The following is a 144,179-nucleotide window of genomic DNA, read 5'->3' as shown; positions in this document are numbered from 1 at the left end:
ACCAATCTTTTTAAAAGCTAAGGCCTTGACAATATTTCTCTAAGTGACAACCTTTTTCATAGTCATTTGTGATCATATGACATTGTTGTCATAATACAATACACTTGATTTTGATAGCATTATTGATTATAAGATAGTTATAATTCTACATCCAAGCTAATGCCCCTAAAGATGTGGGAAGTGTTGTGGAGACTTTGTTGAAGGTTATTTGCAAAAATCATATTGGTGTGATCTAGTCTTCTTTTGCTTGCTCTTTGTCATTGTCACACTAGCTAGGCTCCAAACTCAATGGAAGGATCTAGAGAGAGCTCTTCTCACACAAACGAATGTAAGGTAGTTCTCTAACCTATGTCACTCACTCTACTGAAAGAATAAAGAGAAGGATTCTAGAGCATTCTTGTAGTCTCTCACACCTATTAACATGTTATTAACCACTCCATAGGCTAACAAGGTTTCATTGGCCCAAGCGCTTTGCTATCTTATCTCCTTGAACATACACTTCTATTTTGTAAGCTAGCATTGGTATATATAAAGTGGTCTTATTTTATGCTTAATGTCAAATAGATAAAGTCTAAGCACTTTATATACATACTTACTTAAGACTAATAATAGAGATTAAACTAATTTTTAAGTTGGCCAGCCTAGTATAAAAACTAGTCACTTATATATAAGTCATTTTTTACAATAAGTAATACACAATCATTCCTTTGTAAAAGAAGACTTGTGAGTTCTTCTCTTCCCATTTCTTTCTTGCATGTATGTTATTGAATCTTGCTTCCTTTTGATGGATGCATGCTAGATAGGTTTGTTTGTAGGTTTCTCTCTTCGATTAGATTTCTCTTCTTTCCTCACCTTTTATAAGAGAGAACCATTGCAAAGATGAAATTCTTTTTGCCTCCATCTAGATATGGAGAGCTGTTCTTTTATCCCTTTCGCAAGAAGTATTCTAGTGTGGTAAAACGAAGTGAGGATGCTACGGAGCTGAACTAACACATCCACATCTGAAAGTTGTAATTGTGGCTCAAAGACAAGGACCAACAATACATGATTCGTCAAGGCTAAGGTAATCACTTAGCTTGATCATATTTGGTATCATTATCGACTAGCCTAGGGCTTAGCTCCATTTGTTCCCATTGGAATTAACCAATATTACCTGGTATTGATTAGGAGATCACGCACCAAAATTTGGAGTCTTAGATGTGTTAGCTTTGTTGATTTTGTTTTTGATTTGAAGTTTATTTAGATTATGAAATTTTATTTTCATATCTTGGAAGGAAAAAACCTTGGTCTTTTAGTGATTTATATGATTTTGGAGCTCAAAAAAGGCTTAGATTTCATTACATTGAGTAAGAAATAGCTTAGCAATTGTGATTAAGAGTGGAATTCAGTTCGAAAACATAAGCATTAAGCTTCATTTTGTGTGGATTAGAGTGATATATGTAATTTTTATTTATGTGTTTGTTTTTTATACATTATTTAAATTGGTAGCTTAGAAGCATATATGTGCCAACAAATAATAATGTCCAATTCTCCTCAATCTTCTGAATTCTTTTTTCCTATAAAATAACCAACAATAAATTAGTAAACACATATTTTATAAGTATATATAAACCATAACCACACACATGTTTGCAAGGCGTAAGTAATCCAAGAATCACCCTTTCATACAAACCAACTCTAATAAACATTAGACGTCCCAACCATACAACAATGTATACCGAACGTATTAATATTTATAATGGCATCACCGTTGATTTTAACATGATTGGGCTTAACACACAAAGATAATTCAATAATCTCTATTATCTAAGAGGGTAAATAATATTTTTAAGAGAGCTTAAAATAATATATTTTCATAACAGTGTCCTTGTCTTGGTTGGATCCTTTTGTGTGGGTATCTTGCTTGAGAAAATGTGGGCTTAGGATTGCCCCTTGCTTTTTGGCCTAAATGGTTAAGCAAATTTTTTTTCCAACACGTCCATGCTCATGTCCTTGGTGGCTAGGACTCTAGCTACGTTGTTGGGCACCCTTAGCCATTGTTGAGGATTTGGATATGATACATCCTCTATCTCTTGGTTCGGGTGGATGACTTTATATTCTTATCTTGAAGATTTTCTACTACTTAGTCTATTACCTACTCATCAAAGATGTAGTGTCTAGACCTATAGAGATGGTCATAAAGCTTCTAGATGTTGTTAAGATTGATCATAAAAAATCAATCAATGATGATTGATTATTTAGTTTCTCACACAGATTGTGGAGATACGTGATTCTAGCAATGTAGTCTCGCATTATTTCACCCTCCTCTTGCTTAGGTTATAGATCTCTACAGTGGGACTCTACTTGGCTTTGCTAAGTGAGAATCCCAATTTTAAGATCTCGCCTTTTCATGTGGGTTTAGAGACCTAAACCACTAGCCTACTTTGCCTTCAAGGTAAAGTCCGAATAAATGGATCTTGGTGGGATCATCAATCCTTTCCATGGCCTTACAAATTTGATTAAACTTCTCTAGGCTAGTTCCATTAAAATTTGGTTATCATCCTTGAGATGTGGGTTGGCTTTATTTCAACTCAGAGCCTCTATGTATTTTGTGTATGGTAACCCCCTTCCCATTTTAAATGTAATCCTAAGCATTTCTTTTGCATATTCACGTGGTGCTGGAATGTAAGGGTTGCAAAAAACCCTCTCTTTCAGGGTTTGGGATTTCTTGCCCCCCATGGGATTAGGATGTGCGGTTTTTTTAATGGCACTCATCCTACATCAGCTTGGCTTTAAGGCTGCTAGCTTGTTTACTACGATTGAGGACATATTATGTAAATACCCTTGATACCTTTAGTTTGAGCTCATTACCTCTTTATTCCCATGTTCCATGTTCCTTGTTTGAATCGAGAAGAATTGAACTGAGCCCCTATGAAAAGTGGGAGTCCTTACATTGTGTGTGCTTGTGGGGTTGTATGTTTTGAGGAAAACTTGTCCCTAATGATATATCAAAGGAGACGTGTCCCGATTTTAGTTGTGGTTGTTTTGGTGGTCATGATTAGCTTGGCTCAAGATCGACACCAAATGTTTGAAACATTAAGGCATCCTTTATGGTTTTGACCACTTCTTAAGAAAGCGAACCTTGAGGTTCTTAGTCCTATTCTTGAACCTTTAGTGAAACTTTGCCCAAAAATAGGACAGCTTAATGTCCTTTTTATAAAATTTATGGCAGTGTTTACAAAGATTATTGGTGGATCTTGAGGTTCTTAGTCCTATTCTTGAACCTTTAGTGAAACTTTGCCCAAAAAAAGGACAGCTTAATGTCCTTTTTATAAAATTTATGGCAGTGTTTACAAAGATTATTGGTGGATCTTGGGCTTGGAGGGTCGTGGGCGGCTCCTGTTTTAGGTGTTCCACTGTTCCTCCACTCACATCTACGTTTAGTGGGCTTATCTTGTCTCCCAAAGCTCCTAATTTAATGTGGATCCAAAGGAATTTTATCGTCTTAACAGGGAAGCACTCTATTGAGTATTAGTAGTTTTTTGCGAGACTGAAGGTTGGGTGGATTTGAGGAAGTATGGTTTGATACACTATAGTCGAAAGTATTGTTATTTTCAACAATTAGTCCAAATCGACAAGGGTTTTACTAGTGAAACCCTTGGGTTGTTTTCAACAATTAGTCCATATCTGGTTTACATCAAGGATTTCACTATGATGAAATGTTCTCTAGTGCTTCTTGAAGCAGGTCCAGATTTCAGACACGTCTATTTTGCTCAAGCTACAAAAGATTTTTTATTTCTTTTTTGTAACACAAAAATAGTTTTTAAAGTTTTCTAGTTTTTGTAACTCTCTTTTTAAAAAAAATTGGGCTCATGTTTCTAGGTTCATGCCTCTAGACTCACGTGTCCAAGTTCATGTTTGTAGGCTTATAGTTTTTTTATATGACCTAAGCTCACTTACTTTATCTTTATGAAGTAGGCTCACATATCTATTTTTTGTATAAACTAGGCTCACGTACTTTGTTTTTATGAAATAGGCATACCTAGAATGCAGATTTTTATGTAATAGGCATATGATAGAGTTGGTGTGCAATTATTGGGACAATAAATACTTTAATGTCTCAATATTTACAAAGGATAAGAATTTTCCATGGAGATTATAGTAGCTAGTATAAATTATTGACAAGAAAATCCTTAAAGGATATGAGTAGGTATGTTTTTACAAGTCTTTAAGGCAGGTACGTTTTTACAAGTCTTTAAGGCAGTTATATTTAGTTGGTACAATATTAAGTATACCTATCCATACACTTATGTCTAGTTAACTCATATATTGACTCATAGCTCATGTGTTCAGACTCACGGCTCATGTCTCCATGCTCATGGTTCACGTCTCCAAGCTTACATGTGCTAACTCATGTCTTTTTTTCGAGACTATAAACTCGCGAAGATTCTTAATCATAGTTAATGGTTGTTATACAGGTAATTAAGTATTCTTTAATTATTTCTATTGGATTCATTTTTGTAAACAAGTTTTGTATATACATGTGCTAGCTTGTGCACATTTTGATTTATTTTGGGAAAGCCTTGGTTTATTAATCTTGGACTTAAAATTTAATATTTTTGTATAGGGTGATATGGTTTAACCCTAGCCTTAATTTAGGGACACTCTATTTTGTATAGGGTGATATGGTTTAACCCTAACCTTAATTTAGGGACACTCTATTTTGAGCATAAGAGAGTGTCATGCAACTAAAAGCACCTTTTTGTATTTTTGGAGGCTATGGCCTATTTTGGAATAAAACATTACGTAAATACTCATGTGTGGAATGAGGCCACACACATGAGTGGGAAAGATTGTACCCAATGTTTGAGTCATTATCTTGAGCTAAGTATTTTTATTTTTTATTCATTCAAATCTTAAATATGTTGGATTTGTGGCCTTTTGATGTGTTAAGTGGATTGAATAATCTATTTTCTTGCAAGTTCTTATTTTCTTAGAATTGGATCCATGTCAGTGGTATCATAGCTATGGGTCTAGGAAGATGGAGGCAAGATTTAAAATCTTGAAGGCTTAATTCAAAGGTTTGGAGAGTTGTAGGCTTTTAAACCAAGGGCAAAGACAGAGAGACAAAGGGGGTGGCACACCACTATGCAGAAACCACTTCTTAAAAAATGGTTTTTTCAAATTCATAGCCTCTTTGATCCAACCGTACGGATGAATTGAGCTTTTGAAGGAGGTTTGAGTCCAATCATCACATTGCTAAACCACTGTTGTTGGCAGAGGAAAATCTATAATGGATGGTGCATAATCTTTAATGAATGGTGCATAATCTCCCATGAATCATTTTAGTGAAAGAAGCTTCGTCGATTAACAGGCTGAATTTGTTTTGATTAACAAGCTTAATCAAAGGGAGAAAAATCAACCTTATTGGAGTAAGTTCAAGTTAGTGAAGTGGAAATTAAGCAAGACTAAATTTTGCTTCTTTCTCCTTAACGCTGCGGGTGGGACTGAATTACAGATGCAGATTCACTGGGTTTTTTTCCCTCCAAACACGCAACGCGGGTATTAGCAAGTGAGGGCCAATGTTTCTTTTAAAAGCTTGTGAGCTTTACAAAGCTTAATATTATAAGTTTTTTTTTAAAAGTAAAAACTTAATACTATAAGCTTACTCTAAAGCTTATAATCATTACAAGCTTATACAAGCTTATCTTCAAAAGCTTTCAAGGGTCTCAAAGAAGAAAGGGGCTCAACAAAATGAAAAATTCAGGAGTTGCAGAATTTGTAAAAAATTACAGAAAGCCGTATATCATTTATTTCAAAAAAATTGAAAGACCTCTTGCAACTAAAATTTTGGACATTAAAAGGGATCAAAAATAGGAAGTTTCTGAAGGTGTCATCTTTGCCTCTGGTTTCTTAATCACATCAAGCTTTGACAAGACTTTGGATATTCAACAACTTTGAAGTGGATTAAAAATTCTTGCTAAAGTCGACAAAAACTCAAGCTTCTTGACCACGCTCGGATTTCATTCGAAATTGGAGTAAAAGAACGGTGCTGAGATTAACCATTTGACGACTTCAAATCTAAATTCAACACGGTTCAAGAGCTAAGTTTCTTGTCTTTATTTATTTGCATAAGTAATTTATAGTTTATTTATTTATTTATTTATTTGTAATGGCCAATCTACCTACATAATCCACTATGCAAGAGTAATTTTTTACACTTCAAGAGCAAATTGCAAGTGAGCATGAACTTCAATGCAAGTTAGAGCGTCAAGTGAAGCGTTCCAAATGCAAGCATAACTCTACTAACTCTGATGAGGAGGAAAGTGATCATGTTAGGCACACTGTCAAAGCTACTTTGCGTGCTTAAAGTTTTCGAAAATATTCAAGGATTAGCCGAAAGGCATTTACTTTCCAGAACTATGATAGCAAGAAAGATGCACGAGTACTTATTGAATGGCTTAGTCAATTGGATGTTTATTTTTCAGGTAAAAAATTCTCGAAAAAGGACAAGATTAAGTGTGCTTGTATAATCACTTGATTGAAAGTGCTGCTTTATGGTGGAATGTGATCAAGCAGGGTAAACATTGACCTATGACATGGAAAGAGTTTCAGAAATTCTTAAAGAAGCACTTTCTACCTTATCAATACAAGGCTAAAGCATGGCAAGGATGGGACACTTTACGTCAGGTCGAGAAAGACAATGTCCAAGCCTACATTGATAAATTTTGGGACATTCTATTATAGATTCAAGTGATTGAAAAAGCCAAGGAAAAAGAGCAAGGAAGAAAATTCATTGTTGGACTTAAGCCTACTTTAGGGTTGATGTCAATATGTTTCATCCTCATGGTCATAGTTTTGCTATGGATCTCATTTTAAATTTTGAATGTAAAATAAATATTTCTAGAGATTCTAGGATGCAGGAAAAGTCTTTTACAAAGTCTTCTAAACCATCTTTTCCTTCAAATACTTTTGATAAATCCAGGATGCACAAGGGTAGAGATGTGGTCAAAGGAGATACTCAGAAAGATAACAACAACAAACCCTCTAATGGTCAACAGAATAATTAAATTGTCGAGTGTTTCAGATGTCACAAGAGGAAGGACACCTTGCACTAGACTGTCCCAAGAAGAAGAAGAACTCCGCATCTATGGCTCATCTCAACATTATTGCTATGGCTCATCTCAACATTATTGAAAGGATGACGATGATTCTTTCAAGTAAGAGAGTAGTTCTGATCCTGATTATTCAAACGAAGGTAAGCTTTTAATTCATGCTTTATTAAAACTTCAAGGGAAAACAAAAGGAAAATCAATTTCTATATTGCATGATGACAGTAGCTCACATGACTTCATTTCTTGAAAAGTATTGAAAGCACTAAACCTAGATGCATCGTACTCTAGTTACAAAGTGAAAGCTGCATTTCAAGGTACTAAGTACAACTGCACTAAAGAGATTAAGGATTTAGAATTGGAAATGAATTCACTAAAAGAAAAGAGAACATTCCTAGTGGCTCCTTTGCAAGGTGTTGATGTTATCTTAGGAATACCATGGAGACATAAGCATAATCCCCAAATTGATTATGAAACTCATACCATGTGGTTAATGGAAGGTGACAAAGGAATTTGTCTCCAATGTCAAACCAAGGGTGACTTAGGTCCACTTTTGAATCATACCCAAGCAAAAAGATCTGTAAGGAAAAAGGAGAAGACATTTTTAATTCTTGTCAACCAGCTTACTGCACAGGCTGACTCTAAAAACAAATGTGTCTCATGACCCTTTCATCTCTAAGTTCTCTAACTGCTTTATGGACAACTTACCTCAAGGCTTACCCAAATCTCATCCAAAAGACCATAGAATTGAAATAATCCCTAATAACTCTCTACCATATAGAGCTCCTTATCGAGTTAACATGCTTGAGAAAAAAGATATCCAGAGACAAGTTAAAGAACTGTTACATAAAGAATTGATTAGACCTAGAAATTTTCCATTTAGTGCTCTAGTTCTTCTCGTTAAAAAGAAGAATGGAACATATCGAATGTGTATCAATTATCGTGCACTAAACAAGATTACTATCAAGGATCGATATTCAATACCTCAAGTGGATAACTTGCTAGATAATCTCAAGAGAGCACAAGTCTTTAGCAAGATTGACCTCAAGTCCGGTTATCATCAAATTCGAATGGATGAAGGAGATATCTTCAAGATGGCGTTTAGAACTCAAACTGATCATTATAAGTTTTTAGTTATGCCATTTGGTTTGACTAATGCTCCGGCTACTTTCAACACAATGATGAATAGAATATTATTGAAATATCAAAATTTTATGTTGTAGTGTTTTTTTATGATAACTTAGTTTTAGTAAGAATCGTTCAAGAGCACGAACACCATTTAGAAAAAGTGTTCTCACTTCTTCAAGAGAATCAACTATATGTCAATTCTGAAAAGAGAATATTATTTCAAGAAGAAATTAAATACTTAGGACACATTGTTTCTGTTGATGGTATTCGAGTAGACTCCAAAAAGATCGAAAGCATTCCTAATTAGCCTAGACTGCGTGATATTCATGAACTTTGATCTTTTCTTGGATTACTATAGAAAGTTTGTTAGAAATTTTGCATATATTGCACATCCTTTAATTGAACTCCTTAAGAAAGCTAGACATTTTGATTGGACTAGTAGACAGGAGTACTCCTTCTTTGATCTTAAGAAAGCATTGACTCATGCACCAGTTCTTACATCACCAGATTTTCAACGACCATTCTTCGTTATAGTTACTGATGCAAGTGGACATCGCTTTGGTGCTATTCTTATGTAAGATGTACATCCCATTTCTTATGAAAGTCATAAGGTTAAACCAGCATAAAGAAATTAAAATATATATAACAAGGAATTAGCTGCTATTGTACATGTTTTAAGACTTTGGAAACATTATTTAATGGGATTTGAATTCTTAATCAAGACAGATCAACAAAGCATACGACATTTATTGACCCAGCCCCATTGATCTCTAATCAACATATTAAATGGGCTTCTTTTTATTCCAAGTTTTCAACCTATGATTCCATATTAACCAAGTAAAGAAAATGTTGTGGCGGATGTTTTGAGTAGACATCCTAGTATTCATAACATTTCTGTCATTCAAAGTGAACCATTGAGTCCTATGAGAGAATCCTATGATATGGACCTAAATTTTTCTAAGGTTTGGACTAAACTTAGAGACAATAATTGGAACCCTATTGGTGATTATTCATGCCATGATAGTTATCTTTTCTTCCAAAAGGTATTTTGTATTACACAATCTTTGAGACAATTCATATTGGAAAAATGCATCAACCACCATACATGGGTCATCAAGGTGTTTCAGCTACTTTACAATTAGTCTCTAGGGAATTATTTCGGTCTTCTTAAACAAGATGTAGCAAAAATTGTGGCTGAATATTCTATTGTTAGAAAATTAAAAGCTACAAATGTAAGACTCAAGGACTTCTAACTCCTCTACCAATCCCTAATGATACTTGGGAACAAATATCTATGGATTCCATTACAAGATTACCTACTACATCCAATCATAATGACATGATTTGGACTATAGTTGATAGTTTGAGTAAGCAAGCTTATTTCTTACCCTGTTAAGAAACATTGACTTCTTAGCAAGCCATGATTATGTTTATCAAGAAAATATTTGTATATCACGGATTGCCAAAATTTATTGTTTCTAATAGAGACTCTAGATTCTACAGTAACTTTTGGGTCACTCTTTTCTCCAACTTAGGCACTAAGATGGATTTTTCTACAACTTTTCATATGGAAACGAATGGACAAACTGAGGTTACTAATAGTACTATCTTGGATCTACAAAATTGAAGCTGCTGATCAATTCGTTATAGATTTTAGTAGCATTTTGAATTATATAAAACATTCTATTGCACATGCTCAAGAACAATATGTTGAGAAAGCAAATCATCAACGTAAAGCTATATCGAAATTAGAGATTATGTACTTTGAGAATTGAGAAGCATAAACTTAAGAGTGTTGAAAAACTCCTAGAACTGTTAAGCTTACCCCAATATTTTATGGACCTTTTAAGGTGATTCACAAAATTAATGATGTTGCTTACAAACTTGAATTACCTTCTTATTGGTAGACTCATAACTCATTTCATGTGAGTTTGTTAAAACCTTTCAGGGGATCATTTCCCACTCATCCTGTGTATGAGGAACCATCTGTTATTAAGGATAAGGAAGGAGTTTTGATTCTAGATACTATCATTAATCATTATATTACATCAACTCGTATTGGAAATCAATATATTAAATATTTGGTGACTTTCCAAAATCATCCTTTTTCGCGAAGATGTAATATGGGTGCCTGAGAAATACTTCTGTGCCTTCTATATGAGATCCTCCATTCTTTTCAAAAAACCTGCAATTGAGGGCAATTGCAAACTCAAGCAAGAGGGAATGTTATGGAAATATATTTCAAGCTCTCTTAAAAATATTATTCTACCTTAGATAATTTGGAGACGCTTGGATTATCTTTGCGTCAAGCCAAATCATGTTAGTATCATGCATGATGCCATTATAAATATTAATACGTTTGGTATACATTAAAATTGTAATGAAGTAGATTTGGTTACATGCACATGGGAAAGGGGGCCTAGACACTTAGACTTATGGTTATTTACATGTGTATTTTTGGGGGACCTTAGGCTATATGAGGCATAGGACTCATAGGCATTGTACCTTTTTGATCATATTCACTCTATAGACATATGTCTTCTTGGTGCTTATGCCCAAGCTTTCATGGCCTTCTTGGCTATTGCCTTAGGATGGTGTTCCATACCCATGTTTTCACTCCATGCTTTGAGTGGCAAACCCTAGTTTCTTGCATTGTGGCTTAGATCCTTGCTTAGAGAGTGATTAGTGATAATTATTTTTAGATTATTATTAATCCAATTTTTAAAATGCATTTTCTTGATCATGACTAGTGATAATTATTTTTGGATTATTGTTAATCTAAATTTTTAAAAATGCATTTTTTTATTATGATTAGTGTGAATCATTTTTAGAATTGATTTTTATATAATTTTTAGATTTGCTAATTTCTTGTTTTGAGAAGATTAGTAATGAAACTTGTGTTAATTATTTTTTGAATTTATATTAATCACTATTTTTGGAAGCCTAATCCACTTTACTGTTTGATTTCTTGAAGTTCTTAATCTTCTTGATCTTGATTTCTTGAATATTTTCTTGATTTTTGAAATTAGGGTTTACAGAAGTTTTAGCAACCAGTTTTGAGTGATTTCTTGCATTATCTTGCTTAGGGAGCATACTTTTTCAAAGATTAATTTTCTCAGAGCTCTTATTCCCTCAAGATAAAACCCTAGATTGCCAAATCTTTGAGTCCTTGGAGAAATATTGTAAGAAGAAGATTGTTGTGTAGAGTTTTCAGATTGCTGTGCAAATTTTAGATAGCTGTGTAGAGTACCAGAGTTTGGTGCAAAGTTAAAATCTTTGCAATCTTTTTGGATAGTATGCAGTGCACTGTGTGTAAAGTTGTGCAAAACTATTGTACCAATTGCAGATTTCAAGATTTTATGTGCAGTTGGTACATATTTTCAAGATTTGGTGCAGATTTTCAAGAAAGAAGTTGTGCATATGGATCTAGAGAGCTTTGTATTTTATTTGGGTATTTTCCTAGATCTAGTGATTAGAGAGATTGACCTATCTTTGGATATAGGTTATACATGGATTCCACTGATGGATGCAAACCATGATCATGATGATGCTTTTAGAGATTGTGAGGATGACATGGACAATGATTTGATGGTTGATCGTATCCATAGTAGATCATATGGTATAGATATTGAGAGATTTACATTCGATCTAAACATCTCCTTAGATCCTATACTATTGGAGATAGATTTATCATGGGATTTAGATCACATAGAGTCATCATTGATGGAGATATAGACCATGTTTATAAGGATGACCTTGGAGACCTTGGAGATGTCATATATGATTATTTAGGAGATGATACCATTCATCTTTCATGTGAAGATACCTCTTCATTTTTTAGTGATGATTATGTTGATATTTTGGATGATTATACACACATAGAGGGTCTTACACATGGAGATATTGTGCATGGGTCGAATCATACTCATACATACATTGATATGGTGAATCATGCCTTCGACTTTTTGAGTGGTGCTACATGGGACAATGGCATGGGTTTCCATTTGATTCTACATGAAGCTGACCTCGAGATGAGTTCATTTGGCTCCCAGGGTGTCTACATGATCCTATGATCTTTGGAGCTGGAGTATTAATCTTTAGGTGCATTCTATGCCACTTGAGATGTATGGTGGATGATTATGTGGCATGACACTCAGATATACCTACAACACACCTTTGTCTTGGCCTACACGATGATTCTTTTGCGCCAGGACCATTTTCATTCTGACCATGTGTGATGGTTACATCATTCGGTGGACTCCATGGATGTCATATTTACATTATGGAAATGATAGACTTACGAGTTTTCCTTATGACCCATGAGCTATTACATTGACATTGGAGGTCCATGATGTGCACCATATCTATCCATTTGACCTAGGAGGGTTGACCAGCCGTGTCATCGACATTGGCTCTTCACATTTTCCATTTGATCATTTGATCTAGGTGGTTCGAGGGCCATTCTTTGGAGTCTACATGGCTTACGTTTCTCTTTTATCCAAGCAGATGCAGTTGTATGGATTACTTCATCTTCGAGGCAACATTCATATCTTTTCCATTTGACCCTGGAGGATGCCCGACTAGCCTCATCATCGACAGAAGTCCTTTATCTTTTCCATTTGACCCCGGGGGTCATGAGATTCATGTATTGGTATTGGTGCTCTACGATGGTGACATTTGGTCATGTATTTGGTTCATTGTTTATAGCCTTTATATTTGTTTTGTGCACGACCACCCTTCAATTTCAAGGATGAAATCATTATAAGAGGAGATGGTTTATAATGAAGTAGATTTGGTTGCACATGCACATGGAGAATGGGACCAGGCACTTAGGCTTAGGGTCGTTTACATGTGTACTTTTGGGGAACCTTGGGCTAAATGAGACATAGCGCTCATAGACATTGTACCTTTTTTATCATATTCACTCTATATACATCTATGTCTTCTTGGTTCTCATGCCCAAGCTTTCATGGCCTTCTTGGCTATTGCCTCTTAGGATGGTGACCCACAACTCATGTTGTCACTCCATGCTTTGAGTAGCCAACCCTAGTTTCTTGCAAACGTATGGTTGGGTCCTCCAATGTTTGTTACAATTGGTTTGTATGGAAGGGTGATTCCTGGGTTACTAAAACCTGGCAAACATGTGTGCGGTTACTTTGTATACTTATGAAATATTTGTTTACTAATTTATTGTTGGTTATTTTATAGGTGAAGAGGATTCAGAAGCTTGAGGAGAATTGGCACATTATTATTTGTTGTTGGGACACTTAGACTTAAAACTTTAATATTTTTTTAAAGCATGATATGCTTTAACCCTAGCCTCAATTTATGGACACTCTATTTTGAGCATAAGAGAGTGTCGTGCAAGTAAAAGCACCTTTTTGTATTTTTGGAGGCTATGGCCTATTTTGGAATAAAGAATTACGTAAATACTCATGTGTGGGGAGAGGCTACACACATGAGGGGGGAAGATTGCACCCAATGTTTGAGTCGTTATCTTGAGCTAAGTATTTTTATTTGTTATTTATTCAAATCTTGAATATGTTGAATCTGTAGTCTTTTAATGTGTTGAGTGGGTTGAATAATCTAGTTTCTTCAAGTTCTTATTTTTTCTATTTTTCTAGAATTGGATTCATGTCAGGCAGAAGGAAACATCCAAGGTAGCTAAGAAACACACTTAGGCTTCAACGAGCAACCAAAGAGCCTAAGGTGCAAGCCCCTAATGCTATAGTATCCCCTAAAATGGCTAGAGGACCATAACCACACGTCCAAAACAAGAAAACCTTAAAACACAACACACGATCAATTGCCAAGGGCAATAATATGGTGTGAACATTGAAAGTGGTGCAAATGATACTTTGAATGCTTCCTCCCTTGTGGAGACAACGTGCAATCTTCCACTAAAACTAGCTCTTCCCACCAAAGAGAAGAAACCCATTGACTACACAAATCTCCTAAAGAAACCCAAATAGTACCCCAACCCCATGATGGAGAAGGAGCAAATGAAATGAGCTTCTACGCTTGTAAAAGGAAGGCTAAAATAGAGCCAATACTTGAGTAAGTGGTCAAGTAGAACGAACCACCAACCCCATCTAAGTGTATCTAAGATCCTATTCTAAAGTCAATCATAGAACTATTAAGGAAACCTCAGAGCATGCCAATGCTATAGTTGAATCCATTACCATTCTTAATAAGCTACAAAAAGAGCCAGTTCTAGAGCCTCTTCCTCTAGAACCAATCCAGCCGGATTGCATAGTGCTAGATGAAGTGATCAAGGAGGACTCGATGGGAGGTGAAATTTGACCTTTTATGGGTCATCATAGTCACCACAATATTTTTTCCAATGGTGAATTCATTTTGATCCCATCAAAGGCATTGTCTCCTAGGGAAGGATCGGTGCACATCCACATTGGTAAGTCCAAGCCCACCTTTGAGTGAACATGAGCCAAGTGTGAGCACGAATATCGCATGAGGGACATACATTAGGAACTCAATGGAGTCTTCTTGGGCCCTTGTATTTGGCAGTTTAAGGGAGTCAAACCTTTTCTCTTAAGAAGAAACGTTTTCTAATTTGAAGCTTCAAAACGGCTACTTTATTCGAATTTGAATTTTGGAGAAAAAATGGAATTTAAAATCTAGCAGATAAAACCATATCATGTAACATATCTATGGAAAGCTCTTGATGCGTAGATCACGGATCTGTAATCTTCGCTCAAATCGGAGCTTGTATGTAGAAGTTATGGAGGTCCGAAAATTGTAAAATTGCCCCTCCCCCCCCCTTTTGGGGGAAAAAGTGCACCCTTTGACCACTCTCTCTTACAAACCCATGGTTTTTGCTTACATGGCGGGCTCCTATTTGTCAAAAAGTTAAACGTTTCCATAACCTCATGGCAAATTAAAGGGCCCAAAAAGACTCCATTGAGTTCCTAACGGTAGGCCTCACAACCTTCTTATCTTTGGAAGTACGAGTCTTGTTAAGTTCTCTTTTACAAGGAAATTCTCAACTTTGGAGAGACTCATCCGACTGGATGATTGGGAGCTTAAGAGCCCACATTCTTGAACCTAAAGAGGAAGAGGATGAGTCATGCCACATTAAGAGCTCTTCTTCCATGCCCAAGATAATAAAAAGTTAGCCAAAAGTGCCCATGAACAAGCTCGAACACTACTTTGAAAGCAATGAAATGAATGTCATTACTTGCCATTTATAAAGCCGCGATGGTCTCTGCAATCTTGCATGTTGGTCTTGATGTTAGTATAATCACCAAGGATTGTTGGGAGACCTGAGGAAGCCCACCACTCGCATAAGGCATAAGCCTTGTATAGTCAAGCTTGATGTGACAAGAACACAGCTACACCAATTACACGTCTTCCATGATACAAATACTAAGACCTTTGGGCTAAGCTTCCACCACATTCACGGTGATGGATTTTCAAAGAAGAGGGTCATACACCTTGATCCTTGGAAGGCCCTACATGACTATCACAATGATGGTTCACCATTGGAAAAACCAATCACATTTACATACGTAAAAGTAACCAACCCTTGAAAACAAACTTGAAAATAGGGAAGACTCATCCCATACGGGTCGAGGTATTCTTACCAATGAGACTGGAACAACCGCTCAAATCATGTCACTTGATATCTGCAGCTTGTAACAAGATGTTAAAAAAAAAGTTGTGGCATGTGGCGGCATAGGCTCACATGTACCACATGGTAACATAGGCTCACGAGGCACACATGGCAACATAGGTTCACATATGCCACATGTAAAAAAAATAAGAATAAAACTACCCAAAAAAAGGTGTGCCACATGATGGAGTGTAGACTGCTCACGTGTGCCACATGTTAACCGAAAGAACCTATTTTTAAAAAATATTAATTATTTAAGAAAGAAAGAGGAGAGAGAGAGAGAGAGAAGAAGAAGAAGAAGAAGAAGAAGACGAAGAGAAAAAAGGAAATAAAGAGTGAGTGAGTGTGTGTGTGTGTGTGTGTGTGTGTGTGTGTGTGTGTGTGTGAGAGAGAGAGAGAGAGAGAGAGAGAGAAGAAGAGGAGAAGAAGAGAGAGAGCATGAAAACCTACCTCGTGAAGAGAATTGGGCAACCACCTAAGTAGAAGAGATGGCAATGCAACTGAAGGGCTGCAAAAGCCCATGAATCAACCGAGCTCCATGTTAAAATCAGACAAGGTAGAGATGCTCTAGAGGTCACATGCCATGGTCGACATTGTTTGGAAATCTAAAATTTTACCACCACCACGAAGCCATGCAAGCTCTTTCATGCTTTAATTCTTTCCACTGCTACCATCGCCATGCTTCAAGGAAACGGGTTAAGTAGCCATTAACTTTTCAAAAAGAGGCTCAAGAAATGCTCGAATCCATTTGGCCATGTTTGTTCAAGCCATCCATTTGGCCACGTCTGTTCAAGCCACCCATCGCTCAACAATTTACCAATGTACATGCCATACTGCGTGTGTTCAAAATTCTTCCATTCTCATGGACAACGTAATCCCATTCTCATCAGCCAACCCCGTACACATCAACACATAATTCTCTATCTTCAACCATGTGTAAGAGTAAAAGAAAGAACACAAATAATTGTCAAAAAAATTAGTGTGTTAAAGTTTCCACTAGAAGGAGCTTCTACACGGGCCCACCTTTGCCTAATGCCCATGTATGACACTTGCAAATATACACACAACTCTGCGTAAACAACATCTAGGTGCCATTATCTCAAGCACCTACATTAAGCCCCTCATCGTCAGACAAAACCATCCATGTACATTTTTGGATGGGGGACCATGGCAGACGTAAGCCTGGCCCATGGTACGACCCATTTCCTAGACCTTCCTCAAATCACCATGAACCTTTTGTAGCCTATTCTTTGGCACCGCTACCTTTTGATCCACATTTTCTCTATTCCCCTAATGCTCACTAACACCAAATCCCTCGATCCATAGAAGTTGCAGCTCCATCTCATGACTATGGGCAATAGTCACTGCCATGCCTCACTAATCTAAAGAACATGTCAAAGAAAGAAAGAAAGACAGAGTTTAAGAAAGCAGTTACACATAAAGGCACATAGCTACTATTGTGTCTTCCCCGCCCACACAAAAGGGGCTGCTGGACTCAGAGTTTGCAGATGACATAGCAGCTTTCCTTATAGGAGGTGTGGGGAATCTACAGAGATTTGTGGAGGCAATCGAGGTTTTCTGCCATGCCTCACCAGCACAGATCAACTATCACAAGTGTGGTTTTTGGGTAGGCTCAGCACCCGCCCCAATTGGCAACAACCAGTTGAGGATTTCCAGTGGATCCTGAGGGGCACTCCAGTTTGATATCTTGGTTGCCAGGTTGGCATTGATATCTCTCCTAATAAGTAGCAGCTTGCCTTACTTCTTCTGAGTATTCGAAAGAAGCTTCTATATTGGAGCTCGATGAGACTCTCCCTAGCAAGCAGGGTGGTGGTGCCGAACCAAGTACTTCTTGCCACCATGTAGTACATTACTTCATGCTGGGCCTTTCCTCAGGCATGTATTGGCCAAGTAGAGAAATTGATCCAAAAGTTTTTTATGGGCCGAAAGTGATGGGAGGCTAGTGAGGGCCAAGGTGGCATGGAGAGTGATTATTTAGCCATGTCACAGAGGGGAGCTAGGCCTCATCGACCCGGCTATTCAGAGTCGCGTCCTACTGAGCAAAGCTAATTGTTAAATGCCTCCTTCCCGCTGTGGTGAGCCCTGAAGGGTTTCCTATTGGATCGAATTTCAACCCGCACTCTGAGTCTTGGGGGCCCTTGGCCTTAGAGTACCAGATGGATCTTCACACAGATGTGAGCCCGTGGTTTTAGCTTGGCTTTTAAGGACATATTTGCATCTAGTTTACTTCGTGCTTGGGAGAATCTTAGGCCTGCCCTGCCCTTAGACAAATAGCTCCAGTTGCCTTAGAGGAGCGGCTTCAACGATAGCCTTTGGTCTGGAACCCCTTGATCCGTTTACCCAGTGGTGGCCACATGCTGGGGCCCAACCACATGTTTCTTCTTGGGGCGCCTTGAGCATGGGACCAGCCAGGTCTCTTGGAAATTGGACCTCCCACCACCACAGGCAATTACCCCCGAGGTGCAAGAGAGAGGCCTGACAGGGATCCGGGGTAGATAGGCTCAGCATCAACTCAGCTACACCTCAGGAGCGGCTGACTTCCCCCTAGACTCGACGCCCCCACAGTGCGGCTAGGCATGTTTACCAGACAATATCCTAGTGGCAGTCCACGAAGGAGTAGATGAGGACAGTGGTCTACTCACATTTTCTTTTGGATCCCATGGAAGACTAGAGAGATCTGAGTTTCCTTTGGAGGAGGATTTCAGATTCTGCACCTTGCAGAGGGAGAGGGTGATTGGTTTTTCGGCATGGGAATGGCAGATCTAGCACCGACCAAGGTGGCTAGGGAGAGATTATGATGGCTATGGATCTAGGAGTGCCGACCTCTCACATGCCTTTAGTGGGACCCAGGAGAGTGGACTTGGCATGATCCAGCGGATCAGGAGGAGACTCTGCCCCATTCTTTACATATACTGCACGGCTAGGCCGTAGGATCCAGATGCTTGAGATAGATGGCATATCGACACTGGAAGAGACTATGGTACAGCTTTCTGCCTAGAAAGATCACCCAATTTCTATTGTTGATGAAACATAGGCGTTTGGCAGTCAGTACTTGGCTGGTAGTTGGAGGTCGGCCAGCAGCTTGCCCGGCCACCCCCAGGAATCTTAGAGGTATGGGATTGCCCGAAGGCTCAGTAGATTTGGCAGCGGATTCTCTGCATCTTTCTTTGGTTGATGGAACATAGGAGTTTAACTGTTGAAACTTGGCTGGCAATTGGAGGTCCGACGCCAGCAACTTGCCCATGGTGCAGCCACCCCCAGGAGTCTTAGATTCATTGCCTTTGGGAATGCCCGAAGGCTCAGCAGATTCTCTGCATCTTCACTATGGACAGGCCATCGACCCGGAACATTACATGGGGCACTGGCGCTTGGGCCACACAGAGGCTAGAGTGGTTAGGGCTTTTGAGGATGATGGGGGAGGGCTAGGCCTTCAGGTCTCTCACTATCATATTGTAGGCAGTTCCAATCCTCACAAACCCACCTACTTGTTGGCCGACTGGACCAAGCTCATGCCAGAGATGGGAGATTTGCAATAGCATAGCAACCTGGCACATTTGGCGTGCTAGATGTAGCGAGGCCATTGAGGCTACCTACACTCTGTCAACTGAGACCATCAGGAGCATATGGCGTGATATCATTCACACCCTCCGCGATGAGTGGGGAAGTTACATGGAGGTTCTAACTATATGTGGAAGTCGCGGGAAGCTTTCTTGAGGCTTTGGAGGGCCTGGCGCCTCACAGATAAAGGCGGTGACCCCATTTCGTATTACAGACCACTTGTGTGGTTGTTTCCTCCCCCCCCCTCCCCCTATATAAGATAGCCTTCTCCTCACAAAGCAGCCAGCTAGAGGAGAAGTGTCTCTTCCCCTTATGATCATGTGATTCCCACCCTTAAATGAGGCAAGTTTGTATTTAGCCCTTTGTGGTTGTATCTAGCCCTTTGTGGCTATTTTTTCTTTAACTAATTGAAGGATATTTTTCCCCAAAAAAAAAAGGCACATAGCTACTTGAAAAATAAGTTATGGCGCGTGGCAACATAGGCTCACGTGTGCCATGTGGCAACGTTGCCACATGTCAAAAAAACTAAGAGAAAACAACTACCCAAAAAAGGTGTGCCACATGGTAACATAGGCTCACGTGTACTCCATGTCAAAAAAAAAATTATTTTTTTATTAATTACTTAAGAAAAAGAGGAGAGAGAGAGAGAGAGAGAGAGAGAGAGAGAGAGAGAGAGGGAGAGAGAGAGAGAGAGGGAGGGAGGGAGGGAGGGAGGGAGGGAGGGAGAACAAAAGAGAAGAGAAAAAGAGAAAGAGAGAAAGAAAAAAGAAAAGAAGAGAAATAAAGAGAGAGAGAGAGAGAGAGAGAGAGAGAGAGAAGAGGGCGAGAGAGAAAGCATGAAAGCCTCCCAGAGAAGAGAACCGAGAAGAGCACCTAACTAAGGGTAAAAGAGCCAGCAACGCACTGAAGTGTCAAAAGCCCATGAATCACCCAAGCTCCATGTTAAAATTAAAAAAGGTAGAGATACTCCGAAAGTCGTAGGCCTTGGTTAGCATTGTTTGAAAATCTAAATAAGGGTAAAAGAGCCAGCAACGCACCGAAGTGTCAAAAGCCCATGAATCACCCAAGCTCCATGTTAAAATTAAAAAAGGTAGAGATACTCCGAAAGTCGTAGGCCTTGGTTAGCATTGTTTGAAAATCTAAAATTTTACCATGAAGCTATGCAAGCTCTTTCATGCTCCACTTCTTTCTGTTGCCATTGTTATGCTTCAAGTAAATGGGCCAAGTACCCATTCACTTTTCAAAAAGAGGCTCAAGAAATGCTTGAATCCATTCGGCCATGTCCATCTCAGCAGTTTACCCACGTACATGCCATACTAGGTGTTTGAAATTTTCCATTCTTATGGACAACCCAACCTCATTCTCACACTCGCCTTATCGGCCAACATCACTACACATTAACACTCAATTCCCTATCTTAAACCATGTGTAAGAGTCGAAGAAAGTAGACAAATAATTGTCAAAGAAAGTGGTGTGTTGGAGTTTTCACCAAAAGGAGTTTCTACATGAGCCCATCTTTTACTCGATGCCCATGCACAACACTTGCAAATATATACACAGCCTCTGCATAGAGACAACATCAATAGGCACTGATATCTTAAGCATCTACCATTAAGCCTCATCATCTCGACAACCATCCATGTACATATTTGGATGGAGGGACCATGTCATGTGCAACCGATAGTATGACCCATTGCCTAGACCTTCCTCAAATCAGCATGAACCTTTGGTAGCCAATTCTTTGGTCCCACCACCTATTGATCCACATTGTCTCTATTCCCCTAATGCTCACTAACGCCAAATCTCTCAAGCCATAGAGGTCGCTTGGCTCCATTCTCACAGCTATGGGCAGCATTCGCTGCTGCCATGTCTCACCAATCTAATGATCTTTACTCCTCCCCAATAAAGGGATGTCGAGAACATGTCAAAGAAAGCAACAAAGACAAAGCTTAAGAAAACAATAAAGTTGTACAAGTACACATAAAGGCACATAGCATGCATACACGCATGCACATAAAGGCACATAGCATGCACATAAAGGCACATAGCACGCATGTACACATAGCCTCCCTCTAAAAACTAACTCCTCCCTCTCTCTCTAAAAAATTTCACCCATAGATCCTTTAAATTTCCTTCCCCTAAATTTTTGAAACACCCCTTCCCTTGGAGAAAATTTCCACAAGTACACACAAACACACACATCCTCTTAAAAACAAATTTTAAAATGCCACTTGGCAATGTACGTTCATGTGTGCCACATGTCCAAACAAAAATCTCTTTTTTAGTTTCATGTGTGGCAACATAGGCTCACATGTAAAAAAGCTTTTTTTTATATTGTGCCACTCTACGTTGCCACATGGCAACCTAGACATACATGTGCCACATGTCAAAACAAACTTGTGGCACATTGCTACATAGGCTCACTGTGCCACACGTCAGCTAAAACTAAAAGAAAAAAAACTCCTAAAAAAAGGTGTGCCACATGTAAAATAACTTGAAAAAAAAAACTTATGGCACATGGCGACATAGGCTCACGAGTGCCACATGTTAGATAAAACTAAAAGAAAAAAAACTCCTCAAAAAAAGGTGTGCCACATACGAGAGAGCATAAAAACTTCCCCCAAGAAGAGAACCTAACCAAGTAGAAGAGTGAACAACTCAACCGAAACAACAACAACCCATGAATCAACCGAGCTCCATGCTAAAATCAAACAAGGTAGAGATGCTCTAAAGGTCGCATGCCATGGTCAGCATTGTTTGGAAATTTGAAACTTTACCACAAAGTTGTGCAAGCTCTTTTATGATTCACTTCTTTCCGCGCTACCCCACCGCTATGTTTCAAGTAAAAACGGGTCGAGTAGCCATTAACATTCAAAAAGAGGCTCAAGAAATGCTCGAATCTATTCGGCCATGTCCATCAAGCCACCCATTGCTCAACATTTTACCAACGTATATTGGGTGTTCGAAATTCTTTCATTGTCATGGACAACCCAACCTCAGTATCACACCTGCATTATCGGCCAACCTCGCTACATATCAACACTCAATTTTCTATCTTAAATCATGTGTAAGAGTCAAAGAAAGTAGACAAATATTTGTCAAAAAAAAGCACTATTGGAGTAGGAGCTTCTACACGGGTCCACATTTTTTCCAATGCCCATGCATGACACCTACAAATATACACAGGATCTATACAAATATATTAATAGACACTGATATCTCAAGAACGTGCCATTAAGCCTTATCATTGACAACCATCCATGTACATTTTGGATGGAGCACCATGGCGAGTGCATGCCTCGCCCATGGTATGACCCATTGCTTGGACCTTTCTAAAATTAGTAGGAACCTTTCATAGCCTATTCTTGTTGGCAGCCAATCAGCCATTTGGCCACCTCCCAAATCGCCGCCGAACTGACCATGTGCAACAAATTGAGCCTTCTTGTTTTGTAACAAACTTGTAATAGCTTCTTGAAGAACGAGTAGTACCCGTGTAGTTGTAAAGAAAAAAGGAGAATTAGTCGAATAAGGGGATATAGGGGTTAGAGTAGATTTGGTCTACCCGTTTGAGATTGTAGGAAAGAAGGGCATTTTCGCCTGGATAGTCCAAGAATCATGTCAGGTCTACTTGGGCCCAAAGGAGAGAAATAGTGCTAAATAAGAGGATAGGAGTGTTGAGTGACCAGTTCATGAGCAGAGCCCTTGCAAAGATATTGTACTGTATTGTTATTATTATTCAAGAATGACACATGGGTTGGTCTTTGTCTTACTTTTGTTCATTCTACATATCTTTGTCTATTCAACATTCAATCTTGTGTTAAGTGTAGTCCTAATTGGATGTGGATTACTCTCTGGATTCAGGATGGACTTATGAACTAACCTACTTTGCAATCATGATCTCTCTCCCCACACTTAGGCAGACATGTAGCTCAACATCCTAGAGTTGGCTTATTGCATTGGGCACAGCCACATTAGTCGCCCCCCGCTGCTCCTCCTCCAGAGCTGACTAGGTGGTCCGAAACCCCGTAAGTGTGCCGACCGGCCTCCAACACTTTTGGCGCTCCTATTGGGGAACAGGTACGCCAGATAGGGGAGTAGGAAGATAGAGGCTAGTTCTAAGTTAGTCCTACACAGTGAGTCAGTAGAATAAAGCCAGTTGAAATAAGATCCAAAAAGGAAGTGTGCACACACTAGTGTTAGTAATGTTCACGAGAGAGTCATAAGAGCACAATGGGGTATGCATGGAGAATGAAGGGAACTCAATGGCTCGAAAAGAACAAATAAATGTGCAACTTCAAATCGAATTGGACAAGGCCAAGGAGAGCAAAGGTTTAATGGAGGGCCGAGTTGCCTTGATCTGAGAGGAGCTCCTCAACGTCATAAAGGAAGCGCAGGCAAGGACTAACAAAGAGAAGATAGAGCTAGTCAAGGCAGAAGCCAAGCTGGCGGTCCTGGATGTAGAAGAATTTCCGGAGATCTACGAGCTTGAGGCGGAAAAGATGGAGCAATGGGAGGGACATGAAATTGAGGACCTAAAGGAGATGTGGGGAGAATATCTAAACAAATTGATCGTTGTAATGCAAGGCCACACACCTTCCTGCAAATAGATAGTGCCCTACCATTCATAGGATGATGGACATTTGGAGGGAGGATCTGGAAATTTGACTACCAAGCCGAGAACCAACAAAATCCATGGAAGCAGCTGCACCAAGTCAAGTGGGCAAGGTGGTCAACCACAGTGGGCAAGAATAAGAGGTCTGGAAAAGGAGGTTCACCCTCTTGAAGGGAGACCAAAAGAAGCCAGCCGCACAATCAAAAGGGAAGGGGAAGGAAATTGTTTTATGGAAAGGTTCATCAATGGACCTAATCCCCGATGAAGAGCTAAAAGAACACACGTGGGCAGCTACAAAGAAACTAGAGGAGAAGGAAAACAACGAGGCCGCACTAAAGGTCCAGACTGAAGAGATGGAGGCACTCATTGAAGAATTCAAAGAGCAGTACAAACAAGATGACGGACAGACAATAAAGACCCTCAAAAGGAAGGTTGAGGCAGCTACGCGTGCAAGGGTGATAAGAGAAAGAGGGGGGGAAATGACAGTGAATGAGATGAATGTCACCTTGACAACAGCCCAGATGACCTTAGGAAAACACAAGAATAAATAGATGCCATGAGAAGGGTACACATAGAGGAAGTTTGAGAAGCCCACGCTGACCTAAGGAAAAGACAAGAGCAGATGGATGCCATAAGAAGGGTACATGCAGAGGAAGTGCGGGTAAAGGAAAAAATGGTAAAAGACTTCCAAGGCTGGGCAAAAAGAGAAACAGGGGAAAAAGAAGAATTGCAAAAAAGAATCCAAGAAGAAATGGGCCAAAGGAGCACATGCGTCTGGAAGGAGAATGCTAGCATCATTGACACTAGTCGAGCTCAATGGGTGACCATCAAGATTGGAGAGGATTGTGTGTGCTTTTTAGATATATATGCACCAAATGACGGCACATGCAGAGCCACCTTCGCCAATTCTTTCCACAAGCCAACTTTTGGTGTATGGGTGGGAACTTTAACATGATAGAGGCAGCAGAGGATAGACTTGGAGGAGACATGGCTACAGTTTCCGGCTTACTTTGCTTGGGAGGAGTTGATCCTGGCTCTTAGGAGGCAGAACCCTTGGCATCTACCAAAGTTTGGACGCGGCCCTGGGAGTCTATGCTTCTGGAGGTCTGACAAGAGGAGCACCGCCCTTATCTTTCCAGACTTGATAGATTCTATGTGGAGGAGTGGGCTTGCGATCATGGGAGCATGATCCGTATTTTGGTAGGCACTACTTTTTCCAATCGCGCTCTAGTTATTTTGTCTCTAGAAGACCCCTAGAGGCAAGACAAACACTTAAGCACTCCGATCTCTGACAGCCTCATCCACGACTCTGAGATATGCAGCAGGATGTAGCAGATTTGGGAGGGGTTGGATTTTCTCTCAGGATCAGTTGGCTACCACCGCAAGCACCTTGAAAGCAGGTCTAGGTGAGATTCACAGTTTACAACAAGAGGCAATATAGAGCAGATTGGCTGGATACCGCAAGCACGAGAGGAGCATTCGTTGAGGCCTTGCTTCTCTTCAACAACTACAGGAAAGCTCTCGAGATAGCCCATGGATTGAGGGTCAATTGGTTGCCGCCCGTACAGAGCTCGAGATACCATGTTGGAGCTTCCTTTTGGACCCAAGCGGGAGATAGGATTATTAGAGATTTCTCTAAGATTGCAAGCCCCCACAAGCAAAGAGATGGTATTTGCTGCTGCAGGGTGCAAGGCCAAGATGGATCTATAATTTATGATTCTCCTCCATGAGAGAGCCGTAGCCACAAATTTTTTCATATCCCTTCTCATCGCAATGGGTGCCCCCATATCCTCATAGTTGGTGGAGGCACAAGAGCGAGTTTGGCGGCACATGAGAGAGGTGGTTTCCCCTGCTCTCTAGACTTTCCTATTGACTCTCTTCATAGTTGAGGAGCTGGCCAGAGGCCTTGACGGCACTCCCTAGGGGCAAATGCCTGGGAGCGGACGGGCTTCTAGTCTCATTTTTCCTTATTCTCAAATAAATTTTGTTCAAGATCGAAGCATTCTAGACATCATCTTGACTTTCTAGTAAGCAACAGCTTCAACCAAGATGTGCCAGCACAGTCTCATTGTGCTCCTCCTAGATTTTGAGAAAGCCTATGATAGAGTTGATAAAGGGCCGGATGGGATTTCGAAAGGAGTGGATTTGTGGTGTTTCTGGAATTTACTTGGCCTCTCACAAAGGTGACAGGTTGCTCCGACATGGCTGCCCTTCAACGCCTTATCTCTTTCTATTTGTTGCAGAGGCCATGAGCAATTTTCTCTCAGCTCATGAGTCTAGGCTTCAAGGATTGCTTCTCCCCATCCATGCATAGGAGTTGCTAGCCTCAGAGTTCAAAGATGACACAGCAACATACTTATTAGGATACGTAGGGAACCTTCAGAGATTTGCAAAGGCGATGGAGATCTTCTGTTGCACATCAAGAGCATAGATCAACTGGCACAAGTCATGTGGATTTTTGGGTTGCCTCTCCACCCACTGCCCCGACTTGGAGTCCAACAATTGAGGCTTTCGAATGGACCTGGAGGGACACTCCAGTCCGTTATCTTGGATGCCAAGTGGGCATCGATACCTCCCCAAAGCAACAATTAGCGCTTCTATAGTAGAGTTCCGTGAGGCTTTCCTTAAGACAGCTGAATGGTGGTGACGAACTAGGTTCTTCTTGCCACCGTGCAATGTATTACTTCTTACTGGGCCTTCTCACGAGCCTACATTGGTCAGGTTCAACAATCGATCTGTAACTTTCTATGGGCTACTAACAGCGGGGGGCGGCCGACAAGGCCTCTTCCCATACTACTCCATGGAGCACTGCTGCTTGGGCCACTGAGACCGATGTTCTCATGGCTTATGAGGAGGAAGGTGGGAGGCTAGCCCTTTATGCCTCACCCTCGCATCTTGATAGTGCCACTCCCAACCCTAATAGGTCACTAGACTACTACTTCGGGCCAAGGATGGGAGATTTGTAGCACCATTGAAATATGGCACATCTCGATGCAGCAAAGTTATCGAAGACACCCACACCCCACCTGTGGAGTCCATCAAGAGCATCTAGCTCAACATCATTCATATGCTCCGCGACCAATGGGGGAAGCTTCAAGGTGGTTCTTACCATATGCGGAAGCATCGGACCTTAGCGACCTAGTCCTTTTCTCAGGATTGGTGGCGAGCCCACCTAGCACTACAAACCACGTGTGTGGTTATTCACTTCCCCACCTCTTGTCGAAGATAGCCTTCCCATCATAAAGAGGCCAGCCAGAGGACAACTGCATCCTTTCCCCCTTTTTTGTTCTTTGATCCTTGCTCCGTACATGGGAGGCAAGTTTCGTATCTAGCCTTTTAAGGCCTTTTTTTAAAACTAATATAAGGTACCAAAAGATGGAAAAGGTTGACGCTTCATTGCATTTAATGTTGATATGTCACTTTGGGGAGACATGGAATGGTCATTTTGCTCGGGAGACGAGCGTCGTAAGTAAATCATTTGCAGTTTCTATGACACAAACAAAGACACAGATGTTCGTAAGGATGGACAAAATCTTGTGAACTCTTTGAGCAGGTGATAACTCACTGATGGATCGTTTGTTTGGGCTGTGAACTGCACCTGCACTTATGCAGTATGCTACATTGAATGTAGAATTGCAGATTAGGCACTCTCAATTATTATATTTTCCTGTGGCGTACATTGTATAATCAGTCATCACTTCAACAATGTTTCAATTTGCCACTAATATTTTTATGAAATCTGGACTCATGCATAGCAACGGTTTTACAAAATTACTAACATAAAAAAAATAGTTCATGGCACCTGCCTTCTTTTTCAGCTATTTTTTTTTTCATGTGTCAAAAAACGTTGTCTGAAAACAGTCGCATCAGCAGACATGATTTGGTAACTACCACCGGCACCACAATATGTCCAACTCCACTATTCTGCCGACACTCTCCCCACGGAGAGAGAGAGAGAGAGAGAGAGAGAGAGAGAGATCTCAACAGTATGTCAGCTCCACTGTTCTGCCGACAATCAAAAGTCAATTAAGCGTAAAGATGTTAATAGCTGTTCTGAAGAGTCCATAAACGGATTTGAGACATTATCCTCAGATACAAGTGTCAAAAATAAAGGCTTTAGTTACAGAGGCCATGTCTCCCAGGCCCCCAAACTAACCAATTTGGTCAAATAGACCTATCAATACAATTCGGCTGCAACATTTTTGCTGCACCATGTGTTTCTCGAGAGTCAAAAATGTGACTAGAGTGCAACCAAAATGTTTAGCAGCATGCCCTGTACCACTCAAACTCTCAAAGAGAAACTAGAAAGACACCCTGGTCATAAGCTCAAGCAGCATCTATCAGAAGCTTCTCAAAGTTCATCTTCGCTTCCTCCACTGAGTCCAATTCTGCAGCCAGTTTATTGTACTTATCCATGTTTTCCTCCTGCAGTTTGAATGGGACTTTCTCTCTGTAGCCTACACTATCAATCTTCTTTGTAAGGCCCTCTTTTTTCCTGCCGATCGTGTCAACAAGGACAGACATAAGTGAAGCAATAACGAACCTGGAAACAAGTCCCTTCCCAAACGTGTGGACAGTCCCCAATCGGCACTTACTGCTGTGCTTTAGAGCATGCACAGCAAAATCCCATCAAATACTACCCCACACCCGCCCCCTCCCCCTTCTTTATTTTTTGTTTCTTTCCAGGGGGGATCCTTCCCCACCTGTATACAACAAGGAATCCCCTACCATTGAGTGTGAACAAAGAACAACCAGCACGGTAAATAAGCCAATACTTACTGTAACAACTCCACACGCTTCTTTTCAAGCTTCATGATTTCCGAAGTAGCATTCACAACACCTTGCAGCATTAAGTAAGTGGATATTTGGTCGCTTACAATAGACACCGCACAACCAGAAGGTGCAGCATCTGCTTCTTGTAGCAACTGGTGATCAATCCACAAGCCACGAAATTGACAAAGTTACGGAGAGTATCTCCAGCAAAATTGAATGCATAATGCTAAAAAATGGCTATCAAGAGCATACCTTTAGGCTGGACAAACTTGAAAGGGTTATGATCTCAGAAGAGCAATTCTGCACCACACAACTCAGTTCATCTGATCGGCACAGCAACAATGCATTGGGTCTGTACATGGAGCTCAAATCAGCTTCTTCCATTAACTCAGCAAAAACACAAAAAGCAGACAAATTTTCCAATATTTGCCTCTAAAAAAAACATGACAGTAAAGGAAGCATGTTAAAATCATAGGAACGCCAATGGAAAGAGCTGGCTATTTTCCAAAGAACGAGAAAGTACGGTCATACTGTTGCCTTCCAGGGAATCCACAGGTCCTCCATATACCCTGACTTGCGACCTCCTTTCTTATCCTAGGCAATGCAATATATCGTCACATTCCTACCAGGGACTGGGTGATGATTAGAGAGTGCTGCCTGCTGTGACAGTCTTAAGGGTCTTCAGGGCACACGAGGGTGACCAGTAGCATGTCATGCAGCAGGGTGAAGTCAGGCAGCTTTTGGCCAAGCGTATGTGCCACCTGGTACATCAGTCGGCCAGCAATAATGTGGTTGTGGGTTTGTACTCTACAGGCCGACTTGCATAAGGGGCTCCCTCCTATATAAGCTTACGTAGGTTTTCAGCATTCTCATCTGGTCTTCTACAAGCCAATTGAGTCCTTGTTGCAGAGGTGTTGGGCTGATCAAGGTGGAATCTACAGCAGGGTATTGGGATGAGATTTGTGATCAGCGTTTTCAGTCATATTCTGTGCTTGGAAATTCAGTAGTCTCATAAGAGCTCTACAGTTGGTGTTAGACCCTAGGGACCCTACAATTTTTTCCTTTTCTAGCACCAGTGTATGTTGACTCCTTGGATAAGGTAGATCCCCTAGCTTCCAAGAGTGCACAAGGTCGGGTTTGGGGAAAGTCTCTAATTGGGTTTTCTATCACTGGTTCCTAGCTACTCCTCATCCAACTCACAAATCTGCTTCTTAGCATGAAAGCGAGTTTTGATGGCCCAGGTGGCTTGTATAGAGTTGTCGTCTAACCATCTTGACAGGATGGATATGGCAGCGACCATCTTGACAGGATGGATATGGCAGCGACCACCTCAAGCACCTCTCCATCACTTACAGATGATTTCTGCAAGATTGCAGGAATCTCTCCATCAATTGCTTGGATGATTGCCGCAAGGCAGTCTTGCAATAGTTTGTCCTCGTGGATTATCAAGATGATTTGAAGAAACAGTGAGAGCATTTCATGCAAAAACATGGTAACTTAATAACTGACTATCTCGCTCGTTTCGTGAATTTTCTATTCATGCTTTTTAAAACTGTCCGGGTAGTCGGAGGAGGTTGAGTGTTTTGAGCTCAGTTACACGCAGATGTGCATGTACTCCATTCCCATGATCTCTCGGGCGCAGTACGTATGGCTACTACCACAGGCAAGCAGAAGAAGTCAAACTTGTTTCAGGTTGCTAAGACATCGGAGGATGCCCTGCTTTTTTGGGACCCATGGAGCAAATGTGCATATGGAATTACACCATTCAGAATGGGTGATTGTTCTACCGAGGATCAGCTATGCGTGGTCAAGGACTGTGACTTCAAAGTTCAATATAAGCGTTTTGGAGGGCCTTGTTCAATGGTATGGAAAGGAAGTTAGAATTCAGTACCTCATAGACAGCCAGACCAACAGCATCAACAAAACTATGATCATTACGCTCCCGTGTTATTGTCATGAGCATCAAACCCTTTGGGAGTTGTTCTTGCTATTGGTGGAGCATGCCATCAATGATATGATGCAAGGTTGATGACGAAGTCTCCCTTTGAGGTGGTATATGGTTGCCCCATCATCAATCTGATGATCCAAGCTCTTAAGACTTCCACATGGAATTGTGCTGCAGATCAAGTGGTTCACGACCTGAACACCAGATGTTGTCAATGCAAGCGTGGTTCTTGTAGAAAGTAATTGCAATATCTCAAGTTCAAGGGATATACGATCTGGCAAGTAGTCTGGTTTGATGAGAATCGGTTCACGGATGAGTCTCGCCCGTTGTTGAGAGCTTATCAAGAGGCCATGCAGCTGAGGACAGCTGTGATGCAACTTGCAAGTGGGCTCCTATATAAGCATGTGTAGGTTTTCAGCATTCTCATCTGGTATTCTACAAGTGATCGAGTCCTTGTATAGTGTTTATACGGCACAGAGTATTTTTCAGGTGTTGGGCTAATCAAGGTGGAATCTACAGAAAAATTTTGGGCTGAGATTTGTGGTCAACATTTTCAGACACAATCTGTACTTGGACATTCAGTCGTAACATTCTCTTGTCTTGATAAAATAGTAGAATTAGGATTATTGTGTGTGCAATGTGTTTGAGTTCCACTGCTCTCCTCTTTTTCTTTTGTAAACCCTAGCACATAGGCACACGAGCTTTCACTTGCTCCGGGGGGGCATATGGCCCCCTCTATCAATCGTTTACTTTAGGACTGCTGCTGCCTGGTGCCAGGTAGACTAGCCCCTTTTGTCAAGTGTTAACTCTTAACACCTGAATGTCCTCTTCAAACACAAGCAAGCAAGCCCTCTAACAAAACTTAACTCTGCTCCACTCCTTTGTAAGAACTATAATAAACAAAGGCATATTTTTTTAAGCCTCTTGTTCAACTCATTTCCCCCCAGTTTGAGGCGGTAGGGAGCGGCCATCCAAATCACAACCTCTATTCAGATGGACACTGCTGGCAGTGCCCCTCAGGAAATCCCTCTGCAGTGAGCACCACTTGGAATATCGCTAACGCTCTCTATAAGAGTGGCACAGGAGCCGCCATCCATATCACAGCCTTTATTTGGATGGACACTGCTGGTGGTCCCCCTCACAAAATCCCCCTGCACCAACTTCGAGTTCTTCCCTCCCCCCACCTTCCCCCCTTCTTTCCGGCTAGTCACAGCATTCTTGCAGCGATTCCAGATCTTCTCACATGCCACATAGGGAGTGATCCCGATTACTAAAGCTGCTCAAGGTTCAATGGGAAGATGGATGGTGATGCAGTCTCCAAAAGAGCCAAGGACATCACTCACTCCCAAATCAAATGAGCGGTCAGAAAATAATGCAGCCGCATGCAGCAATCAGCATTGCAAGGAAACCAAATCCCACACAATCCCACATTCCTTAAAGTACTGCAGTTAAAGAGTTGAAGAGAGAATAAATGTGAGGCACTCCATATTACCTTAGTTTTGGGTCTAGATTGTACATCGTTCGAAGAGAGCGAAATGATCGTACAATAGACTCCACTAAGAGCATGTGAGATTCAGCTTCAGGCGAGTCCCATTCCTGTAAAGAAAGGCCACAACATCCGCAGTAAAAAGCATCAGATTTGGAACATTTAATGTATTTTTGGTGTTGCACCTTCAAAAACTTAAACATAAAGATCATGGCTTCACCCTTCTAAATCAAGCCTCACCTCAAGAGTACAAGGATAGTCTGCCACCATAATAGACGATTTTGCATTACTACCAAGTCTTTGTGGTAAACGTTGCCAAAGCTCCTCAGTTACAAAGGGCATGAACGGATGCAGTAAGCGTAAACCAGTGTCTAGGCAAATCCACAAAGTTTCCTGGGTAGTCTTTTTAGCGTTAAGAAACTCGGGATTCCCATTGTCTCCAGCTAAAACTGGCTTGCTGATCTCTATAAAAACATCACAAAGTTGATACAGCCACCAAAAATATACAGCTGTTGTAGCTCCTGATAGATCATAAACTGCAAGGCAGCTATTTGTCTTTGTTATGGCTCTGTTTAAAACCGATAAAATCCATTTGCACCCAAATGGAAGGGACCCCATGTCCAACTTCTCTGAGGAGCTGAAATCCTTTCCAAGATTGATCATGGCAAACCTTATCGCGTTCCAAAGTTTATTGCACCAAAGACGGTAGCCAAAAACGCGTTGTATATCAAGGTTTATCTTCTCTGACTGCAGCGACACAAATTAACTGTTTAAGTGCAAACAATAATAGACAGTAAAATCTGCAGCAAATAACACGTGTGCAATGGCTTTAGCACTTCATCATATTCTTGTGCAGTCTACATCTCTAAGAAAACTATGTCATTGCATAGCTGGTTAGATAAAAGAACACAGGTAAAACATTTACCTGTGCAGTGTAGGCAACAAGTGCAAAACGAAGAGCATCTGCACCACACTCAGGTATCCCACTAGGAAAGTCTGTCATCATCCCATCTCTGGCTTTTTTGACTTCATTCTTTTCAAGATTACCCTGTTCCAATTTCTTCAGCAACCCATCTAACGAGATACCATGAATCACATCTAATGGATCAATAACATTCCCAAGAGATTTTGACATCTTCCTTCCATGTGCGTCGCGTACCATGGCATGAAGAAAAATCTGATAGAAGACCGATCAAAATCTCTCTCTCTCTCTCTCTCTCTCTCTCTCTCTCTCTCTCTTTTAAATAGCACTCACCCGGTTGCCCCTCCTCAACAGACCAGGCAGGGCACACATACAGCACATGTGCCATAGGTGCCACTGTACCACCCAGGTGTCTCCTAGACAGAACGATCACGGTGTAGCGAGCTAGACGCCCGAGACTGACTGGTCCGAGGAGATGCTCCACCCAAAGCTTCAACTCTGAGAGATCCTCCAGAATGTAGGAGTGCCGCTCCGCAGGTAGTGGATGTGGAGAGCCTCTATATGCTCATAGATGTCAAGGAGCCACTTTGATCCCCTCACATCGTATCATTGTACTGCAAGCACTTACAAGGCTGTTGTTTTTTCTCTAAACTCTAGTTGGGTTTTATTTAGGTCGCATAGACATTAACACCCCAGTGAGATAGCTATGTTTTGTTTCTATTTTATTTTCCATTCCATGATGAGATATGCCATGGACATTACTGTATCACTTTGATCTCATAGGCCCATTGGGTCTTTAGTAGACGCTTAATATATCTTTCTTTCTTTTCTCTCACGCACACACTAAATGTTTAGCTGCCTGGCCTGCTATGAGATTAGGGGGAGATTCCATTGCCTTTTTTGAGAGGGATTCGGCCAACTCGCACGGGTAATCCAATATGTGGATCGGTGATGCCTGGGCATGTACTTGATGGAGCTCAGAGGACAAAGGGTGGTACTGAGTTCGCAAAGAGACAAGCCTAGCCTTGATAGGACACCACAGAGAGCCATCACAGATTTCTTTGTGGTCAAGCATCCACATCAAAGTCCACCACCCATACTAGTACCTCTGATTGGACATCCTAGACACCCTCGATCCAGAGCACCACAGCCCTCCATCCAATGGAGACAGATGCTGGAGATTCTCCGCCCCCATCACAGAGGCCTGACACTCCATCTGGCATCAGATCAGTTCTAGTGGAGGCAAGAATCGTCATTAGCTGATCACCTCATGTACCTCTCAAATAGGAGACCTATGCTCATTGGTTATATGACATCCCCACCCAGCCCTCTCTAAACCTACCCCAAATTCCTCGCCCCACATGCTTCACAACCAATGTTACAAACCCTATCAAACCTACACAAATAGCAGGAGGACCTCCACACGGAGCACTTTGAACATGGATGTAACACCTTGGTACCTATCCCTAACCGAGATCTTTCATAAAGCTTTGTGTGAAGGCATCCCTCCCTGTAGGACCAATAATACCATTGTCCCCATTCAAAAAGCAGGAGACCCCATGGACCCCAATAACTACTCAACTATCATGAGTGGCCATACCTTGGCCGATTAAGTATCAGAGGCCCAGATTAGCTCCCTTGACAGAGAGATTCAGATATAGGGCCACTCGTAAAGGAGGGTTCATGAGGAATTGTTCAACACTAGACTATTTCTTCATCCTCAGAGCTATCATTGAGGAGGCCAGGTCGCATGGACAGCATGTTTGTTACTGCTTTGTAGACTTCCGGAGGGCCTTTGACTCGGTCCCAAGATCTCAGCTTTTGAGCTGCTTGTAGGAGCTCCAGTCCCCCCAGAGGTGATGTGGGGTGAGAGTCAGTGACTGGCTGGATTCAACAAAAGGGAGGCCTAGCCAGAGAGATCCATAGCACCAATGAGGATTGCCCACTATCCCCTACACTGTGTAGATAGTACATTGACGAGATCCATTGGCTTCATTGACAGACTCGGGGGCACTGCTTCTCGGCTAGCTCAGAAAGTGGTGCCTATCCTCTCATATGCAAATGACATAGTCCTCATATGTGATTCAATAGAGGGGCTGTAGAGACTTCAGCATTTTTGTGATGAGAGTACATCATCATAGTGAATATTAGTAAAACTAGGATGATGCTCTTTGACACTCCACACCAAGTTGCATTAACTCACAAAATCTCATTCATTTAGATTCAGAACACCAGTCATATGGCCTTATCCCATGAGTCTCTCCTTATCATCTTTCATATACCATGATAATCTAGATAGCGGTGAAATTGTGTTAATGATAAGAGATCATAATGTCAATGAAAACTGGATTGACACTGATAAAGAGTGAAAGCTGAATTAAAACTGATAAGAGCACCTTCTTGAATGGAACTTGCCCGGTCAGCTTCATGCCAAGCATAACCATGCGAGCGACCCAAAAAAACAGGATATCATGTCCAGTCTCTAAGAGAGTTGTTGGATAGAAAGTCTTCATATCCAGCGTTTCTTCAGGCCAGCCCATGACTGAGAATGGGAAAAGTCCAGAGGAAAACCATGTGTCCAAAACATCTGGATCTTGTTGAAGCCTATACTTCTTTCCTGGATACTTCTCTTCAGCTCGCATTTCTGCTTCCTCTTGGTTTCTTCCAACCACCCAATGATCATGATAAGCCCCTAAATCTAAAAGCTCGTCATCTTCCAAAGTCACATACCATGCCGGAATTCGGTGTCCCCACCAAAGCTGCCGGGATATACACCAATCTCTTATGTTTTCCAACCACCTGCCAAGGCAAGAAGGTATTCATGACATTACATTAAAAAGTCGTACAACTTGTGCTCTGTTATTCGTCATGGCATAAAACATGTGGCCCCAGAAGATTGTACATTAAACTCACTGCTATTTTCGAGTAAGACACGCTGACAGTTAGATTAAAAAGTATTGCCATGCCCAAACCTGAACCAGTCAGCCTCGGAGTGTTTAGGCATAATTTCTAATCGTCCATCTCGAACAGCATCACAGGCTTCTTTTGCCATACCACTGCAATCAACAAACCATTGTGGCTTCACCATTGGTTCTATAACATCATTACTTCTTGAACATACAGCAAGGCGCATGTCGTTGTTTTCAGTCTTTCGGTAGAGGCCCTGCACAATATCCCGATGCACACACTATGTCAGTAGAGGATATTTTATTCTTCGTGAGGTCCTTTCATCAAATCCTGCATTTTTTCATGTATGCACCTTTACAATGGTAGGCAGGTTATCACAAGATCCTAAGCATGAACAACTTCCTAACATGAAGAAAACATCCTTAAGAGAAGTATAAAAGAACAAATGACTCCCTTAAAGCAAGATGCATAACAATCAATCAGACACACAAGTATTGCCTTCACTTAAAAGAACACAGTTAAGAAACTTGCCTTTGATTTCAAGGCTTCTAGGACAGCCACACGGGCAATAAATCTTGGCATCCCCTCAAACTGCTGTCCTCCATTACTATTGACTTTCCCATCATTAGTGAATATACTGATGAAGTCGAGCTTATGTCTTTGCCCCACAGCAAAATCATTTGGATCATGTGCAGGGGTTATCTGTGAAAAGCAGGAAGAAAACACAACCAACTTTATATCTACTTGTATGTACTCTGAAGAAGTATCATCAGAAACTTGTATTGTAGCTCTTACCTTCACAGCCCCAGTTCCAAATGTTGGGTCCACAAGGACTGCATCACAGATAATGGGGATCCTTCTCCCATTGAATGGATGCACAACATACTTCCCATGCAAATGCTTGTACCTGTCGTCATCAGGATGTACAGCAACTGCAGTATCACCAAGCATGGTTTCAGGGCGGGTAGTTGCTACCACTATTTCTCCCCCTCCTTGCTCTAAAGGGTAGGCAAAGGAGGTGAGGGTCCCAAACTCAACAGGGCTCTCGTAACCAGGAACTTTCAGAAGTGTCTTTCCCTTAATATCTATGTAATCAACCTGAAATCAGAACATGTAACAATTAATTGCTTTCCAGAATCCATTGCATTATAGCAACCACCCAAACACAAATTTTGTACAAAATAAGGTACATCATTCCTTTGCTTAACTGATGTATCTAACCCATTGAATACAACAGAGTATAATAAGAAAAGCAAATGTTGCCAAAAGTTTTCTTCTTCATAAAGGCAACCCTATTTAAATTTTAAAAGCCAAACTTATAAAGACAATATTCAACCAAACCTCAAGTGCGCGGGTAACAGGGGAACGCAAATCTCAAAGAAATTTAACTATTAACTTTATTAATTAACGCAATTGAACCACAAATGAAATGCACAAAACACCAACACCACCCCATTAGGGGATCAAAGATGGGCGGACTCTCCACCCCCCTCAGGTGTCTTATTACCAAAAGCAGTATTTGTTGTACAAGATTGTGGGTGATCACCGGATCACCAGATTTCCAGATGTAACTTTGCAATGAATACAATGATCAAGCAAGATTTCGATGCCAGAAACTTGAAGACCCCTAATTCAGCCCTAACTTTAAGCTGATTTGAATCCTAAATCGAGCCCCTTCCTTGCTCAAGCTTCAATTCTCTTTTAGCCCAAATTCAACCTAGTTGAAATCCTAGAACAGGTCCTTGCTTACTTTACAAAACTTGGCACTTATGCAAGATTTATGCAAATCGGCAATACAAGCTGACGACGTGGTGCTACTGCGGGAGGGATCAAATGTAGAGCAGGCCTAGAGCAGCCCAACCACAAAGAAAAGGTCCACCATCAACTATATTTGGCAGCCGGCTTTTAGAAGGCTGTTGACCAGCCTTATTAGAGGCTATCTAAAGGCCTCTCATAGCCCATGTCTCTGATTCAGGTATACCCTTCTCTCATGTGTTAAACTCCAGCCAAAATGGCAGTCCATAAGCCGAAACAACTACCACAAAGATGGTACTGAAGCTGAATAAAAATCTTTAGCAGCCAATCGTCACCAGCCTTTGTATTTTGACATCCAAGGAACCAAGAACAAAGGAGAATGCTCAAGGTTTATATTCCGCTAGTGTTGTTGTCCAAGTTGTATCCAAAACGAGCAACTTTAAGATTGAACAACACTAAATCTTTTGTACAAGAGTCATGGGAATAGCCATCTCATGGAGGCGTTGTTCATCACTAAAAGAAATCGGAACTGAGTACATGGATATGAATACTGATAGTCTACCATACTCATACACTGACATGGGTGGTTGGACTTCAGTAGAGCAAATAGTGTAAAAACCAAGAAATTGATGTCAAAACCAAGGAACTGTTTGTATATTCATTTGTTCAATAGATTTATGCTTGTGAGCATATCTATGTATGTGTGCCAAGAGTCGAGGACGCCGGTTAAACCCAAAGACGAGCATGTGTGCGCGTATTTGTCTCTTTTGACATATAACGGGTGCGTGTTGATCTTGACAAGAAGGGAATGCAAGGAAACTCCTCCTTGAGGGCAACTCTAGAGCTACAAGGGGTGGGAGTATCTCCCAAAGAGATCAAACCCAAGGTCACTTTATGTGAAGGACGAAACTGTGAGGGCATGATGCTCCCCAAAGCCAAGCACAACAAAAGAGGAGGACATTCCACATGAGAGACAAGAGCTAGGCATGTCACAAGCGGGTGCGTGGTTTTTAGAATTTAATACTAAAATCACAAGATTTATCATCCTTTAATCACTGCCATATCCCACATACATAGCCATAACAATTGATTATACAATGTGGAAGTACTAAAAGAAATGATAGTGTAATAGGGACCAGAAGATGGGTTGGTCCTCTCCCCTTGAAGGATATGTATTGCCTTAAGGGAGTAAGAATTTTACAAGTAAATAAAACAAGTGGATTGGCCAAGCCATACACCACCGTTCCTTCCAAAATGATTGAGCATGAAAACAACTTACAAAAACTATATTTGCCCACCAGTAGCCCAACTACAAGCTAGCAATATGGTGCCCAGCACCCTTCACTACGATTGCCCAACAATCCCAATTTCTGCAAATGTAGCTTAACTTCAATGAGATCAACCATCTAGTGGTTGAAAATCATTCTTAGGAAAATGCCAGCACTTCCCAAGGGTTCTCCCGCATAGAACTTGTAGCAACCGGAGACAAGATGATTCTTCCACAACCTCAATCTTTAGAATTTGTCTTTTTCTTCTTCTTCTTCTTCTTCTTCTAACTTGAATAGAGACTTTCAATTCTGAAAACCAGAATTCAGCCAGCTTCTAAGTGTTTTCAAGAGGTAAAAGCACTATGGTTGCATTAGATAGAGCAATAAACAAAGACCAAGAAGTACTCTTGAATGAGGCTGGAAATCTGAATTTATAGAGTTCTATTCAGCCTAGAAAGAGGCGCCTATAAGAAGAGGAGGAGTGGAGGTTATTGCTCATGAAAAGATGTGGTGGGGAGAGGTTTGTGCAAGACTTTTGGATCAAAGAATGGCTATTAGCAAAGTAGCAACTTGTGTAGCAAAAAGAGGAGGAAAAGTTTACTTTTTATCTTTTTCTTTTTAGTTAACTAGCTTGCATGACTCTTTTGGAGAAAAGTGAGCTTGCATGATTTATTTTTAAGTAAAGCAAGCTTGCATGGCACACTTTTAGGTGCATGAAGAGAGAAAGCATTGCATGATGCATGCATGTAGCTGAAAAAGCTTGCATGTTGCATGCATGGGGGTTTCTAGCCATGCATGAGGATTTCTGGACATGCATGTCGCATGTTGGGGGTTTCTTACTATGCATGTCGCATGCATGAGTTTTTCTAACTATGCATGTCACATGCATGAGGGTTTCTAATCATGCATGTCACATGCAGGGAGGTTTCTCGTCATGGAGAAGAAGATTATAGACTATACTTAGCTAGATTGTCATGCATGCATGCATAGAGATAGAAAACCCGCATAAGGGTGGGCTGCCTTCAAAGTGTCAATTATTCATGTTCAAATCCATCACTACGAGCGAATTAAAGATAAATTATACAATATACTAACCCATGGGTGCAATCCAAGCGTCCCCAGATCCATGAGCTTCTTATGCAATAAAATACAAGCATTGTCCAAGCAAACAAAACAATACACGCAAATAAAAATAAGCCATGCACACAAATGTATGCATTTAAACACATATTTTGGAAAAAAACCCATCTATTTATATGTACTTGATATTTACAAGGGCTATGGTATTTGGCTCTCCAAGATCCATCAAATATCCGTGGCATTATGTATTGCATTTGGTTCTCCAAGATCCATCAAATGCTTAACATGCTTCTATATAGCTAGGATCTCGTAGATATAGCTAGCATACACATACATGGAAAGCTTAACCATAAACATTCCATGGCTACATGTAGTGTCCAACACCCATGTCCATGGATAATAGAGAATTTACAATATGAATCCCGGCTTCTAAACAGTTGTCATCGACCAAAAAGCTTCCAAATAGTTGTTGAGGAGATCAGGGTATTCTTTAAGATCTTATTCTTGTATCCACCTTGAATCCATAGGGGAATAGTTCTTAAATTTAACCAAATATTTGCATATGACCTTGCCTCCCTTAAGCTTACGCTCTTGATGGAAGACAATCTATTCTGGTTGAAGCACCTCTTCTAAATCATCCACTTTTGGTGGATCTTCTGTAACTGGTTGAGAAGGTGGAGTTCCAATATATGGTTTCAATAGGCTGATGTGGAAAGCATTATGTATCTTCCAATGATTGGGCAAAGCCAATGTAATAGCCACATCATTAATCTTTTGAATAACCTGAAATGGACCATAATACCTGTTAGAAAGTTTGAGAGTCTTGCCTTCTTGTCCTGGCCTCTTGCAGAGACACGCCTTTTCAAACTTGAGAAGAACCCAATCCTGCTGTTTGATGTCCATATGACGCCGATGCCGATCGACAGCTTTCTTGTGCTTTGCTTGAGAGCGTTGTATGGCTGCCCGAACTTGAGCATAGGCAGTATACAAATCTCTAACATATTCATCAGCGGCAAAAATCTCATCCTGAGTGCGAAGGATGGGTGGAAATATTACCTTGCCATAGATAACCTCAAATGGAGCTTTGCCAGTGGAGGAATGGACTGTATTGTTGTATGCAAACTCAACCAAGAGTAAATACTTTTCCCATGCTGCCTTTTGATCAGAAACATAGCATTTGAGTAGATCGAGGACCATTGAATTCGCTTTTTCACTTTGCCCATCTGTTTGGGGATGATAGGCAGAAGAGAAATTGAGCTTAGTACCCATATTGTCAAAGATAGCTCTCCAAAATAAGCTCGCAGTCCTTGGATCTCTGTCTCCCACAATGGACTTAGGCATTCCATGATGTTTAAAAACATAAAAAAGAAAGAGTCGAGCCATATGATTGGGCTTGATAATCTTTCTCACGAGAATAAAATGAGCTTGCTTACTAAAGCGATCAATAATAGTCCAAATATCATTATTACCATAAGCAGATCGAGGAAGATCTGTGATAAAATCCATTGCTATGCTATCCCAAGGTGCTTGAGGGATAGGCAAAGGTTGAAGTAAACCAAGCAACTTATGCCTATCATACTTAACTTTCTCGCATACCACACACTCACGAACATATTTTTCTATATCAGCCCGTATAGAAGGCCAATAGAAATATCTTTCCAAAGCTCGAGTAGTGAGTAAAATACCTCTATGACCTACATGTACTTCATCCATGACCTTTTGACGAAGCTGCTTGACTACAGGAATGGTGATATAAATAATCATCCTTGATGGAGAAAGGATGGACTGATTTTGCAGCCTGTGAATCAGCCCATATCTCTTTAAAATCTTCATCAGTATTATACATTTGAGGCATAGATGAAAGGTCCTCATGGTAGGCAGTGGTGATAGCATTCACCTTAGGCCTAAGAGATAATGCACCAGCTACTGAATTATTCTTTCCATAAGTGTGAAGAATCTAAAAATGAAACATGGAAAGAAAATTAGCCCACCGCATCTGCTTCTCTAAGAGTTTTCTCTGTGTGAGAAAGTGCCGGAGACTCTGATGATCTGTTTTGACCATAAATTAAGCACCTAAGAGATAGTGCTTCCATATGGTTAAAGCATGAATCACAACCATTAATTCTTTCTCATAGATGGTACTATGCGTCTCTGCATCTTGCAATCTTCAACTTTCAAAAGCCACAACATGGCCTTCTTGATTTAACATTGCTCCTATGCATTCACCACTTGCATCACATTCCACAACAAAAGGCTTACGCAAATCTGGCACAGTAAGAACAAGCCGTTGACTAATGGCATCTTTTAGCTTCTAGAAAGCTATCTTTTGTCTAATACTCCAAACAAAAGCAATCTTCTTCTTTGTAAGATCATGGAATAGACCAACCAAAAGAGCAAAATGCTTAATGAACCTGCGATAATATGAACATAAACCAAGAAAGCTTCTTGACTTCATGCACAGAAGTCAAGTCAGGCCAATCAACAATAGCTTGAATCTTAGCAGGGTCCATGTGTACACCGTCCTTAGAAACAATACGGCCAAGATAAAGAATTTCAACCAAGAAAAATTCACTCTTTTTGGGATTGATATAAAGTTTATGCTTGCGGAGCTCTTCAAAAACAATAGCCAAATGGTGCTTGTGTTCCTCCTCGGATTTGGAGAAAACTAGCACATCATCAAAGAAAACTCCTATAAACATTCTGTGATTTCTAAAAATACGATCCATCATGCGATTAAAAGTAGCAGGAGCAGTAGTAAGACCAAAAGGCATCACTAAATACTCATACAATCCAAATGTAGTCTTGAAAGCTGTCTTATGTACATCTTGAGGAGCTACTCTTATTTGGTGGTAACCACTTTTCAAATCAATGCAGTTGAAAACAAGATGCCCCTTGGAGTTTATCCAAGATATCATCAATTCTTGGTATTAGAAACTGATTCTTGATGGTTATCTTATTCAAGGCCCTGTAGTCAATGCACATTCTATATGAACCATCTTTCTTTTGTACGAAAAACGGGTGAGCAATAAGGTGATGAACTGGGTTGTACCAAACCCTTCTCAAGAAGATCATTGACTTGTGTCATGATTTCTTCTTGTTGGTTTGCACTCACCCTATAAGGGGACTGATTTAGAGGTGAGCTCCCAAGAATCAAATCAATGTGATGATTCTCTGGACACTGCAAGAGAAGTTGCCTAGACAAGGCATCTGCAAAACAATCTTCATAATGATATAAAAAATTTACCCTAATCTTATCTAGATGTGACATGCCTTCATCTTTAGACTTAATTTCCTCTTTGATAAAAAAACCAAGTACAAACAAGTAGACTTCCTTATTTGCTTTTTAATGGCAATATGGCCTACAACGGGAATAGCTGCACCAGTAGTGCATGCATGAATACAATACGACTTGTCCTTGTGAGTAAAGGTAAGTGTCTTCTTTTTAAAGCCTGGAACTGGAAGCATGCGAAAATGCCAAGGCATGCCAAGTAAAACATCATATCTCGAAGTAGGACCTATGAGGAACTCCTCATGATCACCATAGTTGCCAATTTGAATGCGAAGCTTGCCAACTACTGGCGTTATATGTGTATTCAATTCTTCAAAAGCAGACTCTACATGCATACTCAGGATGCAATTTAAGTGCTTCTACCATCTCAATAGAAATGAAATTGTCAGTAGAACCCGGATCAAACAAAAACAAAGAATTTTTATCTTGCAATTTACCCCAAGCCTTTAGCAAAGTGCGGCTATTTGGATCAGCTAAGGTATTGCCTTGAACATCTGGTACAACATTAGAAGAGAGATGGGCTACATGGGTGCCTTCATCACTAACAAGTTGAGGACATTCCCTCTTCACATGATCTTTGCTACCACATTGAAAACACTTACCTTGCTCCCGGTACTCCTTAAGTTGTTCAGAACTAAGACAGTTTAGTTTTTACCTCCCGGCTTCTTTTTGTCAAACCCCTTCTTCTTTTGCTCTTTCTCCACTTCTAGCTTGCTGTCCACCCTTGGACAGCTCTTGATTTGCCCTCTGTTTAGCTTTGTACGAGCTAAACTCTTGTTTTCTAGGGTCGCTCTTTGAATGCAAACTTTCGGCAATAATTGCGGACTCCATCATGTGGAGTAAGGTACTATTAGGATAGAGTTTTAGGCTCATCCTAATAATAGGTTGGAGACCACTTTCAAACTTCCACATCTTCTCATCTGACAACCAATCCCACTCTTTCTTTACATCTTTCTCAAAGTCAGGTGGAATAAACTGCTCATAAAACTGAATTTTAAAGTCTTCCCAAGACTTTGGATCCTTGTTCTCAAGAATCTTGGCTAGCCACCAATTGCTAGCCGTATCCTTCAAATACACGAAGTTTAGACTTCTCGGTAAAATTGCCATTCACAAATGCAACCTCAAACTGTCTAATAAAAGAAAGGGCTTTAGTAATATCCCGTTTACCATTATAAGATTCAAACTTAACATCTTTATCCCCAGCCTTGAAAGTCTTCAATCTCTTTGAGGGTTTTCAGTGGGAGAAGGAGAACGGGCTTTAAGTTTAGCATGGCTTTTATGATAGCGAGAATGGCTTTTACGGGGAGAAGAACTATGGCTAGGTGAAGAAGAACAGTTATGAGCATGAGAGAGAGGGTGAGAGTGAGAGTGAGGGCGGGTATGGGATCTTGAAGAGGCTTCTTGAAAGGCATGAAGTGTTGGTTCTCTATGCCTCTTCTTCAGAGACTCAAGAGTATGCTGAATTTTTGGGATGGCCAAAATAGACTTCAATTCAGCCGCTTCAGACTGTAATTGCTGCAACATAACCTCACTATGATGTGGAGAACTACTCATGATGGCTATTGGAGTTGCCCTTCCCTCAGTACAGCAAGGGAACACAACTCAAAAATACTGACAAAGCTGTCCAAAACAATGCTTTACTTGCAACTCAATTCTTTATACCCAAGACCAGTCTCTACTTGCGTCTAAATATGATACGGAATAGACCACAAGAGTACAACAGTGCCCCTACACGGACAGGAGGGCCACAAGGTCTTTCCAACACGCTCACTGCCACCAAAACCGTTGGTACCTCCTTTTGGAGTGTGACAATAAGATGAGGGCTACCTTAGAATCCCAACCTTCCCTCACAGATAATGACTCCTCCATGGTCTTATCCAATATCATAAAAAGATTTATGCAAAATAAGAGAACCGAAGCTCTGATACCACTATCACAAGCGGATATAGAATTTAATACTGAAATCACAAGATTTATCATCCTTTGATCACTGCCATATCCCACATACATAGCCATAACAATTGATTATACAATGTGGCAATACCGAAAAGAATTGATAGTGCACTAGGGACCAGAAGATGGGTTGTTCTCCCCCCCCCCCCCCCCCGAAGGATATGTATTGCCTTGAGAAAGTAAGAATTTCACAAGTACATAAAACGGGTGGATTGGCCCAACCATACACCATCGTTCCTTCCAAAATGATTGAACATGAAAACAACTTACAAAAACTATATTTGCCCACAAGTAGCCCAGCTACAAGCTAGCAATATGGTGCCTAGCACCCTTCACTAAGATTGCCCAGCAATCCCGATTTCTGCAAATGTAGCTTAACTTCAATGAGATCAACCATCTAGTCGTTGAAAATCAGCCTTACGAAAATGCCCAGCACTTCCCAAGGGTTCTCCCGCAAAACTTGTAGCAACCGAAAACAAGATGATTCTTCCACAGCTTCAATCTTTAGAATTTGTCTTCTTCTTCTTCTTCTTCTTCTAGCTTGAATAGAGACTTTCAATTCTGAAAACCAGAATTCAACCAGCTTCTAAGTGTTTTGAAGAGGTAAAAACACTATGGTATGGCTGAAAAAATACTCTACAATAATTGTATTAGATAGAGCAATAAACAAAGACAAGAAGGACTCTTGAATGAGGCTGGAAATCTGAATTTATAGAGTTCTATTCAGCCTAGAAAGAGACAAGAAGAGGAGGAGTGGAGGTAATTGCTCATGAAAAGATGTGGTAAGGAGAGGTTTGTGCAAGACTTTTGGATCAAAGAATGGCTATTAGCAAAGTAGCAACTTGTGTAGCAAAAAGAGGAGGAAAAGTTTACTTTTTATCTTTTTCTTTTGAGTTAACTAGCTTGCATGACTCTTTTGGAGAAAAGTGAGCTTGCATGATTTACTTTTAAGTAAAGTAAGCTTGCATGACACACTTTTAGGTGCATGAAGAGATAGAGCATTGCATGATGCATGCATGTAGCTAAAAAAGCTTGCATGTTGCATGCATGGGGGTTTCTGGCCATGCATGTCGCATGTTGGGGATTTCTAACTATGCATGTCGCATGCATGAGGTTTCTAACTATGCATGTCGCATGCATGGAGGTTTCTCATCATGGAGAAGAACTTTATCAACTATACTTAGCTAGACTATCATGCATGCATGCATGTATGCATGCATAGAGAGAGAAAACCCGCATAAGAGTGGGCTGCTTTCAAAATGTCAATTATTCTTGTTCAAATCCATCAATACAAGTTAATTGAAGACAGGTTATGCAACATAATAACCCATGGGTGCAATCCAAGCGTCCCCAGATGCATGAGCTTCTCATGCAATAAAATACAAGCATTGTCCAAGCAAACAAAACAATACACGCAAATAAAAATAAGCCATGCACACAAATGTATGCATTTAAACACATATTTTGGAAGAAACCCCATCTATTTATATGTACTTGATATTTACAAGAGCTATGGTATTTGTCTCTCCAAGATCCATCAAATATCCATGGCATTATGTATTGCATTTGGTTCTCCAAGATCCATCAACTGCTTAACATGCTTCTATGCAGCCAGGATCTAGTAGATACAGCTAGCATACACATACATGGGAAGCTTAACCATAAACATTATATGGCTACATGTAGTGTCCAACACCCATGTCCATGGATAATAGAGAATTTACAATATGAATCTCGAGAAATTAGGGAGTAGTTACAAGGCCCACAACAAGAAAAAGAAAAAAGATTAAAAGCTTTTTAAATACTAAAAAAAGAAGAGCTTTTAGTAATAAAAAGATGCTTTTTGGGCTATAAGTAGGTTATAAAGCACTATTCTCAAGTGTTTTTGCGCAAGAACTATCTATTCAGCTATTCTCTCATTGTTAGAGACATGTAAAAAGACAAGAAGCTCTCTAGCTCTAAGAACTTGTACTCAAGACTCCTGCCGTGTTGGTGAGCAAAACACAAGCCTCCTCCCAGTCACTTGGTCGCCTACAACAGAAGGGCCTGTTTACCACAGTCCCAAGCAACCAACAAGTCATAATCAAGGTGTAGTTCTCTATGGGAACCACATATTCAGGTCAGATAGTTAGGACAGATTTACCCCTTTCTCATACATCACTCTCTTGCACTAAATAAAGAAAATACACGTCACTGGTGGGGGCCCTTGTAGGTAAATTTGGGGCCCCAGTAAAGTGTACTGCACAAAGCTCACTATCACCTCCTCCTTTCTCCTTTACTAATCTCTTTCAAATCAAGAAGTACGCACGACTTAATCACCATTAAGTGCTTCTGCTCATGTAACAACTCTTCAAACTAATTGATGGCTTAGTAATGGCCATGATACAAAAACATGTAAGATGTGGCTTCACCAATGTGGAAATAATAGAAACCCTATTTGCCAAGTATGCAACCTCAAAACTCTAACCAACCTACTAATCAGAATTAAGTAATGATCTTCTGCAAAGGGCTTTCTTCTCTATTTTCCACCCAACCATATAAGGCTCTCCCTTGCACAATATTTCCCTTGCCGTAATTGGTGGCTTCTATCACATGCTAGGCAACACTACCCTTGCTCAGAACTTGCCATGTGGCCAATAAATTAAGTAATGATCTTCTGCAAAGGGCTTTCTTCTCTATTTTCCACCCAACCATATAAGGCTCTCTTGCACAATATTTCGCTTGCTGTAATTGGCGGCTTCTATCACATGCTAGGCAACACTACCGTTGCTCATCACTTGCCATGTGGCCAATAAATCCTCTTGTTTAAACCCCTCTTGCGCTTTTCACCTTAACAGATCAATTAATGTCTTTGAGCGTCCCCTAGGCCGCCTTTCCTCTTCACATTGCCCACCTAAAATGGCTAATTGAGCCGTCTAGACCCCCTATTTATGCCCCCGTCCTTAGAGGAAATCCCATCAACACAAGAGTGAAACCTCTCATCAGACATGGAAGAAACCTCTAACAAGGCCAAAAAACTCAGGGACTTCAAACCTTTGAAGTTTTCCATCCTTTAAAACATCACCATAACACAAAAGACATGATCCATAGCTGAAGCTTTGCGGTTTTGTCACCTGAGCAACAGATTGCCCCGCTTCTTCTGAGCATTCGGAAGAAGCTATTGTATTGGAGTACAGCTCGACTATCCTTGGCTGGGAGGGTGGTGGTGGCAAATCAGGTGCTGTTAGCGACCATGTGGTACATTACGTCTTGCTGGATTTTCTCGAGCTCTTGCATCAGCCAGGTACAGAGGCTGATCAGGAACTTTCTGTGGTCTGGGCGGGACGGTCAGCTAGCTCGGGCAAAGGTTGATGGGCAGTTATTACACTTCCGCTGGCTCAGGGCGGTTTGGGTATTATAGATCCAGTCGATCAGAGTAGAGCCTTATTGGGGAAGCTTATTGTTCGGGGGTTGCTTCCAGGCGCTGAGCCTTGGAAAGAGCTCCTCTTGCAGCGACTGCAGGCTCGGGCGCCCCCTGCAAGGGGTACTTGGGCACCAGAGATTCGCTGGATCTTCATAGAGATGAGGAGGACAGGCCTCAGTAGAGGATGGGAGGACAGATTTGCTTTGAGTATCCTGAGAGCTTGGGAGCTGCTGAGACCGGGGCTCTCTCAGCGGCCTCCTTCTTGTGTTGAGGAGCGGGCCAGGCAGCCGCTCATCTGGAGCCCAGCGGTTCGTACGGAGCAGGGTCATATGCTGGGTTCTCGGCCTCGTCTAGCCTGGGGACCTTTAGCGGCAGGCCCAACTCGTAGTTTTGGAGACTGGCAGGCTTTCTGCAGTCTACCAGAGGAGATCCAGGTGGAGAGGCTGAGTCACTTCAGAGGGGGGTTGATTATGAGGGATGATATTCAGGAGGCACTTACAGAGGAGTGGTTCACACCTCTCGAGCCAGTGGCCCCACGGTGGATGGGAGCCTTTACGCAAATGGAGATCCTGATTGCTGTCAGAGCTAGCACTGAGGATGACAGATGCCTCTACTATGAGATTCAGGATGAGGGCAGACTACAGAGAGTGGAGGTGGAGTCGCCTTTGGTTGCAGAGTGCACCTTCCAGAGGATTCGGGTAGTGGCTGCCGCTTCTCGGAAGTGGCATATTGACCCCGACCCTGCTGATGTGCTCCCGGATTGGCGCATATGGGCATATGCAGCGCGCCCCTTGGCCCGGCTACAGTGGGACCCCGGGGAGTACGAGTGGCATGATCCTTATGCATCCCTTGAGGCCACAGAGATCACCTTTTTTCAGTATACTGTTCGGCTGGGACGGCATATTTTGACGGCGAGGAGGACGGTTTCTCCAGCGGCAACGGGGCATTGGCGTCTACAGGGACTCTCACAGGAGTTCCTGGAGGATTTCTGGGCTCGGCTCTGGGCTAGTCGGCAGGCCCGCAGGATCTCGGCTTTTCAGTGGCTGGTCGCCCACAGGGGCTCAGCAGTTGGCACTTGGCTTGTTTACAGCGGTCTTCCGGCGGCCTGCGTCCGATGCGGCCACCCTATGGAGACACAGAGACATTGCCTTTGGGACTGCCCTCAGGCACAGCAGATTTGGCTGCGGATACTGCGTATTCTGGCCCCCCTCTCTCCAGAGGGTATGTTTACGTGGGGTGCCGCTGCTTGGTCGACTTCGTCAGGGCCTGCTATGGGCTATGAGATGGAGCAGGGCAGTCAGGCCATCAGATTTATTAGGGGCCAGCCTCGCCTGGTTCCGGCACCGGATTTCTCGTCCGCCAGCTGGACACAGGAGAGGGATTTACGATGGGAGCTCCTCAGCAGCCTCACCATCTGGTTCACCTGGAGGGCCCGGTGCTTTACGGCCTTTGAGGGGAGATTAGAGCCACCAGCAGAGACTGTTCGGGGGATTTGGCAGGAGTTGATCCACACCCTGCGAGGACAATACGACCGCATCCGGGGAGACTCGGATGAGGCGATCTTACGGCGCCAGGCCTTTCACACCACTTGGCGTTGTGGCTCGTTCTACACCTTACACACGGGATGCCCCCGTTGGCACTACAGGCCACCTGTTTGGCTCTTCCCCCCCCCTATTGTATGATCTAGCCGCTCAGTTTTTTATATTGATGCTTGTATTTTGCAGCACCTAGGGAGAGTCTCCCGGGTTGCCATGATGTATTCACTGCTCTTCTCTCTCTTAGGAGCAGGAGAGATCTTTTGTAGCCCTTCTATATAACTAATGAAAGGATCTTTTCTCGGAGAAAAAAAAAAAAAAAGCTTTGCGGTTTTGTACACACTGGTCCCAAATCAAGTTTCAAGGTTAAACCTGTTCTTTTTTCCTTGACCCAAATTAGCTCTATCAAAAACACAAATGTACATCAAGAAAACCTTAATCACGACGACAAAACAGTCTGTGAATACCTCAACATCAGAAATAGCAGTCCTTAGAACACTGTCCCAATTGACCAGGCGGATAGCCCTGTAAAATCGTCCAACACCATTCAATATAACAAGCATAAGCATTGAAATATATTAGCCACTGACTCACCTAGCATAGCTCATAATCACACAAGCTATAGTAGAACTTGTTTGCAACTTTATATAACAAGCATAAAACTATATGCATAAGCATTGACATATATTAGGCATTAACTCACCTAGCATATCTCATAATCACACAAGCTGTATTAGAACTCGTTTGCAACTTTCCAACCTCAAAAATGAGAATTGCAGTACCTATAAATCAATCCTTTTTGATGCAGGAGCACAAATGCCTCTACTACTGCCCTTGACCTCTTGGCATCCATTGTGAAGCACTGAATGAAAATATAGTGTCAGTGCATTGAAGTTTAAAAAGTTGAATCTACTTATACTAGACAACAATGCCCATTGTAAGAAACAAAAAGCCTTAAGCACTCGACATCTGCAAAGAAAGAAAAGTGCTCCAGGTGATTTCTTAAAGCTTGAGATGAATTCTATGCAAACATGCCTGCATGCACGCCCATTGAGCAAAAATGATGGGCTGCAACTAGAAGTTATGCATGCTTATGATGATCCCAAAACTGAATTCGTCTACCCAAATGACAAGCAGCTGAAGTGAGTCCCATAATCAAGTAAACTAAGAATATTACTTCTCTCGTCCAATCAAGAGAAGCCCCAACTCTTCGAAGTTGCTTGCAAATTCTTCCTCCATAGTCATCCTTCCATTTCCAGACCTGTGCCCCAACATATATGTCAACAAAAACGTAAGTTCCCAATCTCGTTCATAGAAAGTATTAATGTTCACTGCAGTCCCAATGGCTTTCTAACCTCTTCAACAAATTTCTCTCTGCCAAGATCATGTCTTGTTAAGCATCTCTGCTTCATGATCTTTTTTTCAACCACCACCTAAAAATAAGAAATCCAAGCCAGATCAAAAAAACACTTGTAATAAGAAGTCAGGAGGACAAACTAGCAGCCCGCTCATTAGTGCATGCCAAAAAAAGTATACATGGGGGCATGATGAGAGGAGATAATTAATAATGGTTAATGTAGGCAAAAACCGGCCTGTGTTGAAATGCCCGCATGGTCGACACCAGGAACCCACAGTGTATTAAATCCCTGCATTCGATGCCATCTTACTACTGTATCCTATATTCACAGAAAAAGAGGAGTGTAAATGAGATGTGTAAATAAACCCTCTTTTGCATCAAACTGGTAACAAATACACTACCTAAATACCATCAAGCATCTCTCTCTCTCTCTCTCTGAGGTATTCGGAGGCAGTTCAGTGGTTTCACGCACATGGCATACAGATGGAATCTCCCCCCATTTCAATACAGCCTGGATCCCCCCACCTCGACCTCACCCAGCAGGAGGTCGACCCGATCATTCGGTTCGACGACCTAAGTCTCGGACTACACATACATCGGATGTGGGTGACACCATCAGAGAGAGGTAAGAAATGTAAATTCTACAGATATCACTTCTTGACTCTCTGAAGAAGGATTCTTTGAGATCCTGAAGGCTGAGATACATAAAGATACACATGTCACAATCTATGTGTATCCCAATTAGCCAGCTCAGAGTGTCCTCCCACCACCTCAGGGTAGAGACTCGCCGAGCCGAGGAAATCTCACGGGAAGAGGGGACACACGGGTGATACAGCATGGGGATCATCAGAGATGCCTGGGCACGTACTTGAAGGCATGATGGAGACCTGTTAGTGGGAAAGATCCATACCCTCACAGGTAGAAGCTACCTTTTGTATATTACATGGTTTTATGGTCATTCTATCTTGCTCTCAATACTTGGATGGATCTAGGCATCTCCGCAAAAAGGAGAAAGAAGAACCTCAAAGCTTGTACATAATGATCTTTCTTTCAAGAATAAAATACTCCGGGGGGGGGGGGGGGCGGGGGGGGGTCGTCAGCCCATTCTGGCCAGAAAGAAAAGAATCTTTGCGAATTGAACACTAAGCTTTGTTTCTTTGTTGTGAATCATCATGAACGGATGAGGCATATCTTCATGCTTGATCCTTGAAGCACTTCAGATTTGAGACTCCATAATAAGATTGCTTGAAGCTTGGAAAATCGGCTTCAAGAGAAGGTGGATACTTTCTCACGAACAATATTATAAATCTTTTGATTCATGGATTTGAACTCTGTTGTGCAATGGATGGATTATGGTCTTTGAGTTCAATTTTACAAATACAATTGGCTTTTATGCTTGTATCTTACATATGGTGCTTTTATGTCTTAGCCATAATTGATGGTGTTTTTATGGAGTTATGGGACTTTATTCGTCTCATCCATTAACAAGGACATGTTTATGATATTTTGGAAGACTTCTATCTTGGCACAAATTTGGGACATATTCTCTTGAATTCAATTGACATATTCTCTTGAATTCAATTATATTTGTTATTATAGATGAGATCCATGGACTTGGTGAATGTTTCTGATACGATTGGCTCTTATGCTCGTATCTAGATATCTTGATGTTGATTGGATTCATGAAAATTTTCTCTACTCGATAGGACATGATATACCTTTGGGCATGTTTTGGAGCTCAGAGCTGAGGACAACTTCTCACAAGAGGGGGAGAATATAGCCAGCATATATCTTGAGCATTTTATTGAACTCAAAGTTGAGGACAACTTTTCAGAAGAGGGGGAGAATGTCACCAACCTAGACATCTTCCATCATGCAAAGGGATCAAGCGGCAAGGTTGTGGGCACCCAATTTTATATGATTGTACAAGTTTTGACAATGGGGGATCATCCAATACTTTTATGAACATAGAAGGTGGATTCCTAGAATCTAGGAGAGCTGCTCTTTTTTAACACACTCTGATGTAAATTCCGTACGCGACAAGACCTTCAAATAATCCCTGATTAATCATCAGTTAGAACAGCAGTTAGGTCATCAACACCATCTTCAGCAAGATCATCCTCAGTAACAGCAGCATTAACAGCAATAGCATCAACATCATCATCATCAACAGCATCACCATAAGCATTGACAGCATGGAAGGGCATTGAAGACTTGTCAGCAGCCATCAAGACAGTCCTCCAAGGCAGCAGGCGACAGACTGTATGGCAGCATAGTAAGCAGCATTCAAGACTAATCGCAGCATTAAAAGGGATTTAATTCCTTTAATTCAGGTCCACTGCTAGCCAACAGCTTCTATAGCTGACCGACAAAGTCATTCAGCAGTTAACAAGTCATTCCTCATTGAAGTGATTCAGTGAAGCATATGAAGAGGCCAGAGATCAACCTCCTTGGAACTTGGGACTGACCTAGGGCTCAGCCATGTACATTCATTAAGCAACCTTTTTGTACCATATTAAATACACAAAAAACCTCGACACCAATATCTCTCTTCTTTTCTCTCCTCTCTTAATCGTGCTTATTTAACATCTTGTTCTTCATCAAGCTTAGGGCTGTGGATTAGTACAGCACATGCTTCCGCCCATGCAACATTGGTATCAGAGCTTTTAGGCTCAACCCACGAAGCGGTCCCAAGGAAGGTGCGCAGTTCTAACAGAAGAATGCAACACAGTAGTAGATGGAGTGATCTGCAATAGAAAGAACTAGAGGAAGCATTCCCTAAGGGTATGTACGCATAACCAGTACATCATTAAGCTCTAAGATCAGTTTCAAAGGCCTAGCAACAGGCATGAGCAGTTCCACCAGGTGACCCACCACTGTGTCAAGGGCAAGGGATAGCAAGCATAGGGACAGGTCACAACAATAGCATAGATGCTCAGTTCTTTAGCAAGACTTGGAAGTGGAGATCAGAAGTGGAAGTTGTTCATATCAAAAATATCAAAGTCAAAGTCAAAGTCAAAAGTAGGAGGTCAAAATTAGAAGTCCAGGGAGGAAGGATGACCGAGTGTCCCACCCGTCATCAAGTTTAGGAGGGAGGGATGTCACGCGCACACCCATGCCATGGCTAATCTCCAACATGAACAGCCTTAATCTCTAATTAATCATCAATTAAGACAGCAATTAGATTATCAACACCATCTTCATCAAGATCATCATGAGAAGTAGCAACATTAATAGTAATAGCATCAACATCATCATCATGAACAGCATCACCATCAGCATTGACAGCATGGAAGGGCATTGAAGACCTGTCACCAACCATCAAGACATAGTCAGCTGGCAGCAGGGCTCCAATGCAGCAGGCGGCAAGCTGTATGGCAGCATAGTGGGCAGCATTCAAGGCTAATCGCAGCATTAAAAGGAAATTTATCCCTTTAATTCCAGTCCATTGCTGGTCGACAGCTTCTGTAGCTGGCCGAACAGAATCCTCCACTCATATATAAGAAAAAGGCATCATTCAGCAGTTATCAAGTCATTCCATCATTCATTCCTCATTGAAGTCATTCAGTTAAGCATATGTAGAGGCCAGAGGTCAACCCCTTTGGGGCTGACCTAGGGCTCAGCCATGTACATTCATTAAGCAACCTTTTTGTGTACCATATTAAATACACAAAAAACCCTAACACCAATCTCTCTCTTCTTCTCTCTACTGTCTTAATCATGTTTATTTAGCATCTTGTTCTTAATCAAGCTTAGGGTTGTGGATCAGTCATCAATTAGGACAGTTAAACTTTTTGGGCCCTTATGCCTAGGCCTTCCGTGGGGCCATCATCAGCAAAAGAAGCTCTCATGGCCCATGGAAAGGTAGCCCTACATTACAACAGCCCAGAATGCCTCCAAATTCTGGAGGAGGTCGAAGCCAAAGCAAAGCTCGACAAGGTTGGTTTGGGGACAATGGCCCAGATTCTCCCAAGAAGTATCGACACAGAACTCTACCGCCGCTGAATACCTCAAGACCTACGACAAGGGCACTAAGAGGGGAACCATCACAAAAGCTGACGGCACTTCCAAGCAACTCCTCATCATAGAAGAGCTCATATGGAATGCTCTGCACAGCTTCCACCCGCAGTCAAGGTCCACGCACACGCCATCATCGACAAAATGCCTCTAGATGCAATGCTCAAGAAAAGTTCTTACAACTCAAATGGGGCCAAGTACAAAAACATCCGGGATGAGGCTACGGAAAAAGCTTGCAGGGCCATGTTCTTTGATGATGCAGGTGAAGCCCGTGTGGACAAATATAATAGGGTGCCCTTGAACAGAATTGCAAAAGTACATGAGGAGAAAGAGGAAGACTGGGCCTACTATGTCCATAGAGATATAGAGAACTACTTAAAGGCCCACCAATCCAAAATCTGTAACCCATACCTACTCACACAAGTTGGTCATCAACATCTTCATCAAGTTCATCATCAACAGTAGCAGCATTAACAGCAATAGCATTAACATCATCACCATCAGCATTGACAGCATGGAAGGGCACTGAAGACCTATCGGCAGCCATCAAGACACAATCGACTGGCAGCAGGGCTCAAAGGCAGCGGCGGGCAGCAGGTGACAGACTGTATGGCAGCACAGTGAAAGCATTCAAGGCTAATCACAGCATTAAAGGGATTGAATCCCTATAATTCAGGTCCACTGCTGGCCGACAGCTTTTGCAGCTAGCTGACCAGCATCCTCCACTCATATATAAGAAAAAGGCATCATTCAACAGTTAGCAAGTTGTTTCTCATTGAAGTCATTCAATTAAACATATGTTGAGGCCAAAGGTCAACCCCTTTGGGGCTGACCTAGGGCTGAGCCATGTACATTCATTAAGCAACCTTTTTGTACCATATTAAATACACAAAAAAAACCTGACACCAATCTCTCTCTTCTTCTCTCTCCTCTGTCTTAATCATTTTATTTAGCATCTTGTTCATCAGGCTTAGGGCTGTGGCTCAGTACAGATAAGGCTTCCGCACATGCAACATCAGTCCCACACACCCAAGGGGTTACTAGTGAGAGGGCTTCATCTATACTGTGGCAAGACGTCTCGGACCCAAGCATCATGATCCTCCACCTGCCTGATGCAAATCCAGGATACTCTCCAACACCTTGGCAGACTCCCATCACAGAGGCTAGACATCCTTTCAGACATCAGATCTCTACTGGCCGAGGGTGGGGTCACCATCACCTGATCGTTGTTGCGAGGCTCCCTCTCACACAGAGCCATGCACTTATACCATAGGCATTGGCTGCTTAGTATTTCTGTAGCAGTATCGTATCATCTTTTGGTCTGAGACCCTTCTGATCTTTCGTATACGTTCATATTAATCTCTCTCTCTCTCTCTCTCTCTCTCTCTCTCTCTCTTCTTTCTTTCTCTTCACATGAGATCTCCTTTGTATTGATATGGAGATGGACTTGCACATCTCTCTCTCTCTCTGCACACACATGAGATCTCCTTTATATTGATATGGAGATGGACTTGCACATGTATTCGCATGCTCACCATGATGATGTTGATGATGATGTTGATGATGATATGATAAGACATACAACTTCCTTTTGTAGGAGTTTTTTAGTTTCTTTTAGTCTTTCCATGGCCCAGTACTAAATGGAACCCTTGAACTACTTTTTCTCATAGACTCATTGGATCTTTTGAACACATCTTTCTCTCTCACTTACATTAAGAGGAAAAAATACTCTCTCTCTCTCTCTCTCTCTCACCTTCATTAAGAGGAATTCCCGCACTCAGCGAGGTGAAAAATTAGCCTATAAACATAAGCTCTCACATAACGTTATATTATTTCTTGTGTCAAACAACTAAGAATTCCCATGCATGGAATATGACTTACTTCAACTGCACAGGTCAGCCCATGTCCAATGTGTAAAGCTCCTGTTACATTTGGAGGTGGAATCACCTGTAGTAAGAAAATGGATACTAGTACATTCACTCCAAATCTTGGAGATGATAACAAAGAAATGCCAATATATCTTGATAGTATGGGCAGAACAAGAAAAATATAATTGGATAAGCCTTCAAAAGACTAGAGAACAGAGAATCTGCACAGGGGTGCACGTGCAAAAGAGCTTTAAATTTTTTTCCTAAGAGGAAAGACTCACAATGACAAATGGCAAACTCTTTTTAGCAGGATCAGCGACAAAAAAGCCTGCTTTTTCCCACCATTCGTACCACCTGTAGTGAACTTTCAGGAATTAAAATGCGCTGACAAGAGGTGGTGTGTTTCAGTTTTTTCAGGTCGAGTATATCCTACTGTAAGCCAAACAAGTAAGAATCAAGTTGTAAGTATATACCCGGCCTCTACAACACTTGGATTGTATGTCTTTGCCATATCTGGTGCTAGTCGTTTTTTCTCCCCCGGAACAGTGGGAGGATCCATAAAATCACCATCACCTTCATCCTTAGGGACTGGTTTCTTGCTCTCTTTAGCTTTTGTGGGTCTTAAGGCCTCCTTTTCTTTCTGCATGATCACACGCAAAACTTATTGTAACCTTAGGGAAACTGACCACATCAAGCACTTCTCCTATGAAAACTTTATCCTACCAATATGGGATTGCAGAACACAACTCTCAGAGGTCACACTAACCTGGGCTTTGAGAGCCTCGGCTTTTTGAAGTGCCTTCAGCTTTTTAGCTTCCTTCTCCTTTGCCTATTATTCTTTGAAAGTTCTCTCTCTCTCTTTCTCTCTCTCTCTCTCTCTCTCTCTCTCTCTCTCCACTAGCCAGATGCAAGCACTTAACAGAAAGAAAACAAAAACCAAAATTTGAACACACGCAAACACAAGCACATCCCAAAGCCTACTACTAATATTATTTGAGCAAATGCTCCAAATTAGAAAAAAAGTTCACTACTAAAACTGCAAACTTAAAAAAGGGGTGACCATAAGCAGGGAAACGCCCAAGTGCATCACATTCTCCCCATCCTCTATTGCTTGGGCTTTCCTAATCTGCAAGTGCTTCACCTTCTCCCCAATAAGACTGCATTTTTCCTCAACTGTATGATATCCAAATGGGTGCCACGCACAAGTACTAAAAAACTCCAATCGAGTCTCACCCAAGGTATTGGATGTCCTGAGAACTCGGAGAGACCACTTTGTGTCCTATACTGAGGCTAACATTGGGCCCTCGTCTTGTCAACACAAGAACCTCAAAATGTATCTCCCAGCAAAACTGCCAATCAAGCACCTCTTAGCGAAGTACCTACCACTGATAGGGAGTGTACAAGGAGTGTTTCGAGTGGGTGGATTCTCATGGGAGCCAGCACTTGACCGGCAACAGTGCGACTTGACTCCATGAGAGTCTACTCACAAAGCTTCAAATCGCCAACTCCATCATGCATAGCACAAACTACAAGGTATAGCATCCCCACTCTCCTCATCAACGCCCAAAAGTAGGTGCAGGTTCATGCATAAAGATATCTCACCTAGTAGACAAGTCTTCATAAATAAATCATCAAGTTGAGTTTGATCACTTCGAGCCCAGCATGATATAAGCTAGCACTAAATAGAACACAAACGGCAGCTAGATAGGCAATTGCACCACTTTAAAGAGAAAGAATTAATATAAACCACCTAGCTACAACTTGGACAAAGACTTCAAACAAAACTTGCATGTCCACTAATACAACCATAGTTGCCATGGTTTTTTTGAAACGCATTTCATAGACGTTTCTTTCAAATCCCAGACGTTTCAAAAACGTTTCATACAAAGGGACAAGCCCCAAAATTTATATATAAGTTTATAATATGTAAAAAAAATATGTTGCCTTCCCTCCAAAACAATATTAAACATGCATCATTTACACATTAAAACAGTTTACAAGTTAAAACTAAAAAATCTGGGTGACCCAGTTACAGTGGACACCCAACCGACCAATTTGTTGGAAATTGGGGGCCACTTCTCGGAAGGTCACCCATCCCAGAGTAGTGTTCACAAACCAGCATCGTCCATGATCACTTCCTTGGCCATGTATTCTCAAACCAGCATCCTCCATGATCATCCTATGGTTCTAAAGTATCCTTCTCAAGACGACTACTTTCTATTCGTCAAAACAATTACTTGCGATGTGCTTGGTGGAGTCACTTGAAACATTGCCCTGTCTATCAACCCTATGGCTTAGAAGTTAGAACTCATCCTAAGAGAGACGAAGATTCGACACTCCTTTCTTGGAAATATCCTTGTACATATGTTGCTAAGTTGTTGTAGAAAACAATGAAGTGGAGGCTATGGTGGATCATAGAGAAACATGGCTATGGCTATGGCTATGGCGCGCGCGCGCGCGCGCGCGCGCGCACACAGAAGAAGAAGAAGAAGAAGAAGAGAGAGAGAGAGAGAGAGAGAGAAATAAAACAACTCAAAAACGAGTGTGGCAAAATGATTCAAATGCTTTCATGGTTATCATTGAGAAGAGAGTCTTTAAATAGGCTCCATACATGTTACTAATACAGCTTTACATTGTGATTGGTGAGTGATTAGGGGTGGGTGGGTGGCTCCATGATTCTCTCCCCTTAATCCCCTCCTTGATTCTAGGAGAGGTAGATGCCCCTTTGACTTTTGCCTTGTGTTTACTTTTTGGATTTTATTCACTCTCTTTTACAAGAGTGTGTGCACATGTCTTCATGCTTTTGTACTTGCATGAGGCTCGTTCTCCAACAATTATGTCACCGGCTTCAAGTCTTGAGGTTTGTTGCAATAAAAACAACATCTAAGGGACTCCCAAGTCAGTGCACATGAGCACATGAACATGCAAGGATGGCTTCAAGCCATTCACAAATCTATCACCCTACTCCTTCAGTTTGATGGACTACCTGCTTGCCCTACTGTTTTTTATAGATTCTCATTGCTTCTTATGGTTGCACTGCAGTCCACAGGGGTAAACTACTTCAAGAAAACCCGACAACAGTTATCCCAATTCCACGATATACCATAATCCTCCCACCATATAAGTGTGGCTCTCATCAATGCCATTGTCACCAATTTGGTCTCCTCACCAGTCTTGAACAGTGTTTCACACACTGTTTGGAACCAAGGTGTGAACGGGAATTTTCCATAGAATAAAGCTAGAGCACTTACTAGCAAAGTTTGAACTACAAGGGATTTTATTTGTTGGTTTGATTTTTAAGGCGACGTGTTTACACATCATTAAAGTGTGGCCGGATTTATCACCTTCTGGACATGCATGTGAACCAAATGGAGGCGCCTAGAGGAGTCTTGACCAAAAAGCTAGTAAAAAACACATAAGTTGATATTTTTGACTATTCAACCACTTTTGGCAAAAAGGGGGGACACAAACGGCAGCTAGATAGGCAATTGCACCTTCTGGACATGCATATGTGAACCAAATGGAGGCGCCTAGAGGAGTCTTGACCAAAAAGCTAGTAAAAAACACATAAGTTGATATTTTTGACTATTCAACCACTTTTGGCAAAAAGGGGGGACACAAATGGCAGCTAGATAGGCAATTGCACCACTTTAAAGAGAAAGAATTAATATAAACCACCTAGCTGCAACTTGGACGAAGACTTCAAACAAAACTTGCATGTCCACTTCTCTTGCACTAGTCGTACTAAGGACAGCAAGCCAGGCAGCCCATCTCCTCTCTTGCACTGGTACAGGCTGTACAGCAAGTACAGCAACGTCGTACAGCAAGTACAATTGCCGTGTATATCATCCTCTCTCTTGCGCTGTCGTATAGGTACTGCAGCCCCTTCTCTCTCGACTCACCGACTACATCAATAGGCCAACCTGCCCTGTTTTCCCCTCCTAAGTGATTCGCCGTGTACAACAGCAGATCCTCCTCTATGATCTAGCCGTACAGCAGGTACAGCTGCGGGTATCCTATGCTGGTCGTATAGAGCATCTAAGAGCAACTCTTCTTCTCTCTCGTCCGCCTATGCAACCGTTCTATAGCTTTTTTTTTTGGAGCTCTCCGCAGATCTGACTGTGGCTTGCTCGTGGACTATTTTTGAGAGCCTTTCTAGGGCTGTTTTTAGCACAAAGTTACAAACGAGAGACGAAGAAGAAAAAACAAAACGTAGTAAAGAGGGATTCCCAAAGGAGATCACCGAAGTCAGCTCTTGGCACATGCACTTTGGACTGTAGTGCATGGTGACAAGATGGCTCATCATCAGTGCATCATTGTACAGCAGTAAGATCCTTTAGGATATGAAAATGTCGTATGTCGTGGACCCATTGTAATCCTCACTCCAAGATATGTTAGGCACGAGCTACATACATCATTCCTCAACCTTAGAGTGTCAGTCAGTCAATCAAGTCCCTTAACCCACTTGAAGAGAATCATTCATGCATGTAGAGTTAGTAGAAGCCTTAGGGTTTGCATCAATTCATGGTCTACATTTGCATAACATTCATCCCCATGTGCATGAAAACCATTGCAAAAGCCATAAAACTTTATTCAACATTATTAGCATATTTATTAGCATTATTATCATATTATTCAGCATTTATCACATTATTACAAGTCGTGTAGCATTTATTATGCAGTCGGCTAGCTCTGTAGCCAGCCGACCAGCCACCCATGCTCATATAAATAGCAATCGCTTGCATCTCATCAATCATCTCAGCATTCAAGCATCAACGATTCAGCATTCAGCCCTTTGGATCATCATCGCTTGAAGCTTAGAAGCATTCAGCAGCATAAAACGCATCATCAACAATCAGCCAACGAAGAATCGCTTCAATCCCTTGCATTTCTCAGCCTACAGCAGATTTCAGCATTCACATACATCATCATTTGCTTCATCCTCCCGGATGAAGGTAAATGCAGCATATTCATGCATTCATCTTGCATATTCACAACCTAGAACAGTCCCAATTTAGGCCATCTCTCAGCCACAGTTTGCAGCCTTCCTACAGCCCCTTGGAAGAGTGCATTGGCCTTGAGATTGGACATCATTTGTACTTCTATAGCCGTGTACAGTTCAGCCCGACTCTTGGTCTTCCGAAGGTCATTCATTTGGCTTAATTATAGAGTCCCAAGTCAGTCATTCTCTTCAAAGTAATAAAGCAAATACTCCGAGCAATAGGTCATTATGGCCTTTTGAAGACGTTAATATAACATTTCATTTCATCTCTCTCTCTCTCTCTCTCTCTCTCTCTCTCTCTCTCTCTTAAAGTATGAAGTGATAAAGTGGATTGCTAAAGACTCACGAAGCTCAGGATAAAGACCGCGGTGTGAGACTTTGTGTGACATGATTCTACATCTACGCATAATTCCAATGCATGTTACAGCTCTCATAATGATTTGTATCTTTTCATGTTTCGTAATATACAATAGTTTAGATCTATTGCCTTGTCTTTCGATATTTGCAAATAAGTGATTAGATCCTGTAATTAGCATTTCTTAATCAGCATTTGCCATTGACTAGCGTTAATCTCCAATAGCTTTTGCACTCATGTTACATTGGTACAAAGCATCCAGTCAACCATGGTCTCTTGCAATAACTGATTCTGAGGCTTTTGTGTGCAGAAAGGCTTGTAGGCAACAGCTAGGTGTCGGAATGCACAGCGGAAAATGAGACAAGTGTTGTGGAAAACAAAACGCAAAAGCGTAGAGAGAGAGAGAGAGAGAGAGAAGCTGTATAAACTCTACTATATACACTAGGATCCAATACAAAATGAAGTGGGGGACCAAGGGTGGTATTTACTCCACCCTCTAGTGCTCGTCGGCCAGCCTAAAAGCAGCCAACCGCAATAGGAAGTACACGCCTCTCTCCCTCTCTCCCTCTCTCTCTCTCTCTCTCTCTATAGCTTTTTAGGGAAAGAAACGTGAGGCTGGCAGTGCTGAATTGCAGTCGTGGGAGTTCCTGAAAAGAAAACGCATACAAACAGGCTGCAGGCTGCATCTCTCTCTTACTCTTGCTTTTGGAGGGACAGTAGGCGGGCAGCCCTGATATCCAGGCGTGGGAAAGACATTTCCTTGGAACCTGTGCTGCTGGTCATTGGAGGCTTCTTGGAAGGGCTGCAGGCGGGCTGTTTTGCTGAGGCTAAAGAGGCAGTAAAATATTATTCTATGCATGGTTTTAAGAGTTTGAAACCGGCTGATTGCTGGCTGTGCTACAGATCAGAGATTCAGGACTCTCTCTCTCTCTCCTTAGTTTTTGAAGAGCTGGTTGGCTACTGGCTGCAGAGCAATCAGGCACCTACAGGTTCACCTCTTTCTCTCTCCTTTGCTTTTGGCAAGAATATGATTGTCAGTTGGGAAGTGTGAATTGTGAGAAGGGAACACAAGGCTGGACAGCAGGTTCTCTCACTGTTTGTCTCACTCCCGGCTACAAGACAAGAGGACAGGTCAGTTCGGGGCTTTTCCTCCAGTCTCTCTCTCTCTTGTGGAAAGCGACATAAAGTCTGTAAGTCTCTCTTTCTTTGTGAGCAAGTGGGACTGCAGGTGATGTCTTTTGAAGTCTCTCTTTTCACTGGCTCAAGACTGCTCTAGAGTGGTTCTCTCTAGCCCTTTGTGAGAGGAAGGGTTTGGCAGTTCAGAGGGTGGAAACAAGACAAGATCATGGCCTGTTTTGGATGAGTTTGTGGACTGGTTTTCATGGCTGAGTTTATGGCTATGTGCATGGTTCAATCAGATGCATTTTCTGTACTCTATGCTAAGAGGTCCCGAGGATTGGCAGATTGGACTTGCAGACATTCGAGCCATGGATGGCCATGTTGTAATCATCTGAATCTTTTCCATTGAAATTGAATAAAGAAATACCGAAAGGGGCGCCAAGCTTCGGGGCCAACAGGTGTCGTTCTCCTTCTTATTTTGGAGCACTCTAGCTCCTATTTATTTGATTAATTGTCTGGACTACAATTGGATTGGGTGACTGCTAGTCTACCGCACTTTGGTTTCTACCAGAGGCCGGTTTCACCACGAATGAGAGAAAAGCCAATCTGCCAGGACAAGAAGAGACGGCTAGCAACAAAGGGCCCCCCACAACCAAAAACAAGGAGAAAAAAAAGAGAAAAAACGGAAAAAAATGGGAAAAACTCATGGGCAGGCACACCCACAACAAAGGCCCTCACTGAGCAATTTCCTACGGACAAGAGATGATTGTTAACACCCCCTCTCAGCTCCTGGATGTGGAACCAACCCCAGTAAGCTGGAGTGCTACTGAAGTATAGCCTGAGGTAGAGACTTCGTGAAGAGGTCCGCCGCATTGTCCTCCGTCGAACAATAAACAAACAAGATGTCACTAGCCAAAATCTTCTCACAAACAAAGTGATATTGTATTTCTATGTGCTTGGTCCGGGCATGGAAGACCAGGTTCCGAGAAATAGCTATACAGCTCTGGTTATCGCACTGGATGACCGTGGGTTCCTTTTGTAGAAACCCAATCTCGCAAAGTAACCTCCGCAACCACACCACCTCACAAGCAGCAACGCAAGCAGCCCGGTACTCTGTCTCTGTAGAAGACAAGGCAATGGTTGGCTGCCTCTTACTAATCCATGAAATAGCTCCTAAGCCAAGGATAAATCCATAGCCTGGTGTAGATCTCCTTCCCAATCTGAGTCACTCCAACCTTGAAGTCTGACTCGTTCCATCGTTCCCCCTCAAGTGTCATAGAAAAGTCCAAGATCCTTCGTACCCTACAGATACCGCAAGATCCACAATCTTGCGTCCCAATGAGTCTTCAAATACGTCTGCATGAATAAACTCAACAGCCCCACGGGAAAGCTCAAGTCCAATCTGGTGTTTAGCAACCAAATCAATATACCAACAACCTTCCAATACAGAGAGGCATCAACCTGCTCACAAGGTTCATTCACTGTAAGTTTGTTGTTCGTGTCCATCGGTGAAGTAATAGGCTTGCAATTCTCCATCCCAAAGATCTCCAACAACTCATGAACATACCACTGCTGAAAAACAAAGAACCCCCTCTAGGTTTGCTAAATGTCCAATCCCAAGAAGAAATGGAGTAAGCCTAAGTCGGTCATCTCAAACTCCTTTGACAAGGTAGCGTTCGTTACTGCTATGTGCTCCACATGACCGCCAATGAGAATGAGATCATCCACAAAGGATAATCAACGTGACCAAACCGCGTTCCCGAAAGAGATACAAGTTAGGATCTACAACTAATCTCTAAAAACCTGTCCGTAGAAAGAAGGAATCAATCTTCTGATTCCAAGCCCTAGGAGCATGCTTAAGACCATGCAACCTGTAAACCATCCCCTTTGATCCCGGAACCTTAAAGCCTTGAGGCTACTCAACATACACATCCTCCTGCAAGTCACCATTAAGGAACGCATATTTTACATCCATTTGATATACGAGCCATCTAAAAGAGTGCACAGAGCGGAAGCAAAGAGTGCACAGAGCGGAAGCAAAGGAGGCACTAGAATGTGCTGAACAAAGAGTGCAAGAGAGAGAGAGATAAGGAGCAAACTATGCTAAATATACTGAAGCAAAACAGTCCCAAGCAAGAGACACTACAAGTCTCATAAGTGAGGGAGCAGATATGTACAAGACTAAATGAGAAATGAGAGACCAGCACCTCCTATTTATAGTTGAGGTATGCTGGCCGACTGGGGGCTGCTAATACTAGCCGATTGTAGCAAGTATGCTGGCCGACTGGTAAAATACCAGTAAGGCTGGGAAAAATCCCAGAAAAATAGAGAAAAAAGGGGTGGCCAGCCCACAATCAAGGGCCATACAAAAGGGACCAAATGGGCACCATAAATGAGCAGAAACTGGGGATGAATGTGCTAACACCATCTATGAGAATAGGCAAGGGTAAGAACTGTCTAAATCGTGGTCATCCTCACTATCGATGCAAAGGTATCCTCATAGTCGATGCCAGGCCATTGAGCATAGCCCTTAACGACAAGTCTGGCCTTGTGCTTGTCCACTAACCCATCAGACGTATACTTGGTTGTAAAGACCCACTTGACACCAATGACTAACCGTTTTGACGACCTCGGAACCAACTCCCAAGTTTTATTCTTCTCTATGGCATCCAGTTCCACTTGCATGGCTTTCCTCCAAGTCTCCTGAGAAAGGGCTTCCTTCACGGAGGTGGGCTCTTTGTCCCGAATGATACGAGACATCAAAGCATAGTTCACCTGTAACAGCTCCTCTAAATGACTTTTGTCACGAACTCTGTGCGATCTTCGAGGTCCATCCTTTGTGGTCCACTAGGAGGGAAGCTCCATAACACTTGACTCTCGAATGGTGTATAACAACTACTTTGGTACTCGAGCAGAACGCAGAGCCTCCTGCTCTTGCTGGGGCTCATCTCCAGCCTCGAGCTCAACCTCTACTACTGACTGAGGCTATCTAGCTAGAACAATAGATTGGGAATCATCCTCATACTCATCTGGTTCTCCAAGAAGTGGCGGCTCATCAATAGTGAAACTGAAACATGCTCATCAAAGACAACATCTCTGCTAATAACAACCTTGTTCCGCTCTGGGTTATATAACATGTAGCCTTTGGAAAGAGAGTTATATCCCACAAATACAAGCTTCTGAGACTTCAAGTCAAGCTTCCCCCTCTGCTTCTTTGGAATGTGAACATAGGCATCACTCCCAAAGGAAGACATCTAGTTTCCTCCTAAGCCTCAAATGGAGTCATCTTTGGTACTGAAGTCGTCGGAGATCGGTTAAGGATATGGACAGCCGTAGCCACAACCTCTCCCCAAAGTGGACGAGGAAGATCACGATGCTCCAACATCGTCCTCGCCATCTCCACCAAAATCTAGTTCTTACGCTCAACTACTCCATTCTCTGAAGGCGAACCTGTATTGGCCAGCTCCCGCTTGATGCCATGTTCCACACAAAAGCATCAGAAGAGAATTCTCCTCCTTTGTCAGCCCAAAGAGTCTTCACCTGCAATCTAGACTCCTTCTCCACTATAACATGCCACTCCTTGAACCAAGCAAAAGCCTAGTCCTTCCGAGAAAGAAAATAAACCCATATAAATCTGCTACAATCATCAACAAAGCTGCATAAAGTACAAAGAACCTGCCAAGGATGGAGTCTACATAGGTCCACACAAGTCAGTGTGTACCAACTCCAAAGGATTCGAAGCCCGCCTAGTATTCCGCTTAGAAAAAGATTCCCTGTGTTGTGCTGCTGGGACATAAAGAACACGAGAGGAATGCTTCTCCCCTTTGCCATCGAGAATAATCTCCATCTTGCCCTCACTGTGAATCGGGATAGTGGAATTATCGCCAATGAAAATGCGACCTAACTGCCATTTAAGATCCTGTGATAACTCTCAAGAAGAAGTCGTGTGTCTAGAAGCACCACTATCGAGAATCCACTCTCCAGTTTCCCTGGCGGTGAAACCAACTGCCTCCCTACTCGAAGAAGTTGAAGCATCTGTGTCCATAATCTCCAAGTGCACAAAAGCCAGAGTCTTGGCAGCTGCAACCGAAGAATCAGCACTCTTCTCGGTACGATAGTGGCCTTTCTCGCCACAATTGCTACAGGTCCGCTTGGCCTCCAGAGCATCACGGTCTGAATCGGGCTTCTTCTCAGAAGACTTCTCCGATGAAGACTTCCCTTTTCCCTTATTGTTGTTGTTGTTACGGCCTTTCGACCGCTAGCCAGTCAAGGCCTCAAAACCTCCGCCCTGTGGATGGTTCGTAAAACGCTCTTCCTGGTCCAAGCCCACAGGGCACAAGCTCCTCCCATGTGATGGTGCTCAACCTCCCACTGGTAATCAAAGAGGAGTAGAAAGCTGAATACTGAGAGGTCAGATGAGATAGCAAAGTGATGGCCATGTCCTCTGAAGATATCTGTTTCCCAGCCTGAGGAACCTCATGCTGAAGAGCCTGTAGCTTGTTGATGTGCTCCCGCATCGTCGAAGACTTTGCGCAGGATTCATCACCCACATCTGGACTTCCAAGGAAATCCACTTCATGGGTGATACCCTGTTATACAGAGAAGCCAAATGCTGCTAAATCTCTCTGGCTAGCGTCATATGTTTGATATGATTAATCACCTGTGGCGTGCAATTAAGGAAGATGAAAGAACGCACACGAGCATTGACACGATCCCATAACTATGCCTGAGCCTCCCGTTCTTTCCTAGTAGAGGGTAAAAGCTCCCCGTCCTACAACTCTAGCCGTGGAACACCAACCACAATGAAATCAGCCAAGTCATAAGACTCCAAGACAAACTCCATCATTACCTTCTAGATGCCATAGTTGGTCCCGTCGAACTGTCGATCCATCGAGAATGTGGGGAGAGTGGGAATCTTCACGTGCCTCTTAGCCATCTCAAGTAAATTTGCCATCTCAAGGGTTCACAAGGTCTTGTGAAGGGAGGGTGGGTGGGAAAAAAAATGAAGAAGAGGGGCTACAAACAATATGCAAGGTGCTGTCCAACGGTGATGGCCGCCTTCTACTCGATCTCCAAGTCCCGAACAGCCCAAGAAATCTCCAATCAGCACCAAAAATCACCAAACCCTCAAGCTCCCACTGTCTCCAAGCTTCAAGCCACCTGGGGCTCTAATACCATGTCGGAATGAACAGCAAAAAATGAGACAGGTGCTATGGAAAACAAAACACAGAAGTGTAGAGCAAGAGAAGATGTATATGTCAGAATATGCAGCGGAAATGATAACCAAACTTGGGTAGACAAGAGCAAGTAGACTACAGAAAATAAACAGCACAAGAAACACAGAGAGATAGGTGTGTAAACTCTTCTCTATACACAAGATCCCGAGAAAACTGAATGAGGAAGTGGTGGGGGCAAGGGCCCTATATATACATCCCTAGGAGAGCAATCGGCCAGCATAAAAGGTGCCCACGACTGCTGAAAATGGTCCCACGACTGCATAAATGCAGTCGGCCAACAGATGAATGCCCATGACTGAGAAACTCCAGTCGGCCAGCAGCCCAGTAGACCACGACTGATAAACATGCAGTCGGCCAGCACTGGAGTGCTCCTGGCATCCTCTGGCAACCCTCCCACCACTAGGAAAAATGGAAAAAAATAGGGAAAAATACGGGGAGTGTGGAAAAATGATAAAACACCTTATACAAGGCGGGCACACCCACAACAGAGGCCCTGGTGTATGAATATAGACAGGAGATGACTTCTAACACCCCTTCTCAGCTCCTGGCTGTGAAACCAACCCAAGGGAGTAAGGCCCAACTCAGGGAAAAGGCATCCACAACTTGGAGAAATAATGAGTCGATCGACTTTCAAGACCGGAGATGCTTCTAGATAACACAACCGCAAAGCGACAAACACAAGTACAAATGTTCAAGGTTATGCAAGAGCTGCAGCCACTTTTCGATAGCCAACAATTATCAAAGGACATTCAGGTATGTCTCAACAAAGCAAGATGAGATATCTATTGTAACAGTCCATGGGAGCAGATCTGAGAGAGTTACTATAGGAGGCAAACCCAAAGAGGGGGGAGCAATGCCTCCAATTGGACTAGGATGGAGGAGGAGCAAAGGTGCATCATGTGCCCTAGTGCTCCAACTTTAGCAGAAGGGGATGCCACGAGAACGCCTTTTGGGTAGGTTTGGCAGTGAGTGGCCGGCTTGAACAGTTTTTTGGCCACCCAAAGGTGTACAGACCATGTGCCCATGGACCAGCAAGGTGTGGCCAGGCTTATATAGCTCTTCTGGAGTCGCTGGGTTGTCCAACTTGCCAAAGCAATCAGCCAACTCAACCAGCCCTAAGGATGAATATAAAAGGGGATCATTCATAGAATGGGAGATCAAGGTTTGCAAAGCCACAGTCACAAGCAGCAGACAGGGCTTCTTATCAGCAATTTGCAGCTTCCCATGAGCGTTTTGTCCTTCTCAAGTGGAGGACAGCAAATCGGCAGTTAGGTTATGCACTATAGCAGTTTGCACAGTTATGCATGGACAAACTTGAATTCGTATCTGTGTTTTGTATATATTCATGTTTTGCAATATACAATAGTTTACGTCTATTGCATTGTATTTCCATGTTTGTGATAAGTGATTAGGTCATGTGGTTAGCATTTCTTGATCAGCATTAACTAGCGTTAATCTTCAATAGCTTCAGCAATCATGTTACAGATCAATCCCAAGTTTACATCATCATCTTCAAGAACACCTTTGGAATGAATGAAGTTGCTTCTCATATACTCTTGTCGAGGAACCAAAGCATAAACGGTGCTTGGTGCACTAAAAGAAAACAATGTATATTTACAGATACCCTAGGGAGACATGGATGCAAGTTTAGTTGCATATGCAATACATAGATTAACTAGAATCTTGGTCAAAAGACTATTCAAAATCTCTTTCACATCTATGTTAGCATGCCATTGAATACCTTTTCCTCTTTCTTTCCCTTCCCAAATGAGTCTTCACTTAGGGCTAGCACATGTGATTGTTTGAAAGAACTTGTGAAGTGTAGTTGCACATGCAATACATAGATTAACTAGATTCTTGGTCAAAAGATTATTCAGAAACCCTTTCACGTCTGTGTTAGCATGCCATGAATACCTTTTCCTCTTTCTTTTTCTTCCTCTCCAGATCTGCATCAACTCCATCTACTGTTTGTAGAAGTTCTACCTATGACCATACAGCACAGTACAAAGATCTTTGTCAGAAAAAACAGAGCGAATAAATGAGAAAACGAAACGATAGTATGTTTTCCTCTTGCAAGCAACCAAACACCTTACCCTGAAGCATGCGGAAGGAAGTTACCATTGTACCACAGCCTTTGTCTATTATGCAAAGCCCAGGCATCCATACCACAGTAGCCAAAATGTTAAAAAAAGTATGAGATTATTAACATGTAGCACGGGAGATAACCACACCTAAAGGCTTTGGAAAAGAACCTTTAACACCCTAAATCCTTTCAAGAGACTTGCTCTTCAGTTTTAGTCCAAACATACAATTTTCTTCAACTGTGCTAGCTTTAAGGACTTGGCACCTACTAAAAGCAAACACTTTCTTGAGATGCTACAGTTTTGATAATTGCCTGCAAGCAGAAGAATTTACGTAGCCTGTCTCCATATGCTACTATGTTGCCTTCAATTCAAACAGACAGGAAGAGACTATTCTATTGAACTAGCGGACTCCTCATGCTCGACAGTAGTTTCGGTAGTTTGAGCTACAAACTGGGTTAAAGTTTCGAAAGTGTTGAGATCCATGAACTAATTGGCTTCAGCAAAGCTGACAGTGCTAAGAAACTCTGCGAGTTGCTCGAACGTATGGTGTAACCACAGTTTCAAATCAAAGAGAACTTGGCATTCTAAAAACTTGCTCGAATCTTCATGCTCGTGCAAAAGTAAGAGGCCAGCACAAGACCTTCCAGTGCTATGACATCCCTACTCACCTCATCAGCACCAAAGGTGTTTGCTATGGCGTCCCTAGTCACCTCATCAACAGAAAAAATGTTTATTGTAAAGAGGAGAAGTCCCCTTTAACATTCACATGCATCAGTTTAAACACCACATGGTTTTTCCAGTAGTGACTTCCCTAATTTCACAGAACCTATCGCACACATATGCCCTGGCATTGTTAATTTTGCCAAAGACCAAGAGGATTAAGGCAGATTATAAGAAACTAACCTCGGATCCATTTGTTTGAGCGCCATCGCGGGAAGTCTCACCATCCTCCGCCATGGGAGAAGAGCTTCGACGTGATTCGTGGAGAAACCCGCTGGCTCTGCTGTATTCTGCAGCTACAGGGTAAGATTAGGTTTCTTCCACAAGTTAGGGTACCTCTACAGTACTCTGCAGCTACAGATAAAAGTCAGGGTTTCTTGCGCACGGGTTTAGGGTTTCTCGCAGATGAGGAACAAGTTGCTCTGTAACGTAATCAACGTGACTTGCAATCATTTTAAGCACCCTTAAAAAATATTTAGCATTTAAATTTTGTTAAATAATCTTTTATTATAAAATCGGCAAGTGATGATAAATAGGATCATAGTCTTTTTTCTTGGCACCATTAAGTTCCCTCAACACTATGATGTGTACAGCTTTGCAAGATTATATTCTTTTTATGAAAGAATATTACATGCAAAATTTTACACTTGCCCTCCTCGATGTACACATATGAGTTCGTGATGGAATAAAAGGCATTACATCTACAACTATCTATTGCATGGGAGACTATGCCATTGTCTTCTTCATCTTGGCCTTCTGTTCCACTTCCCTATGTTCATCCATTGGCGATTGCCAGACCAGGTATTGCTCCTCTTATGCTTGTGGTGTTTGGAAAGTGTTGTATGCATTGTATCAATGCAATATAGACAACATCACATTAAGCATGCTCCTCCGTGGATTAACATATTTGTTTTTCATGTCCTTTTGCCTATAATGTTGCCCTGTGCACTTGTCCTAACATCATGTGTTCTTCTCCCTCATATTCCAACCATTCATGAAGCCTTGTTACCCCATCTCTCTTTTGTCATTCGCCTTAGTCGATAGACTCTTATGATGGTCCCCTACGGACTTTAGTTGTGTTCATCCCCAAAACTTGGGATACAATCCACATATTATAAAGCCTCCTAAGGGTGTCAATAGTCTACAAAATTTGAGAGGTGTGGGAACGAGAGAACGATTGTCTGATAAGTAAAATTCAAGGACTTTGTTATCTTTACTTTTAGTTCCCTTTAGAAATTCCCTTGTTCATTCTTTTTTATGAACTTTAAATGTAGGTAAAGTTTAGTCATCAAATGCTTCTTTGAAGCAATTCGACAAAAAGTTTAATCTTCAAATGCTTTAAATGCTTCTTTGAAGAAGTTCGACGAAAAGGGGCACTCCTGAGGCTTTAATGAAAAAGAAAGCTTCTTCATCAAAGAAACTATGCTAAGATTCTCAAATAAGAAGACAAAAGTTTTGATGTTTCTATTGCTCACATGATCAGGTAGGGCAAGGACGAGTGATATGGTTGGGAAACTGATTGAAGAGTTTGTTTAATTATAATAACTTAAAGAGTCTTTTTTCATCTCTTGAGAAGATGGAACACTTTACCAATTAATTTTAAATGATATCTAAGGTGAGTTGATCTCCATGTCTCTGGTAGTGATTGGAAATATGTTAAAAAAACATATGGCGTCTCATGGGGCCTTAGTAATGAGTGTGATTTTGGAGCGAGCTTTTATTGATAACAACTCTTTCTCTATACCCATACCTCCCTACTTCTCACTCTTCTTTCCTCCTCCTCACTCCTCCCAACCAGCCCTCACTTCTCCCCCTCCCCCTCCTTCTCACTCTTCTCTCCTCCTCCTCACTCCTCCCCCTCCTCCTCCCAACCAGCCCAACCTAGCTTGCAAAGCCCTCTCTCTCTCTCTCTCTCTCTCTCTCTCTCTCTCTCTCTCTCTCTCTCTCTCTCTCTCTCTCTCTCTCTCTCTCTCTCTCTCTCTCTCTCTCTCTCTCTCTCCCCGTACGCCCTAGACCTTGGGGTATCCGTAGCAAATCCAGATGGCATGGGACGATTAGAGAGATCATCACAAATCACCAACAGGTACCCTCCAGGCATTTCACTCCAGAGAGGAGCTTGTCTTCATGCTTCAGTGGCGGTGACCTATGAGGGATTTCATCCACTAAGGACCCATCTATACCCTCACACATTCACGAGCCTCACGTGCCCAAAGATGTCTTAAAGTGGACACTTTCGTCCCCTCTTAGTAGCTTCCCATGTTTCCCATTTTCCCATGTTACTCTTAATCTCTAGATCTTTTCTCACTTTTTTTTGTTATACACACCACTGACATTTGTACTTCATCTGACCAAATTATTGTAACTTTTGGTCTCATAGGTCATTTTGGCCTTTCGAAGACGTTAATACAGATTTCCTTTCTCTCTCTCTCTCTCTCTCTCTCTCTCTCTCTCTCTCTCTCTCACACACACACACACACACACACACACACACATTGTGTGAGAGGCTTACGTGGTTGAGAGCTTGTGTGTGGGTTTGCCATCTTCTCATTGCCATGTGCTTGTCATTTGCTTAAGGCTTGTGAGTGAGAGGTAAGCATGGAATGAGAGTGTGCAATGATGATGTGAGAGTGAGTATGTTAGGTCTCTCGAGCTCTCATGATTATATCTCTGTGTTGCTATCTATTAGTGAGCAATTTTAGACCTTAAATATATAAATAATTCCTTTTTTTTAATCCATCTTAAATGTAGGTAAAGTTTAGTCTTCAAATGCTTCTTTAAAGCAATTCGACAAAAAGTTTAATCTTCAAATGCTTGAAATGCTTCTTTGAAGAAGTTCGACAAAAGGGGCACTCCTGAAGTTTTAATGAAAAAGAAAGCTTCTTCATCAAAGAAACTATGCTAAGATTCTCGAATAAGAAGACAAAAGTTTTGATGTTTCTATCGCTCACACGATTAGGTAGGGCAACGATGAGTGATATGGTTGGGGAATTGATTGAAGAGTTTGTTTAATTATAATAACTTAAAGAGTCTTTTTTCATCTTTTGAGAAGATGGAACACTTTACCAATTAATTTTTAATGATATCTAACTTGAGTTGATGTCCATGTCTCTGGAAATATGCTTAAAAACATGTGGCGTCTCATGGGGCCTTAGTAATGAGTGTGATTTTGGAGCGAGCTTTTTATTGATAACAACTCTTTCTCTATACCCATACCTCCCTACTTCTCACTCTTATTTCCTCCTCCTCACTCCTCCCCCTCCTCCTCCCAACCAGCCCAACCTAGCTTGCATAGCCCTCTCTCTCTCTCTCTCTCTCTCTCTCTCTCTCTCTCTCTCTCTCTCTCTCTCTCTCTCTCTCTCTCTCTCTCTCTCTCTCTCTCTCTCCCCGTACGCCCTAGACCTTGGGGTATCCGTAGCAAATCCAGATGGCATGGGATGATTAGAGAGATCATCGCAAATCACCAGCAGATACCCTCCAGGCATTTCACTCCAGAGAGGAGCGTGTCTTCATGTTTCAGCGACCTATGAGGGATTTCATCCACCACTAAGGACCCATCTATACCCTCACACATTCACGAGCCTCATGCGTTGAGATATCGAGCTCGTCTAGTGAGGCGGTGGACACTGATGACCCGCCTGGGGGATAGGCCCCACACTTACACCACTGGCATGGTTGGTGAGATCTTGGGTGATATGCGGCCAGTGGGATGACAGGCTGTGTGACAGCCATTCTAGAGACTGGCATAGTTATAGCGCCAGCTCATTTAGTTGGGTTCACACTATAGAGAACCCGTGTATGTATTGGTTGAGTACCTTTCATAGTGTGTACTCTTATCTGGTATATGGTGTGTTGAGTGTTGAGAGAAGAAGAAGAAGATTTCAGCCTCTCACCTTGTGTGTTCTCTATTAGGGTTTTGTGAGTGTGTGTGTGCTTGCAAGAGCTCAAGCTCTCTTCCTCCCTGCATCTTTTCATGGTATCAGAGCCTGGTTTGTGCTAAGGGCTGAGCTGCAAGCAAGAGAACCACAGGAAGCGGTACGAGGGTCAGAGCTTCAACTACTCTTCCCCATTTGTGTTGGTGACTACACCCTTGTCGGGAGCTCTACGGGAGGCACCGGCAAACGATCTCTGATTGAGGAGCTTTCTTCGCGGGAGTAAAGCTATAGGGCAACTATAGTGTCCTATCGGATAAAATTTTTAGGGCAAAAAACGCGTTTTGGGCGCGTCTGGACCTCCGTTTTTCAGAAAGCAGGCGATTTCGAGCACTGCGGGTAAGTCATCAATTCTCTGCAGAACTCTGTTTTAAGAACTGCAGGAAGACAGATTGACTGTGCAGACACTGTGGGTGCTGCAAAGAGGTCAACAGTTGCCATTGGGTGTATGTATGCACATTGAAGTCACTGGTTGTGACATTTGAGAGTACTACAGTACCGCTGCAGGAAATACAGCAGTTTGTGCAGGACAAACCAGAGTGCTATTTCTGGTAAAATTGTGTGTTTGGGAAGATGTCAAATGATGGGATAACCCAGATTATGGCTGAGAAGCTAGATAAGAATAACTTCCATGCTTGGAGGTTCAGGTTGACGAATTTCCTGATGGGAAAGGGCTATTGGGACTACATAGAAGGTGAGCATGAAGAGGCACCGGAGATACCAGACATAAATCCTACTGTTGCAGATGTGAAAGAGTTTAAAGACTGGAACCAAGGAGCCAGGAAAGTCATGTATTGGCTCTCCATTAGTATACAGGACACCATGATTGGGCACATTCAGGATGCCAAGTCCCCCAAGGAGGCGTGGGACACCTTGGTAAAGCTTTATGAAACAAATACCAAGGCACGTAAGATACAGTTGAAGAATGAACATACTGTGGAGAAAAAGAGCATGTCTGTGAATGACTATGCGTTGAAGATAAAGGGTATTGTGGAATCCCTTGCATCTATTGGTGTGTCAGTAGATGATGATGATAAAGTGGAGGTCTGTCTACGTGGTATTGGGCCACAATACAAGGCGTTCAAGACGTCTATTCAGACTCGGAAAAACATTCCCAACTTTACAGATTTGGTGTCTATGCTGATTATAGAAGAGAAGAGCTTGGGTGAAGACCAACAGTCTTCACAAAACAAAAACAGCTCAGAGCAACAAGCCTTCTACACAAGTTCAGGAAGAGGACGAGGTAGAGGAGGCCGTGGACGCGGTCAAGGAGGTCGCCGAACAGGTAATCAGAATTATGGACAGCAGCAACAACAACAACAGTCCCAGAATCAACAACAACAACAACAACACGGAGGTGGAAGAGGCAAATTCAAAGGCAGGGGGAGTCAAAGAGGCCGTGGAAATTGGCAAAGGCAATATAATGATGCACGTGAATGCTATTATTGTGGTAAGCCTGGACATGTGCAGGCAGAATGTTATAAGAAGCAGGCTGACATGCAAATTGGGAAAGTGCAGCAAAACAACTATGCATCCTCCTCAAGTAGAAATAATGAGGATAATGAAAGGTTGTTTGTTATGCAGCATGTTGTGAATGCCATGTCTGAAAATGTTGATGCAGCACAAAAAGATGATGTATGGATTCAGGTGCTTCGAACCACATGACAAGTCATGGGGAGTGGTTCAAGGAGATGAAAAACCCGGAAAGACCAGGTTTTGTGGAAACAGGGGATGACACTGCTCATCCAATTGCCCATGTTGGAGATGTGCCATTGTCTATGCAGGATGGCAAAGTGAAGTACCTTGCAGATGTACTTCACGTTCTGAACATAACAAAGAATCTGGTTTCAGTTGGCCAGATGATTGAGCAGGGTTTGCAGGTTCGGTTTAACCCTGATAGTTGTTATGTTGAAGATTTTAAAGACAAGTGCAGGTTGGTTGCAAAAGGCAACAGAGTGGATGTTTACATTGAATGTAGACATGCCTGAAATGAGTGTTGCGATGTTTGCGAACGGTTCAGGAATTGTTGCAGACATAGACATTTGGCATAAAAGGATTGGACATGTGAATGTGCAGAGATTGAAGTCTATGCAGACTAAAGGAATTGTGACAGGGTTGCCAAAATTTAAAGTGGAAGGTATGCAGAAAATATGTGAAGCATGCCAATTTGGGAAGCAAACAAAACATGTGTTTCCACGTAACAGATATGTGAGCAGAAATGCACTAGATGTTGTGCATTCAGATGTATGGGGTCCTACGAAGACCATATCTATGGGAGGCTGCAGGTATTATGTGACTTTCATTGATAACCACACAAGGAAAGTGTGGGTATATTTCATGAAGGAGAAGAGTGAGGTGTTCACTCACTTTCAGAATTTCAGAGTTTTGGTTGAAAAGCAAACATGGAAATATGTAAAGTGCCTAAGGTCAGATGGAGGGGGAGAGTACTTCTCCAATGAGTTCTCTGAATTTTTGAAGAAGAATGGTATTCGGAGACAGTTTACATGTAGATACACTCCGCAGCAAAATGGAGTTGCTGAGCAGAAAAACATGCACATTGCTGAGATTGCGCGAGCATTGATGGAAGAGAAGAATATGCCGCATAGCTATTGGGCTGAGGCTGTTTCTACAGCAATATACATCATGAACAGGACTCCAACTGCAGCCATACATGATGTAACTCCAAAGGAGAAGTTTACTGACAGAAAACCAGATTTGTCTCATCTGAAAGTCTTTGGATGCATTGCATATGTGCATGTGCCAGATGAGCTGAGAACTAAGCTAGACCCGAAAGCAGAAAAATGTGTGTTTATTGGATACTCCCTTGAGCAAAAGGGATACAGGTGTTATAACCCTGCTACACGTGAGTTGAGGGTAAGCAGGGATGTTGTCTTTGATGAGATGAGCAGCTGGTATGCTGCTGAAAAAAAAGCTGTTTTGGGGCTAATGTGAGTGGAAGTGTGGTTGCACAGAATGCAGGTCAGCAATCACAGTCTTTGAGTGGATCAGGAGAGTCCTCATCTAGTGGGTCTGTTTTGATAGACCATGGAGTGGCAAGCTGCGTCATAATACCAGTCCTGCAAATGTGATTAGTACATCACGTAAAGGAAAAGAGAAAGTGGTTGAGCCCCTTGGTATGCCTGACATTTTTGCAGGGCATTCTCATGTTGATGGAGAGTCTAGTGGCTCAGATATGAGCCTTGATGAGGAGCTTGGGATCCCAGCTATGAGAACACCTGGTGTAAAGAAGGCTATGGAAGCCATGAATGCAAAGCTGTGAAGATCTGGGAGAGTAAAAAATCCTGTGCAGAGATTTACCTATGATGGTTATGTGGCACATCACTACGCATATATGGCAAAAGTTATGCAGGTTGTTGAGCCCACATGCATTGATGAGGCTGTTGGAAATGTGTGTTGGGAGAAAGATATGGATGAGGAGATGGATGCACTATATGGAAATGAGACTTGGGATTTAGTGCAATTGCCTGAAGGCAAGAAAGCCATTGGATGCAAGTGGGTGTACAAAGTAAAACATAACAGTGATGGAAGCATAAACAGGTACAAGGCTAGATTGGTAGCCAAAGGATATGCGTAGACATATGGCATTGATTATGAGGAAACTTTCAGCCCAGTTGCCAAGATGGCAACAGTGAGAGTTGTGATAGCAGTGGCTGCGTCAAAGCAATGGTCTTTACATCAGATGGATGTAAAGAATGCATTCTTGCATGGGGATTTGCAAGAAGAGGTGTATATGTTACAGCCACCTGGTTATGAGGATGTGGGTCACCCCGAGCATGTTTGCAGGTTGAAGAAAGCCTTGTATGGCTTAAAACAAGCACCAAGAGCATAATCTGACAAGATTTCTGAATATCTTGTCACTATTGGCTTTCATGTAGCCTTGTATGGCTTAAAACAAGCACCAAGAGCATGATCTGACAAGATTTCTGAATATCTTGTCACTATTGGCTTTCATGTAGCCAATGCAGATTTCTCGCTGTATGTGAGACATGGTGATAGAGGGGTTGTGCTTGTTGTCATCTATGTAGATGACTTGATCATTATTACAGGGGACCATGATGCAGAGATCTTTGATGTAAAGATCTTGCTTAGACAGAAATTCGAGATGAAGGATCTGGGGGAGCTCAGATATTTCTTGGGCATTGAGGTGATTAGGTCACCACATGGTATTGGATTACTGCAGAGACTGTATGGCTTGGACATGTTGTCCAAGTATGGTATGACAGGCTGTAAGCCTATTTCTGTGCCATTGGATCAGAATGGCAAGTTGAGTGCAGATTCAGGAAAGATCTTGGAGGATCCTACTATGTATAGGTGCATAGTAGGAAGCTTGATCTATATGACGATCACCAGACCAGATTTGAGCTATGCTGTTGGGTTGGTGAGTCAGTTTATGCAGGTTCCACACAGAAACCGCATTTGGATGTAGTGAGACGCATACTGAGGTATGTGAGGTGTACTTTGCATTGTGGATTATTCTATGAGACTGGGACAGAGATATGTGTACATGGGTACACAGATGCTGATTGGGCTGGTAGTATCTCAGATAGAAGATCTACCAGTGGATTCATGTTTTCTTTGGAGAGTGCTGCTGTGACTTGGAGCAGCAAGAAGCAGCCTACGGTTGCTCTATCGAGTACAGAGGCCGAGTACAGAGGAGCTGCTATGGCAGCATGTGAGGTAGCTTGGTTGAGGAAGCTACTTACAGATTTGGGTCTCTATCAGTAGATAGACAAGTTGTCATTTTCTGTGACAACATTAACAGTATATAGTTGGCCAAGAACCCAGTCTTTCATGCTCGTACGAAGCACATAGAGGTTCACTACCATTTCGTTAGAGAGAAGGTCTTGGCAGGAGACCTTGACCTTGTTTATGTCAGCACAGAGGATCAGGTAGCTGACATCTTCACCAAAGCATTGGGTACAAAGAAGCTCCGCAGATTCAGGGCTTCACTTGGTGTACATGAGATGGAGTTGAGCTCGAGGGGGAGTGTTGAGATATCGAGCTCGTCTAGTGAGGTGGTGGGCACTGATGATGACCCGCATGGGGGATAGGCCCCACACTTACACCATTGGCATGGTTGGTGAGATCTTGGGTGATATGCGGCCAGTGGGATGACAGGCTGTGTGTGACAGCTATTCTAGAGACTGGCATAGTTATAGCGCCAGCTCATTTAGTTGGGTTCACACTATAGAGAACCCGTGTATGTATTGGTTGAGTACCTTTCATAGTGTGTACTCTTATCTGGTATATGGTGTGTTGAGTGTTGAGAGAAGAAGAAGAAGATTCAGCCTCTCACCTTGTGTGTTTTCTATTAGGGTTTTGTGAGTGGGGGATAGGCCCCACACTTACACCACTGGCATGGTTGGTGAGATCTTGGGTGATATGCGGCCAGTGGGATGACAGGCTGTGTGACAGCCATTCTAGAGACTGGCATAGTTATAGTGCCAGCTCATTTAGTTGGGTTCACACTATAGAGAACCCATGTATGTATTGGTTGAGTACCTTTCATAGTGTGTACTCTTATCTAGTATATGGTGTGTTGAGTGTTGAGAGAAGAAGAAGAAGATTTCAGCCTCTCACCTTGTGTGTTCTCTATTAGGGTTTTGTGAGTGTGTGTGTGCTTGCAAGAGCTCAAGCTCTCTTCCTCCCTGCATCTTTTCATCATGCGCCCAAAGATGTCTCAAAGTGGACACTTTCGTCCCCTCTTAGTAGCTTCCAATGTTTCCCATTTTCCCACGTTACTCTTAATCTCTAGATCTTTTCTCATTTTTTTTTGTTACACACCACTGACATTTGTACGTCACCACTGACATTTGTACGTCATCTGACCAAATTATTGTAACTTTTGGTTTCATAGTTCATTTTGGCCTTTCGAAGATGTTAATACAGATTTCATTTCTCTCTCTCTCTCTCTCTCTCTCTCTCTCTCGTCTTTTTCTTCTTCTTCTTTTTTCTCTCTCTCTCTCTCTCTCTTGTCTTTTTCTTCTTCTTCTTCTTCTCTCTCTCTCTCTCTCTCTCTCTCTCTCTCTCTCTCTCTCTCTCTCTCTCCTCCTCTTCTTATTCTTCTTCTTCTTCTCCTCCTCCTCCTCCTCCTCCTTCTCCTCCCTCCTCTCTCTCTCTCTCTCTCTCTCTCTCTCTCTTCTCTCTCTCTCCTCCTCCTCTTCTTCTTCTTCTTCTCGTCGTCCTTCTTCTTCTCCCTCCTCTCTCTCTCTCCCTCTCTCTCTCTCTCTCTCTCTTCTCTCTCTTCTCCTCCTCCTCTTCTTCTTCTTCTTCTCCCTCCTCTCTCTCTCTCTCTCTCTCTCTCTCTCTCTCTCACACACACACACACACACACACACACATTGTGTGAGAGGCTTACGCGGTTGAGAGCTTGTGTGTGGGTTTGCCATGTGCTTGTCATTTGCTTAAGGCTTGTGAGTGAGAGGTAAGCATGGAATGAGAGTGTGCAATGATGGTGTAAGAGTATGTTAAGTCTCTCGAGCTCTCATGATTATATCTCTGTGTTTCTATCTATTAGTGAGCAATTTTAGACCTCAAATATATAAATAATTCCTTTTTTTAAATCCATCTTAAATGTAGGTAAAGTTTAGTCTTCAAGTGCTTCTTTGAAGCAATTCGACAAAAAGTTTAATCTTCAAATGCTTTAAATGCTTCTTTGAAGAAGTTCAACAAAAGGGGCACTCCTGAAGCTTTAATGAAAAAGAAAGCTTCTTCATCAAAGAAACTATGCTAAGATTCTCAAATAAGAAGACAAAAGTTTTGATGTTTCTATCGCTCACACGATCAGGTAGGGCAACGACGAGTGATATGGTTGGGGAACTGATTGAAGAGTTTGTTTAATTATAATAACTTAAAGAGTCTTTTTTCAGCTCTTGAGAAGATGGAACCCTTTACCAATTAATTTCAAATGATATCTAAGCTGAGTTGATCTCCATGTCTCCGCCGGTAGTGATTGGAAATATGCTAAAAAAAACATATGGCGTCTCATGGGGCCTTAGTAATGAGTGTGATTTTGGAGCGAGCTTTTATTGATAACAACTCTTTCTCTATACCCATACCTTCCTAATTCTCACTCTTCTTTCCTCCTCCTCACTCCTCCCCCTCCTCCTCCCAACCAGCCCAACCTAGCTTGCATAGCTCTCTCTCTCTCTCTCTCTCTCTCTCTCTCTCTCTCTCTCTCTCTCTCTCTCTCTCTCTCTCTCTCTCTCTCTCTCTCTCTCCATACGCCCTAGACCTCGAGGTATCCGTAGACCAAATCCAGATGGCATGGGACGATTAGAGATATCATCGCAAATCATCAGCAGATACCCTCCAGGCATTTTACTCTACAGGAGCTTGTCTTCATGCTTCAACGATCTATGAGGGATTTCATCCACTAAGGACCCATCTATACCCTCACACATTCAGGAGCCTCACGCGCCTAAAGATGTCTCTGAGTGGACACTTTCACCCCCTCTTAGTAACTTCCCATGTTTCCCATGTTACTCTTAATCTCTAGATTTATAGATCTTTTCTCACTTTTTTCTGTTACACACCACTGACATTTGTACTTCACCTGACCAAATTATTGTAACTTTTGGTCTCATAGGTCATTTTGGCCTTTCGAACACGTTAATACAGATTTTCTCTCTCTCTCTCTCTCTCTCTCTCTCTCTCTCTCTCTCTCTCACACACACACACACACACACACACACACATTGTGTGAGAGGCTTGCACGGTTGAGAGCTTGTGTGTGGGTTTGCCATCTTCTCAGTGCCATGTGTTTGTCATTTGCTTAAGGCTTGTGAGTGAGAGGTAAGCATGGAATGAAAGTGTGCAATGATGGTGTAAGAGTGAGTATGTTAAGTCTCTCGAGCTCTCATGATTATATCTCTATGTTGCTATCTATTAGTGAGCAATTTTAGACCTCAAATATCTAAATAATTCCTTTTTTTAATCCATCTTTCATTTCCATACATGGAAATGGTAGGCTACACCCACATATCATGAAATTCTTTGTGCAAAAGCTAGGCTTCTTAGAGGGAACAAGAAGTTCATGCATAGAATGCTGGTCACACACCGACGCATGTGACCCTATACAAATGTCCCATTTTCTTTATCTTGACAACAAGCATAGGAACCCTTCCTTGATTTAAAGGCCTTAAATTACACCCAATGAAAATATTAAGGTTATTTATCACTTAAGTGTTTAAACCCTACATAAAGAAAAACCCTGCATAAGTGTTTAAACCCTACATAAAGAAAAACTAATGTTATCCTTTGCTTCTTTAAGAGATGGCAACCAAATTGGGATACAATAGTGAGGATGAGGTTACCAAGTCCCAAAATACTACAAGACATGAAATGAGAAAATTTGGCATGTGAAATTCCATGCATTCACAACCGTCTTAATTAGGGCAGCCTACGAGACAAGGCATTGTAGAGCTCCAAGTCCGATAGGATAGGTTGGTGGATGAACATATTATCATTCTGGCTCAATCCAAGAATACACAAATAAATAAAGTACAAGTGCTTGCATGTAAGATACGACTTCTTCTTGGATTCTCTATTTGCAAAATCTTATACGTACAACACGGTTCGTCTTTCACATGCACATCGTATTTTTCAATGCGTGCATCATCCTTATGTGATTCAATCTTGAAAACTTCATGCCTGTGCTCCAACCTCTTCACTTCTTCTACCACCATAGCTTTCCTTTTCAAAGCGACCTTTATTTTTTTTGCCACTTCCTCTAATATAGACGTGCGGTACTCGATATAGACGTGCCATTTCGCATGCCTGAGCCACCTGCCTTTGTGTTAGTACTGGACCCATATGGTGGTTCTTTATTGCTTGTTATTATAAAGGACCTTATATCCCCACTGCTATTAAGTGAGGTGGGCATGACACCTTCTGCATTCTTGCTCTTCATTTGGTATCCACCTTCCCATAAATTAATAGAGCTCCTTGTTTGTGAGGCTAGTTCCCATAGCAATTGACCATATCTTGGGTCGTGGATTGGGCTTTGGGTCTATGTTGGGGTCCACGATATAGCAATGAAGCATGTGATTAGGGCAAAACTACATCTATTGTCTAATGAGACCATTAGGGTGCTTGCGATAGCCTTCGAATGATGGTGCATGCATATCCTTTGTAGATCCGGCTATGTGTTGCCCACACCTCCCACGACGGCACTATGGCTTGTACTCTACGTGCAGAGCACTTGGGGATTGTTGTGCAAGAGGCAGAGACTTGCAACTTTACATTACGTAGGACTTTGTTCTTGCGCATCCTACAATACATGTATCTCATGTCAGAAGATGGACGAGAAGAGGTGAGTGAAAGAGTGGTTTTTAAAAAAATGAACCATACATGGTTTCCCTAACTTACTTACATGTGTATGCACGTAGATCACTATTTTGGTCATTGCCATCTTTACGCACCCCCATCATAGTATGTTCAATTGACCGAAGTATGACAGGAGGGGAGGTTCTTGTTGCAGGTTTCGAGGTGGATGATGATATCTTCATAGAGCCTAAACCGTGATAGGGAACCCAACCATACATGGGTGCAAATGGGAATCCCATTCGATATGTTGTTGAGCGTAGCATGGCTTTTGCAAGGTAAGTAGAGCACTCACTTCATTACAATTTGTTTCAAGTAGTTTAATCATTATATATTCATTATCTTTTTTATTGTTGTTCGTTCTTTTAGACATGTTAATGAAATATTTTACTATGGTAGGTGGTTACTTCGGATGTTCACCGATCGAGGGGATGTAGTCCTCGATTGCTTTGTTGGAACTGGTACTTTCTAGAGCATACAAGGGACTACATCAACATTGCATCAGCATGGAGTGTGATGAGGTGTGATTTAGTTCTTGTATTAGACCACTTTTGCACGTTCCTGAAGATTTAGGGCAACAATATTTCAAGGATGACATCAATGACTATGCTTGATGGGAGCAGCAGAGGGACATGGGAACATTGTCTCTGCACGTTCCTCACACCACCCTCCTCCACCCGCCCCAGTAGCCATGAGCCCAACAAGGTCAAGTGACTTGTCATGGGCACCCGATGTTTCAAGGGAGTCCCCATTTCGACTTATTATGCCACATATGTCCCCCATGGCTTCTTTTATCATGCCGTCATCATGGGCACAATGTTTTGAACTTGTTTGTGAGGTCGATATTCCCACCTCGACCTGCACTGTTTGATAGAGCTCCTTATATGCAGCCGCCTTCCTTCTTCCATCACAACCATGGCGCCCTTATTGATGTATTTCATCTCTTGTAATGACAAAAATATATAATTACCATTATTATGATGCACTTTGTACACTTAAATTATATCTATGGCATTGCTTTTTGGTTTTGTTGTAACCATTTGGATACTTGAATTAATAATAGAGAGATATGGAGCAAGATGGATAGAGATGGAGAAGTAGAGAGAGTGTGAGTGAAAGAGAGAAAGTCTGATTTATTTTTATATTAAATTTCTAAGACCTTATAAATAGAATAGAGATTTCCATGTTCCACTACTCTTATTCAAGGGATATATACCACCCTACCCACCCCTTATTCAAGGGATATATACCACCCTACCCACCCTTATTTCTTTATATTATCATGGGTATAAACTCTATTATCATGGGTTCATCCACCAATTCCTCTAATAATACGATGTTTACAAGCATCTTAAGTAAAGCTCTTGCATCTTTCATGCACCTCAAAGAAAGGAGGGATTTACAAAAAAATTACAAGCAAAGTAGGGGAACAAGGGTTATAAAAATCAAATAAGAAAAAGAATAAAATATTACTATCTACACTAGGTAAAAGAAAACCTAGGTCCCTCCATTGTCCTTTGTGCATATGTGGGAAAATTCTTTCAATTTTAAGTTGGATGTAAGTCAACTAGAGTCCCCACTCATGGACAACCCTTATGACACTAGTGGTACCCTCTTCTTGGATTTTGTCCACCTCTCTCTTACACAAGCCCCACTAGGATTCTTCTCATTCAACGCACTTAAATGAGTTATGTAAACAAGCAACTAAGGATTAATAAACACTAATCCTTCCACTAATTTTTCCTCTTTGTGATGCAACCTTTAGGATCTAATTAATCTTAGCAGATTGATCAATGCATGCACATGAACCTATCATCGAATTCCTCATAGAATTGCTAACGTTTTGAGTACTCATTTGCAAGTACATTAATAAAAAATATAGGATTAATTGAGTACTTAATTTTGCAACACAAAAATAAGCTTAATGAAGCTCAAATCCATGATTTTTTATTGATCTTTAAGTTAAAATGAAGTATTGATGTGTAGAAACACTCCAAATCATCAATGGTTCATCAAAGAATCATCATTTGCACTCAAAGAGATGTTTAACTCATTTTTTGGTTTTTTAGACACTTTTAGTTTACTAATCACTACCTTAATGGAAAAAAATCATCCCATTAAGAAAAATTAGTGAATATCAAGTGGGTTTTTGGTAACTTAGCAACTAGATTACTAAAGCCTATGTGTGATTAGTCAATCTCATCACTCCTTCTTGGTCTCTAATTTTTCTAATTTGAAGAGGGAAATTGGGGCTTGAAGAGATTTATTTATGTCTAATGTGTATAGATAGATTGGGGTTCGAAGTGATGATTTGATGATAAAATTATATATAGCATCTTTGACACTCTAATCATTTTTAATCAATTTCCATCTCATAAATTGAGTCTAATTATGTGTTTTTTTATTTTTCAAGTTTACTAATTACGTACTAATAAAAAACAAAGAATTAAAGACTAATTAATAAAAATTAAGTTATTTATGGAGGTTTTGTGTAATTTTTTTCATTCCCAATGACCTTATGTGCTTGCTACACAAGATTATGCAACTAAAACAAACAAAAAACATTGGATTAATGCAAAAAATCAGAGATTTCTCTCTCTTTTCAAGAATAAACCCTCTTTCTAAATGCTATTTTTCTTGTAAATTCTCTACTCTAATGCAATGCAAATTAATTCTCTACTCTAATGCAAGGGTTAAGTCCAGAGAGTTGCACTTAGCCAACCCTAACGAGGGTTAACTCCTCAATGTGAAGCTGCTAGGGGCTCACTCCACCTCTACTTGTGGCACCTGAGTAGAGATTCAATGGCTAGGTAGAGAGCAAGAAGGAGGGAGCTATGCAAAGCTTAACCTTTACCTCATGCCACATGCATGCAAGAGGGACTTGGTAGAGAGCAAAGAGAGGGGAGAGAAGCTAGAGCATCACCACCCCTACAAGCACACACTCATAATCAAGCACACACTCATAATCAAGCATGCAAGCAAGCAAACATAAGCAAGCATGCAAGCAAACATAAGCAAGCATACATCCACAAGCTCAAATGAGAGAGAGAGGGAGAGAGAGAGAGAGAGAGAGAGAGAGGCAAAACTCAAATGAGACTAATGGGATTGTCCCTTTTCATATTTCATACATGTCTTATATACAAGAGCTCATAGTTTATAATGGCCAGTGGCTTATTTACAATTGGGGGTCTAAAACTAATGTTCCTAGCTCTATGTACAACTCTTTCTATGACCAGCATTACATAAGCTGTAAGCTCGGTCATCCCATGTCTCTTTTACATTAAGCACTTAGTGTGGTTACAAAAGATGAGTACAATAAGCGTAGCCACGCTTGCAAAAGTAATGTTAATCAAAGTGGTTAACATACCCCCTCCCTAATTTAGGTTCATCCTCGGAGCTGGCCGGATCTATCTGTAGTAGATTAAATATTTTCGGATGAAGTTGCGGTGCGAGGTTGGAGTTGGAAGGGCTCGATGGAAGACTCTGTATAGCTGGTCCAAAATGTCGTCTCCATCATGTCTTCAAAAGTTTGGAGGCACCGAGCAGATGCGCTTATAATATCCAAAAAATTACTTTAGTGTTGGCCCTTTGTTGATGTCGAAGGCCAAGCCCTACGTGCCTTCATGGTAATGGTCCCAATCTGGAAAGGACTCCAACAACGTGATGAGTTGAAAAATCTAATCATTGCGATCATAGTTGGGTCTGGGACTTGATCATAGTAGCGGATGAACTCATTGAAGTGCTTGATTATTGTATCTTTAGTACATGGTTGCTTCTACATCGTCAAAGGAGCGAACCATGGAAAATTGAATTGCAGCTTTGGGTTCTTTGTCTACTCCTCATGGAATAGATTCCACGCCCACCGTATTCTTATAGGTAGGCAGTTTGGGCTAATGCGGAGTGCTTGGGGAACCTTATAGCAGGCTTCCAAGATGAATGGTTTGAGCAAAAAAGGACGCTTCTAGGTTGGCTGCTCACCCACCATGAGTTCAAAAGTGATGGGGCGAGCAGCGGCAGGTGGTTGATGGTATCCACCATGCTCTCTGGGTGGATGCTCTTGTAGCCATTGTCGATGTTTGGCCTCAAGGTATGGACACAAGATGTGGATGTCCCATGTGGTCCATGATGCGGGTGATTGGCATGGCCTGGAGTTGTCGACCAAGCAGGATAGCTATTGCCTGCTCAAACTCTGTGCGGTCGAGGGGGTCTCCCTAGTTGAGAGGGTTAAGCGGAGGGTTGACCTCCTCGCACTCCAGTGGTGGCGGTGGTGGAATCTTGCCTTCTTCGAGGATTGGGTGGGAGGGGTGATGTGTCAATGAGGAGGGTGGAAGGGTTGTCGATGTGGAGGCTCCCATGTGGCGAGGTGGGCATCAAAGTTGGGCAGGGGTTTGGTTGAGGTGGATGGGATGTCAGGAATGCAGTGTGCATTCCTAACTACAATGACAAGGAGGGTGGTGTGGGTGAGGTGTGTGAGGGAGGTGGGGTAGGAAAATGAATTGGGGGAGAAGAGGTTTAGGGAGAGGGAAGAGGGGTAGTGTGGATGCACCAGATGGGGGTGGTGGTGGTGCTTGGGTGAGAGGAGTGGGGATGGAGGGGGATGTGGGGGTGATGAGGATTATGTAGGTGGAGGTGGGAGGCTATCGTGGCCGTCGTCGGCCTCCATCATGGCTATCATGGATGAGCATCTTCTGCTGAGTCAGTTGGTCCATGGGATTGAAAAAATGCTTTAGTTTTTGTTGTCGCTTTCGCGAGGGTGAAGTCCATGGGGAATGCCACATGTGAGTCATCGAACTGGCATATTTCTATGGCTTCCATGACCTCCATTTTTTCATGACATGTGTGGTAAAGTATAAGGAGGCCAGTCCCCATTGAATAAGGGGGGAGGGTGTCAATGTGCGGAGGGAGTGGTAGGCTTGATGACGTGCCATCCCCTACCATGGAGATGTAATGCTTCGGTCGTCCTTTGGGAGGGGTAGGGGTATGGAGATAGACCTTCTGGGATAGAGAGGTCAATAACATCAGCTGGGTCGGATGAAAAGCCGAAGCACAGGAGGTGACTCATGGTAATCAATGTGGCTTGGAGAGGGTGGGGAGGTAGCTTATAGAAGTCGTGGGGTTGGGTGAATGAGATGAGGCCCTGGAAGTAAAAGTGGGGGATGAGGGTGATGTTGGTGAGAGGGATCTTGGTGAGGATATATGTATAAGTGATTTGGGAGAGTGGCTCATCCAAAAATACGTTGTGTTGGAGTAGGTTGAGCCTGACGCTCTTGTAATGGAGGTCAATGAGTTGGAAGGGGCTCTGTGGTGGGGGGAGGGTGAGTACTGGCAGCTCTGTTATGGGCTATCACACATCCAAGAAGGAACTCAATGCATTCACCTTTGGAAAGAGAAATAGAACATTGTCATCGTAGGGCACTTACCAATGCTTTGAGCTTTTGTCCCTTGAGGTCTCCAAGCTCACTTGAGGAAGCTCCAATCCTCCAAGCTTTACCTCCACGCTATCACCGTAGAGTCGCTCACACCACCACACAAGGCAATCACTCTCTCTCACTCCTCTATACAAGCATATAACATACAAGTATAGAGAAGGCACATGTGCTAGAATACTCTCTCTCAATCTCTCTCTCATCAAGACAAAAGCAAATTAACTCCCCACCACTAGCCCTCTTGTAACCACTTCTTGATATGACATCTTTTAATGACCAAATCCCTCAACTCATTAGCTTAAGCTGATGCTAGTAGTTCTCGGGAGTGTTCACACTAATCAACACCATCACTCATGGTCAAAATGTACAATGGTCTTAGCGCAAAAGAATCATCATGTAGGCCAAGACAAAGGTGTGTCATAGGTGCATCAGAGTGTCGTGCCACATAATCATCCACTGTACATCCCAAGTGACATAGAATGCACCCACCAAAGATGAATATCTCGACTTCAAAGAACATAGGATCATGTAGATACCCATGGGAGACAAATGAACTCATTTTGAGGTCGGTCTCATGTAAGATTAAATGGGAAACCATACCATCATCATCCCACATAGCTCTACTTAAAAAGTTAACGGCATGATCCACTACATCTATATGTGCATGAGTGTGATCCACTACATCTATATGTGCATGAGTGTGATCCAACCCATGAACTATATCCTCATGTGCAAGACCTCTGTGTGTGTGTGATAATTCAGGATATATATATAATCATCAACATCATCGTAGTCATCACTAAAAAATGAAGAGGTATTCTCACATGAAAGATAAATGGTATCATCTCCTAAATCATCATCTATGGAATCCCCAGGGTCTCCAAGGTCATCCTCATTAACATGGTCTATCTGACCTATATCCCATGATAAATCTATCTCTTATAGTATAGGATCTAAGGAATTGTCTAGATCAAATGTAAATCTCTCAACATCTATGCCATACAATCTACTATGGATATGATCATCATCCACAAATCACTGACCATGTCATCCTCACAATCTCTAAAATCATCGTATCATGATTGTGGTCCGTGTCACCAATGGAATCCATGTAAAACTTGTATCCCAAGGCATGTTAATCTCTTTAATCACTGGATTGTGGTTTGTGTCCACCAATGGAATCCATGTAAAACCTATATCCCAAGACATGTTAATCTCTCTAATCACTGGATCTAGGAAAATGCCCAAATCAAATACAAAACTCTCTAGATCCATATGCATAATCCTACTTCTCCTACTATGAGGTCTAACTTGAGAAAAATCATTGTTTACTCTCATGTATTATCCCTGCTCAAATACATGAACTCTATCCACATGAACACTTCCTATGAATACTAGGAGCAGTGGTCATATCATCGATATCTCCACTACAAATAGAAATCCTAGAAGAATAGCCTAATGCATCTAAAAGTAGGAGCTCAGGTCTATGCTCATAGTGTCTCTGTCACTCATATGCAGAGTATGACTATCCTTAAGTGTGCTAATGGATACACCCATCCCAAATGTGCTAATGGATGCGTCACTAATCAAATGCACGTTGTCCTCTAGAATGTCACACGATCAACTAGAGTATCCTTATGATAAGAGGCATAGAAGTGTCAATGCTCGGTATGCTCACTACCATCTCTACCCTTGAGATCATGCCCAGATGATCTAACTCACACCCATCACTAGATCTAACCCCTAGGTCCTGTTCATTGCATTGGTATCAAAGCGCTTGGCTTCGATCTTTGATTAGGAGATTAATCATTTTTGGATTGTTCTTAATCCAATTTTCAGAATGCATTTTCTTGATCATGATTAGTGATAATCATTTTTAGATTATTATGAATTTATTTTTTCAGAATATGTTTTCTTGATCATGATTAGTGTTAATCATTTTCAAAATTGATTTTTTACACAGCTTTTAGATTTACTAATTTATTGATTTGAGACAATTAGCAATGAAATTTGTGTTAATCATTTTTGAATTTGTATTAATCACTATTTTTAAAAACCCTAATCCACTTTATTGCTTGATTTCTTGAAGTTCTTGATCGTCTTGATCTTGATTTCTTAAACTTTCCTCTATTTTCGTAATTAGGGTGTACGTAGATTTTAACAACTAGTATTGAGCGATTTCTTGCATTATCTTCCTTAGGGAGCTTACTTTTTCAAAGATTAATCCTTAGAGCCCTTATTTCTTCAAGATTGAACCCTAGGTTGAGAAATATTTGAGTTCTTGAAGGAATATTACAAGAAAAAGATTGCTGTGCAAAAATTTGATGCAGTTTCAAGAAAGTGTGCAGAATCTTAGTGCAGTTTCAAGAAGTGTGTAGAATACAATTACTATGCAGATTCAAGTGAGAGAGTTCATGACTCAAGTGTAAAGTTAAAGTTTAGTGAAGACCTATTTCAAGAGTAGTGCACAATTGAAGATTATAATACAGAGAATTGTTTTGTTCCAGATCTACAGGGCATAATAGAGTAGTTTATAAATTATGTAAAGTTTATTATGTTGAAATCAAATTGTGATGCAATACAGCAACATTAAGTGATTCTTGATCAAATATTTCTAATCTTGTCACTTTCTTGTAAAAAGAAGTTAGACAGAGATTACAAATCTACATAGATTAGTGTGATCTTGATGTGCTACAAGTTAAGACAGCAAGAAAAGTGTTGAGAAAATACTATTTGTAAGCACAAATATTACAAATCTATTGGAGTAGTATAAATATACATACATTAGTGTGATCTTGATGTACTGTAAGTTAAGACAACAAGAAAAGTGTTAAGAAAACACTGTGTGTAAGCACACATTTCGGATTATAGCATTCATTCAAGAAATGTATAGCATGATGTTCTATAATAGATCTAAGCATCAATGTTATGCGGAGAGTATGTTGATGAATAATTGATGCAAAAGTGTGCAAGCTTAACAATTTTAAGTGCAAAATTTTAGACAGTTAGTTTGCTAACTCAATGTAAACAGTGTTAGCAAACGTCCAGACACATGAATGCAATTAACACAGACTAGACAAGGGATGGACATAAATATGCAGTGCAGAATAGAGATGAGATGGAGACCAACCCAAGAAACATTATGTAGTATTGCTAACATGGGAGAAATCACATGCTCCTACACACATAGCCATGGAGTACACATGTACACCTGAGCATGGAGTAGGAGGCATGATCAAGAACAAGATAAAAGATATAAGCAAAACATCATCGTGTATTCCATTTCCATCTATCACATTGTGTATCTCATTTGACTCTTGGGATACCCATGTGACTATTGGGCTCCCATAACCTCCACAAGATCCTAACTCCCCAGTAGTCGTGTTTGTAAAACCACTTCTTGATATGATATCTTTTTAATGACTAAATCCCACAACTCATTAGCCTAAGCTAATGCTAGTAATGCTAGAAGCTCTTCACACCCAAGCTAATGCCAAAATGGTAGGGGTTTTCACTCCTGTTAACACTCTCGTCCCCTTTGTTTAATTAGGGGTGTACTATCTCCTATCAATGCCAAGTACATCATAAAAATTTGTGAATAAGTAGATGTGCTAGAAGGTACGATGCAAGCCATTTCAAGTCATACAATGTATGAAACTGATGGTGGACTAAGGAGATGGTGGGAAGATGATTTCCACCAATCCAATGAAGAGTCTATAAGTATTTGTTGATGAAGAACCTCGTCCAAGGGCACTCAAGTGTGCTGTGTCGGGTGAAGCTTCACCTCTAAAAGTCTGTAAAGTGAGTCTTGAAATTACAATATCCAACAAGTAACTACATTTTAGAAATCATTACATCATTTTCATATGCTTTTAACATTTTCATTTTGGTTTATATTTTTTGTTCCTTTTGCTTACAGGAACTTGATAGGGACCTCAGTGAGCTTTTCCTCTGGACCTCATGCCTTCTCACTTGGTCTTACAAGCATCTCGGCAGGTATCTCAATGAGCTTGCTCCTCCAGCTTTCATGTCTCTTTATCCGGGACTTATAAGTGACTTGGTAAGGATCTTCAACTAGGCTTCCTTCGAATATCATGCCTTGTCACTTTGTCTTATAGGTGTCTCGGTAGTATCCCAGTTAGACTTTTCCTTTGGCCCCCCTCATGTCTCATTTTTGGACTTACAAGTGACATGGTCGAGACCTGTAAGGGCTTCCTCCAGACCTCATGCCTTCTCACTCGCTCTTATAGGAATCTTGGTAGTATCCTCATCGAGCGTCTCCTCTTGCCCCCTCATGACTCATTCTTTCAATATTAATATCATTTTCCCATTGACACCATATTTCAAGATAATACTTTAACAATTGATGTATTTGAATTGACCAATCACTTACCATTCTAAATTCATTGTCATCCCAATGATGGAGCCGGATCTCGACGTCTTGACCCTCTGTTTGGATTCTCAATGATGGAACCATATCTGAATGTCCTGATCCTCCATCTGGATTCCTATTAGTTCTGTTACGTAGACTCGCTCCAAATCCTTTTCCACTTATGTTTTAAAAAAAGATGTTTTTACTGTTCTGGGCTGTTTGTAGGCCCTAGTTGGCACTCCTACATCCTTTATTGAATCATCTTCACACTGCGTAGCGGCTCTTTGTCTCCTACAATGCAGACCTACCATTTTTCGAGCTAAAACCCACGAGCTAAGGTATCACAAAAAAGAGGACCAATTACTAACTTTTTGAGAAAAATCACATGATCCCACCAGCATGTTTATCCAAGAAATATGGATATATTATTAAATTATGTTTTTTTACATTCCAAGAAAGAAAATTTGATATTACATAATGGCTAGAAAATAAGCACAACTGAATATTAGGAGTTACATGTGAGGGTGGCATGGAGAGAGACTGGTGGATTTAAGATACGTGAATGTAGGTATATAAAAGAGATCATGTCCATGTAAGAGGCTCCTCTCCATGCACTTAATCAACAAAACTAGGAAGGACAAGGAGTACGTGGTCTGTAGAGAAGATCATCCCCCCCTAGATACTTAGTAGGATAGACTTAAGTAATGCCATTGAAAAAAGCATAAGAAATGGCTTTTAAACTTATCCAATTGTAGATTTAGATCTTTATTTTTATTTGTTTTTCATAGTAAATCATGTTTTTTTGTAAGATTTAACCCATTGAATGCACTCAAATGGCATTTTCCCTTCGATTTGAGTGGTTGGATGACTATATTTGGACATTAGATGTGAGAGTTATGGCAATTTTGAAAAGTTGTCCCAAATACTTTCACCAACGAAAGTACTTGGGCTTGCCTTTTCACAAGATATTCCAAGTACTTTCTCTAGAGAAAGTACTTGGGCTTGCTTTCTTTCACACCAAGTTATCCTAGTTCATGTGCATACAGAGGAGATCTTGCTACCTTAGGGACTCCTCCTTAAGTACTTTCCCCTAAGAAGGATGTAGAGAGGAAAATGAGGTCATGGTAATGTAATGGAGAACATAGCATGCTAGGGACTCTTCCCTAGGCACTTTCTACAAGTAAATAGGGAGGATATGGAGGTCAAGTGTGCTTGTAGAGGAGGCCGTGCCAAGAAATTCTACTAAACATGTATCCCCACTAACCCTTTTTTGTAGTATGTTGTATAATTTCTAGGATAAATATATGAATTAATGTATGTGGAAAATTATAGCTTGGCATTTTTAACTTGAGGTTTTATCTTGATAAATGTGTATACCCCTTGTAATGTTTATCTCTTCTTGACGAGACTCAAATGTTATTCGGATTAATTCCAACGTGCTTATTCTAGAGTGGCTTTCCTGCATTGTCTACACTGTTTCTTGTGCATCAGACATCTGGTGTTAATCCGGATCTTGCGTGACCTCTGGTAAGCTTGGCTAGGGTGGCCTTCAGTTCTTCCTAAACATTCACTACCTACTTCGTGCCTCTCTTCTTCCAGGGCTTTCACTCTTTGGCATCCGAATCTTGAATGAAGTCTAATTTTGAGGTGTCTTCACTAGAATCCATTCTAGAAGTCTTCTTGGATGATGTCGTTTCCATTCACTTCTTCCTGGGCCTCTGTGAGTGCTTGCGGTGGTAATGTATGGCTCTGCTTGAGCTTCCATCATCAATATCAGCACACTTTAAGACCTTATTTTAGAGCTCCATAGCACTTTGTCAACATTTTTTTGCTGGCCTTCTTGTGACCTTTATATGACCTTCAATTGTCAAGAACTGCCTCAGCAGTCTGGCATAAAACCAACTAATTTAGAATCCCTCACCTAAAACACAACCTTTCCTCAAGTGTCCTTTGACATCCGTTGACCCTCAGGCAACACCAAACTGATCAAGATATCACACTAAGTTGCAGGCCCACACAACTAACTCCAACCTTTCTATTCCCTCCTCAAAGCTGACTAAACCGACTCAGCTAACTCAGGTTTCTTCTCCTCTGCTGCTCTGCTGACTCTTTTAGATCCTCTGAACACTCAAACCAAACCAGGATCCATCAACATGGACGCTTTGCTAGCAATAGCTGACTCACAGCTGTTGTCAAACCAAACCAGGATCCATCAACATGGATGCTCAACTGACACAGCTGCCACTAAAACCCCACCTAGACCACAACCATCTGACTGTTGACTGTTGTTGACTCCTGACAGTCAGCTCTGACCCACAAACAACTCTCTCAAGCTTAGACAAACCAAAGCAAGGACTCTACACCTTCAGTCAATAGTTTTGATGTTTAGCTACCGTTGACACACAATTGACTCTGATTTTGAGAGTCAGCACTAACTCCAAATCAGTTTTCCCAGTCATCAGACTCACACATATAGGTGTTCAAACTCCATCAACTCTATCAAATCAACACACATACCACAACTTAATCAAACAAAACAGAAGACCAAGTATCCAGTCACAAAACTGACACACATCTGTCACAAATCAAATTATGTCTACTTCAAATAGACAAAACATAACAACTTCTCAACAACCCTGAGACCTAGGCATAAACATAAGAAGAAAACAAAGACAACTCAGGGGTTACTTACAAGTAGACCGCGATGACATCACTTCGAAGCCTCACCTTCAAATAGCTATAGTCAAGAAGAGATTGTATTGGGTCAAGTCTCTAATAGAGAAGCTTCTCATAGAGCCTAGGGGATACTCCTCCTAGCCAACTCTCTACTCTCTAGCTCACCCTCTTCTCTGATCCAAAACAATTCCTCACACTACACTGTCCTCTTGTCTATAAATCTTCAACAACTGTAAGTACTTTAGCCTACATTATTCAACAAAAACAAACCAGCTTGTAGGAGTCCACTCTACTGTAGTCCTTCTCGGGTGGTCTCTCTCACCTTTTGTCAAAGATCCACACCTAAAAATTTCCCAAATTCATCTTCATAAGCCCCTTGGCCGCAATTCCTTCTAGAAAATATCATCGCCCAGTTCTTTAGCTCGCCCACACTCTTTCTTTTTTTCATCTGTGCACCTGCGCAAATCCACCTAGCTACGCAATGGTCATATTCTCTAAGGTTTCAAACATACTCAATGGGCTATTTCATTTTCTAGGGTTGGGGATAGGTACATCATTTGGGCATATTCTTTGAGCATGAAAAAACCTATCATAGTTTGTAGAACCCTCCTTGGTTAGACCATTTATGCTCAATCATTTATTCTGGCCACAACTTATTCAAAGACTTCATTTGCTCTAACTCCTACTGGTTGATTCTCCTCTTGGATCAAATGGATATATCTCCATCCTCCATAGCCAGCTAATTAAGTTGATCCATCCATCTAGATCAAAAACCTACAAACAATCTGTCCCAATACCCCCTTAGTCTTGCCCCTATCAAATGGCTACTTCATCCATGTACACTTAGTGTCTAGCTTTCTTTCAATCCTTCAACTCCTATCAACTTTCAGCAAGCTTCATTCCATTCCTCAAAAGGATCGGTATTTACAAGAAAAACACTCTTCTCTTCCCTAAACACATCCTTGTCCATCACAAAAAAACCTCCCCCAGACCACCTTCAAAAACATTGATATGGACAAAATGATCATCTCCCAACATGGAGTCACAGGCCTTCTTACAACTCTCACTTTTCTGCAAAATAGAGTCTGCGTAGATACCATCATTTTGCCCACCTTTTATAGCATCCACACCTTGGGTCTTCTTCCAACAGTGAGCACCCTGCATGCATCCACAGCCACTTGGCTGGAAATTCAAATAGTCCACATCCATAGGCTCAACAACTTCTGCAGCAATACCCCCATCATCCACTACAAGATAGGTAACCATACTATCATTCAAAGAGGCGTCAACAAAGCATGTAGAAACATCTTCCAGCTGAGCTCGATTATTTACATCATCCAAGGCTTGAAATTGTTTTATACAGTCTCTACACTATGTAGTTCACAACTTTCTTAAACCACATCATCATCACAACCATTTGGATGGATGTCCATATCATTCATATCCAAAGGTTCAACATCACAATCTTCCAAAGAAGCACTAAAGAATGGAAGAGCATCATTCAGCTCACCTAGATCACACTCAACATTCTCAACATCCATGAAATTTTTGGTCACTTCTAGTTAATGCTCAGATGTTTGCTTCATAATACCATTCTCCTCTAGACCCCTTCCTGAAAGCATATGGCCAGCATCCTTCAAAACTATGTCTACTTCCTCTGTAAACATATCACAGTCAACCCTAAGTCTTTATGAGCATCAATGCATGGTCTCCCACTTCTACTTCTAACAAGCTTGGGTCCAAGTCTATTTCATCACCTGATCCATTTGAAGACCTTGTCACACAAGTATCAAAGCTGATCTTTCCACTCCTCAGATCAGTAATTTCACTTTCCTCTTCCATGGCTACTTCTAGCATACTTACATGACCAATCTGACCTTGGGATGGTTGCTGTCCAGACACTTGATTCTCTCTCACATCATCCCAATAATCAATAGGCCTGCTGACCTCTTGTCTCTGAAGGATAGCATAGACTCCGCTTGGTTCTCTCCTTAGCTGCAAACATTGAAAGGCCACATGACCTCTTACTCCACAATTAAAGAATTGAACCCCATCCATCTTATTCCCTAACTGCCTCTCTTCTAACTCCTACTGATTTTGCATCTCTTTCCTTCTTCTGACATCTTGCATCTCTTCTCTTTTGAGTGGCACAAGACAGCTATAACCTCCTATCCTCCTGATAGGTATACCCTCCTGCATCAGCTGATCTGAAATCGCTGGGACTATTGGAGTAGTCCTTCCTTCTTTTTCTCTTCTCTCCCTAGACACAACTAGCCTTTCTTCAATCTGCACTTCCCTTTGCTTTAGAGCCAACCTCTAAAGCTTCCACTCCTTCTCTCTGGCTATTCTCAAAGCCTCTTCAAAGCTTTCAAGTCTCTTTAGCTCCACTTTCTCCTTCAGATCAGCATGAAGGGATTGGATAAACATGTCCTTCTCTTAAGTAAAACCGATAGGTGCTCTGTTCCCAGGGACGTATCCCATCTTACCTAGAAGTCTTCAAAATGGTCCACAAATCTGTCAAACACATCATATAAATTATGTTTCAACTTCTGAATTTCTTGCCACAAAGCATCTGGGGATTCACCCTGTTTATAATGCTACACCAAGGCCCCTTTAATGTCTTCATATGCCTGACCTTGATTTAGTTGAGCTCTCCATGTATGTAGCCATCGTTTGGCATCGCCCTTTAACAACATAGAAAACAATGTCAGCTTATTCTCATCTCTATCCTTCCCAAAAGTGAATGCTGCCAACTCCATCCCTGCTAAAAATTTTGATAGATCCTCTCTAGCATGTCAATGGAACACTGGGTATGTCATCATGGCTACCATGTGCACTACTAAAAACTCCTAGACCTGCAAACACCTCAAAGCCGACTAAACTGACGCAGCTGACTCAGGTTTCTTCTTTGTAAGATTCCTCCCTCCAGCTTTTGAGGTGTACAGGTGTAAGAACCTCCCCTTCTGATCTTATAATTATTCCCCTCTCTGAAATAAAAGAAAGATCCTGTTTTACCCTGTTTTGGCTTAGAGAGAGAAAATATCTAGAGAGAGATAATCCAAAATTGAGATATTTTTGGATATAAAAATCCTCCTAGTATTGCCTAAAATGGTTTCTCCTAAAACAAAATTTCAAAAAGAACTTTCCAATGTGCAATTGGAATTAATTGAAAATAGGTATAAAGGACCTTAGCCTAAGAGTCTAGATTTTCAGAAATTTTTGGATTATGGTCCAATTAAGGTTCCTATGGGCCAATGGGATCAATCCAAGTGGGGAGGAGATAAATCCAATTTATAAAAAAAAAACCCAAAAATGAGTAAATGCCCACATAAGATGAAGAGTTGACTGAGTACAAGGTTTATTAGTAAAAAAAACTATGAATATTACTAAAAAATGAGATATTTTGGATATAATGATACATTTTTGACACCTTGGTAAGGAGAAGGGGGCTCTTCAAGGAGGCGCCTATTTCACATGTGTGGAGGAGTTTTAAACTAAAAAATAATAAGATATTTTTATCTCTCCTGGATCAAACCAAATCAAAAAATATTTTTAAAGCATATCTCTCTCCCCCCCAAAGAATGGTCATTCCTATGACCTATTCTATATTCAATTAATGCTTCTTATGGAGAAATTCTCTATTCACAAATCAAACTCTAGGCTTGTGAAGCTAGAGGTTTAAGAAAATGGTTTTTATACTTATATGCTTGAAAAATATGGTAATATTATGGGATAAATCCAGAAATTGGATTTAATGCTAAAAGATAGTTATACTATCATAATTATTTTACTATGTCTTATTCTTTTCATAAAAATTAAAAATTACCAGTAATAGCAGCGGAGCTATGGTAAATTTTTTAAGAAATTGATGCATAATTCATTCTTATGCATAACGTGAAAAGAGGACTTCCTATCATATTCTAGGATTGAATATCCTAGGTTAAAAGAATGGTTTTTGTCACATTCAATGGAAAACTAATTTTTAAGTTTATGTGTAATCAAATGATTAAGAAATGAGAAAATTATGATAATTATATTTAATAATAAAAGAGAAATTCCTATGACAATTGGAATTCAATCATTTAGATGAAAAAAGAGAAATTTCTAGCATATTATAATTATTAGATGTTTTATTTAAATTCAAAGATGAATTTTAGATAAATTTATTTTATCTATGAGAAATAATTAAATGGTAAAAGAGGAATTCCTATGACATTTGGAATTCAATCATTTAGATGGGAAAAGAGAAATTCCTAGCATATTGAAATTATTGGATATTTTATTTAAATTCAAAGATGAATTTTAGATAAATTTATTTTATCTATGAGAAATAATTAAATGGTAAAAGAGGAATTCCTATGACAATTGGAATTCAATCATTTAGATGGGAAAAGAGAAATTCCTAGCATATTGAATTAATGGGTATTTTAATTTAGATAAATTTATTTTATGAGAAATATTTGATGATAAAAGAGAAATTTTCATGACATTGGAATGCAAATAATTAAATGCAAAAAGAGGAATTCCCATGGTATTTGAGATCCATGAAATCAAATGTGAAGAAGAGAAATTTTTAGTATAATTCAATTTATGATTATTCATCAAAAGTGAAAATATGGGTAGAATTGAATTTTGTAAATCCCATGAATTCTTTTATTCAAAAGAGGAATATTGAATATAATTCAATTGAGGAATTGAAAAGGAATATGAAAATAGTCGTCGAGAAAAAGAATCTTTATCTAAGCCAAGCAATTGGCAAAAATTTAGAAAAAGTCCCATTATCGGTATCAAAGTAGAAAAAGCTAATGGGAATAGGATGTGGAATGGATGTGATAAGATGTAAACGGGATGCGATAGGATGTGAATGGATGTGATAAGATGTAAATGAGATGTGATAAGATGTAAATGGGATGTGATAGGATGTGGTGTAATGAAAATGGATGTAGATGTGTATGTGAAAAATGAATGTGGATGTGTATGTGAAAGAATGGATGTGGATGTATGTGAAAGAATGGATGTGGGTGTGTATGTGATGAAAATGGATGTGAATGCGTATGTGAAGAATGGATGTGGATGTGTGTGTGAAGAATGGATGTGGATGTGTATGTGAAAGAATGGATGTGGATGTATGTGAAAGAATGGATGTGGGTGTGTATGTGATGAAAATGGATGTGAATGCGTATGTGAAGAATGAATGTGTGTGTGAAGAATGGATGTGGATGTGTATGTGAAAGAATGGATGTGGATGTATGTGAAAGAATGGATATGGACGTGTATCTGAAAGAATGTGATGTGATGTAAAGAGATGTGATGTGACATGAATATATGTGGATGTGAAGTGATAGATATGAATGTATGGATAGATGTGGGTAGTCGTACATGTGGATGATTGGATGAATGTGGATGAATGAGATAAGATGTGTATGAATGAGACATGATGTGGATGTGATGTAATGTGGATGGGATGAATGAGATATGATGTGGATAGATGTGTGTTGGGGTAAAGGCATTATACCCACCCTTGTAGTGTGTACAAGCCCATAAGTTATAGTACATAGTACACTTAGTACTTTTAATGTACTAAGTGCACTATGTGTACTAGAGCAAATATACATGTGTGATAGGGGAGTCACACACTCATACATTGAGTTGACTTATCCCCACATATGTCTCTCTCTCTCTCTCTCTCCCTTCTTCTCTGTGTATGTCTCCCACCTGAAACCCTAACTCTACAACTGAGCTTTCCATAGCTCATTCAACTGGTATCAGAGCTTTGGCTATAGGAGATCCCTGTGGTAGAGAGTGGTAGGGTTTCTACATCGAAGAGCATTGGATTTAGGGTTACGAATTTGATTGCTGTGCTGACTGTGACAAGCTGGCTAGGGTTTGTTAGGGTTCGTGCAGTGTGTAGCGACTGTCCCGCCCACGTTGAACTAGTCATCGCAGGCAGGTGGGTGGAAAGAGAAGGAGGCGAGGGCAGCCATTTCTCCTTCAGCAGAGCGACGGGTGAAGCTGGAGCCGTTGGAAAAACACGTGGCGTGTCTGGTGCTGGTAAGCGTGTCGCTGGCAGCAGCAAAGTACCCGTTCGCGGGTCTGACGATGGCGTAGGCGAGTCAAAGACTTTGTAGTACGCGGTGGTGGTGCCATCACTGGCGGGCGCCGTGGAGCTCCTGCCGTCTACTGTGTTGCACACAACAAGGAGAGCTACGCACTTACAATCCTCGACACTGCCAACCTGCGGTTTCATCCACGCCTGCATCCACAGCCCAAGGCTAACACGTTCTGCTGCTGTAACGTGACGTTGCAACGTGGGCAGTTGAAGCCCTTGCGTACCTGAGCCAAGCAGTTTTCTGACAGCAGCTCTACATCTCTGACAAAATCGCTGAGGGAGTTCTCTCACGTTTTGAAGTAGCTCCTGCTCCGTTGCCCTCTGACGACTTCTTTCCTGCTGCTGACTTCTTACTCCAACACCCCCTTTTCCTGCAGCAATAATTTTCTGCAACAAAAAATCAGTTGATTGCAAAGGTATTTGCTTCAATTTTTTTTTGGGATTTGTAATTGAGCAGGTACAATTATCAATTGAGCAGGTACAGGTGCCAAATTGCTCAAAGTTTGAGCAAAATTGGCAAAATTGGGTGACATTGGTCACACTCAGAATCAATTTGCAGGAAATTGGATGTCAAAATTTGGGGCTTTTGATGTAATTGTGCCATTGGGCATTCATACATGCTGTATGATGTGAGCAATCTCACATTCGGGCCAAAATTGCAGGAATTGGAGTGCAAATCAAAGGGCTTTTGTGCCGATTGGGTTGATTTGCATGCAGGCACTGGCATTTGATGCTTTGGGCAATGTGTTGATGCCTGTCAAGCACTCAATGTGCCTATAAATCAAGGGGCTTTTTGTGCCGATTGGGTTGATTTGCATGTAGGCACTAGCATTTGATGCTTTGGGTAATGTGTTGATGCCTGTCAAGCACTCAATGTGCCTGTAAATCAAGGGGCTTTTATGTATTGGATGTATATGTGGCCAGGGGGAAGCATTGTGAAGACTCTGGATGCCTTCATGTGCATTAATGTACCATGTATAATCAGAAATTGATCATAATGTACCATGTATGATCAGAAATTGATCTCGAATCAAGGGGCTTTTCAAGATTTTATGCTTGTTGAGCTTGGCAAAGTAGCAGGCAAGACTTTTATGCCTTGAATCCTCAGAAATCCACTTGCAGTCAAGGGGCTTTTGCCCAATTTCTATTCGAGACTATTGTATGCAGTGGTGGGGACTGTAAAAGTCTGATTTTCACTCATTTGGACAGCCAGGAGAGCATTTATTATTGCTGTACTTGCTGGTACAGATTTGGTACAGTTTTGTACAAGTTTTGGCATGGCTGTACATTGATTTGAGTGAGGAAAAGGCTCATTTTCAGCTGCTGTACTTGTAGGTACAGATTTGGTACATCATTGGTGAGCACTTAGTACTGTTGTACAGTACTTTGGAAGGGGAACAGAGCACATTTAAGGTGCTATCCTAAATCTGCAGCAACCAGATTTTGGTGATTTTATCACATACAGTGGGAGTAGAGTTGCATTTGTGCTTCCGCAGCAGTGGGAGATAAACTTTGGGAGAACAACTGTGAGCACTTTGTGTGCTTTTTGCTGCAGTGTTTGCACATCTTGCAGGGAGTCAGGCATTGACAAAGGTTGCATATTGCTATGGCAACCACAGGTGAGAGCTCTTCATTGCTTCACATCAAGAAGCTTGAAGGCTCACATAATTATGACATTTGGCAAACCCAGTGCTATAATGTGTTGCTCCAGAAGAAGCAGCACAAGCACATCAAAGAAAGGGGTGTAATGCCCGCTTCTCTTATTGTTGCTGAAGAATGGGAAGATATGGATGAGCTGGCAAGATCCACTATCATGTTGTCTGTGTCAGACACTTTACTTTTCAACATATGTGGCAGAGATTGCAGGACTTGTATGCCCAGCAAAGTGCCTCAAGCAAAGTGTATTGGTTGAAGAAACTCATAGGTCTTCAAATGAAGGAAGGGGCATCTATGACAGCCCATCTAAATGAGTTTAATGGTGTTGTCAGCCAGGTAATCAATCAAAAGTTGGCAATGGACGATAAGTTCAAAGCCACCTTTCTCTTATGCACTTTGCCAGAGAGTTGGGACACATTCAGGACAACCACTAGCAATTCGAATGCTATGCTGTCATATGCAGATGTTGAGGGTGCTCTTCTTCAAGAGGAGATGAACAGGAAGAACAACTCTAGTGGAAAGTCGAATGCAATGAATGCACGTGGGAGATCCCAGCAAAGAGGTAAAAGCCAAGAATGGGGAAGGAGCAAGTCCTGCTCCAAAAAGGACTTGGAATGCCATTATTGTGGCAAGAAGGGACATTTCAAAAAGCAATGCTACAAAAAGCAATGCCATTATTGTGGCAAGAAGGGACATTTCAAAAAGCAATGCTACAAATGGAAGAATGATCAAAAGGAAAAGGGCAAAGGAAAAGAAGAAGCCAAAGATGCAAAGCCAAAGGGCAAAAGTGGAGTCAAGATTGAAGAAGTCAATGTGTCACAAGTCAATGTGTCACATGTAGGTGACAGTGAGGATGAAGTCCTATTCATGTCTTCACTTGATGCCCATTCACTTCTTGCAGGAGATGGTCATGGTATGCACTCATGGATCATTGATTCAGGTGCCTCCTTTCATGTCACAGGTTGCAGATACTTGTTTGTCAGGTATACTGCTGGCAATGAAGGAGTAGTTTATTTGGGTGACAACCATGCATGCAAGATTCTTGGCAGAGGTGATGTGAGGCTTGTGTTTTCAGATGGCTCACAGCTTATGCTCCATGATGTCAGGCATGTGCCTGAGATCAAGAAGAACCTGCTTTCTACTGGATAGCTTGATGATGCTGATTATGTTACCACATTTGGTCGTGGAAAGTGGAAGATTAGTAAGGGCTCACTGGTTGTTGCCAGAGGCTCTAAGGTGGACACTCTTTCCTTCATGCATGCTGGTGTTTGTCACCATGCTAATGTAAATGCAACCGAGCTGCCGGAAATCTCTATGTGGCATAGCCGGTTGGGACACATGAGTGTCAAAGGAATGGAGTAATTGTCTTGTTTTGGTTACTTACCTTCTCTAAAGTTTTCAAGTTTTCAGTTTTGTGAGCATTGTATATATGGCAGGCAACTCCAATGCCCCCACAAGAAAGCTCTTGGACAGAAAGATGCTCAGTTAGAGCTTGTGCATACAGATGTATGTGAGATGCCTCAGCTTTCTTTGGGAGGGGCAAAATATTTTGTGTCTTTTATTGATGATGCCACACGCAAGGTGTGGGTTTATCCTCTTCATTTGAAGAGTGATACATTCTCAGTGTTTGAGAAGTTTGTTGCTCTTGTTGAGAATCAAACTGGCAAAACACTGAAGGCTTTGCGTTCCGACAATGGTGGAGAGTATATGTCCAAATAGTTTCAGGACTTTTGTGATGCTAAAGGCATCAAGAGGGAGCTCTCTACTCCTTATGATCCTCCACAAAACGGGATAGCAGAGAGGATGAACAGGACCATTCAGGAGAAGGTCCATTCTATGTTGTCACATGCTGCGTTACCTCATGGTTTTTGGGTTGAAGCTGTTATGACAGCCGTTTATCTTATAAACAGGTCACCTAACACGAGGCTTGGTGGGAAAGTGCCAGAGGAAGTATGGACAGGGAAGCCTCCGTCATACAAGCACTTGAGAGTGTTTGGTTGCATTGCGTGTGTGCACATACGTAGGGAAATGCACACCAAACTTGATCCTAAGTCTCACAAATGCATATTCCTAGGATATGGTGACAGAGGTGAAATGGGGTATAGACTTTGGGATCCAGTGTGAATAAAAAGATTATACGCAGCAATGATGTCATTTTTGATGAAACATGCATGTATAAGGAGCCTGCAAGGCAACAGGAGCCTGGCAGAGTCATCTTTGATGATGATGGACATCATGGACAACAACCAAGGGCTGTAAATCAACCATTACAGCAGCAAAACCAGCCCTTAAATGGTGCTGAAAATGGTCTAAATAGACAACCAGAGATGGCAAAAGATATCCCTATGGATATCCCACAGTTAGAGGAGATACCGGGCATGATATTTCAACCTTATGGCATGGAATAGGAGCCACCAATAGGTGATATGCAGGCTATGATATGCAAGCTGGACAACAACCTGCAAATGATGGTCATTGGGTACGGAGGTCCACAAGACCCTCCAGAGCCCTTGATAGGTTTATTCCAAGGGTTGACTACTTGATGCTCACTGACTGTGGGGAGCCCTCATGTTATAAGGAGGCTTTACAGAGGGCAGACAAGGCTCTTTGGGAGTGTGCTATGAAGTCAGAGATGGATTCTCTGCACATAAATGGAACATGGAAGTTGGTGCATTTGCCTACAGGCAAGAAAGTTTTGCCATGTAAGTGGGTTTACAGGCTCAAAGTTGCACCTGATGCAAAGCCAAGATACAAAGCCAGGTTAGTAGCTAAGGGCTTCAAGTAGGAATATGGTGTGGATTTTGATGAGATCTTCTCTCCAGTGGTCAAAATGACCACACTTAGAGCTGTATTAGCTTTGGTTGCTCATGATGATCTGGATTTGATTCAGATGGATGTGAAGATTGCTTTTCTTCACGGTGATCTCCATGAGGAGATATATATGCAACAGCCAGAGGGTTATGCAGTAAATGGAAAGGAGAAGCTTGTATGCAAGCTGAAAAAGAGTCTTTATGGGCTCAAACAGGCACCAAGGTAATGGTATCATAAATTTGATACATTCATGAAATCCCAAGATTTCAGGAGAAGTGACACAGATCACTGCTTATACACCAAGAAAGCTTTGGTTGATCCTTATCTTGTATGTTGATGATATGTTGATTGCCGGGAAATCTCGTAAAGAGATGGATGCTTTGAAGAAGAGGGTACATCAAACCTTTGATATGAAGGATTTGGGTGATGCAAATCACATTTTGGGTATGCGGATACTTCAGGACAGAAATCAGCATGTGTTGTATTTGTCTCAGAAGGAATACATTGGCAAAGTTTTGCAGAGGTTCAATATGGACGGGGGGAAGAAGACTAGTACTCCTTTGCCTCCATATGTGAAACTCAGTGCTATGGACAGTGAGACAGGGCTGATATGGCCAAGATTCCGTATGCTTCAGCTTGTGGCAGTCTCATGTATGCCATGGTTGCTACTAGGCCGGACGTTGCATTTGCAGTGGGAGTGGTTTCTAGATACATGGCCAACCCTGGCAAGAAGCATTGGGAAGCAGTGAAAGGTGTCATGAGATACCTGAAGGGCACACAGGATATGTGCATTTGCTTTGGCAAACAGGATGCATTAGTGCATGGTTACACGTATTCGGATTATGCCGGTCATCCAGATAACCGGAAGTCTACTATCGGTTATGTGTTTACATTCACAGGAGGTGCTGTGTCATGGATATCCAAGATGCAGAAGTGCACAGCCTTATCTACTACAGAGGCCGAGTATATTGCAGCCATAGAGGCTTGCAAGGAGGCATTATGGCTATCTCGGTTACTGGTTGATTTGGGTTATACAGGGGATATTTCATTGTTGCAAGGAGGCATTATGGCTATCTCGGTTATACTGGTGGTTGATTTGGGTTATACAGGGGATATTCCATTGTTGCATTGTGACAGTCTGAGTGCCATCCAGTTGGCAAAGAACCCTGTCTTTCATGCAAAGACGAAGCATGTGGATGTGAAGTATCACTTCATCAGAGAGGTGATAGAGAACAAGCAAATTCAGCTTGTCAAGATTCATACGGATGACAACCCGGCTGATCTGTTGATGAAGAGTTTGCCTCCAGAGCGATTTGCTCATTGCAGACACTTGATGGGCATTGGATGGATGAGGCCAGTTTCAGCCTTGATATGGCCTTGTATATTATCATGTACATGCTGATTTTTTTTTCCTTCATTTAAGGGCACTTTACCTTTAAGTGGGAGGTTGTTGGGGTAAAGGCATTATGCCCACCCTTGTAGTGTGTACAAGCCCATAAGTTATAGTACATAGTACACTTAGTACTTTTAATGTACTAAGTGCACTATGTGTACTAGAGCAAATATACATGTGTGATAGGGGAGTCACACACTCATACATTGAGTTGACTTATCCCCACATATGTCTCTCTCTCTCTCTCTCCCTTCTTCTCTGTGTATGTCTCCCACATGAAACCCTAACTCTACAACTGAGCTTTCCATAGCTCAATCAATGTGATGTGATGTAATGTGGATAGAATGTATGTGATAGGATGGTGATGAGAATGAATGTGATGGATGTGAATGGATGGAGGTGATGTGATGTGAAATGGATAGATGTGAGCGAATGAGATGTGATGTAATGTGACGTGAATCGGGATGTGAATGAATGAGATGTGATGTCATGTGAATCGGGATATGAATGAGATGTGATGTGAAATGGATGTGATGAGATGTGACGTAAATTGGGATAGATGTGAATGGATGATATGTGATGTGAATGAATGTGATGTAAATTGGGGTAGATGTGAATGGATGATATGTGATGTGAATGAATGTGATGTGATGTGATGTGAAATGGGATAGATGTGAATGAATGAGATGTGATGTGGTGAATGGACGAGATATGATGGGATGTGAATCGGGATAGATGTGAATGAATGAGATGTGAGGTGAAATGGATGTGATGTGATGTGATGTGGATCGGGGTAGATATGAATGGATGAGATGTGAATGAATGTGATGTGGATATGGGTAGATGCGAGTGGATGAGATCTAATGAGGATAAATGAGGAAAGAAGTGATGAGATGAAAAATGATGTGATTGGATGAGAATGGGAATACATATGAAATGGATGTGGATTAAATAATGTGGATTGATGTGGAACAATATGGAAAGACGAGAGTTCGTTATAGAAACTGTATTTATGACCTATTTTTAAATGACTGTTTTATGTCAAGAATGCTGGGGAAGGATTTTGACCATCTTACAAATGAGGTCGTGGAGACCTAACTGATAAAGTTACAACAGCTGACGGAGAGTCAATAAAGGACGTCTCGCGTAGCAAGGTCGACCGAGGTCTTGACCTCGATTCGATTTAAATGGTGAGCTTCCAGTACGGTGGATGAGGGACCAAGGAAGCAGCCTATGAGTGAAGCGCTAGGTGACCTGCAAAGGATCCTAGAGGGTGCTGACCATACGGTGCTCGGGCTCTGGGTCACCAAAGATACCCACACGTGCATCGGGGAAGATATTGGAATAAGGAGTAAGAGTTGTTTTCTAAATTTGGGCATGGATCTGGTAGATTGACCTTGCTGGTCCTCAACGGATGAGTCCATGGCTCTTTTATATGGATATGTTGGTTGATCTTGCTGATCTTCAACGGAGATTCCATTTTGATTTTTATGTGAATATATTGCCAGGTACTATGAGATAGAAACTATTGGAAAGGCCCGTGAGTGGACAAGTGGTGAGCGTTCTAGTTGTTGCCAATGATGCCATAGGTACACCGATGAAGGAATGATTGGAAATTAGGATTCAACCGGATATTTTGGAAATTAGGATTCAACCGATGAAGGAATGATTGGAAATTAGGATTCAACCGGATATTTTGGAGGATTATGATTAGTGACACTATGGTTTCATTAAATGATTATTTTAAAGATACATGAATCTGTGAAAAAAGCAATTTCATATTGGGTGTGTAAGTGGTGTGACTAGTTGGGTGTGTAAGTGGTGTGACTAGTTTTAAGTTTGCATGAATATCCGGCTAGGGGGCCTGGGAACTCTTTTCCCTAGTAGACAAAACCTAACCAAATTCCTGATTGGATCCCATCACTACAGTGGTTGGACGGTTGGTTAACCCATGGGACTGGATGGGGTTAGGTTGGACTGATGAATCCCTAAAATGAGACTGAATTCTGTTATGGTACGATAGATGAAGTAAATCCCAGAAAAAATTATTCTATGGAAAAGAATCAACAGCTGTGCCTCTCAATGAGGAAAAAAGCGTTGGTCTCTATGATCCAAGTGCATCTTCCTTGATCTGACAGAGTGTATTTACAGGTTCAGTCAGATCAGTTTGGTTAGTGATGACCTTGACTACGTTAGAGTAAAAATATCATGGAGGAATCGCTCGTGCTTTCCGGGCGAGGGAAGTTTTTTCGGGTTTGGTTTTGGAAGAACCGAGGGATTAGGGTGAGGCCCTGAGTGAGGGACCCTGCCCTGCGCAAGAAGTGCTACTTCCGCTGCTAGCACCCCAGAATTCGTTTTACGAAGGGGAGAGGGATCTTTCATTCTCCTCTACATCCGTTGACTCTTCTAGATCCTTTGAACACTCAAACCAAACTAAGATCCATCAATATGGACTCTCAGTTGACTCATAGCTGCCCACAGGAACCCCACTCGGACCAAAAACCATCCGACTACTGACTACTGTTGACTCCTGACAGTGAGCTCTGACCCACAAACAACTCTCTAAAGCTCAGAAAAACCAAGGCAAGGGCTTTACACCTTCAGTTGACTATTCTGATGTTTAGCTATGACACACAGTTGACTTTATACTTACTCAACTGATTCTAACAGTCAGGCACTGACTCTGAATCAATTCCTAGTCTCATCAGACTCACACATATTAGTGCTCAAACTCCATAAACTTTATCAAACCAACACACATAACACAACTGAATCAACAAAACAGAAGACCATGTATTCACTCACAACCGACACATCTGACATAAATGAAATTTTGTCTACTTCAGATAGACAAAACATAATGGTGTCTCAACAACAGCCTTGAGACCTGGGTATAAACATAAGAAGAAAACACAGAATTCTCATGGGTCACTCGCAAGTACACCCTAGCGACATCACTTCAAAGCCTCATCTTCAAATAGCTACAGTCGAGAAGAGATTGTATTGGATCAAGTCTCCAACAGAGAAGCTTCTTAGAGAGCCTAGGGGACACTCCTCCTAGCCAACTCTGTGCTCTCTTGCTCACCCTTTGCTTTGATCCGAAACAATTCCTCTCACTGCATTGTCCTCTTGTTTGCAAATCTTCAACAATTGTAGGTACTCCATCCTACATCCCTCAACAAAAACAAACCAACCTACAGGACTCCACTCTATTGAGTCCTTCTCGAGTGGTATCTCTCACCTTTTGTCAAAGATCCACACCTAAAAATTCACCTTCATAAGACACGTCTCGTTGCCTCAATTCCTTCCAAAAAATATCACCGCCCTGTTCTTTAGCTCTCCCACACTCTTTCTTTTTTTCATTTGTGCACTTGCGCAGATCCACTTGGCTATGCAACGATCATCTTCTCTAAGGCTTCAAACATAATGGGATATTTCATTTTCTAGGGATGGGGATAGGCACATCATTTGGACATATTCTTTGAGTGTGAAAAAACCTATCAATGTTTCGGTGCAATTCAAGTGTGTTTCGGGTCCTATCTTGGCTCTACAAGTTTTGTGCATAGGCACTTTGTGGAGTGCCAAGTTTGACTGTATATGCTCGATTTCTCGTTTGGTGTAAAGTTACAGTATAAACTTGGTTACAGGATAGTCTGTGCAAAGAATCTAAGTGGTGCATGTGTTGGCAAATGTGTGTGTATGACTGGTTCACCTACATTGGCATTATAAGAGGTTTATAGTACCGCGGTTGAAGATTGTAGATTTTCTGCAAGTGGAGAAGGTTTTTTGCAAGCATTGTTTACTAATTGGTTGGCTACAAATAAAGATTTCTGACACTCTATCATAGACTATGAGTGGGAAGCTAGAGAAGAATAACTTCCAGGCATGGAAGTTTAGGATGACAAATTTCCTTATGGGAAAAGGATATTAGGTGATGAAAAGGAGCCAAAGATTGCTGAAGAAAACTCAACCCCTGAGTGAGTGCAAGTATATAAAGCATGGCATAAAAAAGCCAGAAAGGTGGTGTATTGGTTGTCTATAGATATACAAGATGCAAAATGCTTAAGGAGGCTTGGGACACCTTGGTGAAGATATACAACACAAACACCCAAGCTCAGAAGATGTAGCTAAAGCAGGAGCTGCATGCTGACAAGAGAAAAGTTGTGTATAAATGATTACTCAACACCTTGATGAAGGTGTATAACACAAACACCCAAGCTCGGAAGATGTAGCTAAAGTAGGAGCTGCATAGTATGACAAGAGAAAAGCTGTGTATAAATGATCTCTCAACACCTTGTTGAAGATGTATAACACAAACACCCAAGCTTGGAAGATGTAGCTAAAGCACGAGTTGCATATTGTTGTGAAGAGAGGAAAGTTGAGTATAAATAATTACTCAAGGGCTTGATTCTATTGGATCACCAGTAAATGATGATAATATGGTGTTCTTGACCTTGAATTGTCTTAGTAAAACATAGCCAGTTTCATACTTCCATTAGAGTTTGAGAGAACTTTCCTAATTTTTAGGAATTGATTGCTCTTCTCATCTGTGAGGAGATGAATATCGGAGGTTCATCCTCTGTAAGATCATTATGTAGAGGCCGAGGAAGATATAGGTAGAGGCAGAGGAAGATCATCATCTAGAGGCCGAGGTGGAGGAGGCCATTTTGGAAACAAAAATCATGAGCAGCAACAATAACAAGATTCAAATGTACAAATAGGTGGAAGAGGCCACTCTGGAGGTAGGGGGAGCTAGAGGGGATGAGGTGGTTGGCAAAGAAATCAGTGTAAATAACATAGAGTGTTATTATTTTGGCAAACCAGGGCACATGGCAAAGGACTTCTATAAAAAGCAGAATGATATTAAAAGTGGAAACATAAGGAAAAATAAGGACTCACAAAAGAGCCCTCTAAAAAATAATAATAAAAAAGAATTGGCTAACAGAGCTGGGATTCAAGATCCATGTAACATGGATCTTTTTGAATCTTCTACCACCAAATCTTACAAGATCAAGCTAGTGAAATATAGTATTGTGACCAAATATTAAAAAACTAAAGAAATGTTAGATGTGCCTTGTTGTCTTCACAATACAATATTATAGTGTTAGAGTATTGAATGTTACTCTCAATCACGATTTTCTTTCCCTCTTTCACTTTTCATGCTTTGATTTCCCCCCCTCTTTCACTTTTCATGCTTTGATTTCCCCCCCTTTTCACTTTTCCTCCTTTTTTTCTTTGTGGAATTCGATTATATCATATTTCATGCTTCCTTGCTTTGTTTCTCGTAAAAATTTAATATAAGCATCATCTCTAATCTGTCTATCTTATGGTAAATTTTTATTTCATTTGGACATAATCTCTTTGAGATATTACTGATTTCTCATGGTGTTCTTGAAGGTAGTCTTTCTTCTCTATTCTTTTAGGATAAAATTTACAGATAGGTTTCTCTTTAGTATGTTCATGTTCTGGTAAAATGTTTTCTTCTTTGAATAGAAGATCAATGAGATAATGCTAATTTCTCATGGTATTCATAAAGTTAGTCCTTCTTCTCTTGTTTTTTTTGGGAAAAAATTTACAGTTTGCATCCTCTCTCATATGTTGTTCTTGTGCTATTTAGACTGATTCAAAATATTTGTTGGTCTGTAATTTTTGAAGCTTTAGTGTTGGTGTGCGGTTTTTTAAGTTTGGGCAAGGAAAAGGTAATAAGCAATTTTCTTTCTCTTTTTATTCAAAGTTTGCTAATTTTTAAATGGTAAGTTTTTGATTTTTCTGTTTTATTGGTAATCTTGATAGTTTTTGAAACTTATTTCTTTGCTTAGTTTTGAACCTTTGAGTTTTTTTTGCTTTGGAAACTACTTGAGACTCTGGCAAAAAGGTAATAATCAAGTTTAGTATTAATTTAGTTTATGAGTGTAAAATTATTAATTTCGACATGTTGGTTAATCCAATGGCTTACATTGAGGTATCATTTTATTAATATTTATCTAATTTATAAATTTATTTCTTTAATGTAGATGTCTCAAAAAGGAAGAATAAAAGTAATATACACACTCTGGAGGTTTTTAATCACAAAGACGAGGAAGAAAAGTGGATTCCTGAACAATATAGTAAATTCAATTAGGTCTTAATGCGACCAAGCACTCGAGGCTCTTTCAAAGTAAAGCTAAGAGACAATAATGATTTATCGAAACATTGGAAAGGTATAATATTAGAGTTTACAAATGGGTGGTAAAATTATAAGAATAGAAGTTCTTATTTAGCACGTATATTTGCACAAACAAATCCACTTGCATCCACATAACCGAATTCCAAGGCACAAGAAAAACAATGATGTTCCACGGGAACACTCACGGGAACACGGATTATGAAAGGAGGCCGGAAGCAATTAATGCGAGAGAGCGGGATTGTAGCAGCCATGGGAACATAAAGACGCACATAATTTTTCCATATTTTTGTGCCGAAGTGCAATGTAAATCGTTTTAGGCCAATGTGGGTTCTAAATGAGAGTTCTAAGTGTATTAAGCAAGGCTCACTTATGGGGTTGTCCGCCCATGTGTGAAAGAGGCCTAGGGTTAGTGAGAGAAAAGAGATGTTAGCTAAAGAAAGAGGACGTTGAGCGTGATGATCATATAGAACACCTCAGACTTGTGTTTCAAAAGTGTCAAGTTTATCGTATATGCTTGAATCCTGACAAGTGCAAATTCATGGTAAGACAAGGGAAGATTTTGGGCCATATTGTTTCTCGCAATGGTATTTCAACAGATATGGATAAAATTGATGTAATTGTCTCATTACCTCGGCCTATCAACCCTAAAGGGGTACAAATATTCATGGGACATTGTGGCTATTATCGTCGATTCATCTACATGTACGCTGTTCTAGCCAAACCATTATATGCTCTTCTTGTAAAGTTTAATTGGACTGACGAGTGTGAGGAATCCTTTGAAAAGTTGAAGCAAGCATTATTGTCTGCACCCATCTTATGGGCACTAGATTGGAACCAAATCTTTCATGTCCATATTGATGCTTCAAACTTTGCAATTGGATGTATTTTGGCTCAATCGAGAGAACATAATAAGGATTTCCCAATCAACAATGCTGAGAAGAATTATACCACAACAGAAAGAGAAGGTTTGTCCATGATATATGCAGTGAAAAAGTTTCACCCATTACCTTTTGGCAAACAAATTTATATTTTTTGTGGACCATCAAGCACTGCCATATTTGGTGAATAAGCCTTGTGCAACTGGAAGGATTGTGAGGTGGTTTGTCATTCTTCTTGAGTTTGATTTTGAAGTGGCAGTCCGAAAAGGAACAACTCATCTTAGGGCAGATCATTTGTCTCGAATCACCTCTGGAGAAGCTCCTATGGGTGTGGATGATGATATGTTAGATTCAACACTTTTCCTTGTAGAGACAGCTCCTAAGTGGTCTAAACCCATCTTAGAAATTTTGACAAGTGGGCAGATACAACTAGTGGGTCCTAATGTGGACCTATGGCGACCATTCAAGTTAATCTCAGGGAGATTATATCGTCAAGGTAATGATGGAGTGTTGCGGCTTATACCTAACCCTGACCAATATGAGGAGATCTTGGAATGGGCACATGAGGGTATTGGTGGAATCCATGCATCAGAGCTACTACTTGTGTGCGACGTATAACTCAGGATGGGCAATGGTGGCCTACCATGCATGCGGATGTTGAAAAATTTGTTCGTAACTACGCTTCATGTCAAATTCAATAACCAATTCATAATGTCACATTATTCCAAATTTCAACTACACCAAGTTGGAGTAAGTATATTGTGGACTATCTTCAGCATAGTCATACTGATCGAGCCATTCCTAAATATCAAAATCATGCTATTGAAGTTGAAGCGGCCAACTATATGCTGATAGAAGGCCAACTCTACAAGAGGGGCAAGGATGGCAACTTGCGCATGTGTGTATGTGAAGCTGACTACTTGAAAATCTTGACTCATGCACATGCAGGTGTTAGGGGTGGACACTTTTCGGGCAATACCATAGCTAAGTTGATTAGGTGGTCTGGGATTTGGTGGCCAACCTTACAAATGGATGCCGAAGAATATGTAAAACGTTGTGACGATTGTCAAAGGGCCAAACCTCCCATCACAAAGGACAATATGCCATTGCGGCCTATGTTAAGCACATGTGCTTTTGCCAAATGGGGTATTGATTTTGTCGGTCCCATTAAACCTCCAGCTCGTCACACGCATGCCGAATATATTATAGTCGCAACTGACTATTTGACCAAATGGGTAGAGGCAAAGGCTACAGTCAAAAATGATGCCAGAACCACAGCCAAGTTCTTGTATGAGTACGTGTTTACACGCTATGGCTTACCTATTGAAATTGTTAGTGATCAAGGTGTGCACTTTGTGAATGAGGTCATAGAGTTTTTATTTCAAGAATTTATGGTAATTCACAAGCGTTCTGCACCCTATCATCCCCAGACCAATGGTCAAGCTAAGAGTACTAACAAGATTCTCTGCACAGCACTCACAAAGATTGTTGAGGGACATAGGACTGATTGGGAGCAAAAGTTGCACTCAGTTCTTTGGGCATATAGAACAGCCTATAAAACATCTGTGGGCACAACCCCATTTGAGCTTGCTTTTGGGCTAGATGCAATTCTTCCCATTGAATTTCTTGTACCTACTCTACGAGTTGCTAAACAATTGGACTGGACTGGTCATGAGCTTTCTCAACACATTGATGAATTGGAAAATCTTGATGAGACCCGCTTATTGGCGGTAATGGGGATGTATGCCGAGAAGAGGAGACAAAAGCAATGGTATGATCGAAATGTAGCAACTGGCCGATTCAAAAAAGGGGACCTTGTGCTCTTGTACACACTTAAGAAGCATAAGCAAAAGCTCAAGAAACGTGGCTTAGGACCGTTTGTGATTAATGAGCTTACTCCTAGTGGTGCAGTGCGTTTAAAGACACTAGAAGGTGCTAACTTCATTAATGGAAGTCGTCTCAAGAAATACAATGAACCACTAACTGAAGCCATGCTTCAACAAATACATGCTGCCAACACACGAAAAGAAGCACATGACCTACTTAAACGTCAGGCTCAAGAAGAAGCTAAAGCTAGAGTTGCAAAAGCGAAGGAGCGTCGCAAGGCTTCTGTGTTGACCTTACAGTTGGCTACTGATGAACAATATGTCGATCCTTTCAATATTCACGTGTGTCTTCATCTTCATGAGACTACCTACTTTGTCTCTACCTTAATTGACTCTGGTGCAGATTATAATGTTCTCTCATTTGTTGACACATGGGTAGTCTTTGGACAACCAACACTTGTGCACATTCCTATTGACTTACGAAGCTTCTCAGGTGAAGATAACCCTATAGAGGAAAAATGTGTCATTATGATGTCCATTCAGGGTCACCAGATGTCAGTTCCCTTTTATGTGGCTAGTAAGTCCAAGGCAGTGGTAAGAGGTTGTTCTTGGTCGATCATGGTTAAGTGCTACCAATTGTTCATTAGATTGGAAGAATAGACAATACAAATTGCAAATTGATTCTGATTGCATCTTGGGATCTATTGCTCCACGAGTTTTATCATGTCAAAAGGGTGGTAGTTCTACCTTACACAACCCAATTTCAACATCTGCTCTTCAAGCTCCAAGATAAATGATGTGGATAATTGATGAGTCCTCAAATGAGGGCCATGGCTGGCATGTTCCAACTACTCTAGTCACTACTCAAAGAAGGCCAGGCAAGAAGGAATTGTCAATTTGGCTACCCAAAGATGCGTACAAACTTGTACCATCTAGCCTAGTTGCTAAACCTCCTTTTCCAAGCCTAAGCCTCAGATTGTTATTCATTGGGTCCCAAAGCATGTTCTTAAAGCACAAGGCTATTATGAGGGTGCAACAGCACAAGGCTATTATGAGGGTGCAACAGCACGTTGGCTTCCCAAATGCCATGGTTTGCTAGAGCCAGAAGAGTGTATCAATAAGATTCCAAAAGCCACTCTTGGTTTTTCATATCAGTGGGTGCAAAGGAAATCAACACAACCTCTTCAAGATAGGATAGGTGGTTGTGATAGCACCTACAAATCTCCTTGTGTTGACCTTCCCCAAACATGTATTGAATCACCAGTTTTTCCAACTTCTCCTTGTTACACACTTCCACCATCAACTTGTGTACCTAAGACAAATCTAACTTTACATGAGTCTCCTTTGAGCATAGATTCTAGCACTTCACTACCTAAATCCTCTTATCTTGCTCAAATTCCTTGACAATTGCTATCCTTCCCACCTCTTAAGAAGGACATACCTAAAACCAAAGGTAAGGCATTAACACTACAATTGAAGCTCTTTGGTAGATCAGTGTTTGAATAGTCTCACTTTTACTAATGTGGTTCCTTATGCCTTTACAGGATTGTGTTCTTTTTGAGATGATCTTAGCTACATTGTTTTTGATAGGGATTGTAATGATGGATATGAGTGTATAAAGTTTGAAGTTTCTAAATTTCATTATTCTACGCCCAGATACCTCCTGATGGCGAGATACATGTCCACCATGCGGCATTGATCCTGATAGTACTCAACCTGAACATCGCGGGGGTTATAGTGCTCCTCCTTTTCAAACTCATTCTAGGTACTTTTATGCTCCCTTAGGTGAAATTTACTGTGGTCATCACTTTGTCACTTTATTCTATCAACAACATCATCCATTTCCACATTGTCAAGAGTGTACATGACTCGTATTAGGGGAAGCTTCACACATTTGTTGGCTATGCCGCTCTTACTTTCGACGATATGGCACGGGTTTAATGAAACAAATTGTGGGAATTACACCCCAACGCCATAACCTTCTTGATGTGAGAGTACCAAACTGAGGACCAAATCAACGTAGATTACCCGAGGAGGTTCAAGCACAACAATGGAGGGATACATGCATAAATGACTTGCAACCACCTATCTTGCAAGCCCTTCTTCCCCCAGCCTCAACATGTCAATTTTGGATCACTATGAGCAACTATATTGAGCAATTCCAAAATCGGCATTGTCTGCTTAACCTTCCCATATAATCAATGCCATATTTTAGTGAGGAAGCACTCCTTCCTCTACCACCTTCTCCAGAGGTCGGTTTTTGTACAGGGTTGTCCTTGCATCCTGAAGTGATTGTACCATCTTTCCAACAGAAGTGGATACGGATCCACCGCCAGTGCAAGGGTAAGCTCATCAACTCCACAATAAGATCAACAAGCCAGGGCACTTTTCTCCCACTGGGTTTTTCCCCTCGGCTATATTCGGTGATTGGCACCAATAACAAATTTTATTCTTTTCTTTTCTTTTCTTGTTTGTTAATAAGACATTTTGTAGAGATCTCACCTAAACAAGAGCATACAAACACGCTCCAACAGTCCACCTACCGTGCACACAAATTAGGAAGGGGGGAGACATGCAATGCCTACAAAGAGCAAAGAGAAGCAATCTGCACATTAGCAATGCATCAAGACAAACGTACAACATCAACGAGCACTACAACAGGTGTATTCAAATCATAATCTTTTGTTCTTTATGTGCTTTTCACTTTTGCATATATTGTTTGCATATTCACACATAGTTGGCTGGTTTAAGTTTTAAATTAGTTGTTACTATGTGGTGAGTGATTTCTAGATTCTTAGAGGACTTAGTAGAAGGTATTTCTATTTGAAGACGGTGTAAGACATATGCCAACGGAGTATGCCAAGTTCTTATGCTCTCGAAGTATTTTAGTTATCCCTAGTGGTAGCTACCTCTTAGGTATGGGCTAGGTGCTACGATTAATAAAAAATTTACGAAACACATGCCCTAAAAAATATATAGAAGTGACTCAAGGCATGACGTGTCTACGGCCATGTGGAATGCTTGGTAGGACCTTGGGTTGTTTTAGCACCTTGGGGCCGATGCCTTGGTTTCCATGGGGTGAACACTGACATCTAAAAGATTAAGAAGAAGACCTACAAGGACTCTATCGCCTTGATAGATGCTAGTAGGACTCTTGGGTACATTATGGGCCCTTGAGACCAATGCCCTCATCTTCATGGGGTACTCCTTATGTCAAAAAGAAAGAAAAGGGTCTGTCGCCCTTGAGATACTTAGCGGCCTTTAGATTCTCTTGGCGGAGGTCTCTTGGCCATTGCTTGGGTCTCATTGGGATGGAACCTTCCTCTTTATCAAGCTAAAAATAATTGTCCATGCCCTCCTCATCCTAATGAGCCATATTTAAAAATGACACTCAATACTACATATGGCAAATCATGAGTTTACATTTCATCTCATAAGTTTATATACTAATTGAGGAATTGGCTTGCATCATCAAGTTGGATGGCATTGGTCCAAACGATCCCCATTTTCTAATATGCTCCAATGTCACTTAACATTCACGTACATAAACATTCTTCCATCTTGCACATGAACAAAGGATTCTTTCGCCAACCACTTTGGACCTTGAATTAATGGTGACCCATCACTATCCGAACTAGTAGAAGACATATGTGTTAGGCACAAAAAGTGTGCAATTAAAAAACTGAATATGAATACATGCACTAAGTCTAGCAATTTCAATGGTATATGCATAGGTTTGCTCTATGGAATTTACCCAGTGTTGCTATACGTCACTATAGGCGCTGTAAATGCCGTTAGGCATCATTTTTAGTGAAACTTATAATGATGCTGAGAAAATTAACTTTTCAAACCTCGGTACCGCTGATGCCTATCTTTCTCTCTTAAAAAATTCCCTCCACTCCTTTCCTTGAGTTCTTGCACCAATTCCTCCCTTCCATCAATCTAGCTCCCCTTATATGCATTTGTACTCTTTATATTCCCCTTCCTTTTCTCATTCCCCTTCTTCTTGAGACTCTTTCTCTTCATCACCAAATGGCTATGGTGTAAGATTTTAAAGGTATTTTTCTTTTATGTTTTATTCTCATGCATTTGTTTAGGGTTCTTCTTCTTCTTCTTCTTCTTCTTCTTTCCCTTCTCCTTGCTATTCCTCTTTCTTTTCCTATCCATCACTCTACAAGTTATGGTGTGACCTAATGATTAGAGTTTGCTTCTATTATGCTTAACCTAATGATTAATAAGAAACATAATGAGATTAAGACTAATGCATAGAGTACTAACCTTCTACTTTTGCTTCTTCTCCTTCTTCTTTTTGTGTCTATGCTTAATGTGTATTAGTCTTTTGTATGTTTCTTGTGTTTGGTAGGTAGAGTTCATTAAATGTGTTGCTAATCACTCTTTCGCCTTTTTATGTTATGTAGGTCTTGTACTAATCATCTCTTTTAGCTAGACAATATAGATGTAAGCTCTCTTTTGCTTATATTCTTTAGGGTTTTGTATTTACGCATTAAGTTTTTAGGGCTTTGTATTACTAATTACTTTGTTTAATCTTTTGCTTTGTAGGTCCTCTAATGCTCTCCTTCAACTTCACCAAAAAGAGGTAAGCTCTTTAATCATTTATACTTTCATCTACCTATTATTGCACCATTGGGTACCGGGATTTAAGATTAGCTTAGGCTTTGCATGCATGTATCTAGCTTAAGCTTAATGCATATATTAAGCTTTATGCATAGAGCTTAATATATGCATTAAGCTCTATGTATAGAGCTTAATCTATGCATTAAGCTCTATGCATAGATAAAGCTTAATGCATAGATTAAGATTAATTTATATATTAATCTATGTATTAATAAATTAAGCTTAATGCATAGACCTTAATCTATGTATTAATAAATTAAGCTTAATGCATAGACCTTAATCTATGCGTTAAGCTTAATGTATAAAGCTTAATGCATAAAGCTTAATCTATGCATAGATTAAGCTTTATATATTAGGCTTAATACATAGATTAAGCTTTATGCATTAAGCTTAATGCATATATAAAGCTTAATCCATAGATTTATCATTAAAAAGATTTAATCTCTATGCATGCATTAAGCTCTAAACATAGAGCTTAATGCATAGATTAAGCTTAATGCATAAAGCTTTAAGCTTTGTGAATGTTTATAGTCTCTTGTGCATTAAGGTATTCTCTCTTAAGATTTATGCATAAGGTATTCTCTCTTATGAGGTATACTCTTATGACAGTATAAGGCATAAGGCATAGAAAAAGAGTATTTCTTATGCTCTCTTTTTCTATGCATAAGGTATTCTCTCTATTCATAGAGTTTACATGTGTATAGAAATATTCATCACAATGCTTGAACTCCTTAAGTTAGAGTTCAGTGTGAGAAGTGACATTGCATGCTAATGTAAGGAGGTCGTGCAAGTATTGTGGAGTGGGATCCTCTCACATATTAGAGCATAAATAGACTCTATGCATGCATGCATATATATCAAGCATAGATGTGTTAACACTTTTTTTTTCTCATAAATGTGCATGTGTGTGTGTGTGTGTGTGTGTGTGTGTTTTTTTTGCATGTGTTTTTAAGGTCTTGCATTGTTGTGCCCTCCTTCTACATAGAGCGACTCGAGTATCATTCCACCTCTTGAGGTACTCTCCAATGTTCTTATTCTTCTCATTTATTTGCTTTGCACCCTTGCATGCCAGGGTTTCAATTTTTCTATTCTCTTAGTCTTAAAGCATAATGCATAGAGATATGGGGCATTATTGTAGGTTGTAGGCCTTTTAGAATGTTGATTAAGTCAAGTTAGGAGTGGTTATCTGGCGAATAGGTGGTTATAGTGGAGGGGGAGCCCTCTATCTTTTCACTATCCTTCTCTTGTAAAAGAGAAGTTGCCTTTGGCTTTAATAGTGGGGAGCATGTGGAAAGTCCTTAGAAGCTATCATCTGAAAGGAGCACTGTCCACCCTACTTGTCTAAGAAGTATGTTTTAGAAGGTCTCAATAAAGTTCTAAAATCACATGAGTAGTATAAGAGTTCCAATGCGTTCTTGTGTTATTTAAAATTGACCATGCATAAGGTATACACATAATGCATAACGTATAAGAGTTCTAAGTTTGAGTATGCATAAGGTATAAGAATTCGAATGCGTTCTTGGATTTTTTAAGTTTGAGCATGCCTTGTTTTTATAATGTAGAGATGTGGGGGGATGATCCAGACTCAAGAATCCCCCATCTTGCCATTGTTTAGTGTCCATTCGCGTTGATGATCCGAACATGGAGCATCTCTCACAGTTGGCTGCTAGTCTGTCGCATATCGATATGGGAGAGAGAGTGTGCGAAACATTTGTGCTCCACTTCACTTCCTTCCTCAGTTAACCCTACACTAATGCGGGGTACTCCGATATAGGTCATTCATGTGAGTCACAAGAAATCATTGATTGTTGCCAAGGCCATTAAGCGTAGTGGAACCAAGCCACTAAGAGAATCAAAAAATGATTGGAAGAAGGCTAAAAAGACGTATCGAGAAAATCTCGATCTATTCGCATAAAACACATGCTAGATTAGAGTTGCAAGAGAGAGGAAGAGAGAGAACACTCCACTTCTATTGCACAAATGGGAGAATGAGTTACAAACAAGAGAAATTGGCTTTTATAGCTCCAAGTCTTTTCCCACTAGGCTGCCTAGGAGTAAGTGACTCGGGGCACCCAAAACATAGTTACAAGGCTTTTCTCTGTGGTTTGGCCAACTGACCAAGATCCTCTTGTCTATCCTTTGAAGCTCAATACTTGGGAGCATCTTTAGGGCGTTTCCCTCATCAAATGACATGATTTACAATATAGCATAGGTGCCCATTACATAAGTGTGCGGACATAGGTGTCATATGAATGTGTTAACCAATATGTGGTTAACATACTCCCCTTCCTAAAGGTGATCGCATCCTTGTGATGATCAGTGAGGGGTTATCGAGGCACGTGGGGAAGTGTCACACTTGGTTGGTTCTCTTGTCTTGCCGGAAATGAGAGGGGGTGGGGGAGTTAGTAAGATGGAAAGAAGTTAGTCGAGTACTGGTGATTAAGTATCCAGCGAGTCTGATGGGCTCTTATGAGTTTGCTTTTTTGTATGTGCCTAGTAGAACTCTTAAAAAAAAAATCGCCTCTGCGGGCGAGACATCCTCATTGGAGGAGTCAGAGTACTTGAATGACTAGACTAGCATGGAATACTTAATGAGCAGTATCATCCAAGTGGTAGGTGCTATGATTAAAGAGGATTCAGTAAAACAATGGGGTTAGTAAGCAAGTGGTGAGGGGCAAATTTCGGAGGAACAAGGAGGCAACACGCATGGAAACTGCTTGCGCTCCAAGATGCTAGATGTCGATGGAAATTTTCATGAAGCTCTAGCATCTTTGTCAAGACACTGTGATGGGTATCTTGGCTCTCGTGGATGTTGATTCAATGTCAAGTTGCGGTGTTCTCTCTTTTTCTTTTTATGCTTTGTCTTCTTCTATCATTGGAGCTATGGGATCCTGTGTTGATAGGAGTGGTAGTTGATATTGAGGATCCATAGGTGTTGAGCTAAAGAAGAAGTTTTGTGTAGGATTGATTAAACATGAAGCGCAGTTATTCGGGTGCAGTAGGGGTGATTAAGAAGATCCAAGTGATGGGTCATACCATGGACCAGGCTTGCTCTCACCATGTCCCCCATCTAGAGATGTACCTAGATGGCTGTCTTGATGATGAAGCTTTATGCGGTGTGTGCGCATAGGACAGAACCCCGTGAAATTTGTAGGTGTTGTGCATGGGCGAGGGCAAAAGGTGTCCCTGTGGTCCTAATCACCTAGAGACTCTTTTTTTTTGACATGTGTTTATTGGTCAATACCCGTAAAGAGGGTTTTGTACTGATGAATGTCCCATGTGGCTAGAATTGTGAGCTTACTTTTGAGTTTAGCTTTGAGTGGTTGGATAAGCTTAGCCATGTGTAGCATTGCCCCTTGGTTTGGTGATGAAGTCGAGGGGCGGGGTGGAGCTTGGTTTGGTGGATGAGGCTCTGTGGGTTGAAAGGGTTGGGCAAATTGAGCTTTGGAGTGCCCATGGGTTGGGTGTGGGCAAGTCCGGAGGATTTTGTTGAGGAGGAGGGAACTTGCTTGCCCGTTGGTTGCCAAACCATCTTGGTAGATTGGACAAGTGCTCACGTGGTGGGTGTGGTTTGGGTGAAGTGCTGAGCGGTATGCCTTGGGAGCTAAATGATGGAATTGCCATCATGGAAGCCTTAGGCTTCTAAAAGACATGTAGACACCACACTTTCGAGTGATGAAGGTCTGTGGTTGGCGAGGCTTCCGGCCATTTTGTGGACAAGGCTTCGAGCTATGAGGTGGTTGTCGACACAGAGGAGAGGCTTTTGATTGTGGCTTGGGGAGCCACATGTGTGTGTTTCCTTCATGGAAGCCTTGTGCGTTGTGCACATTCGTAAGCACCCAATATTGTTGGCTTTGTTGTACTTGGGGTTGCTAAACTCGTGGGTTATGGGACCTTTCGCAGAAGCAGCAGCACTAAAGATGTTAAGAAAACCCTACCCTAACGTGTCGTGGAAAATTGCTTATGCGCCGAGTTGGAGCTAGGCTCAGGAGCTCCATCGTAGCCACTCATTACCGCCATCCTCTTGCACTCATTTTCACACCGAGAGGCGGTTGCTCTAATCCAACGAGAAATGCAAGCTCTCCCGCGAATATCGTGTGGGATCTCTATGGAAGAGGATCATCTTGGTTAGTCTAATCACGAGAGAGAGAGAGAGAGAGAGAGAGAGAGAGAGAGAGAGAGAGAGAGAGAGAGAGAGAGAGGAAGCAAAAGGGAACAAGTGATTAGCACACTCCCAAACCCTAACCCTAAGCTCACCACACATGCTAGATTAGAGTTGTAAGAGAGAGGGAGAGAGAGAACAATCCACTTCTTTTGCAGAAATGGGAGAATGAGTTACAAATGTCAAGAGAAATTGGCTTTTATAGTTCCAAACCTTTTCCCACTAGGCCGCTCGGGGGAGTAAGTGACCTGGGGCACCCAAAACATAGTTAGAAGGCTTTTCTCTATGGTTTGGCCAACTGACTAAGAACCTCTTGTTTGTCCTTTAAAGCTCAATACTTGGGAGCCTATTTAGGGCGTTTCCCTCATCAAATGACAAGATTTACAATATAGCATGGGCTTCCATTATATAAGTGTGCGGACATAGTTGTCATAGGAATGTGTTAACCAATATGTGGTTAACATAAACGATGTTAAGGAAACCTTACCCTAACGTATCATGGGAAGTTGCCTAGTTGCCAAGCTCACGCTAGGCTGAAGAGCTCCATCATAGCCACTCGTCACCACCGTCCTCCTGCACTCGTGGTCACATTGAGGTAGTTCAATGGGTGATGTAAGCTCTCTCGTGAAGATCGTATGGGATCTCCATGGAAGAGGATCATGTTGGTTAGCCTAATTACTCAAGAGAGAGAGATAGAGAGAGAGAGAGAGAGAAAAAGTGATTAGCACTAATCTCTCCCAAACCCTAACCCTAAGCACACCACATGAAAAGATGCAAGGGAGAAGAGAGCTTGAGCTCTTGCAAGCACACACACACTCACAAAACCCTAAAAGAGAACACACAAGGTGAGAGGTGGCTGAAAATATTCTTCTTCTTCACACAACACTCAACACACCATATACAAAGATAAGAGTACACACAATATGAAAATGTACTCAACCAAATACATACTAGGGTTCTCTATAGTATGAACCCAACTAAATGAGCTGGCGCTATAACTATGCTAGTCTCAAGAATGGCTGTCACACAGCCTGTCATCCCACTGGCCACATATCACCCATGATCTTACCAACCATGCTAGTGGTGTAAGTGTGGGCCCTATCCCCTAGGTGGATTATTAGTGTCCACCTCCTCACTAGATGCGCTCGATATCTCAACACTCCCCCTCGAGCTCAACTCCATCTCATGTACACCAAGCGAAGCCCTGAATCTGCAGAGCTTCTCTGTACCCAATGCTTTGGTGAAGATGTCAGTGACCTGATCCTGTGTGCTGACATAAACAAGGTCAACGTCTCCTACCAAAACCTTCTCTCTGACAAAATGGTAGTGGACCCCTATATGCTTCGTGCGAGCATGAAAAACTGGGTTCCTGGCCAAATGTATACTGTAAATGGTAGTGGACCCCTATATGCTTCGTGCGAGCATGAAAAACTGGGTTCCTGGCCAACTGTATACTGATAATGTTATCACAGAAAATGACAACTTGTCTATCCACTGATAGACCCAAATCAAGTAGCTAACATGAAGCCACTAGTAGATCTTCTATCTGAGATACTACCAGCCCAATCACCATGTGTGTACCCATATACACATATCTTTGTCCCAATTTCATAAAATAGTCCACAATGCAAAGTAGACCTCACATACCTTAGTATGTGTCTCAATGCATCCAAATGCGGCTTCCGAGGAACCTGCATAAACTGACTCACCAACCCAATAGCATAGCTCAAATCTGGGCCTAGTGATTGTCATGTAGATCAAGCTTCCTACTATGCACCTATACATAGTAGGATCCTCCACTGAATTTGCACTCAACTTGCCATTCTGATCTAATGGCACTAAGATAGGCTTACAGCTTGTCATACCATACTTGGACAACATGTCTAAGCCATACTGTCTCTGCAGTAATCCAATACCATGTAGTGACCTAATCACCTCAATGCCCAAGAAATATCTGAGCTCCCCCAGAACCTTCATCTCAAACTTTTGTCTAAGCAAGATCTTTACATCAAAGATCTCTGCATCATGGTCCCCCGTAATGATCAGGTCATCTACATAGATGACAACAAGCATAACCCCTCTATCACTGTGTCTCACATACAACGAGAAATCTACATTGGCTACATGAAAGCCAATAGTGACAAGATATTCAGAAATCTTGTCAGACCATGCTCTTAGTGCTTGTTTTAAGCCATACAAGGCTTTTTTCAACCTGCAAACATGCTCGGGGTGACTCACATCCTCATAACTAGGTGGCTGCAACATATACACCTCTTCCTACAAATCCCCATGCAAGAATGCATTCTTTACATCTATCCAATGTAAAGACCATTGCTTTGACGCAGCCACTGCTATCACAACTCTCATTGTTGCCATCTTGGCAACTGGGTTGAAAGTTTCCTCATATAATCAATGCCATATGTCTGCGCATATCCTTTGGCTACCAATCTAGCATTGTACCTGCTTATGCTTCCATCACTGTTATGTTTTACTTTGTACACCTACTTGCATCCAATGGCTTTCTTGCCTTCAGGCAATTGCACTAAATCCCAAGTCTCATTTCCATATAGTGCATCTATCTCCTCATCCATAGCTTTCTCCCAACACACATTTCCAACAGCCTCATCAATGCATGTGGGCTCTACAACCTGCACAACTTTTGCCATGTATGCATAGTGATGTGCCACATAACCATCATAGGTAAACCTCTGCACAGGATTCTTCACTCTCCCAGATCTTCGCAGCTTTGCATTTATGAGGCTTCCATAGCCTTCTTTACACCAAGTGTTCTTATAGCTGGTATCCCAATATCCTCATCAAGGCTCATCTCTGAGCCTTGATGAGGATCTTGGGGCTTCCATAGCCTTCTTTACACCAGGTGTTCTTATAGATGGTATCCCAAGATCCTCATCAAGGCTCATCTCTGAGCCACTAGACTCTCCATCAACATGAGAATGCCATGCAGAAATGTCAGGCATACTAAGGGGCTCAACCACTTTCTCTTTGTCTTTATGTGATGTACTAATCACATTTGCAGGACTGGTATTATGATGTAGCCTGCCACTCCATGGTCTATCAACTGAACCACTAGATGAGGACTCTCCTGGTCCACTCAAAGACTGTGATTGCTGACTTGCATTTTGTGCAACCACATTTCCACTCACATCAGTCCTAACAGCTTCTTTTTTCAGCAGCATACCAGCTGCTCATCTCATTAAAAACAACATCTGTGCTTACCCTTAACTCATGTGTAGCAGGGTTATAACACCTGTATCCCTTTTGCTCAAGGGAATACCCAATAAACACACATTTTTTAGCTTTTGGATCCAGCTTAGTTGTCAGCTCATTTGGCACATGCACATATGCAATACATCCAAAGACTTTCAGATGAGACAAATTAGGTTTTCTGCCATAGTAAACCTCTCCTCTGGAGTTACATCATGTATGGCTGCAGTTGGAGTCCTGTTCATGATGTAAACTGTTGTAGAAATAGCCTCAGCCCAATAGCTATGCGGCATATTCTTCTCTCCCATCAATGCTCACGCAATCTCAGCAATGTGCCTATTTTTCCGCTCAGCAACTCCATTTTGCTGCGGAGTGTATCTGCATGTAAACTGTCTCTGAATACCATTCTTTTGCAAAAATTCAGAGAACTCATTGGAGAAGTACTCTCCCCCTCCATCTGACCTTAGGCACTTTACATGTTTCCCTGTTTGCTTTTCAACCATAACTCTGAAATTCTGAAAATGAGTGAACACCTCACTCTTCTTCATGAAGTATACCCACACTTTCCTTGTGTGGTCATCAATAAATGTCACATAATACTTGCAGCCTCCCATAGACATGGTCTTCGTAGGACCCCATACATATGAATGCACAACATCTAGTGCATTTCTGCTCACATTTCTGTCACATGGAAATACATGCTTTGTTTGCTTTCCAAATTTGCATGCTTCACATATTTTATGTATACCTTCAACTTTAAACTTTGGCAGTACTGTCACAATTCCTTTAGTCTGCATAGACTTTATTCTCTACACATTCACCTGTCCAATTCTTTTATGCCAAATGTCTGTGTCAGCAACAATTCCTGTTTGCAAACATTGCAGCACTCACTTTAGGCATGTTTACATTCAATGTAAACATTCTCTCCACTCTATTTCCTTTTGCAACCAACCTGCACTTGTCTTTAAAGTCTTTGACATAACAACCATGAGGGTTAAACCAAACTTGCAAACCCTACTCAATCATCTGGCCAACTGAAACCAGATTCTTTGTTATGTTCGGAACATGAATTACATCTGTAAGGTACTTCACTTTGCCATCCTACATAGACAATGGCACATCTCTAACATGGGTAATTGGATGAGCAGTGTCATCCCTTCTTTCCACAAAACCTGGTCTTTCAAGGTTTTTCATCTCCTTGAACCACTCCCCATGGTTCGAAGCACCTGAATCAACGTACCATACATCATCTTTATGTGCTGCTTCAACATTTTCAGACATGGCATTAACGACATGCTGCATAACAAACAACCTTTCATTATCCTCATTGTTTCTACTCGAGGATGCATAGTTGTTTTGCTACAATTTTCCATTTTGCATGTCAGCTTGCTTCTTATAACAATCTGCCTGCACATGTCGAGGCTTACCACAATAAAGGCATCCACGTGTATCATTATACTGCCTTTGCCGATTTTCACGACCTCTTTGACTCCCCCTACCTCTGAATTGGCCTCTTCCACCTGCATGTTGTTGTTGTTTTGTGAATTTTGGGACTATTGTTGTTGTTGCTGCTGGCCATAATTATGATTACCTATTCGGCCACCTCCTTGGTGGCCGCATCCACGGCCTCCTCTACCTCGCCCTCTTCCTGAACTTGTGTAGAAGGCTTGTTGCTCTGAACTATTTTTGTTTTGTGAAGACTGTTGGTCTTCACCCAAGCTCTTCTCTTCTATAATCAACATAGACACCAAATCTGTGAAATTGGAAATATTTTCCTAAGTTTGAATAGACGTCTTGAACGCCTTCTATTGTGGCTCGAGACCACGTAAACAGACTTTAACCTTATCATCATCATCTATTGAAATACCAATAGATGCAAGGGATTCCACAATACCCTTGATCTTCAATGCATAGTCATTCACAGACATACTCTTTTTCTCCACAGTATGAAGTTCATTCTTCAACTGTATCTTTCGTGCCTTCATATTCGTTTCATAGAGTTTTACCAAGGTGTCCCACGCCTCCTTGGGGGACTTGGCATCCTGTATGTGCCCAATCATGGTGTCTTGTATACTGATAGAGAGAGCCAATACATAACTTTTATGGCTCCTTGGTTCCAATCCTTGAACTCTTTCACATCTACAATAGTCGGATTGATCTTCGGTATCTCCGGTGCCTCTTCATGCTCACCTTCTATGTAGTCCCAGTAACCCTTTCCCATCAGGAAATTTGTCAACCTGAACCTCAAAGCATGGAAGTTGTTCTTGTCAAGCTTCTCAGCAACAATCTGGTTTATGCCATTATTTGATATCTTGCCAGACACATAAATTTACCAGAAATAGCACTCTGGCACAAAGTGCTGTATTTTCTGCAGCGGTACTGTACTACACTCAAATGCCACAATGAGTGACCTCAATGTGTATACATACACCCAATGGCAACTGTTTGACCTCCTTGCAACATACACAATGTCTGCACAACCAATATGTCTTCCTACAGTTCTTAAAATAGAGTTTTGCATAGAATCGCGATGACTTACCCACAGTGCTCGAACTCGCCTACTTTCTAAAAAACGGAGGTCTTAACACGCCCGATAGGACAATATAGTTGCCCTATAGCTTTACTCCTGCGAGAAGAAAGCTCCTCAATCAGAGATCGTTTGCCCCGGTGCCTCTCGTAGAGCTCCTAACAAGGGTGTAGTCGCCAACATAAATAGGGAAGAGTAGATGAAGCTCTTACCCTTGTACCACTTCCTGTGCTTCTCTTGCTTGTAGCTCAGCCCTTAGTATGAACCAGGCTTTGATACCATGAAAAGATGCAGGGGAGAAGAGAGCTTGAGCTCTTGCAACAAGAGCACACACACTCACAAAACCCTAAAAGAGAACACACAAGGTGAGAGGCTGAAAATCTTATTCTTCACACAACACTCAACACACCATATACAAAGATAAGAGTACACACAATATGAAAAGGTACTCAACCAAATATATACTAGGGTTCTCTATAGTGTGAACCCAACTAGAATGGTTGTCACCACACAGCCTGTCATCCCACTGGCCGCATATCACCCATGATCTCACCAACCATGCCAGAGGTGTAAGTGTGGGGCCTATCCCCCAGGCGGGTCATCTCAGTGTCCACCGCCTCACTAGATGAGCTCGATATCTCAACACCACATATGCTAGATTAGAGTTGCAAGAGAGATAACACTCCAATTCTATTGCACAAATGCGAGAATGAGCTACAAATAAGAGAAATTGGCTTCTATAGTTCCAAGCCTTTTTCCACTAGGCCGCTCGAGAGTAAGTGACCCGGGGCGCCCAAAACATAGTTACAAGGCTTTTCTCTATGGTTTCGCCACCTGACCAAGATCCTCTTGTCAGTCCTTTGAAGCTTAATACTTGGGAGCATCTTTAGGGCGTTTCTCTCATCAAATGACAGGATTTACAATATAGCACAGGCGCTCATTACATAAGTGTGTGGACATAGTTATCATAGGAATGTGTTAACCAATATGTGGTTAACATACTCTCCTTCCTAAAATCGATCACATCCTCATGATTAGTGAGGGGTTGTTGAGATATGCAGGGAAGTGTTGAACTTGGTTGGTTCTCTTGTCTTGCGAGAAATGAGAGGACTGGGAGAGTTAGTAAGATGGAAAGAAGTTAGTGGAGTACTAACGATTAAGTATCCAGTGAGTCTGATGGGTTCTTATGAGTTTGCTTTTTTGTACATGCCCAATAGTACTCTCGTAAAAGAAAAAAAATGCCCTTACGGGTGGGACATCCTCATTAGAGGAGTTAGAGTACTTGAATGACTAGACTAGCATGTAGTACTTAATGACTAGTATCCCAGTGGTAGGTGGTATGATTAAAGAGGAGTTAGTAAAACAATGGGATTAGTAAGCATGTGGCAAGGGGGGAATTTGGAAATATAAGGAGGCAACACACATGGAGACTGTTTGCGCTCTGAGATGCTCTATGTCGATGGTGATGTTTATGAAGCTCTAGCATCTTTGTCAAGACACCATGATGGGTATCTTGGCTATCCTTAAGTGTGCTAATGGATACAGCCATCCCAAATGCACTAATGGATGCATCGCAAATCAAATGCACATGATTCTCTAAAATGTCACCACGAGCAACTAGAATATCGTCATGATCCACAGGAAAGATGACAGGCATAGAAGTGTCAATGCTCGGTATCCTTGTGTTGCCTAGCCTGCTGCAATTCTTGATGGCTGCCAACCAATCAATGGTTGGTAGTCTTTCCCAATAGCCAACACAACCACAGAGTCCTTTGGTGTAGGGAGCACACTGCCAGCATAGGACTGCGTTCAACTCTCAGTGGGGCTTATGAAGAAAAAAAATCAAATAGTTGAACAATCTCCTCAACCCCAAAATGCATAAGCCTTCTCTACATGCATGAGTTTTGACTTACATTCCTTCGTTGTGTCATGCATGTGTCATCGTTGCACCAAAAGCCATGTATATATTATTTTACATAAAACTGACATGAGTTTCCTTGATTCATCAAACTGCTTGCAAACTGTCTTCTCTGTTGCAAATGTGCGACACTTTCCTTGCCAAATCCATGGAAACCATGATATAACTTATTGTTGGTACCTATGCTCCCCCAATGCCAAAGCAACCACTAGCCCTACCACCAATACCAAATGCTTCTCAAGAGTGCATAATCCAATACCCATTCAGAACCCTCTACTAAGAGGTATGTTCATATCACCACTAATGCCATTCCCACCTTTGATATTACCAACCCAAAATGTTCCTTCTAGAACCGCACCAATACACAATAGTACTCCAAGACTTTGCCAGCAAGCTTCGAGAGTCTGGAAAACAGGAGAGCTATGAGTCGTATGAGCAATATCCACCTCCGATATTACCACCCAAATTGTTCCTTCTAGAACTGCACCAATACACAACAGTGCTCCAAGACTCTTCCAGTAAGCTTCAAGAGTTTGGACAGGAGAGCTATGAGTCACATGAGTAATACAATTCAATTAGATATCCAAAGCATCCTCCATCCATTAACTATACCTCCTTGTTCACATTCTATTATTGAGAGTGTCCTCATAGAGCCATCACACAAAGTTCCCTAACTCCATCCCCCAATATAGTGCTAAACCCCAATGTCATTCCATATGGAGCCTACATGCTACAAGTGTAGATTTGATTATGCTTCCCAATAGAGTGATAATCACCCCAGTAGTGGCAAGAGCATTGGCGATGATGGCACGTGTTACAAGTGTGGCAAGATTATTAGCCACTTTAACATGTGTTACAAGTGTGGATTTGATTATAATTTCCAACAGAGTGATAATCATCTCAATGGTAAGAGAATCAGACGTGTTACAAGTGTCGATTTGATTATTATTACCAACAAAGTGACAATCATCCCAGTGGCGCAGCAAGAGAATTAGCTACTTTGGTAAGCCTTAACTTGTTAAGCATGCAAGGAGGACTTATTTATACACTCCCCCTTAATTCAATCACAAAAGGATCCAACCAAGACAAGGATACTATTATGGAAATATATTATTTTAAGCTCTCTTAAAAATATTATTTACCCTCTTAAATAATTCAAAGATTATTAGATTATCTTTGTGTGTTAAGCCCAATCACATTAAAATCAACGGTGATGCCATTATAAATATTAATACGTTTAGTATACATTATTGTATGGTTGGGACCTCTAATGTTTATTACAGTTGGTTTGTATGAAAGGGTGATTCTTGGATTACTTACGCCTTGCAAACATGTGTGTGGTTATGGTTTATATACTTATAAAATATGTGTTTACTAATTTATTGTTGGTTATTTTATAGGGGAAGAGAATTCAGAAGATTGAGGAGAATTGGACATTATTATTTGTTGGCACATATATGCTTCTAAGCTACCAATTCAAATAATGTATAAAAAACAAACACAAATAAAAATTACATGTATCACTCTAATCCACACGAAATGAAGCTTAATGCTTATGTTTTCAGACTGAATTCCACTCTTAATCACAATTGCTAAGCTATTTCTTACTCAATGCAATGAAATCTAAGCCTTTTTTAGGCTCCAAAATCATACAAATCACTAAGAAACCAAGATTTTTTCCTTCCAAGATATGAAAATAAAATTCCATAATCTAAATAAACTTCAAATCAAAAACAAAATCAACAAAGCTAACACATCCAAGACTCCAAATTTTGGTGTGTGATCTCCTAATCAACACCAAGTAATAATATTGGTTAATTCCAATGGGAATGAATGGAGCTAAGCCCTAGGCTAGTTGATAAAGACACCAAATATGATCAAGCTAAGTGATTACCTTAGCCTTGCTGAATCATATATTGTTGGTTCTTGTCTTTGAACCACAATTACAACTTTCAGATGTGGATGCGTTAGTTTGTCCGTAGCATCCTCACTTCGTTACTACACTAGAATACTTCTTGCCAAAGGGATAAAAGAAGAGCTTTCCATATCTAGATGGAGACAAAAAGAATTTCGTCTTTGCAATGGTTCTCTCTTATAAAAGGTGAGGAAAAAAGAGAAATCTAATCCAAGAGAGAAACCTACAAACAAACCTATCTAGCATGCATTCATCAAAAGGAAGCAAGATTCAATAACATACATGCAAGAAAGAAATGGGAAGAGAAGAGCTCACAAGTCTTATTTTACAAAGAAATGATTGTGTATTACTTATTGTAAAAAATGACTTATATACAAGTGACTAGTTTTTATACTAGGTTGGCCAACTTAAAAATTAGTTTAGTCTCTATTATTAGTCTTAAGTAAGTATGTATATAAAGTGCTTAGACTTTATCTATTCGACATTAAGCATAAAGTAAGACCACTTTATATATGCCAATGCTAGCTTACAAAACAGAAGTGTATGTTCAAGGAGATAAGATAGCAAAGCGCTTGGGTCGATGAAACCTTGTTAGTCTATGGAGTGGTTAATAACATGTTAATAGGTGTGGGAGAGACTACAAGAATGCTCTAGAATCCTTCTCTTTATTCTTTCAGTAGAGTGAGTGACATAGGTTAGAGAACTACCTTACATTCGTTTGTGTGAGAAGAGCTCTCTCTAGATCCTTCCATTGAGTTTGGAGCCTAGTTGGTGTGACAATGACAGAGAGGAAGCAAAAGAAGATTAGATCACACTAATATGATTTTTGCAAATAATGTGGCCTTCAACAAAGTCTCCACAACACTTCCCACATCTTTAGGGACATTAGCTTGGATGTAGAATTATAACTATCTTATAATCAATAATGCTATCAAAATCAAGTGTATTGTATTATGACAACAATGTCATATGATCACAAATGACTATGAAAAAGGTTCACTTAGAGAAATATTGTCAAGGCCTTAGCTTTTAAAAAGATTGGTTTTCAAATTACCTCTCCCAAATCCACTACAACAAATGTCCCCTCCCAATCTTCCCTTCCACATTATGGTGTGTTTTGATTCCAATATCCATTGCCTTATTTTATGATTTATAGGAGATATCTAATTAATAATTCATATCTATTATTCAGTACCTTATATCAATTAGTCAATATTTGGTGGCCACCATCGATATTCAGCCCATAGATAGAGTAGGTAGGTTAGGTGGGACACAAAAAACAAACAATTTGAAAAAAAGTCCAAAGAAAACACTTGTGCTAATGTTTAGATGATACATAGAGAAGTGCAAAGTAGTGGCATAGCTAACCATCTATATCAACTTCCACAACATGATTGAATTGCTAGAGCTTATAAGTACCAATAGACCACTATGAAGCATGAAGTTTGACCCCAAGCAAGAATTTAAAGACTGGAAGACTATTATAACAAACCACACTCACAATTTCCTTGTGTGTGTGTGTGTGTGAGAGAGAGAGAGAGAGAGAGAGAGAGAGAGAGAGAGAGAGGAGGACGAGGATGAGGAGTGGAGGTATGGGTATCCTAAGTGGGAAAGCATGGACCAATAAGGTAGAGTTGAGAATTTCAACGTTCCCTTTGCAAGCATGCATGGAATATATGATGGGTGCATGTTCACTATGTCAAGATATTCATTTGTCCTTTAAAAAAAATAATTTGAAAGCATGGACCAATAAGGTAGAGTTGAGATTTTCAACCTTCCCTTTGCAAGCATGTATGGAATATATGATGGGTGCATGTTTACTGTGTTGAGATATTCATTTGTCTTTTAAAAATAATAATTTTGAGCTCTTATTTAAATTTGAGTTCTTCTATTTGCAGCCTTTTGACAAGCAATAAAACCAAGGTTTGGGTTTCATGCTGGATTCTTTGTTAGCTTTTGGGTTTACAATCTTAATGAGCATATAATTTGATTGGGAAAGAATGAATTTGTCAACATTTACGGTTTATTGTTAATGCTTGTTGGTGGTTATGTATTTAAAAAACAGTGTATTAAGGAATGCTGACTATTGTAAGCTAAATCTTAAATCTTCAATGTGTGCTTACAAAAAATGATATTCTGCTTTTTGTTCCACCTTGCTTGTAGTCAAGCAACATTGATGATATTGAAGCACCTATACTATAGAGCTTGCATTGCTTGTTTGAAGTGGGCTATCTATGCCTTCAACTAATGCGTGTAAAGTTCCTAGGCAATGCACACAATCCCTTAATATGGATCGTTTATGCCTTCGCCTAGAGTTCCTAAGCAATGCAAGTAATCCATTGATATGGATGTGATGATTATGCACGTGGTAATGTTAGTGCGAGATGGTCTGAACCTTGAGTATGAATTCAGCCATGCACTAGTTCTAATGTGGAAGTAATTCCTGCCATAATGATTGCCCCAATATGTGCACACATTGCAAGGAATGGATGCTCAAACCTGTAGGCTGTTTCCCACAGGGAAAAAATCACAGTGGCATAACAACAATGTAAGTTTGGGGAAAAAATGAGAAGACCACTTTGGGATTCCAAGCTTCAGACTTTCTACTCTCACAGAATGGATAGGCTTACTCAAGCAATTTGGTGATGGATGATTCAGGAGCGCTTGCAGAAGGGAAAATGAGGCGATCACTTGAAAGCGTATGCTGCCTCCGGTGAACCTCATTTTCGGTCAAAAATATTAGCTTCCCTCTCCTTGTTACACTTACCTGTAGTCTCTCTTTCCAGAACTGTCCATCCTGCACAAAGTTCCACAACTTGCTGTGAAAGGCACAACTTCCTAGCACAAGAGAATGCATATGCAATGTGACATGAGAACAATGCCCCTCCCTCACCCCATAGAGTCGATGCTGGGCATCAGAGTCGTCCGTGTGATTGATAAAATAATTGATCGTGTGTGTGTGTGTGTGTTGAGTGAGTAAGTGAGAGAGAGAGAGAGAGAGAGAGAGAGAGAGAGGTATTAAAGTCATTTGTGAAACCATGTTGATGAAATGCTGTAGTGGGAGGTGCCTAAGGATCCCCATAATCCTCGCAACAAAATACAAGGTCAAGAATGGGGAGTGTGCCTCTACTAGAGATGCATGCCTGCTTTCTGTCAAGACAACATGCTTACATAGGCAGCTAGGAACGAACCTCTTCTTTTGTGACTGCTAAAGAGGTTTGAGATTGGTCTCGACTTTCTGCCCTGGTGGACTCTATATCCACAGCTTCCTCACTTGATGTAAAATGATGCCTCTCCATAACGTTAAGACAGCTCCCCTGTGGAGCTAGACATGACCATCCTAGGAATGAGTATCGTCCATTTTGACTGCCCTATCTCTGGGAAGAGAGGTGAGGAGTGTTTGAGTAGTGATCTGGACTGTACTCCCTCCCCCATCCATCGACCTAGGTGTGAAACCATGGAGACCCTTGGCACCTTGACGATTGATATGCTATTTAGACCTTCAAGATTAAGGTTAAGATAGGCTTCTCAATTCACTCCTAGACCAGTAGTAAAAGAAAAGAGAGCATGACATTGGATAAAGAATACAGATTCCAACTTCCTGAGGGACAAAGATACCTACATGGATAATGCCGGGTTCAGGTTGAGGGCAGCGCATGGGATGATCCATCTCCGCAGGTTCCACTGGGTGCATTACTTCTTCTGCTGCATCATTCAGTGTGGGATCGACATGCAATATTCCTTCTTGTTTCATACACCTGGTCTCCTCTTTACCCTGCTGCCTTAGCACAAAATAGCAGTTAGTGATGCCATAAGGAAAACAGATCATAAGAACAAATTTCAACGTAAATCTTCTCTCACCTTCCCAATGAGGCACTGCTTCACAGTTTCATGGACAGCCGATGATTTGCCACATGGACCGAGTGGAAAGAACTTGAAGATGGGATCATTTGAGGGGTGTTTCTTGCGGAACAGCCTGAAGGATCCCCCCATGTCTTGGTCTTACAAGAGGGTAGTCTGAGCATTAGAAGAAGTCTCTGCACAAGTTCATCGAGTTACAGAAGGCAAAAAAGCAACAAGAAGACAACCCTAGGGTTAGGAGGCTTCACAGAATCAATGCATCGATTTTTAACGGATCCCCTCAAAACCCTAAACGGCAGAGGCCTAATCTTGTACAGACATGAGAAGGCAGCTTTTGGTCATTCTGCGGCAGGGAAACCCTAAAATAGAAGAACTTCTCGCTAAGAGTGATGGACAGGCCTAAAAGAAGGCCAGTCCTTTTCGATGCAGTGATGACAAGAACCTTAAATCAGATGCTTTTAGGGACCATCAAGAAAAAATCTTGGAGATTTGGTCGGCAAGAAGCACATACAGAAAGAAAGGTGTTTCACCGACCTACATGCCGACGCCTACAGGCTTAGCTTGCTGATAATCCCCACCATAGCCTGAGTTTTCTGTGTTTTTGGGAGCGCCACCGCCACCGCCACCGCCACCACCATCACCGACGACTGCTCGTACGTTTTTTCATGTTCATAATCCTAGTCACGTCGTCGTGCTTGACACGGTTTAAGCAAAAACACGTGTTCCAATCGTGTGTAGTTGCCGGTTAAAAAAATGGGCTACCCGGTTAGCTTGTGCGCTTTTATGTGTGGTGTGTGTTTTTGTGTGATGTGTGTTTGTATATGCTTGTGTGCACGTGTGTGTATACATGTGTGCACGTGTGTGCATGTGAGACTAGTAAGAGAGTGCGTGAGTTAAATCACAAAAACTAGTCCCTTGGTGGGAAGTAAAATTTACTTTTTAAAGAATCAGATTTAGACATTTCAGCACTTGTAGAACTCGGCTATTTACACACAAAGTTCACCTGCGGTACCCTTCACCAAATCTCTAGTGTGTATGAGGTAGTCGAGGGCTACCTCTTGGGGATTCATACCCAATTCCTTGTGCCATAGAATCCATAGTGTGTGCCACCAATCTCTCACATAGACACATATATGTGTCTCTCACATGCATTCTCTTCATGTGTCTGTCACATACAGTCACAACCCTCTCACACACACATACGTGCGCGCACATGCACTCTCTCTCTTCTCACACCCGACTCGCACACACTCTCTCACACACATAGAAACTCTCTCTCTCTCTCTCTCTCTCTCTCTCTCTCACACACACACACACACACACACACACCCACCCACCCACCCACCCACACACATACACCCTCCACACATACGTGTGACTGTGTATACGCATATATATGTGTGTGTGGGTGAATGTGTTTATATATAATAGTATTAATATAATATTATTATATAATTACTCTATGTATATCACCCTCTCTCTCTCTCTCTCTCTCTCTCTCTCTCACACACACACACACACACACACACACACACACACATAAATTTACATACATACATATAATTTTAATTAATTAAATTTTAATGGTGGGAATGTGTGGTGAGGTGTGCTCACCCTCAAATAAATGTATGTTACATGCAATCTCTCTCTCTCTCTCTCTCTCTCTCTCTCTCTCTCTCTCACACACACACACACACACACACACAAATGCATGTGGACCCTCTCTCTCTCTCTCTCTTTCACACACACACACACACACAAATGCATGTGGACCCTCTCTCTCTCTCTCTCTCACACACACACACACACACACATGTACACACCTGCACATGCAAGTTAATGCAAACGTATACTCTCTTCCCCCAGACACACTCTTTCACATATAGAAATTCTCTGGGTCTCTCTCTCTCTCTCTCACACACACACACACACCCCCCACACCCACACACACTCTCTCTCTACACACATATACACACACACTCTTTGTCTCTCTGTCTCTGTCTCTCTCTCTCTCTCACACACACACACACACATGTAAATATATATAATATATAATATATTATATTATGTTTTATTATATTTAGACATGCACACACACACATACACGTGTATTTATAAAATAACTAAACACACACATACACATGATTTTAATTAATTAAATTTTAATGGATAGGGATAAGTGGTGAGGTGTGCTCACTCTTAAATAAGTGTATCTTACATACAGTCTTTTCTTTACAATGAGAGAGAAAGATAGAGATACCTAAATGTTGAAGTTTTCATAATGAAGCTCATCTTTTAAGAGAGATGCCCCTATTTTTTCTCTCAAGAAAAGCATTCCGTAAGAAGGGATAGCTCTCCTTTTAAAAAATGAAAGAACATAAGATGAGAAAGATCAAATTTGAGAAAGAGGCACATTAAATCTCCCCCCTTTCTCCCTTGGCTCACTCTCTTCTCTCCTTTAGATATGTGGAAGGGGAGATGGCTAGAGAGAGTGACACATGGTAGGGGGAGAAACTTGTGCGTAATAGAATAGATAGACACACACACACACACACACACACACACACACACACACTTTTACTCCATTTGTGCTCATATGACACGTGTAATGGCACAAATTGCATGATAGCCTACTTTACTAGGGTTCTTTACTTCTACAACTCTTTCACATTGGACCTATGGGTTGTTTGCGACTCTACTGCGCCTCTGTACATGAATGTTCATCATAACCCCACATGGTGGGCAGTTACGTTTTTGTGGCACCTGCTGCCTATGGGTTGTTGTGACTCTGTACATGATTGTTCATCATAATATTACAAGGGATGGTGGTGGGCAATAACGTTCTTGCGGCACCTGCTGCTATGATGAAGATGAAAGACTTCTTCGCTCAGCCTAAGTCATCATGACCCATATATTAGAATGGAGGTGGGTTCTTTTAACTCCATTAGCCTATCTGCCTTCTTATTGAGCATACACGATGTCTCTCACCCTTGCCTCGGCAAGGGGTCCTTCTGACCAGGTATACAAGTACTTAAGAAAAACACTATTTTTTCATACCTGAATAAGTTGGGATTTTACAACTAATTAAACTAATCTATGGAAATATATTCATGGGCATCATTATGTGTTTTAGCTCTGAATATTGTTGGATCAAAGCTTTGTTTTAATTGTTCTACATGGTATTAATGCTGAAAAATGATATAAATAAAAGGTGCATCCAAAATAAAATATCCT

General features: G+C 41.4%; 2 protein-coding genes across 7 annotated transcripts; both read right to left on the bottom strand.

Moving 5' to 3' along the window:
- Window positions 1-27,850: 27,850 nt before the first annotated feature.
- TWN2 (valyl-tRNA synthetase / valine-tRNA ligase (VALRS)) lies at window positions 27,851-72,702 on the bottom strand. 3 transcript variants are annotated; one of them, XM_086786681.1, is made up of 22 exons: window positions 72,299-72,494; window positions 71,405-71,449; window positions 71,226-71,294; window positions 58,365-58,427; window positions 58,072-58,238; window positions 57,880-57,952; window positions 57,612-57,677; window positions 51,949-52,032; window positions 51,712-51,789; window positions 51,534-51,617; window positions 51,139-51,218; window positions 50,824-50,881; window positions 36,869-37,171; window positions 36,605-36,775; window positions 36,139-36,329; window positions 35,563-35,965; window positions 33,170-33,421; window positions 32,485-32,991; window positions 32,251-32,354; window positions 29,066-29,165; window positions 28,820-28,965; window positions 27,851-28,535 (listed from the first exon to the last, which is right to left on the bottom strand). In XM_086786681.1, the coding sequence occupies exons 5-22, from the start codon at window positions 58,155-58,157 to the stop codon at window positions 28,367-28,369; spliced, it is 2,955 nt and encodes a 984-aa protein (XP_086642807.1). In that variant the 5' UTR covers window positions 58,158-58,238; window positions 58,365-58,427; window positions 71,226-71,294; window positions 71,405-71,449; window positions 72,299-72,494; the 3' UTR covers window positions 27,851-28,366. The 3 variants fall into 3 exon arrangements, with proteins under 3 accessions (XP_086642807.1, XP_086642805.1, XP_086642806.1); XM_086786679.1 differs by lacking the exon at window positions 71,405-71,449 and having other exon boundaries at window positions 72,299-72,702; XM_086786680.1 differs by lacking the exon at window positions 71,405-71,449 and having other exon boundaries at window positions 27,851-28,045; window positions 72,299-72,702.
- Window positions 72,703-136,858: 64,156 nt separating this feature from the next.
- Window positions 136,859-141,587, bottom strand: LOC147610056 (uncharacterized). 4 transcript variants are annotated; one of them, XM_086787039.1, is made up of 4 exons: window positions 141,480-141,587; window positions 140,946-141,121; window positions 140,707-140,862; window positions 136,859-139,881 (listed from the first exon to the last, which is right to left on the bottom strand). In XM_086787039.1, exons 2-4 carry the CDS (start codon window positions 141,075-141,077, stop codon window positions 139,711-139,713), a joined length of 459 nt encoding a protein of 152 aa, XP_086643165.1. In that variant the 5' UTR covers window positions 141,078-141,121; window positions 141,480-141,587; the 3' UTR covers window positions 136,859-139,710. The 4 variants fall into 4 exon arrangements, with proteins under 4 accessions (XP_086643165.1, XP_086643166.1, XP_086643167.1 ...); XM_086787040.1 differs by having other exon boundaries at window positions 141,484-141,581; XM_086787041.1 differs by lacking the exon at window positions 141,480-141,587 and having other exon boundaries at window positions 140,707-140,859; window positions 140,946-141,442.
- Window positions 141,588-144,179: the final 2,592 nt, after the last annotated feature.

The sequence above is a fragment of the Cibotium barometz genome, chromosome 50 (genome assembly GCF_041138505.1).
Source record: "Cibotium barometz isolate CiBa-2024 chromosome 50, ASM4113850v1, whole genome shotgun sequence".
NCBI lineage: Eukaryota > Viridiplantae > Streptophyta > Polypodiopsida > Cyatheales > Cibotiaceae > Cibotium > Cibotium barometz.
This window is presented reverse-complemented; position numbering and strand designations above follow the sequence as displayed.

Excerpts from the sequence above, each read along its gene's own strand:
- LOC147610056 (XM_086787039.1), bottom strand. The coding sequence starts at position 141,077 with ATGGGGGGATCCTTCAGGCTGTTCCGCAAGAAACACCCCTCAAATGAT. Across the intron at positions 140,863-140,945 it reads AGCAGTGCCTCATTGGGAAG|CAGGGTAAAGAGGAGACCAG; the intron begins GTGAGAGAAGAT and ends GTGCTAAGGCAG. Across the intron at positions 139,882-140,706 it reads CTGAACCCGGCATTATCCAT|GATGGACAGTTCTGGAAAGA; the intron begins GTAGGTATCTTT and ends AACTTTGTGCAG.
- TWN2 (XM_086786679.1), bottom strand. The coding sequence starts at position 72,352 with ATGGCGGAGGATGGTGAGACTTCCCGCGATGGCGCTCAAACAAATGGA. Across the intron at positions 58,428-71,225 it reads AGAAAAAGAAAGAGGAAAAG|GCAAAGGAGAAGGAAGCTAA; the intron begins GTATTCATGGCA and ends AAAGAATAATAG. Across the intron at positions 51,790-51,948 it reads ATGCGGGCATTTCAACACAG|GTGGTGGTTGAAAAAAAGAT; the intron begins GCCGGTTTTTGC and ends TCTTATTTTTAG.